The 136,515-nt window shown below is 41.5% G+C and overlaps 6 protein-coding genes across 7 annotated transcripts; 2 read left to right on the plus strand and 4 right to left on the minus strand.

Annotated features, from left to right (window-relative positions):
• Positions 1-3,448: 3,448 nt before the first annotated feature.
• Positions 3,449-13,650, minus strand: LOC112992038 (leukocyte elastase inhibitor). The gene is made up of 7 exons (XM_026114888.2): positions 13,542-13,650; positions 10,860-11,035; positions 8,660-8,797; positions 7,617-7,734; positions 6,771-6,913; positions 5,797-5,964; positions 3,449-5,065 (listed from the first exon to the last, which is right to left on the minus strand). The coding sequence occupies exons 2-7, from the start codon at positions 11,025-11,027 to the stop codon at positions 4,664-4,666; spliced, it is 1,137 nt and encodes a 378-aa protein (XP_025970673.1). The 5' UTR covers positions 11,028-11,035; positions 13,542-13,650; the 3' UTR covers positions 3,449-4,663.
• A 1,766-nt stretch (positions 13,651-15,416) lies between these two features.
• On the minus strand, positions 15,417-54,051 carry LOC112992018 (uncharacterized). Its single transcript, XM_064505498.1, has 17 exons — positions 53,979-54,051; positions 52,448-52,624; positions 51,129-51,215; positions 50,582-50,719; positions 49,940-50,057; positions 49,059-49,201; positions 47,675-47,842; positions 45,635-46,045; positions 44,979-45,083; positions 43,571-43,983; positions 42,433-42,584; positions 23,598-23,770; positions 20,424-20,561; positions 19,204-19,321; positions 18,838-18,980; positions 16,730-16,897; positions 15,417-15,821 (listed from the first exon to the last, which is right to left on the minus strand). The coding sequence occupies exons 2-17, from the start codon at positions 52,613-52,615 to the stop codon at positions 15,417-15,419; spliced, it is 3,048 nt and encodes a 1,015-aa protein (XP_064361568.1). The 5' UTR covers positions 52,616-52,624; positions 53,979-54,051.
• LOC112992009 (heterochromatin-associated protein MENT-like) lies at positions 27,115-38,830 on the minus strand. The gene is made up of 9 exons (XM_026114848.2): positions 38,759-38,830; positions 37,111-38,658; positions 36,165-36,341; positions 35,583-35,669; positions 33,548-33,685; positions 31,400-31,517; positions 30,736-30,878; positions 29,155-29,322; positions 27,115-28,294 (listed from the first exon to the last, which is right to left on the minus strand). The coding sequence occupies exons 3-9, from the start codon at positions 36,330-36,332 to the stop codon at positions 27,893-27,895; spliced, it is 1,224 nt and encodes a 407-aa protein (XP_025970633.1). The 5' UTR covers positions 36,333-36,341; positions 37,111-38,658; positions 38,759-38,830; the 3' UTR covers positions 27,115-27,892.
• Positions 54,052-56,838: 2,787 nt separating the features above from the next.
• LOC112992017 (serpin B10-like) lies at positions 56,839-65,018 on the minus strand. Its single transcript, XM_026114863.2, has 8 exons — positions 64,953-65,018; positions 63,254-63,431; positions 61,850-61,963; positions 60,058-60,192; positions 59,532-59,649; positions 59,004-59,146; positions 58,287-58,442; positions 56,839-57,409 (listed from the first exon to the last, which is right to left on the minus strand). Exons 2-8 carry the CDS (start codon positions 63,419-63,421, stop codon positions 57,005-57,007), a joined length of 1,239 nt encoding a protein of 412 aa, XP_025970648.1. The 5' UTR covers positions 63,422-63,431; positions 64,953-65,018; the 3' UTR covers positions 56,839-57,004.
• A 26,345-nt stretch (positions 65,019-91,363) lies between these two features.
• On the plus strand, positions 91,364-105,710 carry SERPINB5 (serpin family B member 5). The gene is made up of 7 exons (XM_026114919.2): positions 91,364-91,529; positions 97,371-97,545; positions 100,132-100,269; positions 101,039-101,156; positions 101,546-101,688; positions 102,675-102,842; positions 104,184-105,710. The coding sequence occupies exons 2-7, from the start codon at positions 97,372-97,374 to the stop codon at positions 104,574-104,576; spliced, it is 1,134 nt and encodes a 377-aa protein (XP_025970704.1). The 5' UTR covers positions 91,364-91,529; position 97,371; the 3' UTR covers positions 104,577-105,710.
• A 4,107-nt stretch (positions 105,711-109,817) lies between these two features.
• On the plus strand, positions 109,818-124,790 carry LOC112992057 (leukocyte elastase inhibitor-like). Of its 2 annotated transcripts, XM_026114918.2 has the most exons (9): positions 109,818-109,904; positions 115,935-116,116; positions 117,639-117,752; positions 118,086-118,217; positions 119,064-119,181; positions 120,472-120,614; positions 123,390-123,560; positions 123,695-123,982; positions 124,371-124,790. In XM_026114918.2, the coding sequence occupies exons 2-9, from the start codon at positions 115,949-115,951 to the stop codon at positions 124,461-124,463; spliced, it is 1,227 nt and encodes a 408-aa protein (XP_025970703.2). In that variant the 5' UTR covers positions 109,818-109,904; positions 115,935-115,948; the 3' UTR covers positions 124,464-124,790. The 2 variants fall into 2 exon arrangements, with proteins under 2 accessions (XP_025970703.2, XP_025970701.2); XM_026114916.2 differs by having other exon boundaries at positions 123,695-124,790.
• Positions 124,791-136,515: the final 11,725 nt, after the last annotated feature.

Consider the following 136,515-nt stretch of genomic DNA (forward strand, 5'->3'; position numbering starts at 1 on the left):
CCTGTATTGGTCAGAATTACTTTTTTCTATGTATAGAGTGGGTTTCCCATGGTGCTTTGTACTGTTTCCCTTTTTTCTCCACAAACAAAAACCAGCATCTGCTGACCAGACTATGGAGACTTCATCAATAATTTCCTAGTGGCAAAAATAGTCTGGCTGTCAGTGGAGCAGAAGTCAGGTTCATTCACTGCGCAAATGAACTCTTCAGGGGACCCTCGTCATTCTCCTTCTCACCACCAGGCCATGCAGAATGGCTGGGCTCCGTAGGTTTCCTGGCAATGCAACTGTTGTCCTGAATGTCTCTAATGGAGAGGAAGAAAACTGCAGCCTTGTTTAGAGTAGCAGTGGAAGGACCAAAGGACAGAAAGCACCTATCACAATAAGCAATTAGGAAAATATAATGGGTTGCTCTGTTTCTTCCTGTTCAGTTTTCTGTACAAAGTGCTCATACGGGGTAGCTGATGCACTGAACACACATGGTCTAGACCAGAGAATATTGCCAACAGTCAAGCCAATAGCTCATCTATTAAATGAGGTGGATGCGCACTTATTTTCAGCCTTGTGATTGAGTTTATTGTGTATGCTAGGTAGGATGCCTTATATTCAATCTCCTTCCCTTACTCCTCCTTTTCCTTGGAAATTCTTTATATCTCCTCTCATGCCTCTATTTTGGAGCAGGGTTAGTCACAGCATTTTTTCCAGAGCTGCAGTAGGTCTAAGTAGCCTGTGCTCGCCTTTAGAGGGCAGCACAGCTTTCCAAAATGTACAGTGGCACTTTTTCATTCTTTCTTCCAGCAGGCTTCTCCATCAGTCCTGCATGGAAAGAGACTATGCTCCTCAGGACCAGAAAAACAGCAGTGCAGTCTAGTGAGATACTAAAATGCTGGCAAAAGCAAGTTAATGTATCAAAGTCACTATGCCTTGTGGCATCTTTCCAAGCAAACTTATCTATTTTTTCCTTTCTTCCATATGGTAATTAGCAAGATCCTACACTGTAAACTTCTCCCAGCTCTCTCCCTCCCCCTGATGTGTACCTCTTATATTCCCTCTAAAGAGGGTCACCTGCGCAGTTTGTACAACTCTGTGCTCTATTAACAAGTTCTTCATGAGCAGATGCAATCACAAATTGTCATTTCACATTGCACCATTTCCTGTGCCTCTGTAACAGACCACAGGTAAAAACTTCCATTTCCTCTCAGGATGATGTGTAAAGTCTCTACTTCGAGTTGGTAATGCTGCTTTCAAAAAGCAGAAGCCAAGCTCCTGGTGAGATTGCTCCAAAATCACAAGATGAACAAATGAAATAAAAAAAAAAATGGCATATGTTTCTTTCCTTCCGCATTTAAGTGCCTGGGGTTTACCTTTTGAAGCTCACTTAATGCCTAGAATTTGCTATATTATTATGTATTTTGGGTCATATATAAACACATAGAAACATTTAATAGTGAAAGTATCCTAATATTAAAGGTGCTATGAGTTAACTGATCCATGTAAATTTCTCTCTAGGATGACTTAAAGTAACTGTCCTCCTTATCCAGGATGCGATGCTTACTCTGCAGGAAGGGCAATTTAAATTATGTGATTCAGACAGCACCCAAATAGCAGAGTGTTGGGTTTTTTTTTTTTAATTATATTAATGACATCAAGGGGTTATGAAGTCTGGCCTACTCGGCATTTCAAGGTGAAGATATATTGCTCTGAATTTTGTGTTGTTATAAAATAAGGTCTGCTTAAGAGAGGCCAAAACAGAGACTGAATTCCACCTTCAGTAATTGTCTCTTCCAGTGGAAGAAATTCATGTCATGCCCTTCTGATCTAGCAGCTCACTGCAGTTTGGTTTGGGATAGGGAAGTTCATTTACATGTACTTATCAGTTCCCTACTAGGAAATTGACTGCAGTTAGTCTGACTATTTTTCTCTTTAATTTTAAAATCCTCTAGATTAATATAAATAAAATATTTTATATATGGAAAGTATTTTTGTGTATTGTATATGCAGATGAATGACTGCTACTTAACTAAGAATAAAGTTAGGTTCCTGATTTTATATTCAAATTTCTGAGGTGACATCCTCTCCTCTTGCATTTTGTATCTTTAACTCATTAAAGTTGTAATTTCATCCTTGGTTCTCGACTGAAACATCTCATACTGAAAATTACCAAGCTTTGTCCTTGGTGAGACCCGCAGTCATTTAATAGTTCTGAAAATAACGTCCTTTCTAAAAGCTATTTTAAACAGTATTTTATTTTTAAAACATTACCATCAGTCTTCAACACTCATTCTGACAGAAGCACAGGAAAAAAGTATTAAGAAAAAACAATCAATACCGCATTATTGTGGGACCTGAAATATGGGACAGGATTACTCATCAATAGGTTTGTTGGCTTTTCAAAAAATGGTAGAATTTGAAGAAAATTGTATTGACTTTATGGAAGTTCTTATCTCTTATTCTGTCTGTAGAAAGCCAAATTATTCATTTCAATTTAATTTTCAATTACAAATAACTGAAACCAAAGTAATAAAGACATGAGTCCCCTCATAAAAACTTACATAGTAGTTCAAAGTTGTGGTAATTCTCAGAGTCAAATTACTTCAGTAATCTGATAGAGTTCAGTTTTGTATTTTGCATCGTAAACCTGGGAAAAATGTACTACTTCACGTATATTAGTATAGCTAAAAAAGTGCAACTCTACTTTTTGTTTGCAGTGAGGGGGGAAATTATGTACTGTAGCTTTAGATTTCTTCTGATCTCCTGGTCAAGTAGTTACACCCCTAACAAATTTCGGGCACGATACATCTTTTGAGTGTTGACCAAGTTTAAGTATATAAAGGTAAGGATGTATACCACAGAGTTCTTAATCCTTATTTAGTCAAAAAAAGTCAACGTCAACAGATGTTTTTGCCAAAAGGCTGAAGACAAAGGCTCAGAAATCTGGAACAAATAATTTCAATTTTTGACACAAGGCTGTATTGTAATCTGTTTCTCCAAAGACTTATTCACAATGTGTTGGCTTTTCAAATCATTCAGCACAGAAAAGGTTATGCTCACATATGCACCCTGCAACACACTCCTCCACAAATTGACCAGAGCCTTTGAAATTTAGGTATCAGTAACACACTGAAACACATTTACTAATGTGAGCACCAAACACTTACGTCATTTAATATAAGCTGTTATTCTCTCCCTTCCCCTTTAAGTGTTAGCAGATGGAGCTGTTACATTTACAGGGGAAGCTGATGGTTCACAGCAGAAATCTGTTCAGATCCCATTATCTGTTCCCCTACAACTAGTCTGTTTTTCTGTATTCCCACTTATTCTGAACTTCATATAGTTGATCACGCTTACTGAGCCAGTGGCTTTCTTTGGAGCTAGCCTTTAAGGTAAACAGTTATTTTTGTACTCTGAAATACTAAGTTGTGTGCAGACATTTCCTTGTTTAAAACACAGGTTTAAGAAAAAGTCTTTATTTGTAGTTTAAAGACAAAATTATTATACAGTTCACAATTAAATAAATGATTGTGCCCAACTCAGAACTGAGGTTGTACAGGTAAACATTAGGAACGAAAGCCAGGATATACATGACACAGGCAAATAATGACCAGAAATAAGCACAGAACATTAACAGTACACAGTTACAGCAGCTCCCAGGTGCAAGGCACTGTTGGAGTACACAGAGGTGGTGGAAGCCAGAGCTCAGTAAATGTGGCATACTTACGCATGCAGTGACACATCAGGTAGTTGGAGAAGATTACACACTGTTGTCTGCTGGGAAGCTGTAAAGGTTTTAGGAGGATCTCCTTGGTTCTGGCAAGGAATGCAGGCCATGTTGAAAACTTCTAAACTTGCAGAGAGGTACCCAAAGGCACCTAAAACCTCTGCCACCTTCTGAGCCTTGCCAAAGTTTTCACACGTTCTCAGCAACTAAAATAGAACCAGACTGTAAATTTTAAAACTGTTTAAAGATATCCCCTAAAGATATTATTCACATCTTATCCTCCTCCTCATTCAAAAGCAATGTTATAAGTTTTCTAGCTCATGACTGGAAGGGGTTACTTCTGTTTAAATAGCTTAATCCTTTCGCTAATAATAGACGTCTCTAAACAAATGCTATCTGACCTTCTACTCCAAGAGAGAACTAGGCAAACTCAGCTGTTCAGGAGCATGCCTTTTTGTGCCGAGAAGTATTTTATTAAAATATCTTCCAGGAGCACAGCTTTAGCAAAGGAATAGCTTTACAAGCACATCCTAGTATACCTGCACAATGACTGACTGGATCAGTCAGAGGTGACTGACAGGGGCTGTCAGCCTGAACAGTAAACACAGAGAAACACATCCAAGACGACATATGGGGCAATACTGTGTCTTAAATGTCCAAAAGTATTTCCATTTCTAGTCCAATTTCAAAAGAAGATGCTTCTGCCTACAGTTAAGATTATCCTAGTGATTAAGGATGCTCTGTAAGAACAGGGCACAGAATCACAAAAAAAAAAAAATTAATCAGCATTTTCCCTGGAATTGTTTTAATAGGAGCTGCAGAATGTCAGTGAAAGTTACTAAAAACTCAGGGACAGGAGCATTAAATTTCTACATCAAAATCCAACTTATTCAGGAGCAAAGCTTTCATTGATTGCAGCAGAAACTGGGCAGCAGATAATAGATTCTTTTATGGACAAGTATATCTGCCAAGGAAAAGTATGCTTTGTGTTGGGTTGTGGCGGATGAAGAAAATGAAAGGATGATCAGCATTGAAATCCTCTTCCATAACCATGCAGAGCATAGCAATGCCAGCAGTGGCAGCTGCAGCTTCTGTGCCTTCCTCATTCACTTCTACAAAAGCCTTGTGGACAATTTTAGACAAAAAGAGGTCACGTGCCCCTGACATTCCTGACAAGTCAGCCTTGCCACTGTCAAATACATCCAACAAGCCCATAGCAGATAAATCTGATTTAAGGTCATAGCTTTCTTCTAGGTTAAATTTCGGCAAATGCACATTAACATCAGCGGAGTACAGATGCTGTGGGTGTGTCCATTCCTGGAGCTTCTCAAAGGTGAGTTGCTTTTCCAGCTAGAATTACAAGCACAGAGATCATCAAATATCACTAGTGTAGAAATATTTCAACTCCAGTAACATTTAAAATGCTTTACAGAGCACTGTTCAAATACAAACCATCTAAACAAAAATGACCATACCCATATCATTACTACTACCATGTAGATCAAGTAAACACTACTAAAATTAGTGAAGTCAGTGCAGTGTTCACCTAACATGGATGTTTACTTCTCGCTGCAGTGTAGAGAAGGGAATAACATGTACTGATAGCAACTAAAAAGTCATTCCTACTGTTTCATCTAACTAAATGGAACTATATAATTAAAAGCCAACAACAAAGGTAGTTACCAGAGATCTCAAAGAAGCTGATGTGTTCCTGGTCATTTAATGCTAAAGAGCCTCACTACTTTAAGGCTAAGAAAGTAAGATTTTCGAAGTTCAGGAAAAGAAAAGTTCCATAATTAAAAAAGGAGGCAAGTTAAGTCTCATAGTCAACTTTCTTTTTGTTATCATCTCCCTCATGGTTCTGTTCTACAAGCCAAACACCACATGAACGCAAGCTACAAAACCAGAACACAACCTCTCTTCCTGATGCAGTGCATGCATGTATTCTTTATGGCAATGTTTGTAGAGCATTATCTAAAAATATGCTTGCTAGATATGGTGCTCTGAGAGGTTCATTAAGGCTTTAATTTTGAATGGCAGAACCCATCAATTAAATAACTGCATTAGCTTAGAAAGGTCACCTTCTGCAGCCCAGTAGAGTCATCTTCAATGTTATCAGGTAACAAGATGATCATACTAAGTTCTTGTCCATCATAGGGCAGCTCTAAAATACGGGTCTTCATTTCAGAGATATATCCAAAACTAAATTTCTCTTTCTGATACATCATTTTCACCATCTTTCTTTCATTCTGGGTGATTAAAAGGTAGAAAAAATAGCAGTTAAGAAAATAGTAATTTTGAGAAGTGATAGGAAACAGCTAAGTTAAAAATCACATCTTTATGCACGTTGCTAATAACTAAGATTAAAATGAACCCTGCAAAACCCCCTCTTCCATTACATCAGGCAATTCTAAGACCCTCTTCATCAGACTTCTGACTGCATGTTTAATAGTTTTTTTTGAAGGCAAAATGATATATAAATGCTGATTTATTATGTTTGGTTCTCCTTTGGCTTCTCTAGCAAAGTCACTGCAGAAACTGAGCCAGAACTTCTTTGACTTGCATGCCTTTATATTGCTCTACCAGCAAAAATGACCAGGGAGTATGTTAAAGTCAATGAAGATCACCTCCGTTCAGCAGAAAGCAGATGACTGTATACGGTACCTTGTAAAGCTGTTGGCATAAGTGGAATACAGAGCAAGAAAATGGGGCTCAACCAAAATGTCTAATCACTTGCTAAACTGGCATTGCAAACAGGCACAGTTTATAGAACCCCATGGATGGATACACTCTGATGTAGTCAGGTTCCTAGTCTATGTATGCAAAGTATTCCTGGTGCCATTCCAATAAACACTACGAGAATAAAGAGCTTTCTGAATACAGAAAAATACTAAAATCCATACAAAAACTCTTTCAGCTGAACTGAAAACATTCATGAAAATATTTCTATTTCTATTTGTTTTTTAAATCTTATTTGTAAATAAAGCTTCAATTTATGACCTATATTATTTGACATTTCCGTTAGATAAACACTACCAAGATGTATCCATTTTACCTTATTTAACCAAAATGGCATGTCAGCAGTATTGGCTTCTTTAAATTTCTTTGCCCAGTTCCCTTTGAAATAAATAGCATTCACCAGTACAAGCCTGGTCATGTTATTAACTGAGTCTTCAGACAGCAGATTACGGATTCTACCTTCAGAGGGAGAGGGGAAAAAAAGTCACAACAAAAGCTTATATGTTGGCTACATATAAAACATGCCTGATGTCATAGAAATACTAGAAATATAAAACTCCATCCCTCTGATATAAAATGTATATACCAGGACCAGTCTTTTTACTTCACCTCACTTTTTAATAGTACACACTACTGTAACTTTGGATGTACACTAATTTGATGAAAATGTAATGTTTTCAGCTTAAACTGTCACATGCAATTCTCAGTCTCTAGTGATTTTGTTCTCGCTATCGATCTGAAAACAACCCAGTGGGATCCAACCTGCGGGAGCACCAGCACATAACCTGACAGTCAAATTCTTTTGTGGTACTTGCAACCAACTACACAAGAACTAGAGAATACCTAAATTTAGGATCGCTGGATTTAGAAATATACATAATATTGACCAGACTATCTGAAACAAACTCCCCAACTCATGAGTATAAACCTATGTTTAGACACCTATTCTGCATTTTTTGGCCTTAATGCACAAAAATGGAAGTATCTTTGAACCTAGGTAACTCTTTAAATGTTGTGCTTAGGTACTCTCTTGTTGTGTCAGTCAAGCAATTCAATATCTCAGGGCAAAATGAAACTGCTTTAAAGGCACAGAAAATAAAACCTATTCCTACTCCCAAGCCATGAAACACTGCCACTTACTTCATTAACCGAAATAGCTTACCTTCAGTTTTCTTCTCTACCCACTGGTTAACTTCTTTTCGGGCTTCATCATAAGCCTGAAGAAAATCAACTGTAGCCAAATCAGCTCCATATAATTTCCGAGTATTAGTCAGGAAATCCTAGATTTTGGAATGATAAGGAACAGCTTTCACTGCACGTAGATAAGAAAACATCTCTTTATGATGCAGATAATGTCCAGGTCAAATGGTTTATCATCTGCCCAGAGGTGGGGCCCTACCACTGCACTGTCTGTTTTCTGTTCGTGTCAGAGCAAGCCTCCTAGAACATCTGCCACGTGTACCTGCAACGTGGTGCTTGCTACAGGCATTTCAGCCTGTCATTCTGCTGAATCAGACTGCCGCATGGCCTATACACCACAAAATTCCCAGAAGGTGCTGAAGAGGGATATAAATAGCAACCTTGCCTTGGGAGTGCTCTTCACACAAAGGTATAATTCACTCATAAAAGGGCATGCCGTGTAGACGTGTTGGGTGTTCCCTCCCAAATAAATACCATGTTTTCAAAAATATCTAAGTAATGTGGTACCCTACCAATGAAAATCATTAAAAGCTGCTGGCAACAGACATTGAATAGACATTGAGTGGGATGTTATGATAGTTATTTTCTGCTAAAAACTGAGGCCACTGCTCTTGAGCCCAAGAGCAGCTGAACTGAGTAAGTGAAGAAAAGGCATTTTGCTGAGTAAAATCCTTTGGGTGAGATGTACAGGTGCCCACAGATGTGGGCATGCGTATGCACATATGTAACACTTTTGTCAACTGCCCAGTAACATTTACAAATATGCCTAGAAATATTTTTACTTTATAAATATTCAAATGGCTGCGAATACATTTTTAATAAATCAGGAACATGTGAGTTGCACTGCTTACTAAAGGAGAGCCAGAAGTTACAATTTTTACATTTAGACCTGTTCTAGTGGTTTTTTTGCCATGGTGTGTTCTGCAGATAGGAAGGAAACTGATGACTGAGTTTCAAAACTTCCCACAGGGTTCAACCACACCATTACGTTATGCATAAACCTACCGGCAAAAAGCTGTAGGACTTCTCTCCAAAGAGCCGATTGGCAAGCCGTAAGAGATAGGGAGCATCACTGTGGTTAATATCCGCACTCAGAGCCTGAAATCCTGAATGAATATCTTTGACCTTGTCAAAATGAAGTGTCTGAAACAGAAGAAATGAACCAGCTGCTGCTAATCCAGTCTTTAAAGAATGTACAGTATATCTATAGTGTGTGTCTGAACAGTCAGGTAGCTAGGTTGAAAAAAGGAAAGACAAAAAGAGGCCGGAAGCTATTATTTGGCCCAAGAGAACTTCTGGTTTTCCTTTTAGAACATACGCTGAAGCCTAACATAGTGCTTGTGTGAGCACTCAAGGAAGACGAGCTCCGAAAATAGCTTAATACAATTATCTTTTATGATTTAAAGAAAATTTAACTGTTTTCATATACAACTGTATAATCTTAAAATCAAATGCATTACTGCAGTTTCTCTTTACTGGTATCTTCTTTCCCAGAGGCAAGCTGGCTAGCCAAGGATTATAGACATGACTGCAAAAGCTATCAGAGTTCATTAACAGAGAAGACAAAACCAAGGCAGGGACATCTACATTCAAATTTAAATCATATTTCTCAATACAGAAGACTGCTGTCAGAACATGCACTGGATACAAAGGAAAAGTCCTCATGTTATCTCAGTGAGTTTTGGGTCAGGTCTTACTGCCCATATTAACTGAGGCTGTGTACATATGCACAGCTGAGCAAGAACAACACTGAGGCACCCTGCAGTAGGATTGCAACCACGGAAACAAATTTCTATATGATTGCAAACAGCCCTTGACAGTTATCAGCCACTGCCTCAATAACTATATTTTCCTAAGCATTAATTATGGTATGAGAACATGCGTTACTGAAGATCATTGAGTTGAAATATGTATTTTTTCAAAGCTTTTTGCATTATTTCTGCTCTCAATAGGTTGATCCTGGGTGGGGCTGTCAGTTTGACTACATAGAATATATGTGCAAAGTCTGCTTGTAAAGTATTGAGAAAATAATTTTATTGTCCTATTCAGTAATCCCAGCACTGCGTAATAGTACAAAACAGTTCCTTCTAAAGTCCAAAATACAAAGATGAAATTATTCATAGATAAATACATCATGATCACTGCAACCAGAATTCTCATGTGCTCCTTCACACTGGTAGGTAGCAGCCTAACAAAACGAAAAGCAGTAGTGACTGAGCTGCTCTTGTGCAGCAGGCCTCCGGGGAAATTGGCACACTCCTTTGTACACCATTTTTGCATTTTGTAATCAGTGCTGTGAAATCCTCAACTCTTAAAAAAACTATTTAAAATACAGATGCTATTTGCTCCGGATTTCGACTAGGCTGTTGAATGTGGAAGGGCTGATGGACTGAGTTCACAGCAAAACCCAAAGTGAACATGTTAAACCATTTATTTTTTTTAAACTACGCCTGGCTAATACAAGATTATTATAAGAATAGGCTCAGCTTCTCAAAGATACCTGGGAGCCTAGCTCTTACTGCAGTCTTAGATACCCCAAGGTCTTGACAACGGCAACTGCCTCATCAAAGCAGACCCATACGACAAAGAATATAAACAGCATATTAAAGACACATATTTGAGACATATCTGATGTTATCGTTATGGCTACCTCTCCAGAACTTAAAAGCATGTTTATATGTATCGTAAATATGAATGTTTCCTATATCAAAGATGCAATCCCATCATTTACCAAAACTTGCGGCCTGGCACCAAGATAACATCATTATGTATTATCACAGTTATCATATTTTAAATATAAGATTTTATTATTGTTTTTGTATTTCTTACAAAAGACACTTTAATAAGCGTACCATTACTAAGCCTGTATTACAAAACAGTTCTTAATGGAAACGTCTCATGAAAATTAACAAAGCCTTGCTGCTAGAATCTCTGGTCAGTTTAAACTGAGACTGAATAACTAGTGAAATACTTCACCAATTAACTTAATTAGTGAAATTAAATGAGAAACAAGGGCCATGGCAAAGATGGAAAGAGGGCTTTGAAGCAGGGCGGGCAGAAGATAATGGCAGAAAACAGGCCAAGAAAGACTCAGTGAGCATGACAAAATACTATTGTATTTTGCCATTCTTTCATTTTCTCTCTTCTAAAACTTATGATTTTAATGTAATAAAATATAAAACAAAAGAGAAAACTTTTTGCTAACCTTCAGCACCTGGGCCTCTGTATTACCTTTGGTCCCTAAAAGGACCATGGCCAGAGCAGCAGAAATACTGACAGGAGAGAAGAAAACATTTCCTGTTGGGTTGGTCTCGCTAACTCTCCTAAACAGGTCGAGTGCAAATCTGGTGTTTGCATTACTCAAGTTCTCCATGGTTACAGCTGAAAAATAAAACATTCAGTCAGGACTCCAGGAAACACTCTACAAAATCCAGTGCTTTGTGAGTCACAGAGTAAAGACGGCATTAATAAAATGTGCATCTGAGTACAGGAATAGCAAGAATTTTGCTGTCAATGCATCATCTTCTTCAAAAAAAAAGCAGTGCAGTCACAGTCACACTAAAGACATTATTTCAAAAAATTCCTTGCCTTCTACTTGGAAATTGGAAGCATGTGTACGGGCAGGATTGAAAATTAATCTTTCGATTCCACAAACCCAACATACTCAAGACAGCTCAATCATGCAGCTGTCTTCCCGTTCTTCTACCTAAATCCTATATGGAGCCTACCCATTGTAACCGCTAGGTAGTAAGAGAGATTAAAACACCTTTCAGCAAGCTGCCTGCCTTCAATGAACAAACCATGCCATATTAACGTGCTGATCCTGCCAAAGGCACACACTGCAAAGTACACACTTATCTTTAGCGGTTTGTAAAGCATTACTATTTCCACTAGACCAGTCGAGAACAAACCAAGGTACCCGCACACTGGGTCAAGGTGAAAACACACATGAATCTTAACAGGACTGTGTGTAAATCCTAAACGTATGGACAGAGCCTAGGTTTCGGATTAACTGAAGGCTGTGTAACTGCTAGTGAAAGCAGAAGTGAAACGCAGACCAGGCAAAGCTTCAGGGCTCTTACGGCACAACCAGAGCACAGATTCATGTTCGTGAGAGCCTCATCACCAGGCACTTCTAAGTGGAGTGGAAGTGCGAGGGCTGGGTCTGTGCTGCAAAAATCTATGCAAAGGCTGGAGACTATCACAGAATAGTTGAGTTTGGAAGGGACCTCTGGAGATCTTCTGGTCCAACCGCCCTGCCCAAGCAGGGTGACCTGAAGCACACTGCACAGGACCCTGTTCAGGCAGCTTTTGAATATCTCCAAGGACGGAGACTCCACAACCTCTCTGGGCAACCTGTTCCAGTGCTCAGTCACCCTCACAGTAAAGAAGTTTTTCCTCATGTTCAGACAGAACTTGCTGTGTTTCAGTTTGTGCCTGCTTCCTCCTGTCCTATCTCTGGGCACCACTGAGAAGAGTCTGGTCCCATCCTCTTTACATCCTCCCTTCAGGTATTTATACACACTGATAAGATCCCCCCTCAGTCTTCTCTTCTCCAAGCTGAACAGTCCCAGCCAGCTCTCTCAGCCTTTCCTCATAGGAGAGATGCTCCAGTCCCTTCATTGTCTTGGTGGCCCTTCACTGGACTTGCTCTGGTAGCTCCATGTCTCTCTTGTATTGGGGAGCCCAGAACTGGACACAGCACTCCAGATGCAGCCTCGCTGGGGCTGAGCAGAGGGGAAGGATCATCTCCCTCAACCTGCTGGCAACACTCTTCCTAATGCAGCCCCGGATGTCACTGGCCTTCTTGGCCACAAGGGCACATTGCTGACTCATGGTCAACTTGTTGTCCGCCAGGACTCCCAGGTCCTTCTCCGCAGGGCTGCCTTCCAGCAGGTCAGCCCCCAGCCTGTCCTTGTGCGTGGGGTTATTCCTCCCAGGTGAAGGACTCCGAACTTGCCTTTGTTGAACTTCATGAGGTTCCTCTCTGCCCGTCTCTCCAGCCTGTCAAGGTCCCCCTCAAAGGCAGCACAGCCCTCTGGTGTATCAGCCACTCCTCCCAGTTTTGGATCATCATCAGCCTTGCTGAGGGTGGGTGCACTCTGTCCCTTCCTGCAGGTCACTGATGAATAAGTTGAACAATACTGTACCCAGTGTTGACCCCTGGGGGACACTGCTAGCTACAGGCCTCCAACTAGACTTTGTGCCACTGATCACAACCCTCTGAGCTCTGCCATTCAGCCAGTACTGGTCTATACTGCAAAATCTTCCTGCCTGCCCAACTAAAATGCTTGCTTCTCTCTGCTAGATTGCAGTGTGACTTTCAGATGTGGCTGTTTCTAGCTTCTTTCCTTGCAAAGTTTCATTTTAGACACTGACACCTTGTGCCTCTGCCTTCAGAAATCAGAGGGGCACCTCAGCAGCATCGTTACCGAGTGGTCTGCATCCAGCCACACAAAGGAGTTTGTACTGGAACCTCGTCATTGCCGGCACAGCTTTTCTGAAGGAAATCTAAAATACTATCTGGAGCAGCTGCCTCACAGGAAACAGGCTGCTATCTTTGCAACCAAGCTCTATCTAGCCCCCTGCTAGAAGAGACACGCTTTAAAATCAAAAGCAGTCTTTTACACTTAAACAGATACGCATGCACACACACGCAACTCTTAGGCATTTCACTGAAACCCAGCGTTTTACAACCCCCCCCCCCCCCCCATAGCTGCTCGACCAGCGACCTCGCAGACACGGCCGCGGCAGTGAGGGGGTTATGGGGGGGCGGACCCCTTTTCACCCTGTTATCGACCCATTCTTGTAGAAATCACCCCGAAGGCGCCCCCTGCGCGCTCCCCTCCCGCGCCGCGGAGCCCCAGCGCAGCCGCCTGCAGCCTACCTGCCCGGCGCGGCGCGGAAGGCCCGGCCGTGCCGCCGGGGCCGCCCCGGGGCGGGCGGAGGGGAGGGCAGCGCCGCACCGCACCGCGCAGCACCGCGCCGCCGGTGTATCGCCCGGGGCGGGCGGAGCGCGCAGAAGGGCGCGGCGGGGCGCGGTGGCTCCTCGCTGCCGCTGGCCCCAGCGCGGCGCCGCGGAAGGGGAGGCTTGGGTCCCCCCGCTTGCCGCCGCGAAGGGCAGCGTTTAAGTTGCTGTTGTTTTTACGTTCTTTTTACATAAAATGGAAACAAAGAAACAAGAGGGAGGCTTTTTTCTTTTGGTTTCACTTGATTTTTTTCTTTCACCACTGCTTGATTTGGCCAGCCAGGATATCCCACCCGTAAAGCCACTCTGTTTTAAAGGCTGCTGTTTGGTAAAAGCAATCTTGCCCATTCCGTCTTTGGGTATGCAGTACCAGCTGTTTAGCTTAAGCATGTGACATGCATCCTGCTGGCTTTTTTTTTTTTTTTTTTTATTCCTCCAGATAATGCTTCTATTTTCTTCCCCTGGGAGAGAGCTGAATTAGTGTGCACTGTCCTGAGTTAAGAGTAGGGCAGTTTAGCACTGTTTGGATCATGATCAGGGAGCCATGATTTGTTTTGGAGTTGTGCACAAAAACATACGCACCCGTAGAGCCCTGCCCAGAAACCAAGGCTTATTTTAGGAACCCCTTGCTCTACAGGCTGTTTAGGATAAGGCCAGCCCCAAACTGCATGGCAATCCAAGTATATACTTGGATTTTACAGTATTCAGCAAATCTGACATTAAACAATGTATTCATAACCAGCTACAGGGAAGCTTTGTCATCTATCCGGAATAGTTTTCTTCACACTACAGCTAAAAAAAAAATTGCACTATCTCTGGGTAGAAAAGAAATGCAAGTCCCACAGCACTCATAATTAGTTCTTTTATTATTTCAGGAACAGAAACAGCTAAAACAGATCATTGTATTTGGAAAGTCATTTTAACCATCTCTTTGGTATTATTTACTAAGTATGTTTAACAAAACACGAATTGGAAAAAAGATAAAGCTACAAAAAATAAAGGTTTAGCATTTAAACATTGCATAGGGCCCATATGCCTTTTATTAAATGACATGCTTTTTATATTATGACAGAAATAATCTCTCCTACTCCATGAGAGGACTCCGACGTACAGCAGCTAATAAACCTTGGTATCAGCTGGTGATAAAACACTGATCCTGGCCCCATGAAAATCTGTAAGAACATTTGTTACGAGGGTTATACTTTTATTCTCACTCTTGGCTAAGTGTTTGTCTGGTTATTATTCAAAAAATGTGTCTAGTTAGGATGCTTAGTAACACCTGCTACAGTCTGCCAAACCCTCTAGGGAATGTAACAAACATTAAATGGACCTGTCTGGGAAAAAAAAAAAAAAGAAAGAAAAAAAGACTGTGATTGGAAGAAAAAGGAGGTGAGGGTGGGAAATGAGCTCCAACTTAGTCAGAAATGAAATTAATTTCTTCCTTTTCTATGAAACATCACTCTCTGACTCACTGTCTGGTGGCCAGAAAAAGTGAAGTGCAGTAGCAACCACAAGCACAGATAGAAGTATTTACTGAGCAAGTGGGTTGTTATTACACCTTCAGGGAGTTAGAGAACTCTGTATTTAGGCACACGGGATAAAAAGGTTGTTTTAAATGGCAGTTGCTATGCATTTCCAAGTGGCTCTGTTATTCTATTCAAGCTTGAGATGAAGACCACAAAAGTGGATTCAGGCACTGCTGAAAAAGGCAATTAGTGCAAAAGAGCAATCCTATTGTAAAGTAACATAAACTTATTGGAGTAATAGTGGCTCTTCTGCCAAGACATCTCCTTTTTAGGGAGAGCAAAACCTGCCACAGAACAAAATGCTAGAAGTTTTGTTGTGCCGGATGAAGAAGAGGAAGGGATGATCTGCAGTAAATTCTGGAACAATCATTGCACAGCGCAGCATCATCACTCCTGCTGTGGCAGCTGCCGCTTCAGTGCCTTCTTCGTTGACTTCTACAAAGGACTTGTGAACCACTTCAGAAAGCACCAACTCGTTGCCAGATGAGATTCCTGAGAAATCTGCCTTCATCAAGTCAAATGCATCAGGCATTCCCATGCTGCTCAGAATGGGTTTCAGATCATAATTTTCTTCCAGTTTAAATCTGGGTAAAGACACCTTCACCTCTGTGTAGTCCATCATTTCAGGATTAATCCACTCCATCAGCTTCTCATATGTAAGTTCTCTTTCCAGCTAAAAAAAAAAAAAAACCCAAAGTTACATAATTCAAGTGAGAAGAGAGGCACAGATTCACAAAGCCAAAATTGGGATTACTGTATGTGTTTAAACAGTGCATGCATGTATCTCTTTTTTCCACAGTTCAGAGGCTTTCAAGACGAAACTGTAAGTTTTATCTGGTACTAGAGCTTATGTCCCCAGTTTTGGACGCCCATATACTTTTTGTGATAGATACAGAAAGGATCAGTCCCTTCTTGATAAAGTTTACTTTATAAAACACATTAGATTGTAACAACCCTATTTTACATATGGGAAACTAAGGCACAGAATAACTGATCCTTGTTTTCAAAGTCCCAGAGAAACTGAACCTAGCTCTTCTATCTCTTACACAAAAGATCCTCCTTCAGGTTGACAGGCCTGCTTACAATACCCTTTGCAGCCAATGTTGGAGAATCTGATTAACGAACTCCTTGGTTGGCCATCTCCAGAACAAAAGAGAACCCCAGAGTTTCCTGTGAGCCTGTTTCCAGGTCGTGGGCCACAGACAACCTTCCAGCTGTTCAGAAAGGAACATCAATGGGTCAAGGACTTGCTATATGGACTTCCTAAGAGCTTCCCAGAACCACCACTCCTTTGGTGGGCACCATACTATGCCTTCACCTTAACTACAGCTAACCCCTACTCCCACTGAGGGTGTGGCTTTCTTTCAGAGTCTCTCTCTGGGTAGGGGGCAGCACACAACTTGACCAGCAGTGGAACAAACTATGCCAATCACTTTGGGCATGGGACCTATGGGACATTTCAGCAGCTATTGTGCACCAGTGACACAACAGATTTGGAACTGAACTTGCAGGTCTATATGCAATATCAAACTCTTCTCTAGCATGATACAAACTGTCTTGGCATTTAGTTTAACAACTTACACTTTCTAAGCCAGTGGATCCACCCTGGATTGCATCAGGCAGCAGGATGATCATGCTGAGTTCATTATCAACATAAGGAAGCTCAAGGATTTTGGTCTGGAAGTCCCCATTATAGGTCATGTTAAATTTATCTTTCTTGAACATCATCTGCACAGGTTTGCTCTCAATCTAAAAATAAAGTGATGTCAACAATTAATACTGAGCTAGTATGCTGCTCTTAAAATAAGAGGCAGGCATCCAGCTACTCAGAGCTTTTTAAAATTTGACAGTACAGAGAAGTAGAACATGCTGTGGGATACAGCCCTGCCACTGCTTTTAGTACAGCAAGGAATAAGAACTAAGGATCCTTGGGATTTAATTTTTAATTGTTAATGTGGAAGTATGTGTGAAGTGTCTGTAAAGAGACAAGAACATGCTTTTACACGCTTCAGAATTAACATTCCTTTTAACAGAGCTGGTAGGAAGCATGGCCTGTCTTCCTTGTTTTATATGAATATGAAATAATTCCAATTTAGATATTTTCATTTTTATGTGGCTCTAGGTGCTATAGCATAAAGGAATTAAAATATTTTAACGTGCCACTAAAAATGCCAAAAAAGTGAGGGCACTATTTTGAGTCCCTAAAAATCACAGGGACATTAGGGAGAGGGGATTTTTCTTCTCAATTTCGTTCTCCACTGTCTCCTTTCTTTTTCACATGGAGCATCAGTTACTATTGTTTACTTCATTGTTTTCCTCCATTTCAGTTAAGGGTTCCATCGCTTTTTTTCCTCCATAACCTTGATGAGATTACCATGCAACAAAAAAACAAAAAAAAGAAAAAAAAGGAAAAGGAAAGTAAAGCCCACTGAAACAATGCCCACAGAGAATATCTCAGAAATGATTCTACAACTCTGATTGCTTTTTCAATGTATATCTCAATAGCGAGAGGGGAAGATGCCAGGCACCAAGTCAGTCTGCTGGTTTCTGAAGTACTGTAGTATATAGTATGGGGTGAGCTATAAAATTCCCTATTTGAAAAGTATTAGTAGCTTTAGGCATTCTTGGATGTATTTCACCACTGAGGGAGGGACGGTTTTAAACTGGGCACAACTGTTCCAATTTTGCAGAGAGTTTGCTTAAAGCAGGTGAATTCTTGAGGGAGTCACATTACTAGTTCTTGTTAATGACATCTGGCATACCCAGAGTTTGGGGCATCTCCAAGAAGCAGCCCTGGCCCACTAATCATAATGGCTGAGTTTTCTAGAATAGCATGGATGTACTTCCAAAAGAGAGAAAGTCTAGTACTGATGACTTTGAAGAAAAGTTTACTTCCCCATTTATTTTGCACCAATTCCATGGTAGAAATGCAGTGTAAAAGCATTTTCACTGAAGAAGGCTGTTACATTCAGAAGTTTCTGAACATGCACAAGTGTTCCTTTCTGCCTACAGCCTAAAGGTACAATCCTTTTCTTATGCACACCAGTTTTATGCTGAAGTAGTCAAGTTCACTTGATGATTGTTCACTAACAACTTCTGTGAAGTCATTCTTGATTTGCCACTCATGTGAGAAAAGAATTAGTAATGCCAGATTTTTGACAGGAAAGTAAGCCCTTAAAGCCTTGATGAAGTTGTGCATTGTAACTGCTGGGCCCACTTTTCAGCTGTGTAAAACAAGGAAGAGAAAAGAGCAGACTTTGTAAGTATTTTCAGGTCTGAGGGAGTTCTGTATGCAGAAGCACTGGACTATAGGCCATGGAGGCTAAATGATTCGTAATTTCTTGTGCCAGTACCTTGTGGACTCTCACAGTGTGATAGCTTCACTTAGCAATATTCTCTTCAGAAGTTGTTTTAAGTTCTAGAACTACGTATAGGACTGCCTATCTCAAACACAGAAAATAAGGGTAATAAGAAAAAAGAAGCAGAATAAAAGAAATATTTAATTTTGATATTAAAATTTTATAAAGTATGTGAAACATTTAACAGAAAATAAACAAAGAGGATGTTCATATTAAATGGATAGAGTAGAAGTAATTCCATGCAGCCTACCTATGGTAATCATGCATGAATGTATTTTTCCTTACGAGTTAAATGTAACATTGTTTTGTCAACATTTCAACATATCATACCTTGTTAATTTTAAATGGCTTTTCCACTGTCTTCTCTTTGTTGAACTGGCTCTCCCAGTTGCCTTTGAAATAGATGGCATTCACCAGCACAAGTCTGGTCATTGAATTAAGAATTCCCTCAGCCAACAGGTTCTTAATTTTACCTTTAAGATACATTTGAAGGAAAACAAATATTAACAGCTAGGCATATATCTAGTTATTAACAAATAAAGTATCTACTCTGTAACTGATATGTGATAGATAGTATCAGTCTAATAGCGAGAGCTCAGGATTTTTTAAAAATCTAAAATATTTTATCTTGAAATAGCAATTTATCCAAACCTTAACTGCCTTTAAATGCAAGATGGAGTTCTGCAAAACACTTACCTTCGGTCTTTTCTTCTACCCAACCATTTATTTGTTTTCTGGAATCCTCTGAAGAATGCACAAAGTCAGTCTGTTCTAGTCCAGCGTGATAGAATTTCTGACTTAATTCTGTAAATGACTACAATGAACATGAAGCGCAGAATTTCAGCAATGTATTCTACTCATGTTCAGTCACAGACTGAGAAAATCTACCTCCTCTCTTCCCCCAGCTTCATGTAGCACCATTAAAGTTTTGTTTGACAGCTTCCTATTACTCTTTTTTTTTTAAACCAACTAATCAAACTACAAGTTGTCTTCCATTCAATTTCACAATTCTTTTAACCTCTTTTGGGGTTCTTTTGGCTTCACTTAGAGAACATACAACGTTGTAAGCCTGTTTCTACATAAACTTAGTTGTTAGAACTCTGAGACTAACTGGAAACACTTTTAGTTCAGAGGTGAAACACTGACTTTTCATATAGAGAAAAAACATCTTCTCTCCAATTTCATATATTTAGATCTTTATTATACAAATGTAAAGTTTCAGTGTTTAATCTTGGCAATTTTAATCCAGCAGAGAAATGAAACTCTTGATTGGTGCTAATTTACAGCATTTTTTCACAAAAAAAGATTGTAAATTAGGAAGAGAACAGGATTGTTTTCACCAGAGTGAAAAAGCATTACAAGAATTCTCAGACAAACTCTTACATGGTTTCATCACTCCCCCAAAGTAAAAATTAAACCCAAAGGTGTATTTCTAGAGAAATGACTAAAGGAACATGCATGACACAGTATCTATTATTCTTATTTATACCTTCTGATAAGTGAAATATTAAAAATCATGTGCCCTTTCCAGTATATTCTCTGGATGACAGAGAAAAGACAAACTACAAAATACTGCTTATGCTGGACAGCAATAACAATTCTCTTTTTCACTATATTAACACATGATCAAGTGAAAAGAGAGGTGTCAAATATTTGGCCCATAGCCAAAAAATGTGTGGCTCGTGCAGATTTTATCTGATAGTTTTTATAGTGCTTTGCACCATCATAAGGCTATCAAACAGGAGCTTCTTGAACAAATTCAGGTACTGTCATTTTGAGCCTAGTCTTTCGAGTTGGTAGGTCTCAGTCTAGAAAGAACTAGTGAAGTAAAATACAATGCCTTTATCTGCCCTCCAAAGGGAATGGGTAGCAAGTATTTTACACTTCAAAACCCCACAAATTGAAGGTTTACTTACTGAAAGAAACTCAAATGTCTTTTCTCCGTATAACCGGTTAGCTGTTCTGAGCACGTACTTGGTATTTGGATTGTTAATTTCAGAAAGAAGTAACTGATACCCATTGTGAGCATTCTCAGCTTTGCTCAAAGAAAGCACCTGCAGAAAGACAAACATCCTCAGCAGAGTCCATGTCTTCTCTGAAACACTTGGTTGAGCACAATTCTTTTAACCAGTTTTGAGGTCAAAAACCGACTTGAACACCCAGAGCAAGCCACGGAAGACAGACTTTTCATCATACCACTTATCTGGAGCTTATCATGCAAGTTACACAACATGTGTGCACAGTCAGATGCTGTCTGAGTAGTAAGTTAGGGTGCAGAAGGGTCACTGGTATACAGCTTTCCTCACTCTGTCCAAGCGTTAAGGGATATACAATTAAAAATAAAATTTCGGAGAACCTGTAAGAAACCATCAGCACAAAAAACTACCGTATTTATAAAATAAATTTAATAATATCATTCACCATACTTGCTTTTGATAAAGTCCACTCACTTTCATAGATTTAAATGAAAACATGTTTATCCTCCTCTTTCACTTTGCAAAAAGAGATGCACATAAGAAGAAAAAGGACTGATTATGCATTTAATGCTGTCAATTGGATAAACAGAAAAGTATGCAAGTGGTATTTGCTACTTGGAAAGTTAAAAAAAATGTCAACCAATGCACAGTTATCGTTTTCTTCTGTGGTAACAATAGCCCTTTTTACAGACCATTTCTCAGAGTTGAAAGCAACATTTAATGTAATACCTTCAATTAACTATGACAATAAAGCTCTGCTGCTACTTGTGTTCCTAAATGGGGTGCATGTTCGATTCTGCCTTTCTGTCAGTGGCCCTTTTTTGTATTGTCTTCATCACTGTGCTCTCTCATCCCTATTTTATTGAACAAGCAAGTGAATCACAGTACCTAACAATGCCACACTTGGTGTAAGTTCTACGAGGAAAACGTTCACGAGTACAGGATGCCTATTGCTTGACTTGAAATCTTTACATGAAAGGGCAGTATTTTCATTACATGAAAACATTTATGGAATAAGTGAATGTTAAAACTGATACGGCCTTCTTGTCTGTTAATATTAGAAACTCCACTTGAGTTATATTAAAATTGAAGGAAAGAAAGAAATACTTCAGTGTATGACGACAACTTGAGAAGGCTTCTCTGAATGCAAATTACAAGTTAGGCAGTGTTTCATTGCTTCCATGACACTGGACTGCCTTAGTAGTCAAAGAAAACATTAGACTTATATTTTTCTAAAGATCTGGTCTACGAGAAGGGTGTGCATAGACCAGTGTTTGAAATTCTCACAGGATATATTTCACTCAGCTCAAGGATATGAAATCTGCAGCAACCAAGGTAAGTATTTGGGGTATTTGGCTTATCCCAATAAGACTCCTGCATCAACATTTTACAAGTCTAGTGCTGCTTCTTCTACACAGATTTAAATATGAAATGATTCACAGAAGTCCAAGGAGTTATTCTAGATTGACACCAAGGTAGTAGAGCACGTTTTCTTTGCTGCATATCAATCATAAATATTTGATGAGAATCCTTAAATCCATATGCAAGATTCAAATGAAGTGACATGGAAGAAGGTGACATTTTAAACCACTCAAATGGCTGGTTAAAGTAAAACAAATAATTGTTGCAAAATAATGTCATGATATGAATACCACAACATTTGAGAACTGTACAGTGCACATTTTGAACGAGACACCATCAGAAAACAAGTGAATGTTCCTGCCCAGTAATATCTATAATGCTTTAAAATCAAAATGCAGAGAACGATGCTTTGTGAACAAAAGACAAGTCAAATCTAAGCAATACCTTCCTAAGAAATCCAGCCTCTTCAGAATTCTGAGTTTAAACCCATCTAACTTTTTCCTTAATGCTGCATACAGTTATTATTGGAGAACTGGGGATTTATAATCCCCACCCTAGAAAACTTAGCAGAACTGTGTTAAAACTCAGAAACCAGAAAACCTTAATTTAAAAACAGAACAGAATTTCAGATGATTTCATATTGTTTGTAGTAGCATCAAAGGATTTTATCCAATACCTTAGATGCAAAGAAGGATGGGCGTAAACCTGATCCAGCCCTTCAAATGACAAGGGAAAAATAAGCTGCTGTAACTAGTGTTAACACAGGCCAGGAGTTAAACTGCCATTAAAACAATGTCTCAGCTCCCGTCTCATTCTTCTTGATCACTACTACCATCACTACAAATGTAAACGTAAAAATGATCTACTGCAAATTACGATCTAGGTGAAGGCTCTTCATGTTAAGAAGGAGGCGGTAGGTAGCCCCTCAGTGAACGTGGGACAAGCTGTACTGCAGTTACCGAGGGGTTTGAGAGCACGCATGGCCAGACCCTCCTGATATACCACTGGCACACTGTTCACCATACTCGCTAGCTCTACTTTTGGTAACTTGCTTACATACTAATATCATAAATTTTACTTTTCATTGGCCATCCAGCTTTTTTCCCTGTTCTGAATCTTGGCTCAGGTATCCACCAGGACTTCAGAGCTGTGCTCTGAGCCCTACACCACTTCTTTCTTTCAGATGTTCCAAGTGCTCACACATTAAAATCTGGGATTGTGAAAACAGAGGCAAATACTAAACAAGTGACTGGTGATTTTTTCTTGATTTCTTCAAATTTTGGGGTGTCTGACATAACACATTTACAGGGTGATTTTTTATTTTTTCCATTGTTCCTGGCTACATTTTCAAAATGTAGTCTGATATTACTCCCAAGGAAGAGAGTGGAAGAAAATATTTTTTGTAGCTGGAGATCTACTGCTAGCTATACAAACACAAAACTTACTTCCACCACCTCACCTCAGTATCTCTTACTAACATTCAAAAGGAACACCACTGTCCCATGAAAACAAACAAAACAAAATAAATAACCGAAGAACCTCTTAACTGCATACTGAAGGAAGGTCCACCTACACAAACATATACCAATTAAAAAATAAAAGGTATTGCTTAAGTACATACTAAAGGAAGACCTCTGTTCACTGAGGCCTAAATGACAATCACAATTTAGAATGTGACCTGCAGTTACGCTATAAGACAGATCTGTGGTTCATGTGTTCATGCTAAATTTGATGTACTTTATTTAGACATACCTTTGCTATCTGAGCTTCAGTGTTACCTTTTGAACCCAGCAAAATCATAGACAGAGCAGAAGAAATACTAAAAGGAGAAAAGAATAGGTTCTGCGTGCTGTTGTTTTCACATAGCTTTCTTAAGAGGTCGAGTGCAAAAGTGGTACTTGCTACACGGAGGCTATCCATGGTTCAGAACCTGGGATATAAAATACAAAACAACAATGCCTCAAATTTACTTCAATCCAAACTGACAAACTATTTTTGTCTTTATATTTCCCAGTGTAAACTATGCAGTCTATGTCATGACTAGGCTGGAAAATTATCACCTCACTGAAAAGCTGATTTGGTGGAACAAACATCTTGAATCCCATATTAGGCACTTGAGGGTTTTTTTTTTTTATGGATTTCTTGTTCGTTTCTGTATTACAGTACTGTACTTTTAACAGAGACAGCAGTTCCCATTGGTCTCATTAGGCTCTTCAGTAAGTAAACATATTACATCTTTTGAGGTGATCACATATAGCAGTGAGCATTTTATTCAGAATTTGTGTAAATAACAAAAGTCTCCTCTGACTTCTCTAGGAAAATTATTTGCCTTTAGAGTAAAACAGGAGCCAGAAGTTTAGCGTCAGAATGGCAGAATTATAAATTCTTACTTTCTCTAAGTCTGTTTATCTTCAGTATTATCTTCGGCTTACTTGTAAGTGTGCAGGCTGTGTTTTATACCCAGCAGTGTATCTGGCAGAAGTCAGCAGAATGAATTGACCTACTAGATTGAAAAAAAGAAAACAGTTATTTTTTAGTCATCGCAGCGATAGATTATTGTAATTTCCTGTTGTAGTAATAAGAGAAAAATCAAAGTCCATTTCAAGCTGCATTTTATTGCCTGCAACACAGAAACGCGCACCACAAAAGACAGAACTTATAGTACATGCGTGCTTCAATATGTATAACTCAAAGACTATCAGACTCTACAGACATCAGCTGGGTAGGTAGCTAACTAACCTGAGGTTACACACCACACACCTATAACCAGAGCAATAACTGTTAAAATGCTGAATTAAATGCTGATAGGTACCACCAACCACTCTAAGATATCAGCTGATAGTGAAGGTTTCTGTGTTTTTTTTTTTCCTTAAGGCAATGCCTAGTGTTGGCCTGTTGCTAGAAAATACAAACCTAATGTCTAATTTGTACTACTGACACATTATCTCAAACAAATGGGTGGAAAGAACAAGTTTTGCATGCATGATTTTCCAACTAAGAAAAACTCAGCTTACTAACAGTTTTGCTATAGACTATACAGGCAGCAACTTATGTTTCTCTTCTTTCAGAACTCCAAAAAGGAAAACTCAGATGGAAACAATCCTCCAGTTCCATCTGAAACAACACAGTAATTTAATCACACTTACTGTTCAGCATAGCCAGAGGCAGTTAGCATTTTAAGTTCACCTTAGCTATCCTGAATAGCAGAATTTTCCTACTGTGCTGATCCCTGTCAAACTGCTAGCAATAAGGTCTTTTGACCTAGAGCATAGCATTAGTGATAGCACTGAGCAGTATTATTTAGGAAGTTTTTGTACGGCTTCCATGACAAGTAAGAATTTATAGAACAAAGGACACAACTCACTTTTTGCCTGCCTGAAAATCAGTGCATTTAACCAAATTGCATGTAACATTTCAACAACTGAGACACAAGGTTAGGAGTGGGAATCCCCACTTTCTCTGCAGCTCAGTAATAACAATGTAACTATTGACACCTTTCTCCTCAAAGGGGTTACAGAGAAGATGCAGAATGACCACACTTTTATGGGACAACCACCCCCTCCCGCATAATATAAGCACATATTTGTCAGTTGATTTTGCATTTTTTGCCACAATACCATTAGAGATCAGAGGTAAAGCTGCGAGCAAGAGGCTAGATGAACTGTTCAGCCTGCAGCAGCTTGTTCCTCACTCCCATTTCTCTGTGGCCTCTGCAGGTCACTGGCAAGGCACTTGAGCAGAGGTTTCTGGATGACCTGACCCTGCATGCTCATTATCATTATGAATGTGATACATATATTCTTAACAGTGGACACTTATGCTCAGAACAGAATTTATGGAGAGGAAGGCTGTTCTGAAAAAACAGGACCTTCCAAAGGCTGTATCTAGATTAAATAGACGATATCTGTGGCACCTCTACAGTTACTGGTCTGCCATGAGGGGATCAGGCCTGAGCAATCTGCAGTTCTCCTCTGACCCGCACTCCCAGATATGTTTCTCTCAGAAACTGCGATGTGGATTAGAGGCTGGCACATGTGGAAGTCTCCCCACCAAAGCTCAGTTTCCTTGGAAGAGCTGTTTCAACACAGCCGGAGGGGAGACGCACACTTATGAACCCACGGTAGCACCAAACTCCATGGAGGAAGCAGCGTCCTAAGGGTCTGCAGCGCACACCTGCCCTGGACTGAAACCACTTGGAATTGAACAAACTTCTCTTAAGGAGAGGGGCTTCATTTAGAATTTGAAGATAAGTGCAACAGTAACAAAACATTCACAGAATTAAATCACTGATGACCACTACAGCTTCACTCATCCACCTATGCACCTACAACTCATTTCCTATGCTGAGTGGTATCAGGCTGCAGATTCGGGTGCCTCTGGCCCTTGCAGCCAGCAGCCGACAGGTAACCTGACAGCCACGGGCCTGCTGGGCGGCAGCTCCTGCAGCAGCGACCCACATTGCATCTCTCCGGGAATAGCTGGTGCGAAACTGGGGAGGCTGGAGCTCTGCCATTCCCCACCATCGCAGCCTCTTGCTCCCTGCGTTTTTCAGGGATGGGAGGAAGACGGCATGCTTGAAGCGGACATGCCTAAGGTCTGACTTCAGGCCGTCAGGACGAGGCGCCCCTCAGGGGGCAGGCTGGAGAATAAGGAAGCTGCAAAAGACTCTCCTCGGACCCCATGCTGGAATTAGATAGCGGACAGCGCAATAAACACGTAAACATTCAGATTTGTTTGTAACGCAGTGAGGAGTGACGTCGGAACCACAGAAAAGCATTCCCTACACATCAGTGCAACGCCAGCAGGAAAAAAGAAGCAACTGCAGTAAAGAAAGGGGGGCGAGGGGGAATAAGGAAAGAAACCCCGCCCTGCCTCCGCTCTCTCCAAAACAAACCCAGCTTCCCAACGGAAACGAAAACTTCAGGCCGGCGGAGCCGCTGCCGCACTCACCCTGCCGGGCGCCGCTCTCCTCAAGTCGCCGCGGCGGGGCCCTGCCTTCCCCCGGAAGCCCCTTCGCCGCGCCCGGGGCCGCCCACGGCGGCGGAGCGGGGCCGGAACAGGCCGCCTCCGGAGGAGGGCCTCCCCGCAGCCTCGCCCCGGGGCGCGGCGGGGAGCCAACGGGCAAACGGCCGCTAACGGCCGGCGGGCGCGCGCTGCAGGCGCCGCGTCATGTGTCAGCGGGCCGCGTCTCGCCGCGGGCGGCGATCAGCCGCCTCAGCCCACGCCCCCGGCAGAGCGGGCTGAAAATAGCAGCAGCGCGTGAGGGATTTGTTTGTTTGTTTATTTATTAAAAGGGGTTTTGTTGCAAACACAGGCAGGCTGTTCGCTGTCTGGAGGCCAGGGCCTGCACAGTTCTGGCGTGTCCTCGTGTGCCTGAGGCTCTCAGTGAGGTAAACAGACCTAATGGAAGTGCATATATATACATACATACATACATACATATATATGAAGGGAATCTGTAAAAATAAGCGTGAAGCTAACTGATGTGAAATTCAGAGCTGATTCAGTCTTATGCCATTGCTTTGTAAGCAAGGCATATGGTAGCTACAGGGTTGTCACCCTTCCTTAGATGGTGTGCCGGCAGGTGTAATGCAAGGAGCTAATAAAGTGTTAAACAGGAGCTTGGGCAGCGTCTCAGGTGGAGTAGTAGTAGGTGTTAAGACTCACATTCGAATCATGGGCTCCAGTCATGAGGGTGAGAACAGGGCCTATGTTAACATATTGCAGTGAAAGGAAGGGATAGAAATGCCCATAGCTAATAGTGGATAGGAGACAGAACTATCCTGGATGGCCTGACTGAAATACTGGCCAGGACTGCTCTGTCAGTGCAAGGCATTTTGCACTGCTGCAGGCGTTGCAGTGGAGGACTGTCCCCTCGAGGTAGGAGAGAAGCACAGGCGAAGCCATGCTGCCCATCCTGAGGTGTGTGGCATGATGGGGAACAGGTCTGCCTCCCTCCCAGCTACAGGGGGAGCTTCAGCTTTGGTATTCATCTCGCAGCTGGCAAGCAAGCATCTCCTGCTCTGCAGGGCAGAGTGTAACTCTGTCTAGGGTGAGCAGAGTCTGCCAAAGAAGAGGATGGTTTGGGATTTGTTGTGTCTGATGAAGAAAAGGAAAGGGTGGTCGGCTTTAAATGTGGCAGTCATTGCACTTGTTCTTGTCACCAGGACACCTGTGGCAGCTGCTGCCTCAGTACCTTCCTCACTGACCTCCACAAAAGCTTTGTGAATAACTTTTGAGATGAAAAGATCTTTCTTCACTGACATCCCTGTGAAATCAGCCTGAACTGGGTCAAAAGCATCTCGTATTCCCAAACTGCGCAAAGTGGATTTAAGGTCATAATTCTCTTCCAGCTTCAACTTGGGCAGGTACAGCTCCACTTCAGCTTTTATCATATTGTCTAGTCTGGTCCATTCAGCCAGTTTCTCATAGGTCAGCTCTCTTTCCAGCTACAATGAGAAAGAAAATAGTTGGAATGCAAAGGGCAAAGACAAGACAGGCATGCACCAGTGTCTAATGTTCATGGAGAAGATGTAAAACAAAGCCCAGCTTCCAGCCATACGGCTGGGATGTGCTCTCTATTCATAGGACATGATCCTGCAAAATTCTGAATGCCTCATCCTTAAAGGTGGTGAGGGATAGGCTGGAACCCTCAGAGCAGTTCGTTGTTTTTTCTAGTGTGAAGAGTATTGTTTTTTTAGAATGTGTGACTCAGCAATATTTGCAGGAGCCCGATATGTTTGTACATGGAAGACCTTTCTCTTACAAGTGGCAAATAAGTGGAATGCATGGGATCTCAAGTACAAATAAAAGGATATCTATCCTGATGTGTTTAGATTCTGAAACTGATCTTGGCATGGTCATGAGTGGCCTGTGACATATTCTGGATCAGGATAGTCAGAACTTAGTTTGAAAAACCTCACCTCAAAATGTCAGGTGCAAATCTAGATTACTAATGACATAGAAATGAATTAATACAGCTCTTAGAAGAAGATTAACAGTAGTGCATAGGGATTCAGATTTGGTCCTTGCTTTCCTTGCTGTACTACTCTGGCAACAGAGGACACAAATGAGGCTAAGACAGTAGTTTGGACATTTTTGGGGTGTATCCCCAAGTCAAATACTATGTTTTCATCATTATCAGATGCTCTGAATTTGAGGCTAAGAAGACATGGTATTATAGTTGACAAACAAAGTATGCACACATCAAAACTGCTTCCCCCATGATTTTGAAGCTTGTGCTTCCTCACTCTTTCTATTTTCGTTACCATCTCTTAATGTCGTACAAGATGCAACAGGTCAGTTTTACCAGCTCCAGACCAGTAGTGTTATCACTGATGTCATCTGGTAGGAGAACGAACATGCTGAGTTCATTTTTCACATATGGCAGCTCAATGATTTTGAATTTCATGGTTGTTACGTGCAGCATCAAAAATGACTCTCTCAGAAACATCATCTGTACTGGTTTAGACTTGGTCTGTGAAACAGTTCAAATATAAAAAATAAAACAAATAGCACTACTTCATTCCTTAAAAGGAATGATAAAGATTAATTTTTTGACTGAACTGAGAGCAGAAATTTGTAAACAAAAGACTGCATCATGTGAAGGCTATTACAGTACCCTTTCCTTTGGGCAGTATTGGGGGTAGACTGATTTCAACATCACTGAGATCCCTTTTACAGAAGGGCAGCATAAACACATAGGCAATAAAGTGCTAACTGAATCACATGTAATGCAATTGCCATTCTGAAAGAAAAGAATTAGCTTTGATAAGCAAGTAACTACTATGTATGTTTCATGTTTTTCTCCAAACTTTTATTTTGAGAATGAGGGCATTGGTCAGGAGAAAAATGTTGACTTTCTTCCCCTGTATGACAGGAATGCTTTTGTATGATTTATACTTCTAGGTAGTAGTGATTGTCTTGCCTTATCTCTGAACCATATTTTCTGTGACCTGTGCTGGCTTTTCCTCTCCCTCTAGGCACTGTGGGTTTTCTCATGGGCTTGGATTACCGAATAGTCTTTTAAACTCCTATGCTGCATATGTTCACAGAGCTTTTACTAATATATCCACTCTGTCCTTTTGCTCTCATGTTTGAGTGTGAAAGTTCATCCGATTACAGGGTTTGCTAACAGTCACCCTGTGAATTAAGCTCTATCTGTGCACCGTTTAACGTACAGATCCTAAAACTGCACAAGTAATGTAGTAGGTTTCAGATGCACAGTTGCAGTATCAGCACACTTGCTTCACATCACCTGACATACAGAAGGTGTTTGCACTTGTAATCTTTGTCAAACGAGATATAAGTTTCTAGTGAGAAATCATTTTACTTTCCTTTGAGACAATCTGATGCATGCAGTCAGCTACTGTATATTGTTAATGCACAACCGATTTAAATTCTGTTAGCTCAATCATGTGCCCTCAATGTATGCTGCATGCGTCACCCCCACGCACTTGTCTATAATGACAAACCGTAATGAAAATTCCATCTGAGGTTTTACACACCACCAAGACTACATTAGGAAAGAACAGTTGGTACAGTTTGCTTGAACTCAGAGTATAGACTGTATGCTTAAGCACTGCTCTCCAAAGCAACTTAAGTCACTTTTGAAAATGGGACCTTATTTTTTACAGTAATTTTGTCCTTTAGCTACTTAACCATGGTGTTTTCATGTATTTTAGTATCAAGGAGTTAATAATAAAGTTAAAATCATGTTGTCGTGTATTTGCATAGATAAGACACTGCTGTCTTATTTTCATAACTGCTGTTCTAATTGAGTTTATACTGTGTGCCTAGCTATCAGTAGTGTTGCAATGGCATATGAAATGGGGGTGAAATATTTGGAAGCTGCTTGCTCTTCCTTAATAGATATATTGAAAGAATTTACCTTGCTCATTCTGAAGGGTTGTTCAGAAGTATTTTCCTCCAAAAATTTCTTTTCCCAGTTTCCTTTGAAATAAATGGCATTTACCAAGATCAACACAGTGTGAGAATCAAGAGATCCTGTAAGCAGCAGGTCCTGGATTTTTCCTTCAAAATCAGACAAATAGGATTTTTGTGACGTGACTTTTGATTGTGCCTAGTTATCCAGCAAAAGTGTTTGCACTTGGGAGATTTGTTTTCCTGTGTGATTTTCTCAAAATGGCCTTTGAGGTATTTCTATACCTGTTTTTAAATTTTTGTATTTATTGCAACTTTGGTAGTAGAGGATGCATTGGAAAGTGGATAAATTGGGTGCACTGGAATTGCTTGCAAGTTCTGTGAAATTGATTGCAAGTAGCTGGTGAACACAGAAGTAAAACCCTCGCTAATCTGAGTGGAGCCATTCTGTGTCAGCTTCTGCCTCCATCTGAACAGAAATAATTCCGAAGAAGCCACGACAAGTTAGGTTTGGAAGGTGGCATTCTTCAAGCTATTTAACTGTATTTCCTCATTACATCCCCTGAGTTTCCCTCTTTTATGAATCCAAGGCTGCAAAAAAAATACATGTGGAAATGCAAATGATAGGGAAGTGAGAGAAGAAAAAGCCATCAGAGTGGTACTTAACTTACTCTCAGTTTCATTTTCAACCCAGGAATTGATCTGCTTTCTGGCTTGTTCTGCATCTGTCTTAAAGTTTACGACTTGTGGCTTTGCTTTATAATACCTTTTAACGAGCTGTATGAACTTCTGAAAGATAGAATTGGAAAACGTATGCTTATTTATTTAAACCTAAGTTATAAAAATGGTAGAAATAATCACTTCATCAGATTATACAATCTACTAATACACAATCGAAGAAGAAACAATTCATTTGAAATTAGATCATACTTAAGTTTGATACATTCTATGCTAAACATGAAGTAAGGACTGAACAAAACTCAAAATTTGTGCCTTATGGAGACTGATACTTAAAAGTTTTCTGTGTTTGAAATTCAAAATGGAAAACTGTAATTTTGAAATATCCCATGAAACAAACATTCTTCAAAAGTTTGTTTTGGATTTCTCAAAATGACTCTTTTGATAACATCAAAGTGCTTTTTTCTGGTTTATGAAATAGAGCCCTGTACAAGAGAAAAAAGTAGTCTAATATAAAGTTGAAACAAGGTGTTTAGATTAGATTACAGTCAAGGAACCTGCAAAGAGTTTGTGAAGACAATAGAGGGTCAGATTACAATAAAGAGAAGGTTATGTAAGATAAAGTTATAGCAGAAAAGCTGAATTAACTTTTGCATTGCTGTCTTCTGTGAAAGAGTTCATAGAGATTCTCAGTGGGAAATCCTCTAGATCAGCCTCAAAGCATACATACAAGAGATTATGGAGGAAATGAGCAATACGCATTTGCCAGGACTAATCAGTAATCTAAATGAACTCAAAGATAAAAGAATGGTAATCTCTCATTTAAAACTACCCTCCAGGAAACTGGAAGATGATTAATGTGCTGACAGTTTTTTAAAAAATTTGAAAGACACAGGGAATTAAACTCATAAATTTACTGATCAAATGAATAGAATAGGTTTAGTGGGCCTATGGATCACATGGCATATTGGAGGAGATTCAACAACACTTTTGTAATACAAAGTCCTGCATCACCAATCTGTTGGAATTTTTTTGAAGGTGTCAGGAAGCATATGGGTAAAATGGTTCAGCTTGTGCAGTCTATTTGGATTACCAAAAAGTATTTGGGTAAGACCTCTCACCAAAGGTTTTTGAAGACAAGCATCCATAGGACTACAAAGAAAGTGCTCATTTTTTTAAAAGCATTTGTTAAAATGTAAAAAAATTTGTTTGAAACCAAGGGTGGGAGGAAATAGTGTTCACAGTGAAGGCACATTATCATTGGATTTGCACAGGAATCTGGGCTGGAATCTGTGCTAAAATATTTAGAATATAAAAAATAGATATAAATATTTATAATGAAATACAAATATTACAACATTTATAAAGGATCCAATAAAAGGATGAGTGTATATAGAGTGATATTAATGTTTAGGAATGAGACCTTGACTGTAATAGACAGTTTCGTGAAAAAAAATGCCCAGTAATTGTCAAAAAAGACAAATATAGTTTTAGATGTTATAAGTAAAGGAGTAGGGAACACAAAGAGAATATCAGTATTCCACTCAGCAAAGCTCTGTGCTCCCATAGTTTGAATTCTTGTGCAGCTCTGGTCTCCCCATCTCAGAAATGATAGCGTATAAAAGATACAGAGAAGGGGGACAAGGATGACCAGAAAAATGGAGAAGCTTCCTTTAGAGGAAAAATGAACCAATAATGATGCCAGCAGGGGAAAGGTTCAAGAGAAAGAGGAGCTTCCTACAATTTACTTCAGCTCAGGAATGCTTGGGTGCTAAAGGCTGCAGTAAATTCAGAAGGCAAGCCAGCAAAATTCATGAAAGAAAAGCTCATCAAGAGCTATTAAATAAAGCAACATCCCCTCTGGCACAGGAAGTCACTGAGTTACAAATCACTTGGTGACCAAAGCGGATTCTGGAAAGATGTCACTACACAGCATGCCTTATTCCCATATGCTTTATAAACACCTGCTATTGTCTGCTCTTGGAGACAGATGGACCTTTCGTCTGTGTAAGGCTAGCCCAGGACAACTGTCCTGATGTTCTCACTAAAACCACAATGCTATCGTTTGGAAAATTTTGACCAGTTCTTTTGATAATCCCTCTTTACGTCAAACTATGCTTAAGTAAAAATGTTCAACTCACAGGCACTAATGGGTAGGTCTTTTCCTCATAGAGTCGGTTGGCACTTCTCAGCAAATAGGTGTTTCTGGGTTTGTTGATGGCAGCCAGGAGCTCTTTGAATCCGGAGTGGATGCCTTCAGCTTGTTTGTGCTCAGGATCCTTTGAAAGAGACAGCAATTAATATGAAAAAATAGTTTTTCTGTCTGAAGTATTGAACTTTTTGTAGTTATTTAAAATGCCTCAGGTTATTGTAATTAAAAAAGAGTTACAGGGATGGAGCTCTTTTTTAGTATGTTGCACATTTGCAGCACTATGTGTAACTGGACAAAATAATTTTCTCTCTGTAAGGAGATGTCTGTTTTTGCAGTGCTGCAGAGGCCTTTGGGGACATCAGCTGACGGTACACCCAGAAAGTTGGAACTTGTCATTTCATTCATGTTCAGGCATTATTTTCAGTTTCACAAGGATCCAGCGAGGCAGTCTTGCAGCTTTTGAGGAGATGCTCGTTTCTGACAAATCACTAATGTTATGGCATAGACTTTCCAACTGTTCAGATTTTTTCTATCTCACGTGAATTTTGCTGTTGCTGTTTGGATTTTGGAAGGAATTTGTCCTGGATGAAAATGCTGATGGTTTTAGGGAACTTGGCTGCTAGCCGTTACCAACTGTTGCCTCGCTGACAGAAGAATAAGCTGTCATCTGTCAGCTGTTCCCCATTAGCTATACAGGTGCAGTCTCCTGCTTCATGGTGTGTACTGTGCTGTGCATGTGAGACACTGAGAAAATGTGCTGCTGGCTTACGGTGACTTGTCCTAAGGTTGATCAGGCAGCATTCCTTGTTCCAGGCTTTTCTCATGCATGCTAAGTCATAGGCTGCTTGTAAGGCCACGTAGAAAAGAATTTGGTAGTCAGGACAGAGGACACAGGATTGCAGAGGCTGGGTTTTGCAAGGGAATGGGAGACGTCCTGATTTGAGAGAGCTGAGGCTGGGGGCACCTGCATTTAGAATAAAGTAGTTATGGTGGATGATATGCTTGATTTTGCTCATTCTACTTGTAAGTTATATTCCTCTAAGAAGAATAACCAGGTCAGATAGACCTCTTTCAAAGGAGGAAGGAATTTGTGTCTTTCCTGGGAAGCAACAGAATGTGCTCGGGAGGCGTTAAGGGTGCCAACCATGGAAGGGTAGAGCAGGAAGGAGAAGGCATGAAGCGTAGCTGGGAGCCTGTAGTTCATGTGGGGTTGGAAAGAGTGAGCTGAGAGAAACAAGGAACAGACTTAAAGAGCTAAACAGAGAGAAGTGTCTGAAGGACCTGATTAGACAGACTTTTCTGCCTAAAAGCCAGTGAATTGCTAAATTAATGTGGAAGTAATGATTCATCTTGAATCATTCATCAAGATTCATCCCCCTCCATCCAGGGAGAGAATGATATAACCCTCCTTTTTATTTCTAGTCTGTCTGATGTAGCTCCTTTGAGCTTTCTTGTAGTTTCTGTGCTAAAGAAACTTAGCTTGTTTGAGTTTACATGCCTGTGGGTGCTTAGGGAGTTCATCTGAAGAAAAAGGTCTGGGCAGTTCCTCCAGGTGGCAAGTCTTTGGGTAGTTGTTGAACAATGGTGAATCAGCATGTGTTGGCTTAAAGGGGAATTTGGCTTGCCTGGTGCGTTCATGCATGAGAAAGGTGAAAGGGAGTTTTTGGGTAGGACTGGAATCCAGTTGAGCAGGTGTGAATGCAAGGGTTGTTTTTCGCTGCAGGAAAAAAAATTAAGCTGATGGAGTTGTCTTAAGCATGTTACTTGTTCATTCTTGACATAGACCCACTAAAACCAAGTAACACAATGTTAGGATCAGTCAGTGCCTCTGTTCTGCTTTGAAAGGTCTGAGTTCATGAATTTTATAATGTATCTACTTGTTCACTCTTTCTATATATAGTTCTTACTGAAGTGAGATGCACATGTAGACTGAAAGCAAGCAAATATTATAAGCATAATGCGGTAGTTGGTGAACTTTTCTGTTCTCAGAGATTTGTTTCTCTGAGTCTTGTTGCAATAAATACCATCCTCCTTTTCTTTGGTCTCCTGCGAGAAGGCGTTGTCATCTCAGAAGAACCTTCTTCTCTTGCACTCTGGTGAAAATGAAGAACCTGTGGTGATGATAAATGTTCATAAAGACAGCTTGTTTTTTTGAACATAAATTTGCCCCACAGTGACGTAATTATGTTGGTTTCCTACTTAAAATAATTTACCAGTAATGTTACCAGTCTGTTACAGCTGTTGAAGACAAGACCTTACTCTTGATTTATATTCTGTCACTGCAGGTTATTATACAGATTTTAGTCACATTTACAGCTTAATAACAGATCAGTAACTTCCCACTAGCACTTGCTTTGCTCTGGGGATTACAAGTGTAAGCTAAATGGAGGGGTGATAGTGGAGCAGGGAGATCATTGGAAATAATGTGGAAGAACAGTGACCTGCAGGACTGTAGGCAGCATGAACAGGGTTATTTCCTGTGCCTGACAGTATGGCAGGTCACTGTTTTCCTGTGTTATTCCCTTCTGTTTCACATAGGCAGAAGGATAGTGCAATTTATGTAGGAACTAGCTGTAAGGTGATATACTGCTAATTTCAGAGCTTACCTCAGCCATCTGGGTTGCAGTGTCGCCTTTTGCACCTAGATAGACCATGGCGAGAGCAGTTGCAATACTCCAAGGGGAAAAGAAAATGTTTTTGCCCTTGGAAGTTTCATTCAGCTTTTTGTAAAGGTCCAGAGTGAAGCTGCTGATTGATGCTGAGAGGGACTCCATTCTTACAGCCTGAGAAAAATGAATGTCAGAAAGAGATGATGACTCTTTTCTTCTTCATGCCTTAAAAAAAAAAAAAAAAAAAAAAACCTCCAGCCCAGTACCCCCTCCCTCCAAGAGGGAACAGGGCTGAGCTGAATGTTTTTGTCTGAAGAATTTCAAACCACCATCTCTGTTATTCCCAAAGAGTACCTGAATCTAATCTGCATGGAAGAATGAAATGTTTTTCAGGCTTAAGAATTTGAGTGCATGTGTGTGTGTGAGGTTCTCCAGTCTACTGGCCACATCATTCATCCTGGAAAGGAAAAGTCTAGATGCCTTATCCAATAGTCATTTGATATTACTAAAGCAGAGACTTGAACCAATTTACCCCGTGCTGACTGTCCAAAACACTGCACTGTAGAGTCATGCTCTCTTGTGCATTCAGTTTCAGCATCAGTAGCAAGAGATAGAAAGTATTCTCTCCTACAGTCTTTATTCGGTCCTCTGATCTTAAGTCAATCATTAGCCTGGTGATTAAAGCACTCTTCCTACAGGTAGGAGTTGAAACTTTCAGCCCTCTCAGGCTGTTCAAGTCTCGCCTAACCTAGGCTTGCATTCTGATCACTGTGCTTTGGCACACTGTTTTCCCAAGGACTACAGTTTATACTAAATAATGAACACTTCCTTCCCCTGCATGACATTTATGCCATCATTAAACTGCTTAGTTCTAAAGGGCTTATATGAATTTTTAAAACATTCAGAATAAAGCTAGTTATTTTGATATGAGTAGTTATCCTACCTCAAATCCTGAGAGAAGGAAGAATTAAGATGTTTCCTCAGTCAGGGTCTGTGGCTCTCTGTGAGGCAATGAATACTTTTTGGAAATATAGAACTGTTTGCACCTCCCTTTTTTCTTCTACATCCTCTTCTTGTATTAATGTGCATGCTCCCTGACTTGTACCTACTTCTGCTCTCCATCATTTGTTTTCAGAACTTACACTGCAGAGCATAAGTAGGTTGCTGACCTGCTATATGGTTTTTAGGGCAGAAACTCTAGAAGATGAATACAGAGAAAGAGAGAGAGAGCGCACGCGCACGTGCGCCCCTCAGTTCAAGATCACTGTTTGTTAGCTGGTGTGTGTCCTGAAATATAAAGGGCAGTATGCCCTTCTCCACACCCTTGATGTTTGGCGTGGAAAAATGTAGAAGTTGTAGGAAAAAATTCAGCCACACTGCACTGACAAGGAACATGTTGAAGTAATTTGAAAACTTTGTTTTTTAATTTCCAAACTGGGAAATGGATAGAAATTAATCTCCAAGATATGGCTGAAAAGGAATACTGAAATAGGCTGTTACTCCTGTTCATCCTGTTGCGAGATTTCAGAGGGAAGTGTTCATGTGAATCCTTGTGATCTACAGGTCACATAAAGTCCTTATTTTGTGATATTTTACATTTGTGCTCTTTTGTTCAGAAAGCAGATCTTAGTTGAAGCTCAGAAGGTACTTATACAGTCACCTAAAAGAAATGAAGAAATGTAAATGAACACTTGACTCATTTGAATTGGTGGATGTTGTTTTAAGAAGACACCGGTCCTAGCAGAAATTCTGAAGGTCAGGGTGTTTTAGATACCTGTAGGCCCAACACTGTACCCAGTTTATTATTTCTCTGTTCTCATTTGAGGGCGTTAGGATCATCCATCAAAAGTTGCAAAACTGCTTGTAAGCTTGAAATAATTTATTCTACTGGAACTGTCTGCTGTATTAGACTAGAGACCTGTCACAGCAGAATGTGTAAAATTAGAGATCAGCAAAAGCTTAATACAGGACAGTTATGTGTACACAAATGTTTTACTTTAAGCCAGAGTAACTAGCAATTCCATTGTTTTCTTCTGTTTTTATCCTTGGAATTTAGATTAAACTGCATTGATAAATATCATTTGCAATCATTTTATATCTTCTCTCCTATACTTAACTGTTACTTCTGACTGACCACTTGACACATGCAGAGTAAACTACTTACTAGCATGCAGTCAAGATATAAGGAAAAAATATCCATGTCAAGAGTACAAGCCCATATTTTGATGTGGAATTATATTTTTGTGCATTATTCACTTTGAATCTAACTGGCATGTATGCCACACGAGGTTTCAAGAATGCTACACGTACCTCTTTTTTCACATTTTCTGTTCCTAAGTAGGTGCATTTTCTGTGCCTGGAATATCTGTCTTATTTTCTTACTTCAATATTTTATTTGACAGTGTTGCACTAAATATGTAACAGCATCAGGTAAATATGCTTAAGAAATGTTTCTGCTACTTATCTGAAGTGACTGTTATCTCTTCTTTAGCTAAATTAATAAGAGAAGAAAAAAAAGGTTAGTGATGAAAATTACTATACCACAAGCTACAAAGATTGGCCAAAAATACAGGAAAATGAAGAAAGCTTACCCAAACTGTGTAGACACTCTTTGTGGTATATTCCAGCTGCTGCAAGATCCTGTTTAGTAAGAGAGAGATGAGTTTCAAAGGAGAGCAAATCTGCCAAAGAAAAGGTGGTCTTGATTTTGCCGTGCCATATGGAGGAGAAAAATGGTGACTTGCTGTAAACAGAATGATAGAAACAAGGTTTCACAGCATCAAAACACCTGGCCTGTTGGCTCTAGGTGCATTGAGCTTTGACAGATAGTCATAAAAAGTCTTGTGCTAAATCTGTATCCTTTTATGCGGGTGTCCTGATGAAGTCATTTTGGTCTTATTTGGAGCCATCTGTCATCCCCATCCTTCTCAGCATCGATGTGAAGCTATATCTCTCTGCCTGTTTGATTCTTTTACTCCTGCGCCAGTACTCAGTTTACTCTGTACTTTGAGTGGATCGTTTGAGCATTTCTTGAAAATCAGTTCCCTTTCAGTTATGTCTGGTTAAAAAGCAGCACAGTGAAAAATCGGTTGGCTCAATGTTAGTTTAGATCAGTGCTAGACTAGGTCTCATTACATTGTTTACTCTACAAGAAATCCTGTTCAGGTTCAGGAAGAAAATGAGAGCAAATATCACATCCATTGCAATAGAGTCTGACAGGATCAGAGTATAAATAACATTTGAAAAGTCATTTTCTTGTATCTGTTACTGATGGCAAAATAAGACCTTAAAAATATTGATGGATTTTCATTTCATTTCTGAAGCAGGTTCTTTTTTCTTTCTGCATCCTTCTCTGGGATACTGACTACACAACAGCACTGTAAAGTTCCGTGTCCTCATTATTGTGTTCTGTGTCTGCCATTTCTGCTCGTCATGAAGTCGGTGTACCACAGAGATGCCAGGGACTATTTTAGGAAACTGCGATTTGCACTGGGAAAAAAGGCCTACCTTTCAATGTAGGATAAACTGAAAGCATGTTACCTACTGTGTTTTGACTGGCAGGGAATCACTGTGTAATAAGCAGTCCATGCACACAATGTGTTTCTATTGAGGCTTATCTTAGCACTTTCCTGTAGGTGCATTTTTCTTTAGTATTCTAAATCCTGGAGCCTTTTAGGAAAGGGTCTGTGCACCTGGGGGTTATAAATTTTGACTATGCAGAACAAACGCAGGGCATCTTGGAAGAAGCTATTTGGAAATGCTGTCATGTAGAACCTATCAGTTGGTTACCCTGGAATATTTTAGAAAGGTAATTAGATAGTATTATCTCCCATGTGGAAGAGCTGTCTTTCAAAAGCATCAAGGCACACTTTGTGACAGACAGCAGAGGAAGAACAGTGCTTGGGAAAGGCCTTGCTGAGAAGAGCATTGGAACACCAGGACCTGCGCTTGTTGTAGGAGCTGCCCCGCCCCAGATGTGTCTCCTCTTCCCTCTCCACATCCAAACCTGTAGCTGGCCAGCCTGTAATCTCCAGGAGCATACAGGCCTCCTGCAATAAGCACAGCAAGCATGGTGAGCATGCTGCACTGGAAATTCACATCCCCAGGACTGCCTCCCTTGCTGTATCCAGTGTGGCATCCCAAATCAGCAGGATTAAGTTGTTCTGAAATAATGGAAACTGAAAGGCTTATAACTTTTCTTATCTTCCAGCACTGGCAGATACACCTTCCAGATCTCAGATGCCATTGACAAGTGTGGGAAGTGGAGGTATGGGTTCGCCTGAGTTGAGACCCTGATGCTGGTTTCCATGAAAATAGTACAGGGAGACACAAATGAAGCAGCTTCCAGTGGTGTTCACAGTAGAGGAGCTCTAGAGAGTGTTCCCTCAGACAGGCTCTTTTCACTTCCTCCTCCTGACCCCTTTGTCCCCACATCCTTAATATGTCTTACTACTGGGAAGTGTGCTCTTTTGTGGCATCTCCCAAGCACAACTGAGACCAGAACCAGCTCAGTACCAGGGCCAGCCAGTTTGACCCCTTGCACCTCACCAACTGGCTGACACTGTCTGTAGTTCCTCAGATAGCCTGAGAGGTATTGCTTTGTAGCACGCGGTAGCATGGTATGACTGAGGGGTTGCATGAAATTAGCATAGGAAGACCTTTCATTTGTTTTTGCATGGAACTCTTTGCATTCTGTTGGGCAACTGTTGCACAAAGTGACTCTGCAAACAAGATATACACTCTTCAAGAGTTTTCTGTAGTTGTTGGCTAATGCAGCAGAGAGCTAGGACTAACATGTGACAAGGCTGAGAACTGATATGCTCACAACCCTGTTGAGTCTCTGCTGGCCAGGCAGACATCACTCAAGTGGAGAAGTCTTTGTAGTTTCCTGGAACAGGCCGAGCCTCAATGTTGCTTGTTGCTGCCTTCCAAGTCTTGATTTTTTTTTTTTAATCAAGATTTTATATCTTCTTGTGTGAGTATTTTTCCCCTTGAATCCTTCCTATTCTGGCTATTCCATCCTAACAGAAGATTCTGTTTTTGTTTTTACTTTTCTTATTTTGCATAGCCTTATCTTATGTGCCTTCCCGCACCTTAGCAACAATTTTCTTAGTAAAGCTAAGTCAATAGCACACAGCTGCAATGCACCATCTGGGTTCTGGAGGACAGACAGCTGAATCCTGGGCTGAAAATTACAGGCAAAGGAAGGCACTGATTTTAGAAGCAGCACTTTGTATAGGGAGCAAGAGGCAGGTATACTTTGTTGGGTGGAGATATATTCTGAAATGGAATACCTTTGGTTGAGGTAGATAGTGAACTATAACTTTAGATGGAATTCTGTGCAGAGTAAATGTTTTTACAGTACTTTTCTGCTGCATTCAAATCTTGTTCCCTTAGATAATCTTCTCTGATATGTGGTTGTTGAGTACCACAGTGTCAACAAAACCTTGTGCCATTCCTCATGGGCACAGGAAAGCACCACTGCTGTCCTCCCAAGTCACAGAATCACAGAGTGGCTGAGATTGGAAGGGACCTTTAGAGTTCATCTAGTCTAATCCGCCCTGCTCAAGCAGGGTCACCTAGAGCATGTTGCCCAGGACCCTGTCCAGACAGCTTTTGAATATCTCCAAGGATGGAGACTCCACAACCTCTCTGGGCAACCTGTTCCAGTGCTCAGTCACCCTCGCAGTAAAGAAGTTTTTCCTCATGTTCAAACAGAACTTGCTGTGTTTCAGTTTGTGCCTGCTGCCTCTTGTCCTATCTCTGGGCACCGCTGAGAAGAGTCTGGTCCCATCCTCTTTACATCCTCCCTTCAGGTATTTATACACACTGATAAGATCCCCCCTCAGTCTTCTCTTCTCCAAGCTGAACAGTCCCAGCCAGCTCTCTCAGCCTTTCCTCATAGGAGAGATGCTCCAGTCCCTTCATTGTCTTGGTGGCCCTTCGCTGGACTTGCTCTGGTAGCTCCATGTCTCTCTTGTATTGGGGAGCCCAGAACTGGACACAGCACTCCAGATGCAGCCTCGCTGGGGCTGAGCAGAGGGGAAGGATCATCTCCCTCAACCTGCTGGCAACACTCTTCCTAATGCAGCCCCGGATGCCACTGGCCTTCTTGGCCACAAGGGCACATTGCTGACTCATGGTCAACTTGTTGTCCGCCAGGACTCCCAGGTCCTTCTCCGCAGGGCTGCCTTCCAGCAGGTCAGCCCCCAGCCTGTCCTTGTGCGTGGGGTTATTCCTCCCAGGTGAAGGACTCCGAACTTGCCTTTGTTGAACTTCATGAGGTTCCTCTCTGCCCGTCTCTCCAGCCTGTCAAGGTCCCCCTCAAAGGCAGCACAGCCCTCTGGTGTATCAGCCACTCCTCCCAGTTTTGGATCATCATCAGCCTTGCTGAGGGTGGGTGCACTCTGTCCCTTCCTGCAGGTCACTGATGAATAAGTTGAACAATACTGTACCCAGTGTTGACCCCTGGGGACACCGCTAGCTACAGGCCTCCAACTAGACTTTGTGCCACTGGTCATAACCCTCTGAGCTCTGGCATTCAGCCAGCTTTCAATCCACCTCACCATCCATTCATCTAGCCTGCACTTCCTAAACTAGCCTATGAGGATGTTATGGGAGACAGTGTCAGAAGCCTTCCTGAAGTCAAGGTAGACAACATCCACTGCTGTCCCCTCATCTACCCAGCCAGTCATTCCATCAGACAAGGCTATGGGGTTGGTTAAGCATGATTTCCTCTTTGTGAATCCACGCTAGCTACTCTTGATCACCTTCTTATCCTTCACATGCTTGGAAATTGTGCCCAGGATGAGTTGCTCCATCACCTTTCTAGGGACTGAGGTGAGGCTGACTGGCCTGTAGTTGCCTGGGCCTTTTTGAAACCGGAGTGACATCTGCTTTCTTCCAGTCCTCAGACACCTCTCCTGACCACCATGATCTCTCAAAGATGATTGAGATTGGCCTTGAAATGACATCTGCCAGCTCCCGCAGCACTCGTGGATGCATCTCATCAGGGCCCCTGCACTTGTGTAAGTCCAGTTTGTTTAAGTGATCCCTAACCCAATCCTCCTCCTCCAAGGGAGAGTCTTTCTCCAGACTTTCTCTCTGGTCTCCAGGTCCTGGGATTCCTGAGAGCTGGCCTTAACAGTAAAGACTGAAACAAAGGTGACATTCAGTATCTCTTCCTTCTATGTATCCTTTGTCACCACGGCCCCTTCAGCAGTGGGCCCATATTTCCCCTAGTCTTCCTTTTGTTACTGATGAATTTAGAGAAACCCTTCTTGTTGTCCTTGACATCCCTCACTAGATTAAACTCCAGATAGGCATTGGCCTTCCTAGCCCTGTGTCTGCATACTCAGACAACTTCCTTATATTCCTCATAAGTGGCCTGTCCCTGCTTCCACCTTCTAAACACATCCTTCTTCTGTTTGAGTTTTGCCAGGAACTCCTTGTTCATCCATGTCAGTCTCCTGCCCCCTTTGCTTGACTTCTTGCTCATTGGGATGGATTGTTCTTGAGCTTGAAGGAAGTGATCCTTAAATATCAAGCAGCTCTCTTGGACCCCTCTTCCTTCTAGGACCCTCTCCCATTGGATCCTTCCAAGCAGGTCCTTGAAGAGGCCAAAGTCTGCTCTTCTGAAGTCCAGTGTTGTGATCCTGCTCTTTGCCCTGTTCCCTCCTCGCAGGATCCTGAACTCCACCATCTCATGGTCACTGCAGCCAAGGTTGCCCCCAACCTTCATGTCTCCAACCATCCCTTCCCTGTTTGTAAGTATGAGGTCCAGCAGAACACCTCTCCTCATTGGCTCCTCTATCACCTGTATCAAGAACTTAAGTCAGTGGAAGAGTCAAAGGACTGATGTTACCAATACAGCATTTATTGTTCATTATTGTACAGGGGGAAAAGGCTTTGTTGGAAGCCACTCTTCTGGACTGTAGGCTGTAGTCAGACTTTGTATTTCTAATGTGTTGTGACAGGAAAATACGCCTTCTCAGTAACTCCCAGGGAGGGCAGCAGCGCAGTAAGCATTGTTTCAAAATGGCATATTGAATGCTTACAGGGAAAGAAAAGTTCAAATGCCTTGATTCAGTGAGCAAAAACTTGCTCATCACAGAGTATAATTTAATTTGTATGTTTAGTAAATGTCTAAGATAGCATATGCTGTCGGGAGTCTGATGGCAACAAGACACTGGTGTGTTAGAGTGCCTTGACTCCTTGTCAATTGGTGTGATGTGGCTCTTGGTTTGGAATGGCAGGAATGGAAACCTGCATCAGCCATGCAGCTTACAGGATGCACTTAGAGAATCAGGTGTCTTGAATAGCACAAACACAACTTCAAAGTTCATTTATTGGATTGAATACAGATCATGGCAAAATTGTGAAGTAAAGCATCTGTCCAAATCCCACTGGTGTTCTTGTCAACACTGTAACCATCTTTGCTGAGATGCACTCCTAAATTACAAATCTTACATTCAACAGTGATACAGGTAGCAAGGAAAATGTGCAGATACTAGCCAGGAAATAGGTATAATTAGGTCGAATTAAAAAGAAGCAGTAGATTTGTATACTGAGATTTTACATTGAATATCTATAAGGGTTAGCAAGAAAGCATTTTGCTGGTAGATTTCCTAGCAATTCTGCTCACTGGAACTCTTAGCAATCTTAACCTATACAGATTAGGGAAATGAGGACAAAAGGGGTGTGAGGGGTCTGTACCACCTCTCAAAAAAAAAAAAAAAAGATTCTTAGGAGCTCATGATGACAAGTGGCTATGCATAAGACAGAGATGACCCATTAGTTGTGACGTCTTACCAGCATAGTGAATCTTTCAAGGTGATCAGAAGTCAGCAAGTGAGCATCATGAGCTGGATCATTTGCATGAAGCTGCAAGGGCAGCAGAGAATGAATGCCGTGTGTCTGTGTATATAGGAGAGTCAGAGGGAGATAAGTGGCATTTTGAGATGATTCTGAGTTTGTATTAAAGTTTGGTAATTTCCAAAAGACTTTAAATTTGAAAGGAACATAAAGAAACAATTGCAGTGCAAATACAGTTTTCCCATTGAGGGAAAGAGAGCATATAGATTTCTATAAGTTTTTTCCTTTCTGGAAGATTTAAGAGGATGGACTGCGCTTCCCTTAAATCAGTTGCTGCAGAGAGCCTTTATGCCTCCACGTCACTCTCAAACAACAAGCCAGAACAGCAGCTTTGATGCCGGAGAGCAAAATTCTGTACTCTGCTTCTGTGAAGGACCATCGTGTCAGAACAGTGGGAAGGGGCAGTACAGTGATGGCTTTTGAGGCATGGGGTCGTCTCTGGGTGATGCCATACATGGGGTGCAAAGACATAAGGATGTATATTTTCAGTACCTATGGCTACATGATTTAAGGCTGAACTTTTAAGGCTGCAGTTTACATTTTCACATAGAACAATGAACTTCAGGTGCTCTCTGGAAGTAAGGAATAACTCATTCTGTGGGGGAGCAGAATTTGCCGAAAAAGAGGATGGTCTTGGATTTGTTGTGTCTAATGAAGAAGTGGAAAGGGTGGTCAGCCTTAAATTTCAGAACCTCCGGGATAAATGGAGCTGCTGTTGCCGGAATTAGAGCCGTAACAGCTGCTGCCTCAGTGCCTTTCTCATCAACTGCAACAAAAGACTTGTGAATAACTTCAGAGATCGCCAAATCACTCTCCTCAGTGATTCCACTGAAATCAGCGTTACCGCTGAAGGCATTGGTCATTCCCATGCTTATCAGAGTATTTGTGAGTTCATAATTCTCCTCCACTTTGAACTTAGGCAGGTACAGATCCACGGTAGTTTCTGTGATCTCCTTGGAATCAGACCATTCAGACAGTTTCTTATACGTCAGTTCTCTTTCCAGCTACAGTTTAAGAAAGAGGAGGGATTTAATAATTACAAAGAAAAAAATTAAAAGATGAATTTAACACTTAACTGAAAGCATGAAATATAAGTTGATATTACTGATGATCAAAAGCTTGGTTTGCAACAGGCACAAGACTTACTGCTGCAAGGTTTTGAGTAGCACCTCTGCTACATTCATTGCAGAAGAAAGACAGGGCATTTAACTGCCTTTAGCTTCCAGCCTCTGAAGTAGTTCTTTCCTCTCTTTTAATTTAGTCTGGAGCAGGAATGTTTCTTTTCTCCCAGTGTGAACAAAATCGCTGGGAGATTCTCGGCTGTGTGGCAGGTGGTTTGGTCGACTTCCATAGAACCAGCTATTCCACATATTTCTTTGGAAATTTTAAAACAAACTGCTTCCAGCAAGATCTGTTACTGCAACTTTCCTTCCTGGGCACTGTGGCACCAGGGTTCAGCTCATATCAAATGGAGGAGAGCAATGAATGGTATGCTTGACATGACAGATCCAAGGATTTAGCAACCTTGCAATTTTAGTAACTATGATGGCAGATCTTACTATTGTAGCAACTGCAGCCTCACCAAATGCTAGTTTTTGAGACAGCAGATGTATGTGTTTGGAAGCAAACAGCATCAGAACGAGATGGTGAACAAAATTCCAGGCCAGAGAGAAGAGGTATCCGTTCCACACACATTATCTCAGGAAGAGGCTCTGACTACTTGTGCAGTACTGTCCCTCTTGAATGTGCAGAGAAGGGACATTTATCTCTTGCAGTTCATGTAGGGTTGGGTGACAAGCATTGGGCTGTTGCAGAGCTAAGCATCTGATTATGCACAGTGCTGAGACTGTTGCATTCTTACCAAACTAAGGGTATGCAATATGGACAAATTTTCTTGGGATGCCAGGGACAAAATGAGGTAGGCTTTAAAGGAAGTTAATTCAGCTAGTGGAGGAGATTAAAATGCACAACCAGGAGGAGGAGATATGATGTCCAGTCTCTCACTTATTTATTTATTTATTTATTTAGTGACTAGGTGGCAATACAAAATGAACAAATTTGCCTCAGACTATTCATTTGCAAGGAGATTATCTGTCCAGGGGAGCTGTCAAAAACCATCCAACTCTACAGTTCCATGTGACAGTAAATTCCTTTCTCTCAGTCTCCTCTTGATGACTCATTCTTTTAATATTGACAAAATTTCATCAAGCCAAGAGGATATATCTGTAGTCAGACCACCCATATTACTCCTGCAAGGATTTTCCTTCCTCGTCTCACCCCCCTATGTTCTGTTTCTCTGTTCTTACAACACACCTGGCACTGGATAAAAAATTTCATGAAATTTCAGACACAATTCTCCTATTGGCTGCGGAAATAACTTTCAGTTTTGGACATTGTTAATATGTGAGCAAAAGGTGATGCTGGTTCTAACCCTGTACCTTTCGTAGTTTGGCTGGAAGAACAAGTCAACTGCATTTGCTAGTCCTCATCTTACCCACCAGAAGGTATATATATGCTGAAGATGTGCCTTTCAGTTTAGGTATTTACAGTGTTGTGTGTGGAAATACATCATTTAGAGAAATATGTCATTTGTCTTGGATGTAGCAAAGAGAAAGTTATATATATATTTTTACCTGTTCGAGACCTGTAGTGCTGTCTTTGATGTCATCGGGAAGGAGGATGAACATACTGAGTTCACGTTTCACATATGGCAGCTCAATCATTTTGAAATTCATTGTTTCCATGATGAGAACTGGAAATGTATGTCTCATATACATCATCTTCACAGGCTTTGTCTTGTTCTGTGAAGTATTTATTTATTAACTTAGAAGCAGTAAGAACTTATTCCTTGAAATGAAGGATGAAGATGACTCAGGGCAGTAGAGAGAGAGGAAACTTTTGGAAGCAGCTTTTGTAATAGTGGTTTGTTATTTTTTTTCCAAAGCTTTTCTTGAGCAGACAATATTGCTTATCTTGGTGTTTGTCCCAGATCAATTTGTTATGGCCTGAGCAGCCTGATTTTCTCTTCTTCCCAGAGTGTGCATAGCAACCCTCAGAGGAGGGAAGAAGAGAGTTAGAAAAGTCTGCAAGGATTAGGTGGATGGAGTGGGTATGGGATATGACCTTTCAACGCTATGGCAGAAAACCAGCTATGGTTTAAGAAGATGAGAGCATTTTTCACAGTTTTTCTGTGGTCCTTTCTCTCTGTCAATAAAAAGTGACTGGCTGATTGCTCTGTACCTCACAATTCTTGGCAGAAGATAACACTAATGTCTGCAAAGGGACTCACGATGAGGGGAATTTCTGGTAGGTAGTCACCTTTGCAGGAGTATGTAACATCTCTTAGTATAGCCTTCCTTCCATTCAGGTAAGCAGCCAATGTATAAGCGCTATTCAGAAGGCAGAGTTTCAGTTGGTGGAAATTGTACAGAGCTCTTTTGGTGTGAATTCATTTACATCTCTTCTGGATACATGACATTAACATTTCTATTAATCTCTCCCCTTCATTCAGGGGTACCCTGTTACAGCTGTATTTGAAATAGTATGTTCCTGCTTAGCCAGGCTGGGCAGTACAGAAGCCTGAGTACCATATTCAACTATGACATGTCATGTTGTTCGTGAAGTATCTTTGATTGTCCGTGGAGCATGGACTCCCAAAATAATATTTTTACAATCTAGCCCTTCTAGCACCATTTTACAAAAAAAAAGGTCTGAAGTCAATCTAGTGCTTTTGGAAACTGTAGCTGTTATCCGGAGCTGGTTAACATTTACCTGAGCAGCATCTTAATGTATTTTCTAAAATTTATGAGCAGTGACGAGCAGTCACAAGTCATGCTTTCACATAGTTGCATAAATGTTATTGGTGAGCTGACCACTGCCACACTTTACAGTAACTAGCTTTTCACAGACAGTCTAGTTACCACAGGGATAACTAAAGTACTTATGAAACAGAAAGATTTCAGCAGTGGCTGCTGTCACCAGGCTGTTCACTGTAAGGAGGATATCAGAGGAGCTTACCTTGCTCAGTCGGAAGGGTTGCAGATGTGTGCTTTCTGCCCGAAATTTCACTTCCCAGTCTGCCTTGAGGTAAATAGCATTTATCAGGATCAGCTTGGTGGAGCTTTTCACAGTTTTTGAATTCAGGAAATCCTTGATTTTGCCTTTTGGAATCAGAAGAGTCAGGTTTTATCTTAATATATGTATATATATGTCTGTGCATGGCATGTTTCAATTGGGCTTTCCCTCAATTCAACTCCCTAGTGAAAAGATCCATGCTTCAGTATGCTACTCCCTAAATGACTTCCCTAGCATAAATGAATTGGTCTGTTTATTGTTTCTAAAGCTGTTTCCTGTCCAGTTCTTCTGGCTGGCTGACAGGAATTGACTCCTTTGTAAAAAAAAAGTCACATCTTCATGGCAACCAGTTGGAAGAAGAAAGCTACATAGTCCCCCTGCCAGCTGGTTATGCCAGGTGAAAGGAGGTTTGCACCTCTGGCCAGTGTAGGATGATACAGTTAGGTAGGCGTTCCCACCTGCCTTGGAGTATGAGCACCCAAGCTGATAGTCTGAGGTGTTTCTCCCCTCTCTCTGCTATGCCTGTAGTACGTGGGTGCAGTACCGGGGTGGAAGTCCTGTTTGAGGGGCAGCTGATGCAGAGCTCAGTAGAGTTGATGGGAATTTCCTCAGGGAACTCACTGAGTTCTGGATCAGGTATTTGAAGCTGTTCAAGTGCTGCTCTTTCTCTCTCCTCTTGCTGCCCGTCTGCCCTGTTTCCACCATCAGGTCCTTCAGGACCTGGCTGCTGCATTAGTACTTGTGGAAACAAGGCCACCTGCCCAAAAGAAACAGCAGACTGAGTTAATAAGAGAGAAACTATGTTGGGGTTGAGCTCAGCTTACCCTCAGTTTGTTTTTCAACCCAGGTGTTGATTTCCTTTCTGACTTGTTCCGGTGCTGTCTTAAAGTTAACCTTGTGTGGCTCTCCATTGTAGTAGTTCTTACTTAACTGTAAGTACGTCTGAAAAATGTCATACAAAAAAAAAGTTCTTTACTATACTGTGTTTTTCAGTCCCAAAGGGAAGTTCTTAGCTCCTGGGCCTCCCATGGCATGGAAAACTGCAGGATTTAACATTTCACTCTGCACTGAGCTGTGAGTTGACAGTTAAGAAATAACACAATAACAGAAAATTCCCTGCCCGTGTTCCAACATTTATTTGGGAAAGGGAAGAAGACTGTGCACATCCAATGGATGTGCTTATTTTCATGTCTCATCTGTGATTATGTATATTGAGGGTTCCAGTAATAAAGCTAAATTGCATTAAAAGGAATCCCAACATTGCAATTAAAGGGGAATGCATCCTTAAATACTATGGGCAGACCAACTGGTATTTTCCAATGAACTTTATCACTGGAATCCAGAGCTCTTCATTTGCAAGGGAAAGCTGTATTCAAGGAGAGCTTCTATTAATGACAAGTAATTAAAATGAGAAATATTTTTTGCAACTTTTTTGCTCCTCTCTGTGATAAAACTATTCAGCTTACAGGCAGTAATGGGTAGGTTTTTTCCACGTAGATTCGGTTGGCACTTTTCAGTGAGTAGGTATTTCTGGGTTTGTTGATGACGGCCATGAGCTCTTTGAAGCCAGAATGGATGTCTTCAGCTTGCTTGTGCTCAGGGTCCTTGGAAAGAGAAACCACACCATATATTTGACAATTGCATTTTTGCATGAAGTTTTCAAAACATGCTAAGTGATGCAGATGAGGAGGGACTTGGATTCCTCTCCCTTACTTTTCAATTTTCCAAGTCTGCCTATCTCTGCAGTTTGCAGGGCTCTGTTTATCACTGAATTAACTGATTCACCATATGGCAAACCTTCCAGACTGTCCCATTGACATGTCCTTTGGGTTTGAGTGCTTGAAGGGAACTGAACCTGAACTTGTGATTTTGGATTTTGTACTTTAAATATATAGAGTGATGCAGACAAGAAATACTGGACTCCTAAAGCTGTGTCTGGGCATTCTAATCCCAAAGATTCTTCCTCTTGGGATTTTAATAATAAAATAATAAAGATAATGATAATAAAAATACCGTTTTTCTTCTCTTTGGTCTTCCCCGAGAAGGTCTGGCCACAGAAGAAGAGCCTTCAGCTCCTGCAGCTTGAGTGAAATGAAGAACCTGCAAGCAGAGTTTCCACAGATAAGAAACAGGCATAAAAGCACTTGCGTGCTTTAAAACCAAATGGGGATCAAGTGGGCCTTTAGTGTTTTCCCTGTCTTGTTTTGCTCCTTATGATAACTCACTGTGCTAGTTGTTGCTTAAGCAGTTAATTCAATGCAGCACTCCAGTCTGCATGCTGCGAGGCTGAACTCCCTTCCATAGCTGTTGCTCTCAGTAATAGCAATGCATGTGTGCAAACCCAAATGGTTCTCCCTAAGCCAAATGTACAAAGGCTTCTGAACAGGAGTGTGGTGACCCAGAGGGGAGTGCTGAGTAGTGCTGAGCACCACAGCTACTTTTGTCTGAGTGCTTTCACCTGCTGTAGTGTGCTTTTCTTTTCAAGGCTATAGGCAGATATACTGCCTGAAGCTGTCTGGTGGGAAGGTTTGGGTTGACAAGTACTTCCTCAGCTGGTTAGGGGCCACTGGTTGATTGCTGGCAGTTGAAATGTGCCACCTCAGCTTTTTCCTGACGAGAAGAATAAGAGTCCAGTGAGCTGGGGAAAGTGCTTCTTAGTAGTTAACTGTCTGCGCGTCGGTTACGTAGTCATGTGCACTTCTAATCTTGGGATCTCCCAGCTGAAGCCTTGGTTCCTTCACTTTGCATCTTCCTGCAATGTGTCTGTGACAGTGCAACATTAGAGGAGGGACTGGGTCAAAGAATGTGGAGACACCACAGCCCTTGGGTTGTATGCCATTCTTGTTTTCCTTCTGGATTGTTAGGGAAGTGTTTAGGAAGGTGTAAATCAAGATAGAAAGATGCATTCTTGCCAGGGGAGGGAGGGAGGGTGGGTGCAGGAGATGGTGCTGGGATCTGCAAGCCTCTGGAGTCAGGAGCTGCTGACACCAGCTGTTTGCTACCTGAGTGCCCCTTTCTCAAAGGGAACTTCCCATCTGTGGCAGAATCATAGGATAAATTAGAAGACATAGAATAATTTTTAAAAAGTCAGGTTCAGAGAAGCTCAGTGAGCTCAGTGTGTGTGATACCCACAGGACACTTTCTCCTACTGAAGGGAGGTGGGACCTACTATGAAATAAATAAAATTTGCCATTGACTTGTTGCATTCTCTGGTCTGCCTTTTTCCCCTGTCACTGTGGTGGCAAGTGTTTTTCTATTTAACGCAGTAGATTTTGCAGCCAATACAGGAACCAGGTACTGTATCAGGGTACATGCTTTACGGAGCAACCTACCTCTGCCATCTCCCTTGCTGTGTTACCTTTTGCACCCAGGTACATCATGGCCATAGCAGATGAGATGGAGAAAGGAGAAAAGAAAATGTTTTTGCTTCTATTGGTCTGATTCAACTTGTTGAAAAGATCAACTGTAAAATTGCCAACTGATGCTGAGAGCAGCTCCATTGCTGTAGCCTGGAAAGAGGCAACAAAGAGAACTGTACAACTTGACTGTTTAAAATGGTGGATGCAGTGCATACCAGTGAGAAATGTTGCATATACAATATACTGCCTGGGCATCCATTAACGCTAATAGCCTATCTGTATGTTTTCTCTTCCACAGAGATAGTTTGCCACCTGTTAGGAGTTTCTTTTAGGTTTTCGTTATCTACCTAATATCTCCTTACAATTGTAGATGAGTCCTCTTGCATGCAGCTGCAGTTTTCTTTGGGTTTCTTTCTGCCTTTGGTTTTCAAAAACATGCAGATTCCTAAGCTGCATATTTTCTTCTATTTCTTCCTTAACCAATGATTTCTCAAAATAATGTTCCCAGGGGAATTTAAATATCTCTGCAATTTTAGTACATTCGTTGTACATTCTGCATTGCAGAATGTCTGAATTTCCAACTACTTCATTTTGGATCTGTATAGAATTGGGCGCTGATTCTAAAAATATAATTAGGCATATTTCTTAGGCTCTTTTGTTTTCCCTGGCCATTCCATCTAATACTGTGTACAGCAAAAATGCTATTTGCTTTTAGAGAGCTAGAGTCTTATTAGTGGTCTCTAGCTACAACCTCTTCTTTGTGTTCTGGCAATTCTGTTTTTCTCAGAGACTGGCAGATTCCTTGAAATTGTGAGTATTCCAGATATCTGCTCAGTAGGATCTGCCTGATGTTGATTCTCAGTCTTCTCTTTGCTATGGAGACCAGAAAATGTTTATATGATGATGATGATGATGATGATGATGTAAACAAAGATTGATATCTATGGAATGGAGCTGCAGAAATTGCTGGGGGATCTCTGAGAGTCTATGTGTATTTATCACATGTTTGGTTGCCAAAATCACTACAGTTTTTCTGACAGTGTGCTGTCAATGGATACCCAAATTTGTACCACATATTTGATTCCTTTCCTTGGAGAATATGACCAAAAGAGCATCAGGATGAAAATCTCTCTGTTTTCTCCCCAACGAATACCCCTCTGAGTCCCAGACCTGATAATGTGCAGTGCTGTGCCTTTGCAGAATGAAAAGGGCCGTGCTTCACCTGGAGTATAGGACTGCTTTATCAAATTAAGATTTTAATTAGTACGGCATTTACTGCCCTAAAAAAAATCTTTCTTCCTGTGATTAATTCTGCCCTGAACTAGCCGTTTTCTGTAGTCTCACAGGTTCATTTGCTGTAAGGCTTGACATCCAGAAAAACATGGGCAAGAACAGCAATTGCACTATAACACTGATATATTATAATTTACCTATGCAGTCATATAGCCACAGATCACTTCATAAAAGCATGAGAAAAGTTACTTAAATTGATTTAAATTTTTACCTCTGATCCTCTGAGAGAGAAGACTTAACTCTTGTCCTTAGTCAGGTCCTCTGTCTGTGTGTTAAGCAATGAATAAATTTAGAAATATAATACCGATTGCACCTCCCTTTCCTTTTCCGCTACATCCTGGATGTTCCCGCCTACCTAAAGCTCATCTCTACCAAATCCCCAAAAGATCTTATGCAAGTTTGCCCTCCCTGTTGACATGATCACTTTTTAGTCTTAGACATTTCAAAAGGACGATATGAATTATAATCTCAGTTCTGTTGTAACACCACAGTAGTCCACTTCTTGGGTGGTAAACGGTTCATCCATTCCAAAGGTGTTTTTGGTTGTCTCATTGTGGAGACAACTAGTCTGTTGTTTAAACTAAATGAATCTAATGAAAAAGTCACAGAACTGGAACACATGATTTGGGTTTCTAGACACAAGCAAATAATATAGGCCTGATTCTCCAGCTTTGCATGGCTGTGATTCCTTAGTTCTGAATGAGGCACATGAGTGTGAAACAGGGAGAGCCCAGTGACTGAATGAGAGTCCAGCTTAAAATTGAAGACTGCTAGAAGCATGAGTAGAAGCAAGGTCAGGAGGGAGCATTCAGGATAATGGTCGGGCACCCAATCTGCTGGTGAAGAAATCTCATTGCAACCATGGTGGGAAATACTTGGAGAAACAATGCAAAACAATGAGTTGGTGCACAGCACTTGCATGTAATGGGGGAGGGCAAGGATTAAAACAACCTCACTGGGAGGGCTCAAATGAAGATTGAGTGAAATAATACAACCAGGGGACAAACATATGTGCTTGTCATTGGTACTACCTCAGAAGAGAAGAGAGGGGGGCTGCAGTTGAGTGACAGGAGAATGAGGAGGCAGTAGCAAAAGTTGTAAGAACCTGGGGTCAGGGGAGGGGGGATGGAAGAAGGGAAGTATATGCTGTGCTGTGTGCTAAGGACCTTGCTTCAAACCTGATTACAGGAACAGAGTGGGCTAAGTATTCTGAAAAGTGGCAGAAATCAGTGTTGTGTAAGGCAATGAAGAAATGCCAGAAATTGAACAAGCAGTGGTTTTAGTAAGATGAGTGGAGTCATCAAGAAAACAGGATAGGAGAAAGGTCTGCTGAATGGTTAGGCACTGGTAAAACACAAGCCAGAGAGACCCCAAGTCCCAAAGAAGTATGTTGAGAGCAAGTGAGCTAACTATTTTCTAGTTGAGGTGCAAGGATGCTAGAGAGGATGAAAAGCGGTGGTAGAAAGGCAGAATGGGTGTTGTATTTGACAATAGAGGAACAGGAAAGAAAATCATAGACTTTTTGGTTAAAAGGGACCTCCAGAGGCCAACCTCCTGCTTGAAGCAGGACAATCAGTAAATAAGGTCAGCCGCAGCTTTGTTTAGCTGAGCTGTGAAAACTTCCAGGGATGGAGATTCCACAGTCTTTCTGGGCAACCTGTTCCAGTGCTGTGCTACCCGTCCTGGGGCAACATTGTTCCCTAATGTCCTACTGATGCTCCCAAGCTTTGTGGCCATTGCCCCTCATTACTGATCTGGCACCACCAAGAGGATGTTAACTCTGTGATTTTTTGCAACCATTCTTAAAATAGTTGAAGGAAAGAGGAAAGGTGGCTGACATTTCTATTGACTTTAAAGGCTTGTGAATGAGTTTGGATGTGTGTTATCAAGATTGTTTTCCTCCTTTGCCCTCCAGCCATGGTTTTTGTGTCTTTATATCTGAGGAACATCAGAAAGTGCTTGAGAGGCATGGAGGGACATGAGGCTATTGTGTTAGGCAAAGCAGGACATGTCAGGATTATGCCTGAATATACAGGGATCCCATGTCATGTTTCACAGCTGAGACAGAAGGGAGGAGATACTGGTGAGGTTGTCTGGGGATAGAATAAAGCTCTTGCTTCACTGCATCTCTCCTATATTCCTTTCCTTGTGGGAAGCAGATCCAGAAGGCACCCTGTATGCAGCTGGTCACATGGAAGAAAATGGAAAGGACTTACTGACAGTCAGCAGTCTCCTCTCTGACAGGGAAAGGGGGTCCTGCCTTGCCAGGAAGGGATGTTTCTAGTGAGATGCTTTTGGTAAACCTGTGCAAGTCCTATAGCAGACCTAGTTCTTTGGCCTCTGTTCCAAATTCAGAGAGCTAAGAACATCCCCTACAAAAGTTCATGACTAAGAAGCTCTCCTCCTTCGGAGGCAGAGCTGTGACAGGGCTGAATGCGTAGGGGATGACTGGCATGTCGTCTTCCAGAAGGCACTTGGGCAATTAGTGTTATAGGCCTGATTCTCCAGTTTGGTTTTTCCTCAAAGCAGTGAAATAAGAGGGGAAGCAAAATGAGGGTAAAGTGAATGAAAGGTTATTACAAAGAAGGGAGTTTCGATGCACATGTGGTTTTTTTTTTTTTTCTGTTGTTCAGTGTTTGCCCATTGCTGTGGGATGGAGAGACTAGAAAGTACGTATGTTAGCCCTTTGCATATGAGAAAGAAGCACCAGAATCAGGAACGCAGAGGAATTTACAAGTTATTTCATTACTATCTGTGCCTATCCGTGAAGTTGGTATAAACCTGACAAGAGTGTGGGTGAGGTGGCTAGATGACCAGTTTGGTGGGTTGAAACCAATGGTGATGTAGCAGTGTTCTGTAGGAAGGGATTATTCCTGTTTCTTAACTTCTTGTGGGCCAAAGCAAGTGTGTTGTTTTAAGTTTGAGAACTAAGCCTAGTCTTTCTGCATCGTGGCAGTTCTGTTTCTGAAAGTTCTGCAAAGAGGCATCAATGTCCTTCAGTGCATAGTTTGGTGCTTATAGTGTAGTACTACTATTTTCGGGTTCTTTGACCAGGCAAATGGCACAGAGACTTGAATTCTAGCTTATTTTTAATATGTGCTCTCTTCTAACATGCAGAAAGGTATCAAGGGTGCAGAAAAAAGAAGAAAAAGAGTCCAAACTATTCAGATACTCTTTGTGATGCATATTCTGTTCGTTATCGTTGTTGCGAGGGCCTGTTTAGTAACAGCTGAGTTTCTAGGGGGAGCAGAACCTTCCTAAGAAGAGGATACACTTGGTCTTGTTGTGTCTGATAAAAAAAAGGAAAGGGTGATCTGCTGCAAAAATAACAGTAGCGCCAAGACTTCGTGATGCCAGAACTCCTGAACTGGCAGCTGCTGCTTCTGTGCCTTCTTCACTGACCTCCACATAACACTTGTGAAAAACTTGTGACAAAACCAGATCACTGTTCCCTGACATCCCTGTGAAATCAGCTTGGCCATCAATGAAAGCATCTTGTATCCCCATCCTGCTCAAAGTAGATTTGAGGTCATATTTCTCTTCCAGTGTGAACCTGGGCAGATAAACCTCCATTTTTGTTTTCTCCATTAATTCTGGGCTGGTCCATCCAGACAAGTTTTCAAAAGTCAATTCTCTTTCCAGCTGCAGTTAGTTAAAAACAGGATCAGAAAATTACAGAGTATACAAAAACCTGTGCCCTAAGGGCTATTTCTTTTCTTAAATAGAGAACTTTTCAAACTGCTCTAAAAATACAAAAAAACAGCAGTGAAATTCAACTTTGGAGATCATTTCTGCCAGAAAGGAGTATATTGCTCCACAGTGGGTAAATGCAGTATTTGAACTCTTTTCAGTAATTTTCAGGGTATATAGCTGTACTTTCAGGGCTAAATATTTGTAGTACAGTTAACAGCAGTGTCATATAGCAATACTCTGGCTGATTTGCTGTTGCCACTTCTGTCTTCTCTACATATTAGAACTGAAAGAACAGAGCATTTTTCTGCAGAATACCTATTAATGTAGATGAGATCACAATTTATTAAAGTTTGTAGAATCAGCCCCACAGAAGATGGCAGAGTCTGTATACATTAGCTCTGGACATCCTGGAAAGTAATGGAGGCTGTCCAATTTGCACTTTTCTTTTAGAATGAAATGGTATGTGGGTAGATACAGTGAATCTCACCAGGGCTGGCTTTCTTTCACGCTTGCCACCACATTCTTGTTTTTGTTTGGCTGGAAGAAGAGCTGTTTTTGTGGGGCCCAGGGTACCTGTTTCCAGGACTGATCAATGTTAGGAAATGCAAAAGTGCCAGCTGCTAGAGTTAAAGTCTAGTCCAAGTTTCAAGAGGTTCAAGTTCACAAAATGTTAGACTGAGTTTGGGATTTCCTTTTCCTTGAGCTTGATCAGTACCCTCCTTCCTAGAAACAAGACTGCAGCCTGGTCTTTTACTCAAATGTGCAAAAAGTAAGTAAGTAACGACATTCTTGCTTTTCACATGATCTGAGTTTTCAGTTGTTTTACCTTTTGTAGGCCGGTGATGTCACTGGGTAGCAGGATAAACATGCTGAGATCGTTATGGACATATGGAAGTTCGAGAATGTTAGCCTGGACTGATTCAGTGTAGCACCAATTAAATTTATCACTCAGGAACATCATTGGCACTGGTTTGGTTGTATTCTGCAACAAATAAAATGAAATGCTTGCCATTTGTATGCTGACTGAACAGTAAAGGACTGGGTTAAAATAGCACAGTAGAGGTTTACTCTGTTTACTACACAAGTTGTCCAGTGCGTCTGAGACATCCTCATGGCTCAAAGAGATCAGACACAGAGGACCCCAGTTTTCTGGAAAAGCAGTTGGAGGCTAGGATATCTATGCTGTCTAAATTGATTCCTATTTATAGGAAGCTGTATTCCACTCTGATTTGTCTTGTGATTAAAAATGCGAATGTACAGAACTACTTCATACAGTTTTGTTCACATCTTTGTTTCCCTCACCTTGAGAGGAGACTGGAAGTTTGTTTGAACCAGTTTCTGACAATTTTACTTATGGCTTCAGTGCTAGTATTTGTGTGCAGTCTTTGTACGGAAGATGTGGTGAGGAAAATATACTGTATGCTTTAGAGGAAATAACTTTCATGCTGTGGAGGTCTAAGGACTGACAGGACTTTCTCTCCCTCATCTTATTCACTATTTTTGCCATCTCCAGTCTAGGATATATGGCAGTATATTCCCGTACCATGTTTACTCTGAAAGGCCTTTGCCTGGTAGCTTCAGCCTGAAACTTTGTTGCCCAACTTCCTTTGAAGTAGAGTGCGTTTATCAGGACTAGCCTGGTGAGTGAGTCAACAGATCCAGGAGGCAGCAGATTTTGGATTTTACCTATAGAAAACAGAACGACATTTACGTATTTGTGCAGCTTTATTGTTTTAAAGTAAATGTTGGTCTAGTTTCTGCGGATATAAGTCAGGGAAATTGTAAGTGTTGGTATGGCATGCTTCTAGCTTGAAATTATCCACAAATACACAGGCTGGATTCTGGGGTAACCTTGACTGATAAAGAGGAATAAGCCATATTCCTCCCATGTTCAAATGGAAGACACTAGTTTTAGAGAGGACTTGTCAGTAGATGAATACTTCAGGAAAATTGCTTTAATGTACCTTTCTGAAGTGGATTATTTGCATACCTTGGGCCCTTGTATAGAAACATTTTTTTCAATGCTGACATGGCCTCTTTTTGAATTGGAAGAGGAGAGACCTAAGCTTACCTTCAGTCTGGTGTTCAACCTTGGAGTTGATCTCTTTTCTGATTTCATTTGCTGTTCGCACAAAGTCAGCTGATTCTGGCTCTGCATTGTAGTATTTCTTAGCTAACTGTAAGTATTCCTGCAGGGTAAGAGAGACACCTGCCTTACGTTTGTTGCCAATATGAATGCCAATAAATAACTATAGCCAAGCAAAGAGAATCCATCATAAATATGATATAGACTACAAGCACAGCATTTTGTTGAAGGGACAAAGTATTTTTTCAGTGGGAAATACTTAAGTGTTTTCAGTTAACCATAACTGCAAACTTAGAAATTGCGCTGAAATTAGATACACATCCCGTAACAGTAAAATTTTAGTTTCTGAAGACTCAGGAAGAGTATCATAGAAAATATTTATGTTAAGAATAACAGCACAGTTTGCAGGTGTAATGAAAATATTTAAATGAATACCTTTTATGGCATGTTGTCATACATTGATTATAAAATTTGAATGGCATTGTGTTACCTGGGTACATGGCCTACCTACCTTACTGAAAGACAGTGTTTTTTCTCCATATAACAGGTTGACACTTCTAAGCAGGTAATTTTTAGTGGGTTGGTTGATTTCAAAGTTAAGTGCTTTAAATCCAGCATGGATATTACTTGATTTGTCAGTTTCTGTCTTGAAGAAAAGGGGAAAAAATGTTATTCATCTGCTTTATAAACTAGTTCAGAATTGCTAATTTCTTCCCTCATTCAGCTTCTTGTAAAGTATTGATATTCAGGTGATCTGTTACTTACATTGCAACACAAGAGGTATTCTAAACCTGAGAGCTATTAAAAGTATAATTTGAAAATATTAAAATTTGCAGACATAGCATAGGCTCTCTATGAGCCTCAGTACACAAGTGGTAAGAGCCTGAACTTTGTAAAACAGTTAAGGTTTTTTAAAGGGCAACTGCAAAACTAGGTATATCCAGAGAGTGAGAGAATGTAATTGTTGCACAACACAGGAAGACTGAGCTGTGTGACTCCTCTCAACTCCTCCTTTATGAAAGTTGAATATGTTGCATTGAAAGTTTGCCCCTAAACATCTAAATCTTAATTTTATTTTCTGATTTTGAAGATTCTTTATATTGCAGAGGAAGTAACAGGATTAAATGAATGTAGACTCAAACTCTCAAACCAGCTCAAGGAAAGTAAGCTGCGAATTAGTAAACTAAAAATTTAGATGTTTGCTGTATTAATCTCATTGTTACTTCAGAATCAGAGGCATGGACAGAGATTTGAAATTTCTAAACAGTTAGAATGGTCCCTTTGCTCAACTGGCAGAGCTCTGTAATTCTTAGGATTCAGACAAGCATTACTTACGGAGAACAATCCATCTCCTGTTTGTGCAGTGTAAATGGGTTGTTGACATAGCCCCCCCAAAATGAGTTTTTCCACTGGGGGATTTGGCAGTGGGATGCATAGCCAAATTCCCATTCATCAGAACTCCCTGCCACTGGGCCTCTGTGGGCAGACTGCAGGGAATGGCTTACTCCCAGTAAGAACAAGAATGGCAGTAAAGAGCAGGGAGAAGAGCTTGACACCATCTTAGTTGGACTGTCAACGAGAAAAAAATGCCTTTATTGACTCAGAGGAATGCAGTTTGCTTTTTCAGACTCTTCTGCTATGTTAATTTATATATACTTTATTAAAAGATATCTGTCAAATTCTGTTAAAGAAATATCTCAGGAATATAATAATTTTCATTTTTCTGAGTTACTGCAAGAAACTGACCTACCTCAGGAAATCCAATATGTCAGTTTATTTTGTTAACTTTTTTGCTGAAAAGGAAACTAATTTCTGAAATGTATCAAGCATAGGTAGCTTGTACAAGTTAATGTTCTTGTTTTTGTAGTCTTGATACTGCAATCAAATGTGTGGGAAGCAGCTCTTGTCTTGTGATTAGCTCTTTGAGATAGGGATGGTGACTGTTTGAAGAATATGTTGTTAAATAGCTTTTTATTGAACGGTAATAATTAAAAAAAGAGATCTCTCCTCAAAGCTAAAGGAAAAAGATTGAGAGACTCAGTGACAGAGAATGGTCACATTAAATTTTAAATTCTGCAAATCTGTGGTTAAATTTTGCAATTCTACTTAAAAAGGGGAAGCATGTCTTAAGTATTGCATTAGGTGAAGATATTACAGGAAGCCTCTCAGGATGCTGTACCAATTAACTGTGTACACTACTTTTGAGGAAGGTAAACCTAGTCAAATGCAAATGTGGAAGGAAAATGAAAGCAAGAGAAGATGTGACAGTTCCCTTAGCTTGGTCACTAGACTTGATGAGATACCTTCTGGAAACAGGCACATCGATTTGATAGATGCTCTTCTGTTCTGGAATAGACTTGCACCGTTACGGTTGTAGTCACATTCCTGGCTCCTTCAGCCGTGTTAAAGTGAAGTACCTATAGTGGAAATTGTGATAATAAATACCATGATAAAAAATGTGCTCTTTCAGCAAAATGTTGCAATGATGTCATGGGACTGGTGAAGAGGATAGTCAGGCTCAAATTTTATTCTTGTGTCCCCTCCTGATTGAACATGGGATATTAGGTTAGGCTTTTAGGCCTATGTGCACAACATGGCTTGAGCACACTAAGCTGAGGGTTGCAGGGCAAAACTGTTACATGCATGGCCTTTCTAGAGGAATTAGTGTGTTTTGAGTTAGCTCTTGGGCTGACCAGGTAAAACGTGAGAAGACCAGTTATCACCGGGTGGAGGCTGCCAAAACAGCAATCTAAATGGAAAGCTACTATACGTCAGCCAGTGGGGAAACACTGGGGACAGCTGTCTCTTGCTCTGGGCATGTGCACCTTACCCAAGCTACAAAGGGGTATAGACTCAAAACTTGGAAAATTCTTCAGAAGACCTATACCTTATTTTTCTTTGTCTTCCCTTCTTCCTAACAGAAGATCTTTCTTTCCTTTTTAACTCTGCTGACCCTCTGTAATACTATAGCTCAGTAGATAGATCACTGCCTTAGCATGTGGGAGAGCTTCTGTCATAGCAGATTCCATTCACAAGCCTCACCTCCCAGGGCAGGAGCTAGGTCATTATGCATTGGAGCTGTTCTCTCTGCCACCCATTGAAGCTATGACATTTACACAAGTAGGATTTGGTTTAGTTTAGGCATTTCAGTAGGTGATTTTTCCTGTAAAATACACACCCCAAAGAAGGAGTTGTAATTTCAGCCTGACAGCATTTCCACTTTGACCTCGTGGATGTTGATTTATGTTAGCCAAGTGCAACATCTGCAAGAGCTGCAGGGGGGAGCGTTTTTGCATGGGGTCTTCTCCAAGGAAATGAGAATTCTCTGTGCAGGGTAGGAGGAGAATCCAGGTCTCCCATTCCCTGGTGAGAGCTCTGGTATAAACATCCCTTATTTCTTCCAATGTAAGTTTTAAAAGGAGGCAAAGCCAGCAGTGCCACCTCTCCCCTTTGTTGGGAGCCTGTGCAGAAGCTATGGTAGACTATGTTTGGCTATATCTTCTGATAGGTAAGATGAATTAGTCTCTTCACTGCAGTGCACATCAGAGGTGAGATAGATACTGGCATATATGACTGTAGGTTTTGGTTAGGTTAATTTTCCTTCTTACAGTTTTTCTTTGATCCATCATAGCAAATTTATTGCATAGAGGATGTTAATCCAAGAGATTAGCCCTTTCAGAAAACCACATTTTGGAGCTCAGACTCACCTTTGCCATCTGATTTGCAGTGTTACCTTTGGCTCCCAAATACACAGTAGCCAGGGCAGATGAAATACTCAATGGGGAGAACAAAATATTCTTGTCACCATTTTCCTGACACTCATGTTTGAAAAAGTCGAGAGCAAACCTCGTGTTTGCTGTATTCACAGCTTCCATTGTTCTAAACCTGCACAGAAAGGAAGAATAGATACTGTAAGTTAACAACTAATAGTGATTGCTATGTATGTCCAAGTTTCTCTTCAGTTTCTGAAGTTTCTTTCATGATTTAGAGGCTTTATAAAAGTATTTTCAAAACTTTTGTTTTTCAGAAGGTTGACGGTGCAGCACAGTAATCCTCTGTATGACTGAGACTTGCTGGTATTGTATGCAAGGTAGTCCAAAGGCAAAATCTAGACTGTGTCACGTATTTTCTTTGGTTCTTGTCTGGTCTCAGGGAACTAGGTGAAAGTGTTCTGACTTTTCAGTGCCTGCAGACTGTTCATTTCTGCCAACTGTGTTTGTTATTCATAGTATGTGAGTGTTCCTAGGCTGAGCAGAAGTTCACCTAGGGAGACAGATACCTGGGCAAAGGACAAGCAGCAGGAATAAATGAAAATTCATTGAAACAGGATAGTGACATTGTTGTACTAAATAAAGAAAACAGGTAATTAATACTATCCAGTGAAATTCTATGTAAACAATGTAATGGAGTCAAAAAGAACTTAGGTCTGGAAAGAAGATAGCTAATCTTCCTCATTCTTCATACAAACATGTTTTATAAATTCTTCTAAAAGGTAGCTTGTCCTGGTTCACTGCTGACACTAGCTATCATTTGGGTTAGGGAAGAAGCTACCTCCAAACTTTCTTGTATTTGTTCACTAGACACCATCCTTTATAGCATCTTGGAGTGACAGTTGATAATATTAGGCACTGATGCCTGCACTAGAGGATACTCAGATACAGTCTTTTATGACAACTTTTATGCTCCAGCTTGTGCAAGAGCCTTGTAACACTCATAATTGCAGTGAGCAAATACACTGAGAACAAACACAGTCAAACTATTCTTTTAGGACAGGAGAAAACCTGCCTTCTGATGCCCTGGGTAAACATTGACCCAACTATTGTATGGTAAGTATCCTAGATTCCCTGTTTGTCTTTCAAAAACCTCCTGAAACCCTGTCCTGTGATGCTAGCCCAGATTGTAGCTTCCCAGTTTGTCTTCAGGACAGGTTTCCATTTTCAGTAAACTATAAGTGCTGCTATTTTCCTTCACATTGCTGGGGTAGCTGAGAGCCCTAGGCATGGATTAGGAGCTCTTATGGTTGGTATAGGATGGTCACAGAATAAAGAGAGTTCTTGCCCTGAGTAGCTTGCAAAGCAGGAACTGATCTGATTTACATAAGAACTGAAGAACACAGGAACAAATTACCTAACTTATGCAAACACAGTGGTTCCTACTCTGCTATGATATACATGCTGGCCAGTGAGTTCTAGAAATTATAGAACTCTGTACAGTAAATTGATTTTCCTGTATATTTTTAAGACCTCCCACTTCTAGATCATCCTGTGCTATCTTAGTAAAATACATTCCCAACCATTTGTTGTTTCCAATTCAGATCCCTGCCGCCTTTTTTTCTATCGTTTATCAACGAAGCAACATAATCCAAAAGTACATGAAATAAATATTCTCTAGAAATAGGTACAGTACCTTGTTTTGTGCAGGGAGTAACACTGCTGCTCTCTGTGTCTCCAAGGATTCTGCAGTTTACATGAAGGGTAGGCTGAATTTATAGTGTGTCTGACCAGTTCTACAGAGGTTCTTATGACTCATGACTGTGCAATTTATTTTACCCTGAAGGCCACATCTCTATGGAAGAACTGAATCATCTTGTAGGATTAGGATGTGAAGTGATGGTGAGAATGATACCATACAAGAACCTTACAAAACTGACTGCAGAAATATTTCTATAAACATTTCTGTGGCAACAGGCCAGTAACAACTTGAAACAACACTACTTGAAATAACATTCGTCTTGGTATTTTGAGGATTAAAAAAAAAATGCAGTGGTTGATCTACTTCTTTTATGATTTCTCTAATGGAAATGATTTCTGAGGACCAGACAATGAGAGAAAGGATAGTGACTTCTTATATGTGTTTTTTCTGTTGTTTGGTTTCTACTAAGAAAGCATTTCTTGCTCCTGGTGAGTTTCTGTTTCAGCAAAATGGATTTTATTAATCTTGGATGATTCTAAGAAAAGTACAACCAGGGAAATGTCACTACAAGATGATGAAAATTGAGAAACAGACATCAGACTTTTGCTTTTATCATCACTGGCAACCTCACTAGAACCTGGTATGGGTCTTAGATTAGGCTTCTTTTTTCTCTTGCCTCTCTTTTCCCTCCCTGATCTGAGAGATGCTGTTTGACCTATATAATACCTCAGAGATATATTCCTTGTTGTCCATTCCAGAAATTGATACTATCACAAATTCTCTTTTTCTTCTTGCCTTGGCTAAGGAAACATCCCCTTCCTGGATTCTCCTCACAGCCATGCTCCCCCTTCCTCTATTGTCCCTCTTCTTGCTGTCTGTCTCCCTTCACCTCTGACTACAAATCCTGTGTAATCTTATCCTTGTCCTTAATTTCATTCTTTACCTGTCTGCCGTGCTGATAATATAATCTTGAACACCTGGATAGCAGCTGCTTATTTCTCCTGTGCTGCCTCCTGGATGCTGAGCAAGACTCCTTCCAAGGTCGCTATATCCGCCATATGAACTGCCTTCTGAGACCTTTCTTCTGCCCTGCTGTCTATCAACATACCTTTAACAAGGGCTGATGTTGTAGGGCAGTGTCTGGCACGAAGGCTTTGCAGGTACAATATCAGAACTTTTCCTATGCTGAGGAAGGAACCCTGAGAGTACTCACCAAATTTGATGTAGGGCATGGTGGGGGAAGCTGCATGGGACCCCTTACCAATGGTATACCTTCTGCAGCAATATAGCTTGAGGACTGAAAGCTTTCCTGAAGTTGCTTTCCTACTTGTGAGAAACCACACAACTTTAATAGGATGGTGTTTTCCTGCCTCCCGGGTCTTTTGAAATTCTGGCTACACAAAAAAGCATGTTTCAGTGAGAGCTGTAATTGGACACATCTCTTAAGTTTTCCACAGAGCAGCATAGTGTAGGAGAGGTGTTCACTGCAGAAACTAATTGCTTCCATTGAGCCTGGGAAAGTTACAATCTCTTTATATTGGCCTGTAAATGATTTCCAAAGCCTAAATGATGATTTGAGTCATCTTGGCAAATTTAGCCCTGTTGTTGAACAACTGATAGATAGACCAGGTTGACTTCATCCCTTCAAGCAATTACTGTGGATTTGCTGGTTTTAAAGCTGGGACAAATTTAATCTGCGAACTTGTAATACTGCTTGTTGCTACATAAGAAATGGCTGGGGTATTCTATATATACAGAAGTGCTGGATTAGACTGAATGAGAGGCTTGTGCATTTGAACAAGTTTTTAAGGTCGCCTTTTTAAACTTCTCTGGCATGGCATGGTATGGAATTAGCTAGAAAAGCATACAAAGTAACTAAAATTATACTTGCCTCAAAGGACAACATACGCTAAATCAATGCAATGGAGTGATAACCTTTTTCAATATCTTGTTGGGTTATCACCCCCAGAGGGGACACAGTTCCATAGGAGGCACTACTGCTGACTCAGTAGCAGGAGTACTGTCATTCCCTCCCTATACTGAGTTAACACACCAGCACAGTAGAGAACTTGTTATTTGTATTAGTAGTATCCTTCCTGTGGGAGGTAAACTTGTGGTCTTGTTCACTGTAGTCATTCATGTTTCCATTGGGCAGGACAAATATTAAGGACGTCAGTGTCCTGGCCAAACACCAACTATATATAAAAGCATTCTGTTTCCCTCCACTTTCAGTGTAACTTAATATTCATTGTGGCTTTTGACACTGTTGATTGATCTATTTATTAGAACTGGGATTCAGGAGCAGGTGAAATGCTTGCTTTCTATACAGAACATTTATAAAGTGTTCTTCAAAGACTCTTGAGGATTCTGAGAGAAAGGTTTTCTCTCACAGAAAAAAAGCAGCTTCTGCTTTCATACAATATTTTAGCATATAACTTTCCATGACTGGTTTTCATGTTAATTGGTAACTCATTTTAGCTATCAACTCTGTATAGTTCTTGCCTTTATAAAAACAAAACACATTTATTACATCTTGGAAATCTGATTTAATTCAAAAACATTCTAGATTTCAGGTAGATCAAAAGATGTTTGAAAGAAAGAGCTGTTCAGTTTCCCTGACATCTCAAATATTTTTTTTACCAGCATAAACACTGTTTATTTACTTGGGAGAGAATGATTTCTGGTTGAGCCAGCAGAGCACTCTATTCATGTTTTTGGCTAGGTCAGAACAGGCTAGTAGATTTTAAACATGTAAGGATTTTAAATATCCTCAAACCTTCATAAAAGACTTCAGGAGGAAAAAAAAGGGATGGAGGGAAGAATTTTGAAATCTTAGCATATTGGAATCTCTTTGGAGGTCTGACATAGCTTCTTTTTTAACCTCTAAGTGATGTACAGTTAAAATTTTAAGGTTGTTTCTTAACAGTCCTGTTATTGAGAGGGACCAAAATTGAATGCAGGGCAAGGACACAGAGGGAGTAGAGAGTGCTGAGTGAGTAGTTAAAGAAAATATTCTGTGCTGTGGAGAACTCTATTCTGGGTGATGCTTCTGTCATACTGTAATTGAGAGCACCTTGTGAGCTTTTGCTAACCTTCCTTGGCAACTGACAGAAAATAGTATTTTATATGCTTCACCTAGAATGGTTATAACAGATTTTGTTTTATGTTATAACAGATTTTTATGTGGGGTAAATTTGCACTATCCTGAAATTTGCACCATGAAATAGTTTTTAAGTTCACAAGAGATTAGTCCTTTGGATTTTTTTTCTCTTTAAAGGCTTGGTTGAGAACACGTGTCTTTATTTTGAAACAGATTAGACAGCTATCTATTGTGTACATCCTACCACTGCGTTTGCAAGCGTTCACTTGCCAAGCAACTCTGGCTAACATAATCTAACAGTATTTAAAACATTTTGAGTTGCTAGAGGGTGTGGTGAGGTTCCTGTATAAATGTTACTGAGGCATATTGCTCCACACCTGCAAAAGCAAAGGTGTGGAGCACCTTCACTATCATTTCTATGTGCTTTGGTTTAGACACTCTAATTAATAAAGGTACTGTTTGTCCTGAGGAATTCAGCTTTGTAAATGAGTGCAACACTTTTGGGAAAGGGCTGGTCTCAATATCTGTAAAGAGTTAGTTTATCTGCTAATGAATATGCACACTGTTCACATATACAAGGGTGCAGTTTTCCCATGAATGAATCAGCTGGTGAGCATTTTTGAAGTATCCGGGGTAGCAGTTAATGTCAAAAAAATGAAGAGTAGCCTGAATTTCTCAAAGTACTACACTATGAGTAATGACAGGTATGCGGATTGTATAGACTTAAGCAGAAACTTGTCATTTTTCCAAATCTTTGAAAGGGCGTAGTTGTACGTCAGCTGCCCAACTGCTGAATCAGAAAGGTGATTCCTATTTTATGTTATGGGACAGTTTCCCAAGCTACAGTGCTGTAGCGCAAGATGTAATGTATTGTGGGATGAAGAATGTGCATATCAAGTCAATGCATCTTCAAAACAGTTTTCTAAACAAGGGGACATCCGAAAGAGGAGCCATGTGCTGATGTGTGCAAACAGGGTATGGAAGAAGGGCTCTTTTTAAGAAATCAATTTAAACATTTGCTATTTCTTCATACTGCTTAACAACAAATATTCTTGCCTTTTGCAATGACAAGGTTTTCATCAGACAGCTGGCATTTTCCTGCAAAAGTTTCAGAGGGAGAATTTCCCAGACATTCACCTGTGGAAGTTTATTGGAAACCTTTGCTGTTTACTGATCTACTTGGCACCTGGTGGCATTTTGTATTTTCACATTCTTTAGGCTATTTTTGGAACTGATCTGAGCTGCCTGGTTAAATGCATATACAAATGCAGTAAGGCTTTTGCTGGAATACTGTAACCCCACAAAGGGGTCTTGGAAGGCGGTTTCCACCTCAGACTGGCAAGGACCTTGGACGAACTGGAGTGTATATCATTTGTTAGCATCCTTTGAACACCTCCCAGATATGCCTTTGCCATTGCAAGATCCTTCTGTCTTTCCATCTCTCATGTTCTCTAGGCCTGTTGCACAAAGCAGCTTAGTCTCTTGAGACCTTTGGTGCTTTAATATGGCTCAAGTTAGTATGCTCTGCATAGCAGTAGCTGAGTGGAAATCAATGACATCTAATACACACCAAGCCAGACAAGATGATCTCATGTTCACTTCTGCTCTCAGGCACAATGACATGGAAAGTTCTGATTTTGTTCCTGAAAAGCCTTTATGAGTAAAAGATGCATCTCCCTGCCCTTTGTCCTGCAGCAGTGTGAACTTGCAGGGTATTGCACTAGAGACATTTTTGCATTGCAGATCTTTACCAAAGCATTTTCAACCTCTTTGAAGCTGCTCCTTCCAGTTGTGAATCATCAGCATACAAACTTTGATGGCTCCATTATCTTTTGGACTAGTATCATGTGCTTTTTTAGTTTTTTCAAAGTCAAAAGCATAACACTCTGTGTGGTTTAAAACTAGCACGATTGTCCCCTTCAGTTGCTTTTGACTCTTATTTCTTCTTGGTCTATCTCCCTTCATTTTCTAGACCTTTGGCTTTATCTTCAGAGGCTTTCTCAATATCCCTTGCCTCTGTGGCTGCTTATTCCTTGTTTGGAAACACAGACCAAGCCTGCTTAACTTGAACTCAGTGGTACAGAGGCAGCATGAGGCCTAAGGAAAGTTAGCAGACCGCATGTAAAGAAGGACAGAGCAATCACTCTCTGACTGGGGCAATGGTGTTCATCTGCCCTCACCTCTTCTCCTGATTATGCAGCTGAGGTACAGCTTGAGCTCTGTAATTGAGCAGCACACAGCCTTGTTGTGTGGTGGGTGACTCCTTTAGGCAGTAGGAGGAGCAGAAAGCTTTTCCTTCCCAGGGCTCTCCTCCTGCTTCCTTCCTTAGTCCCAAACCTTTCTCTCCCTGCCATTTCTCCTCCTTGAAGCAGGACTTGGCCCCAGCCCTGCCCTCTTTCCCCACTGTCCCAAGAAGTAGATAGAGACTGCTGGAGGGAGGGGAGGAAAGTGGAGGATATGGTGAGGGTGGAGATTGGTATCAGCTTGGGGGAAGAGTTACCAGATAGCAATGAACTGTACCCAAGAGCAATGAGGCAGAGAGAGACAGGAAGGAAGAGGATGGAAAGAAGAACTGCTGTTACACAGTCTCCTGAAGCCTGATGGTCCGTCCCCAGCCTCCCTTGTTAATCTTTAATTCCCCTATTTCCCACTTTCTTACAGAAACTCATCTGACACCTTGCTGTTCTCCCTCTCCCATTCTTTGTTCAAATGAACAAAGTTATTTACATTCTTATATATTTGAAGAATTAGGACTGGAATAAACACTAGGACCCTAGGGCCAGATTCCATCATCTCTATGCAAATTCATTACATGAATTACCTTCCTACCAGGGTAAGATTGTAGACAGTCAGACAAGTGTGTTCTTGCCTCTGTACAGCGCACTAATCCTTTGAATTAATTTTGTCTCTTTGCACATGTGAAATTACACATATATATACCGGGTGTGGCAGCAGGGCAGTAAAAGCCTCTTATTATAGGTCCTAAAGTGGTGAGTCTGAGCCTTGTTCTGTAATTGTGCAGAAAGTGATCCTGGGAGTAAAAGGGGTGGTCATCCAGCTGTACTTTGTGACACAGCTGGAGAGCCAAAAGCTCTGGGATATGGTGCTGTTTTGCTTTTTGGGGGGTGGACAGAGAAAGCTGTAGCCTCCTCCATTAGCACAAAGGAGAGGACTTGTTCCATGCTGGGTGCTGGAGCCTGATACTTGTCACGCATCTTGTTGCTACATCCAGGCCTGTGCTTTTGTGTCGTTACAGAAGCTACAGGGCCTCAAATGTGGGCAGCTGTTGAACGGTTTGACTGTTAGACAAGTATTTCTATGTTTGAGATTGGAGGGCTTCAGCATCCATTCTTCAGTAGGTGTGTGATTTGCTAAGTCTCAAAACAGTTCCAAAATTTTCAGTCTCTGAAAACATAGGACTAAGAATGCATGTTTGTACATTTTTCCTTTTGTATATTAGACATGGACACACCGCACTGCTGGTTGAGGAAGTGACTACTAAAGATAAGAACATGACTGCTCATTGCTGTGCTGGCAAGAGAAATCAGCAAAAATCAAGAGGGAGGACTGAATCTATCTGACTACGTACAGATGCATTTTTTTGCATTTTTTGCATTTTTCTGTGCTAAGAAATATATTTTAATTTTTAATAACTACAGTGGCCTAGAAATCTGCTGAAAACTAAGTGCCCCGTTCCTCTGAAGTTTTTGAGTGCCCTGTTTCCATGACCAGATAGACAGAAACTGCAGGACAGTAATAAACATGGGGATATCTCTCTTGTAATAAATTCTCCTGTTTGTTATCTCCTGACTAGCAATTGACTGAGATATGGGAAAGTGAAGGAAAATATTCAAACTATTTATACACCAGGAAAGGTGGTGTCATGATATCTTCCTTCTTTTGCAAGATCCTGTTTCCTAACAGCAAGTTGTGCCATCTGGGCATAACTGCCTAGGTGTGTTATCTTATGGGGAAAAAAGAGCTCAAATAAATATAACAAGCCAAATTCTGTGTGGTGGAACTGGACAAACACAACACCACAGACAACTCAGCATTGGTCCCATCATGTTCATCTGGGAGTCAGGAAAGAGCATAGCCTTTTTGCAGGAACTTCACCTTCCAAAGCCCTTCTCTGTCACTCCACTGGTACTTCTCCGTGACAGTTTCTCACAGGTCAGTTTCCTCTGCTTGTTTCAGTGACCGAGGAAAGAACACTTCATTTTAGAGGGAGAAACTGGAACTTGCCAAAGAAATTGTTTCTCTTGCTGTGACTATTCTCTTTAATCACAAATCAAAAGCCTATACAGCTTTATACACAAACTGCCACGAGACCTGGAAAACACCTTTCCATTTTCCATGCCCCTATATTCTCCAAAGTAGTCTTCCATCTCAGTGTGATGCAGGTTCTGCATGTATCCCAAAATGCTTGCCAACTCCTTTTTCAGGGAGATTGGATGATGTGCTGAAAGTGTTATGATCTCTGACTAGTTGGAGTTGTCTGCATCTGGGCTAAGGGATTATACTGTTCCCTTCCAGCAGAAAATTCCTCTTCATATTGCATCTCAGCCCAGAGTTAGGATAGACTCTCACTCCTCATCTCTCTCCAAGCAGTGAGCCAGCTCTGACCAAAGAATATAAGCACTGAAAAGCTGTCTAGTGAATTACCTTGCAGACAGGGTGCTAGCCTCCTTTTATTGCTAATGAAGGGAAAGAAGCTGTTCTAGTGCAAGACTTATCCAACAGGTTTTTAGGATCAGCTGACCCATGCAAAAAGTGTCTGTATCTTTCTGCTCACTACCCAGCATGACTGGTTTGCTCATAGATGCCTAAAGTTAAACAAAGCTCATTGCTCATAGTTGGAACATGGATTATGCACAGGAGAATTCAAATTTAGAAACAGGACTTCCTGCTTTTTATTGGTTCTTGTGGGCTTAAGGACAACCAGCCCTAGGGTCCGATTTGGTTTGTTACATGACACCTTTCCCCAGATCCTTCAGGCTGAGTCGAAATACCTCAAGGCACTCTCCTTTTCAAAACCATCTCTCTGTGAGCAGGACTGTGTTATTCCGTTTTGTCCTGAGCAGCATGACTGCAGAGGCTGAGAGAGCTGATTACAGGTGACAAAGTCCTGCTGCATGACAGTACGACAGTGACACCCTCTAGAGCAATGGGTGGATCACAGACAAATTTTGGCAGCAGCAGCAGCAGGAGCCAGAAGTGGCTATCTAAATGCACCGGAACAGGGAGCCCTGGTGCAGGGGACAGCCCAGGCGGAGGAGGCTCCTCCTTGGGTCAGGCTGCCTGTGTGCAGGCAGAGAAGAGACAGCCAGGCAGCAGGACAGATGCTGCAAGTGCTCTTCCCCCTCGCCTCAACCCAGGGCTGGAAAGGGTGGCTGTGTGGAAGCTGTAGCAGGACAGTGCAATGGGATTGGGCCAACTTGATGGAGACACAACAGCCCCCTTGGAGGAGGAAGGATGGCTGTCTGGGATGGAACGGAGGTGTGCTCCTGAGGGAGAGGGATGGCAGCAGAGCCACCCTGTGACAGGATGGTGCCGGCCACCTCTGTGGGCTCTGTGTGCCCATGTGTTCATGAGCCCCGGGCTCTGGGAGTCCCTCTGTCTGGAGAGGCTCTGGCACAGCTGCGGGCAACAGGACTGAGGGACCTTGCTCCAGGAGGGAGTGCAGGCCTGAAGCCCGGAGGAACTGGGAGGGCTTCCCTGCCCTGGGGAAGACCTGTCGGGGGCTGAGACCCTCTGCATCTGTGTCAGTGCGGGGCTGGATGTGCTGGGGCAGTGGGAAGGGGAGGATGAGCTGCCACGATGCCCAGCTGCTTCCCCTTCCCTGTCTCTCAGCCCTGTCGGGAGCAGTTCGGGGAGGGATGAGGGTCAGAGGGCGCGTGGGGACTCTCTGGTGGGTCCCCTCTGAGCTGACCCAGCAGGCACGACACCCCCCGTGAAGCCAGAAGAAGGAGGACGGCTGCTGCAAGGGCCTCGCAGGGCCCTGGGGGGCTGGAGGTGTGGCTGGGGCAGTGGGGGAGGAGGGCCTGGGCGTGGCTGTGGCCCCGACCCCTATTGTTGGGTGAGTCCCTGCACACAACAGGAGGGGCCGGGCGTATGCCAGGCAGTGGCAGCCGGGCTCCACTGGGCTGCGGGTCCTTGGCGAGTGCGGGCGCACGAGAGCGAGCCGGCCTTTTCGGCAGGCACGACTGGGGCTCTCACCTCCAGCCTGCACAGGAAGGGACTGCGGGCAGCACCCACCCTGGGCCCAGCCCAGAGTGCTCCGGCCCTCACGGGATATTCCCAGCGGGGCCTTTGGCACCGGGGGCCTCAGCACAGGAGTCCCTGTGTCCAGGCGTGAGGCCAAGCAGGAGCCGTGTCCTTTGGGCAAGCGTCCGGAGAGGAGCGACAGGCAGTTAGCCTGAGGGTGTAAGAGCAGCTTCATTCCTCCTCTGCCCCATGCTGACGAAGAGGGCTGCAGGGAGACAGGGTCGGGGTGGTGGGTGCTTGAATGCTCCAAAGGACATGGGATGGCCAGAGGGACTTTGGAGGAGATGAGGAGTCAGTCCTGCACTTGGGGTTTGGAAAAGGGCACAGGGAACTGCGAGTGGGTGTTTGTGAACAGGCTGCAGCCATGGGCCTGAGCTGACCTGGGAGCCTGGGCACAGCCAGGCAGGGAGAAGAGCTCCTGCAGGTGGACAGGCCTGAGGGAGGATGGGGAGAAGTCGCACTGGTCCCACAAGCTAAAAAGCAATGGGAAGAGTCTCTTTTTCCTGCAGGAGGTGGGGATGCGTGTGGGTTACTTGACATGTTCCCCTTCTTTGGTGCCTTTGGAGGGAAAAGGGAGGTGGTACTCCTGGTGTGCAAAGGGGAGAGAGGAGAGGAGCTTTTAGGGAAAGGTGGTGCTCAGCCCAGGCTCAGGGTCGCTTCCCTCTGTTGCAGGATGCAGAGGATGAGGCAGGGGAGGCAGATGACATCTGCAGAGGTGACCCCATGGCAAGGTCCAGTCGCTCTGGAGGCTGCTGGAGGGCAATGTCAGTCCCCTGCTGAGAGGCAGGAGAGAGCACCAGCCCTGGAAGAAGAGACATCTGTTGGGCCCATGACACAATGGTCCAGTTTGGAGCTGTGGGCAGAGGAAGGCTTGGAGGCCTATGGCTGGTGGCAGAAGCTCTGTGACTGCTTCCCCTGGAGAGGGAAGTGCAGGGATGTCAGCCACAGCAGCAGCTGTGTGGCCACCTTGGGCAGCAAGACACCGTCTCTGGACGGCTCTTCTCTGGAGGAGGCAGAGATCGAGGACCAGAGCTTACTCTCCATCTCTGCCGATGATCTAGTCAGCATCCCAGAGCTGAGGAACACCGAGACCACCACAGGTGAGGAGATGGCCTGAGCCGGAGGGAGGGCAATGAGGGGTTGTGACTGGGGCCAGGGCTGTCCCTGTCCTGGTGACATGCCAGGGCCAGGCCTCAAGGAGGAGAGTGTCCCAGCCCGGCTTAGCCCCAGCCTGCCAGCGTGAGACCTCAGCTCTGGGCAGAGAAGGGGGGCTGCAGTTATGGGAATCCCTGGTGTCCCCAATGGAGTACCGTGCACCAAGGCGGTGGGGCAGGGAGGGATTCCTGAGGGAGTGGGATGGAAAGATCCTGAGAATGGGGAGGTCCCTCCTCTTGGGGGCTGCTTGTGTAGCTGTGGACTGTGAAGCCTCCTGCCCCTATTCTGTCCCTTCTGTGTCCTGAGAGGCAGGAGTCACCCTGTGCCCCTCTCTTCCTGCAGCAGCCTCACCCAGGGTACCACCAAAGATAGCTTTTGCGAAGCAGGTAACAGCAAGAGCTGCTGAAGAAGATTCTGCCCCAGAGTGACACCCAAGTAGGTGCCAAGCAGTGATCAGCTATGGCCACTGCCACCTGCCTGGTGGCTGGGTCTGTCCTTTCCTCCTGTGGTGCACAGCCCCATGGGGGCTCTTCTGGCTCATTTGCCCCTTGCTTTGGGCTGAAGTGGCCAAGGAAGCGAGCAGTAGAGCCAGGACAGCTGGTTCTGCGAGGCTGGGGCTCGCATTTGGAAGTGGTGGGGTCCAGCCCCAAAGGGGTGGTTGCTGAGCCAAATGGTGCCCAAGGAAGGACAGAAGAAGGGATGAGACTGTGTGGGATTGGCCCTTGGTGTTGGCACGGTGCCTGCCTGCCTTGCTCTGTGTGTGCTGGGGAGCTCGCTCTATGGCCTGGGAGGTCTATGCTGGGCAAGGCCTTGAGGGCTGCTTATGAGGCTGCATTTCACAGGTCCTGTGCCTGGGGCAGGTGAGAGAAGAGAGAAGTGCAGCATGTGCCTTATGGCTCTCACTCACCTTGCAGAAAGTTGAAGAAAGAGATCCTGAGAGAGGAGAGGAGCTGCCTCTCAGTGGACATACTGCAGCTGAAAAAGGACCTATGTTCTCAGAGCAGGTTTTTCCTTTGAAGCTGAGGGTTTCAAAGAACTCCAGGTAAGTCTAAATCATAGTTGGATGACTGGCAGCATGTGGACTTCCACAGAAATGTGTACTGAGGTTTGGGGGTGTTTTTATCCTCAAACAAGAATTCCTGTGGCCTCTGTAGTTATTGTCTAATTTGTTCCCAAATTAACACATGCTAACCCATCAACTCATCTTGTGTAGTGAACTTTTTCTGTCTGTAGCACTGCCTGTCAGATATTTTTAAGTCACCCCATGCTCTCTGAAACAGCTTTGAAGCTCTTTGCACTTTCTGTGCCCTGCTAGATGTCCCTGTTTGTGTGGATGTTGCTTGGTGTGACATCTTTAAAACACCCAACCATGATCCTCTCCACTGTACTTGACCCGAGATCTCCTTTCTCTGTGTTTCGGAAGAATGAAGTGAGGCCTCCTTACCTGGAGCACTGTGGCAGAGCACCCTGAACCACTGCAATGCAGTTACAGCACTGCAAGCTTGCTGTCTAAGTGCAGGTGCTTGTTGTTTCAGCACACCTGTTTTGTGGTTGATGGTTCCAATATCATATGAGAAGAAGAAAAGGGAGGCTTGCAAACACTGAGACTCCTGAAGTAGTGTTATTAGGAAACATTGCAATAAAGAGAATGTCTCCAGGGGAGAGATCCTGGAAAGGAACAGTTTCTTTCTTCTCATGTCGTTTACTCTTCAAGGCAACACTTGTTTTCTGTGGAAATTGAGAGACAATTTTGGGGAAAGCTAATGATGGCGGCTTTCTAAAATCTTCAAATCTTCAAATCTCAGACCTTCTCTCTGACTGATTCCTCTCAGTATCTTTGGCAAATATTTCCAGGGCAACTCACCCTGGCAGCTCTGTCCATTTTACATTTTTTCACAGGCACCACTAGTCCACTGGCAGGGCAGAATTTGGAAGGCTAAATGAAGAGAGTATCAGTGTTTGTCAAATGCACTTTGATTTGTTGTCCTAGCGCGCTCTCAAAAAAAGCAGGAGAGTGAAGCAGGAGGCAAGATCAGGGGCAGAGCTCCCCCTAGATGGGCTTGATCGAGTTTTCTGGAATGTTGCCCTCTGAAAATGTCTCCAGCAGATTCTGGCCTTGTTGCGTAAAAGCAGTCCATGGAAACATCAAATGAAATAAGTTTCCAAACTGTTCCTCCAGGAACTTATTTGAATAGTCACATCCCTCTTCATAGTTCCCTTCTAATACTACTTTTCCCATCTTCTTCCTAGTCATCTCTTTCAGTGCTTAACACATCCTTTCCCCCCTGTCCCCCAGATAAAAACTTGTCTTGCTTAGCAGAGCATTCGGTGCTCTCCTGAAAGATTTCATGTGTAGCAGCTTCTTTATCTTGTAAGTCAATCGAAGAGAGCTGTTGGGTTTCTTTAGTACACTTTACGTTTGCTAACACTACCTTTTGTTTGGTCACATTCACCTCTGTGTCTTCAATAAGTCTTTCTTCTAAAACTGTTCTGAAGCTGGATTCTGATTCTGTAAATCATCAGAGGAATGGGGTGAGGCCCCTGGATGAGGTTTCTTTCTCTTCTGAAATATGGTATGCCACCTCTGTTCTTCAGTTCTGTGATACCATTCCTCTCTTAGCAGTGTATGTCTAACACTTACTATCACACCAAGGATTCCATTCGCTCAAGCTGTCAGAATTTCAGGAGGGAGACGATCCTGTCCCCTCATTGAAGCACGTGGGGAATGTTAACATTTTTTTTCCCCTCTCAGAAGTAGTCATTTCCGTTGCCCTTTGGGCCATTAACGCTCTCTCTTTCCATCACAGTCAGCATCTTCCTTTTTAAGGCCTGGGTCAAAGTTGGTTTTGGCACAATAGCTGTTGCAATTCTGAAAAAGCACGACCTCTTCTGGCAAAATGAATCTTCTGAGAAACAAATCCATTGATGATCATCAGACAGAAGAACCAATCCCTGTGGTTATTTATGCTCTTTGAGGGAGTCTCCCTCTATCACATCCTCACTTTCACAAGTAGTCCTAAGTCTCAACTTAACTTCTAGTTGGTAAGTGTCCACATATAGAACAATGAAAAGTAAGTCAGAGAATTTCCTGTGCAAATGCTTTAATAAAAAGGAATGGAAAAGTGTATGTTATTAGTGCATGTTCTTTTTCTCTTACTAACTTGACCTGAGCATCAGACTCTAGAGAACCTCTAGAGAGTGTGCCAAAATCCTGACGTATCCCATCCTAGGACCTGTGGTATCAGTGTCCATGTTTCCAGCACAGCTTAGGGGTCATTCTGTTCATGCTCTTGGTCTTCAAATCTCTTTCTTCAGTAGTAGCAGGAGCAGCAGCAGTGGTGGCAACCAAGAGAAAATAGGACCCTATTCTGAAAGCAAAACCCTTCCAGCTTTGACTTGCTGCCTTCCCTTCTAGCTGTGACAGTGAGAGCAGTGGATGGCAGAAGCAGAGACTTTCTAGGACACTCTCAGCACTTTAAGAAGAGCCTACAGACATAGGACACATGCTGTGGAGGGAGATGTGGCTTTTAGGCAATGATTTCGGCAGTACTTAGCATCTTTTCAAAGGCACCTAAACTTGATCAGGGCAGTCATACAGAGTGCATGCAAATGGGATTCTGTAGTTATAGGTGCCATTGCCTTTCATTTTCACATCTGTTTCCCATCTGAAGAGAAACAATACCACTGGCTCACAGCAAGGGGGCTGCATGCAAAAGTTGGGCTGTAGGGCACATTTTCTTAAAGCCAGGATGTTGCTTGCCAGTTGTTGTTGTATGATTTAGATATTCAGCTGCAGTCACTTAAAATCAGGAACAGAATCAAAATAAGAGTCTTGGAATATTTACCTACATCACACACATGAGTCTGTGTTATAGTACAGCTTCTAATGATAAAAATGCTAGTAGTTGTATACTTTATAGTATACTATAGTTAAAGGATAATATGTGTGCCTCTGGGTCATTCTTGCATGGTCTTTGAAAGTCTTGAAACGTATGCTAACACAGTGTTTTTAAAAGCTTCCTCATTACATAGATACATTCCTTTCTCCATAAAAATTAGAACCAAATAAGGATATGAGGGTTGAGCTTCTTGTTTTATTATACCTAGTGTGGCTATAACATGGTTCATCAAGTCTCCGTATTTCATGCCCTACTCTCATCTTACTTGAATGTCATTAGTGCTGCCTTGTGGTCAAATGTCATCACAGCTTGTTTAATCGCACATCAATTCAGGAAGGTTAAAGCTGGGACAACCTATTTCTGTTGCCACAAGCCATCAGTGTTGGGTTCTTTTCTGGTGGGAACCATGAGTTTATGGCTGAACCTGAAATCCCTTTTCCCCTTGATTGGCATGAAACCTGCTGAAGCCTTTTGCAAGAAGCTCCTTCTCCTGAGCACTGTAGCTGCAGCAGTTCATGCTGCACTTCAGGGAAAACCAGATGGGTTTAGCAAAGGGCCCCACAGAGCACCCTCCGGCCTTTCCCTCACCTCGGGGCAGCCCACACCCCCACTAGAGGAGCCTCTGCTGGTTCTCCTGGTTTTCCTGCAGCTTGCATTGCTCCTGCCTCCATCTCCCTGCTTCAATGTCTGTGCTCCAAACATGACCAGCAGCTGCTGCTGTTCAGGGACAGGAGAGGGTGCCTGAGATGGCACAAAAAGGTTTCTAGGGAACAGCCCATCCCCACCTTTCCCAAATTCTTTTTTTTCCATTTTCCATTTTCAAAGAAAAAAATTAGGGAAAAAAAAGAGCAGAGGGAAGTGTGTCAAGTGATGAAGTGGGAGCACAGAGCATGGAGAACAGTGCATTTTTGCTGAAGACGAGGCAGCTGATGGGGCTGACCTTCTGTTCCTCCACAGCCAGCAGAGCCTGCAGTTGTATGGGCACTGGGGCTGAGGCTAAGGAAGGAGCAGGAGCATGTAGCAGGGCAGGGCGACTCCTCTTTTGACAGAGCACCATCTTTGATTGTCATGAGCCATGCAGGAAATGGCATTCTCGGTCTTGCTCTGCCCCAGGAACAACAACCCCCTGCTGCACCTCAAAATCCTCAGGGTATCCTCATTCCTTACTACTCCACACCTTACCCAGGCATCTCCCCTGACTTCTTTGTCCCCAGCATTTTGGGTGGGATGAGGCTTAGGCCACTAACAAAGCCTTCTGCAACTTTCTGTCCTAAGCACTGTGCCAATGGTAGAAGCAAGGCATGGCAAGCTCAAATATGATGACACAAAAATGATATCAGGAAGTATTTTGCAGGAAACTGAGGTGGAGCTTCACTTCTCTTGGTTGCTCAGGAGGGAGGTAGGAGTTTGGTCATGGCCAGGGCATGGCAACTGCAGATCTGTATTTGTGTCCTTAACTCGAAGATCAGACAATGAGATTGTGGGAATTTGTAGCTGTGGGAACAATGCTCAGAAAACAGCTGTTCCTAGAAAACAGTTACAGCTACTTGGAGATACTTGTGCTTTTAGAGGTGGTAGACACAACTCCTGAATTATCTCCAGTTTAAACACTGAGGAAGAGAGGCAGAAATTTGTTTAGCATGGACAGAGGAGGTTCTGGCAGCAGGGTGTCAGGGCACCGTGTGGCCTGGTGGCTCCCTGTGGCCAGGGTCCAGAATCAGCGGGGGCTCCTCGTGGCAGCAGGGCTGGGCCTCACCACCAGGGCCCATCCCACTGCCTGAGAGGGAGCAGGGCAGCAGGGGACAGCTGGGGCAGCCCTGGGTGACAAGCACCGCCGTGGGGACAGGGATGGGCTGAAGGCAGGACAGGTAGACACCTGCTGGTTGCGGTGAGGGTTGGAGGGGCCGTGACCAGGCAGGGGCAGGGCTGTGGCGGGGCTGCAGGAATTTTGTGCTGTAGCTGGAATGCCATTTGTACCATCCTTGGCCAGGTCAGGCAGCTCAACCGAGGCTTGGAACCTTTCTGATGACCCAGGAGATGTTAAAAGGAGTGGAGACTGTTAGACAGGGCCTCTCAACACACAGCTGTGATGAGTGCTGTTGATGCTTTAATTAGGAGTAGGATAGACAGCAGCGGCCGTGGCATTCAAGAGAGGGACAGCCCTGGGAATCTAAGATAACCCTTTCAAAACTAGGCATTAAACTTATTGTATATTTCACTTATAATATATATTATTGATATTAAAACTACGTCTGCAAGATCTAGTCTAAACCCAATCCAGTCAACAAAAGTACATCTTCCTGGCTTTTTCTGAGCTTCTTCTCAATCACCCTCCAAAACCCTGGCAACATCTCCATTTCTGTTTTCTAAATTGTGGTAAAAGCTCATAGCTGTGAAAGACAGACAGGCCTAGTGCTGCGGCAGGAGTGTTGTCACATACTTGGCTCCATGCTCTGTTCTCTGGTATATCCTGACTGAAGATGTGGGAGTAAAGTGTGTGGTCAGACTTGGTCCAGCATTTCTGTTCTGAGGCTTGTCCATTTAGTATGTTCTCTCTCCCTCTCTGTGTCCTAAGAGCTGAGTTGAAATATCCCATTAAAATCAACACTTCCTACTGTGCTTCCTCCCCATGCTGTTCCTTGTTAATGGCTGGGAAGGTAGTGGAGAGTGATGAGAGCAGGAGAGTGAGTCATCTAAAGAAAACTCATTTTGTTCCAGGAATTTTTTCTCTACCTTTCCAAATAATGGAGTGGTAGAGTTTGCATTTCTAAGGAACTTCTGCCAGGAGAAAGCTCTTTTCTTTTGGTGTTGCCCTGGAAGGCAAAGTCTGGCACTTCTGGGCCAATTCAGGATGCTCCTTGACCTGCTCAAGAAGCTCAGGGGTCACCGCAACTGAGGCTGTTGTGGAGGGGCCGTGGGGAGAGATGGGGACCTCCTTTCCTGTGACAGCCCCATCCCCTGGGGGCACTGCTGGAGCACCTGAGTGGCGTCAGGGTCACAAGGGAACATCACTGCCCAAAAACCCTGGGGCTCTGGGTATCCTAGCACTGCCCTGTCTCTCGTCAGAATTCCTCTTGGTGTTGGCCTCAGTCCCGTTTTCTGTGGTTCCTTTCTGGGCAAAGCACCAGCTACCCCAAAGTCACATTTCAGCTGCAGACCACCCCAGTACAGTGGTCTGTTGTGTAATAGAGATCTTGGTAGCTGGGACAAAACTTATCCAGGCAGGGAACAAAGCAGTCAGAGGAATGCAGTTCATTCAGAAGAATTCAGTTATAAAATAAACTTCAGAGAAGAATATTTCAAATCCGTCTATAAGAGAAAATGCTGCCAAAAATTCAATCTCTGATGAAACATCTGTTTCTGCAAAACTGACATTGAAAAATTAATATTTCCTCTTACTCCTCCTACTTTTACACTTTGCTTGAGACAAGATGAAATCTGCTTAGAGACTTTATTCTTGCTAATTCATTTCACTGGGAAGGCATTCAAAGCCTATGGTGGATGGTGGCAGTATAATTTCTGGCATAGTACAGTAATGGATCTGGTTGTGCTTCTCTGGAAAGGGAAATTTAAATTTATACCTTTTGAGCTAAACTTCTTCCTTAGATTTCTTAGTTGTTATGAAAATTATCATTCTACTAATACGTGAATGGTTTTGTTTTTCACCTTGGGAAACTTAGAATATGAAGATTCTTCAAAATGCAGAAGTGATGAACTTTCAGAATTATGATTTTGATTTGGGAAATACAGATTTGGCCTTCAAGGGTGAGAATGTGTGTGTGTGTTTGTGTATGAAATGTGTTATCTTCAGGAAGTGAAGGAAGTGGACTGACTCCAGATTTATATACCTGCTGTCCATAGTGAGATTAATTCAACACATCAGGAGAACAGTCTGAAAAAAATGATAGCAGATATTAGTGAGGGGACTTTTTGAAACTTTTCATTTGATCTTTTGACAAACCACAGCAATAAAAATGTAGCTTCTGTATTCAGTCTGTGAAATACACAGTGCACTACTTCTTTGTGTTTTTGAGGAACATTTAGCACAGTGGATTTCAAGTTTTTTTTCTATTGTTATATAAGCAGAAATTGTCAGGTAGAAAAGTGAAATCTGAAGCAGTATTTTTCTTAGCTTTGCCTGTGTTTTCTTCAGGGAAAATTTTTGCCCTACACAGCATACATTTGGGGAATTCTGAGCCTTTCCTCATCATGAACTAACCAGACAGGGACACTCACGTTGGCAGTCCATTCTTTTGCCAAGGATAAAAATTTCACTTAGGTCTTCTCTGCATACTGTTTCATATATTAGATCTTACTAAAAGTTATTGACACTGAATGGAATAAAGCATCTTCAATGATGATTTCATTGTTGCATGCAAGATTGAGCAAAAGTGGCTTCAGTGCTGTATTGGTTGACTCATGTTCATTTAAGATATCCAACTTTGCCAGTCAGAACTGCCGGCTTCTCCATCCAGGTATGAGTTCGGGGGGGCATTTGTGCTATGCTTTGTTGAGTTTGGTGTAGCAGCATATTTTTTTTAAATGTCTTTACAGTCACAACATTTAACAGGCTTGCAGCCCTACTCACTTCAGAGATTTGATTATAAAGAAAAGGAAAAAAATATCACCAGTCACTTTTTCTTCAAGTTTTAAAAGATTCAGGTTTGGATGATGCACTTTGGATTGTTTCACATTGCCTTCATGTAAGATTTTGGAACAACTAGTGATATGGTAGATGCTCTCATCTCCTGAGGGTCTTCTTAACCACTGCTGGATTTTTCAAAATATATGCTGCAATGTTCTGCAAACAGAAATTAGAGAATGGTAGATCAGATTCTTCAGTCTGTCTAATGCAGGGGTTCAGACTAGCTGATTATTACGGCTTGTGCCTCATGGTCTTGAAAAGACACAAATCAGTGAGTAGACACAGATTTTCTTTCTGGGAATCTGCTCTCCTGTGCAAAGGAAAGCCTGTAGTTTTTGTTATTGTCAGACTATCAAAAATTTAAATTCTGCCGTTAGACACCAAGAAGCAAAGAAGCAAACCTGCTCAATTAGATTAAAAAAACAAAACAAAAAAGCCCAGATCTCTCTAGACAGATTACAGGGGAATGACTTGTCATTGCAATATAGAACAGAATAACTGAACTGAGCTGCTGCAAAGTGAAGTATTGCAGCATGCGGGTAAGCTCTAAAACTGACTCACTACCTCTGACATGTCTAGAAGACTTTGCTGTTCTCATGTTAAATCCAAAATGTTTTTCGCCTGTGTGATTGTAGAGAGAAGTATTCACAATATTACTAAATGACATCCAGTCTGAATGAATAAGGAGCTGAAGGGGAAGGAGAAATGATCTGGGACTAAGCCATACTGCAACTCTTTCAAACCATTTCTCTTCTGAATGGTGCTTTGTCTTGTCATTTCCTTTAAATTGATATTTTAAGCAATAGGGATCTGAACATGTCTTACACTTTGGAAGTGTAGAAGACCTTAAATACAGGAGAACTCTCACAGTTCTTCAACCTGTGGGAGAGTGGGAGGAAATGCGGCCATCCAACGTGTCCTCAAATCACTATGTTCCCTCTTTCCACAGCAGAGAAGACGTACTGGTGGTACACTGGGGGATGAGCATGTCAGTGGTAAGAAACTTGCTGTTGTATCTCTCACTTATGCAAGCTAGAGGGAATACAAGGAAATCCCACAACAACCAAAGGCCAGTGACTGTACTAGGAGTAGGAGACTGTGCAATTACTGCATCCTAGTCTGCACTAGATTTCTGGACTAGCATTTCACCCCCAGATCCTTCTTTATTAATCCCAAAGCCCTTTAATTAAGTCTTGCATGGAAAGTAGCAGAAACTGGATAGAGAAGTCATTTATCTTTCTCTTCATCCAAGCCACTCTTAGGACAACAATTTTAATCTTAAGCAGCAAGCTCTTTGAACCAGGCTATTATTTTACCATAGCTGTCTATAAGGTTACTATATGTACACCACCTTCTCCACATTATTCAATACATTTCTCACTGACAACTCTGCTGCCCTGTTTTATACAAAACCCACTGAAATCAGCAGCCACCTTCTCAGTGGGCTTTGTATCTTCACCTTAAATATGTAGATGGATAGATTATTTCAATGCCACAAGTTCCTATAGACCTAATTACAACTTTCTAGATCACCTGTTCCTGATATGGAATGTATATAATTTTATTTTCTGTCTGTTTTGTGATGCAATTCTAAATGTCCCAGGCTATTGGTGTTGTGAAATATCATGATACCAACAGCTGAGTATAAGAATAGCTCCCTTGCTTTCATGGGAGCTAATCAGTTTACACCAGCTGAGGATTTGGCCCATTATTTGTAAATTTTATGTCTGGAAGTCAAGACTGGTTCCAGATATAATGTGTACAAGCCACCGATCATACAGAGATGAATGTGCAGGGTGTGTTCCTTCAAGTAAGGTGTAAAATGCACATGGTGATTTTGTTTCCTTTAACAGATCTGCCAAATACCAACTGGAGAAGCAAGAATCAACATGTTCACAACACATCTTAGCTGTGTTCAAGGATAAACGAAGGCCTTCTCTCCATCCTCCACCAAAAATAAACAACTGAAGAAAATTCATAATGTGGAGGCAGGCCCATTTCTAATGAAATCTTCAGTGAATATTGATTCTAAGCTGTTCTTTTCTTTAAAACGCAGATGTTCTGGCTGTGAAACTGCAATAAATAATTTGGGGAAGGCGTGTACCTTTACCTACATTAATCACTCAGACGCATTATAACTACTCCAATCATGGAAGAAAATGACTCATCTGATCATGACACTGGATAAAAAAAAGAGGGAAAAAAATCTCCAATTCTTACACCTCCTCCCTCTGTACATAACAGGGAAACACTTAAGGGAATAATACAAACACAGATCTGGAAGGGAAGCTGTGTGTCAGAGTTCAAGTGGGCTATGGTGGGCAGTCATATCATGTAATCCCTTCCAGAAATTGCTCAAGCTCTGAGTTAAGTTTCCACATTGATTTCTTCACAGGTGCAATCCTTTCCTCATATAGGCTTTCTTTTACTAGGCAACAGAGTCCCTGATAATTCTAAAATATGCTCCTATGCTCAGTTCAGAACTTACTGATTGATTATTATGCTGCCAATAACTCACTAGTCAAGGTGCTCCCCAGATCATCAGAACAGTAAATTATGGATATGTGGAGAAAACATTCTCAAATAATAACCATATTCCAGTGGTAAAATGGTCTCAATAAGGTGACAGCAGTCACCTAAGCAATACTAGAGAGAGGCGTTTTGGTCCATTAAAGATACCAAAACTTCAAGATAAAGATCTGAAAGTTTACTAAATGGAAAAAAATGACTGAGGAAACATGACAAACCTGAGTTTGCTTCCATTTTTTCTAGGTCAAATGGCAGATTGTTTTGAGTTGCAGTTACCACCTGGCAAAAGGAAGTTGGTGCAGTAATTGCCAGCACCAATGACAAAGGAAAAAGAATATTACCAGTATCCCCATGAGATGGCACCCTGAACCATCTGTGTCCACAAGGGTGGATTCAAACTTTCTTCTTCCTGGCAGAAGTGGGTCACGATGCTTCAATCAGAAATAATTAATTCAAAGTATTGTCTCTCTGTTTTTGTTTCATAGAAGTTGATCTTAATCATTTGTACAGTGGAGAAAAAGATAAACTTTGAGATTAATATGTCGGAGTTGTTTGTATTTTTTACATATATGGATTTTCCTTCATATTTTGATTTCCTAGTTATATTAGGAGGCTATTTCCACAGGTTCTTCCAAATAGTCTGTCATGTCTATGTCATTTATTAAGCTGTTTTATTTGTATTTCACCAAGCATTATCCCAGGTGCTAAGTGTTGTGAATCAGTGTTTAGGGAAAACGGTCAGATGGTAAATGAGCTGATTCCAGCACATGAGAAAATTCATTTCCTGTTTGTCATGTTAAAGGCTTTCTTCTGGTTGAAAGTTGTCAGCTGTTTGGCTGTCTGTTGCAATTGTTTTCCAATGAAACATATGCCCCAATCCAAAACAGCCTTACTAGGAAAACCAAATGATGATGTTAGCACATGACAGCATGAAAAAATAATTTCCTGTCTGTTGTTAGAAGTAATTATTGGTGAGCAATACTTCTATGTCAGTAGACACGCCTGAAGAAAACTGAATTGCTACCATACATTTTGAATCAGTGTGTTGCTGTCTGACACCATCCTTTATGCATATCAATGCAAATGCTGTGGGAAGAAAGGGAAAAAAGAGAGGGCTAGCTTGTTACTGTTCAGTTTGTGTCTCTTTCAATGGAACCATAGAATAACACTTTCCTATTGTAGGTGTTATTTCAATGGCAAATTGAATTTTATGGTTTACAACTGTCAGTCTGATCTTTATTAGTGTTAATAAAATAGAAAATATTTTTGACTGTATTTATTCCTATTTCTAAATAGTAACTTAGACCCATGTTACATGAGGAATACAAGAAGTTCTGTTGTGTATACATATTTAAAAACATTGCAATTTTACTCTCTGAATTTTCTAGTTGTGTTAAAAATGAAGGTTGTTAAATCAAACTGAAGGCATAAAAATGACCTCCTATTATTGACTTCCTCGCAAGATCCAGAGCTTACTATGAAAGCTCCAACTAGATTAAAAGATGCTGTACCTTTCAGGAGTAGGTGGGTGGGTGGGTGAGATAAAAAATATGCACCAGTTTGTTCCATTCAGTCCAATTTGTAAGTGATTTCCAATGTGTTCTTCAGAGCATGATAGCATTAATTGCAATCAGACATGCCCTGAACATCAATGAATTAAAAATTAAAAAAAAGACTGCAGTAGATGCTTTGAGTCTCTGAAATAGTTCACGGCACTCTATTAAGCAGCAGTATTCCTTTTTTTTTTTTCTTTCTTTCTTTTCCAAATTGAGCTTGCTCAAAGAGTGGAGAGAAGTCTGTTTTATTTCAGGTAGCGTGTAGGAACAAAGTTCCTGGGTGGTGTTCAGAAGGAGTGGCAGGGAGAGCCAGGGGATCTAGGTCAGAAAGCTGGCTGAGTAACAGGAAAGTCATCTGGCTGGTCACATCTCTTCCTCAGTGAAGCGTGTCCAGCTTGCTGATTCATAGATGAAGACGCATATATTTTATATGTAGCTGCTGGATCCTAGTGTCCAGTAAGGCATTAGTTTGTATTTTTCATTGGGCTATTGAAGACCAGAAAATGTTTGTGACCTGGAAAAGGGGGACAAAAGCTCAGCCATTGCTTTGTCAATAGACTGTAACTTGTCGGTATTATGAGGTTTCAGTTTTTAATAACCAAACTATTCCACATCACACACCCACTGTTTCTACCTTTTTATTCTCTAACTTGTCTTTTGAGATAATGCAGAAAGGAGGTCTCCAGGTCACAGGAGAGTTAAAATGGTTTTGACTTTATGATGAGGAAAAATCCCATTATTGAAGCTATTAATATTTAACTTAGTGACAGAAATACTGGTCATAATAGGTGTGCATTGTAAAAGCTTTGAGGTTAAACTGAACAAAACTAACAATGAAAGCTAAATACAGGAGATGGGGAAGTTGATGCAGCTAAGTGTCAATCAGTCAGAGTGAGAAAGAGCATTCTAGGATGGGAAAGCAAGCTTTCCTTCTTGTCTCCTGCAAACTTCAAGTACACCAAGTTAAGCATCTTCTGCTTTTCAAGGTAAGAACTTTTGCACTTTTTTCCCGTTTGGCCCGTATATAAGACCCGGTTAGTCTGGCATTCCCGTAAATACTCATATGAAGATATGAGAAAGTTGCTTATTTTAACTCTAGCCTTCATAGCAAACTAACTCAAAAGATTAATTTTACGGGGGAGTAGAACTGCCCTTTGAGCCACTCCATTGTCAGTACCAATGTGCACCCCTTCATTTGAAGGCATCACAATTCCAGCAGTGATTATTAGTTTCATGGTACCACCACCAGAAATAATAAATTTCTCAGTAGTAACTACATCAGGCTAAAGGATTCTGTACAGCTGCACAGTGTCAGATCTTGCTTATCATGGAGAAGTATTCTAGTGGAGGGTAAATGATGTTTACATACTTTGGCAAAATAGAGTTCTTCCACTGTTTCACTGCCCAGACTGTAAACAAAACTGGTATACCTACACACCTGTATTTCCCACCTATCACTATCAGGGGAATGAACCTGGTGATTTGTGCTGTCTCTGTAAAGGGAATCTGGCAGTTGCCTACTCTACTGCTTATCTAGAAAGCTCCCAAGTCACTTCACAGTGGGCCGTATTTGATAGACCTGAGTCTGAAGGAAAGTTTGCTCCTGCAGGAACAGCAATGTTTGGCTTCAGATTACCTGCAGACAGCTGAGAAGACTCTGGTAGCTAACATAAATGTGGATTTTAATCAGAATTTCTGTTCTTGAACACACAATAAGATACATAACAATGATGGCCTTCGTGCCCAGATCACACAGCTTACCAAGCTGGCCTGTATCTTCTTATAATTGCTTAGAAATGTCCACGCCCTGTGTTTGTTATGAATTCACTTATGCCAAAGCATAAAGCTTTTAATTTCACTGTCATGTAAATGATTGAAGGGAAGCCCCATCTGTGTAACAGAAGGGAATAAAATATGATTATCTTTGGGCAATAAGTGCTTAGGAGCCTTTTGGAAGGAAACATTCATAGGATCTAACCAGGAAGTCATGTGGACTGATTTATATTCAAAACAAGAAAAGAGTGTGCTGTTGCAGAAGCAAATAACAACTCTGCAATTGCACTATCACCGAAGAGGCACTCTGTCATTGGGAAGGTACTCTGGTTTTCTAGCCCTTTCCTCTAGGTAGCTGGGCATGCCAGTGCTGCAAACCTGAAAGCAAACTCAGTTCTCTTGTATTTACCTTTTCTTGTAGTGCTCTAGTGGTCTTAAAGTACACAGGGCCATCTGGGGTTATTAAGGTGTGAACCTGAGCTGTGTCTGTGGTGTAGCACACCATTTCCTCCTATGGATTAAACACATACACTAGCTGTGGCCTCTCAGGAGATAGTTGCTGATCCCTGCTGCAGGCAGCTAGACTTGCTGACAAGAGAAATGATGTGGAGCAGAGGTAGGCCACCTTTTCCTTGACAAGAACTAAGTACATCTTTCAAATAAAAATAGGCCCAGCAGGCTGCATCTTCACATCTTCCTCTCCTTTTCTTCTTCCCTCTCCCTCTTATGTTCATCAGTAGGAATGTGGACAGTAGGACATGAAGCCATGGCTTGTCCTGGCCTGTGGGATGCCATGTTCCCCATCCTGGAGGTTAAAGAGAGAAGCCACAGTTTTTTTTGTTCCCCTCACGCTTCTGGGGGCAGCTAGCAGAAGGCCAAAAAACTGAGTGGGGAAGTCTGCTCCCATGTAGAAGAGCCTGGCTTTCTGATGGAGGAAGCTCTCTCTTTAGAGGAACAAGAAGGGCGGATACTTTTCCGTGAGCATTAGTTCTAGTCTGGCCTTGGGCTCTTAAGGCAACCAAATGCGTACATACACCCCATACAAAGACAAAGTGAGACACTGCCTTAATGCATACACACATGCAAAGTGCCCAGCCATGCACTCCTACACGTTTTGGTTTTCTTCCTGGGCATCTTTTTCACAATTACGATTTTCTATGAATAGTGTTGATTCCAATGTAACCTGGAGCACTTGTTTTGCTCAGAAGATCTTTTAATTGCTCATTCACTCCTATACCCTCTCTTTTGGAGTCTTCATTCTTTTTTGTCTGCTGCCTTTTGACGTGCACTTGCTGAAGGCAACATACAAAGGCTGCTATTTCTTGCTGGGGCATGTTGTTGGAGCATGTTGTGTTCAGCAGCTCAGCTTGCAAGGACAACTTTGGCGTGAATCATTTTGCTCCTCCGAAGTAGGAGCTGCCATGAAGAATGAGTAAGCCAAAAAAAAAAAAAAAAAAAAAAAAAAAAAAGGAAAGTGAGAGTGAGAGAGAGCATGTGTGTACAAACTGAGATTGGGAAAGTGGGAGTGGTGTCAATGAGCAAGCGAGCTAACAGATTCTTCTGCTCGGCAAAGTTTCACCACAAGTAGCTAGTTCTTCGTGCTGTGCCGATTTCATTGATTCGTTTGCCAGTCTTATAGCCTTCAAAGTAAGTACAGCTTTTTTTTTCCCCTCTGATACTTTAATTATTACCTAATGAGTAGTTAACAAATCTACATCATGAAACATAGTTGTGTAAAGGGAGTGGGATAAAGAAACTTCTACAAAAAGATACATTTTTTATGTCTATCTACATATGAGAGGGCATACCAAAGCCCTCCCAAATGGTTTTATAGAACATTTTGATTTCATCCCAGAATTGCTGCATTTATCATGCTACATGCCTTCCCCTCAAAAGATTATTCGCAAATGTTGAATAGGTTTTGGCAGTTGAGATTGCAAATACGTTAGGAATTATTAAAATCTTTTTAGTTCCTATTGTCTATTGCAAATTGCTTGGCCTGTATGACAAAAAGCAGGATGTGTATGATGTTGTGAACATGCTCCATGTGTCTAAGTAGGATTTAGGCTGTTTTAGAAGTCTTTGTTGCAGAGGAATACTCCTCTCATTTTCTGTGGGGGTATATACACTCTGCTCTGCTTGTTTTGGCTTATTAATCAAGTGACTAATCCTCACCTGCTTAAAGTGAAGGGCAGGAATTTAAGTCTACTAATTATCAATTTATTTTCCTTGTGACCATTTATTTTAAGAATTCACTGGCTATTCAGGTACAACAAAGCATATTCTGGGGGTTAGTTTCTCTCTTTTCTTTCTGGAGTGACTTTCCCTGCTAGATTGCTGACAGTGCTTTTTCCACAACCATATAAGATTCACAGAGCCCATGGAAGTAAAACATCAGTCTGGTGTTTTGTGTTTCCTAGAGAAATGTCTGTTCAGAGGGGACTGTGTCCTTGTTAGGTAACCAGATAGTCTGCCTGTTGGAGAGCTGCCATTCGTTTAGAAGTAGAAGAAAAGGCCCACAAAAATCTTCCACTTCCTTTATATTTTGGGTCTTTTATATTTTCCTTTTTTTTCTGTTTACTATTGTTATCTTTATTTATTTTATAAATTTTATTTATTTTTCCTATTCCTATTTATTTTTTCCTATTTTTCCTATATTTTCATATTTCCTTTATATGATGTACCCTTTTTATTTTCCTATATATTTCCACTAAGAGCTGAACTGGGGGCATGTTAAGTGTGCTTGAGCTAGTTTTGAACATTAATGCCTCATTTGTCAAATAGGCATGTGGGTCGTTTCATATTGTTTATCCTCTCAGAGGAAAGTTCGTTTAAACTGAAGTGACCACAGTGCTTTCACTCACAGCTCCTAAGCTGTAAAACCAATGCATCCCAGATATCAGCTAGCCAACACTTTCTACACTTTGCCTCCAACAGATGTGTTCTCCCACAAGGACTGCTTAACCTAGACAAGAATAAAACAAATATTCGTTCTGCATCATCAGATTATCCCTACCAAATAGCTAACCTGATTTGTCAGGTTTCCACACAGATGTCGCTGTTTTCCTGATTATTGTTTTAAAGGATAAGCTATATTTAGCTCTTCTCTTAGTAAACAAATACACAAACAAAGCCTTTCTGTTTTTGTTGTTGTTGTTGTTGCATTCAAGAATGACTAAGCAAAAAATGGTATCTTATACCAAAAAACATGTGTAAATCAAGTTTCCCTAAACCAGTCCTATAGCCTCTATAGTGTCTGAAGGTGTTTCTATAATGCCTTGGCCTAGTCACAGGTTTAAGCAAAGCTGGGTGGATCACAGGCTACCTGTGCTCAGAAGATGCCACAGTGCCGCAGGCCTCTGTCAAAATGCTGACATACTTCTTTCCTGGGAAAGGAGGGACTCAGCACATGCATCAGCCCTTTTTCAAATTTCTTTTTCAGCTTTCTGGCTCCTCCCTGCTTGAGAGTTCCCCGTGACTCAGGAGCCCTGTCTGGTTTCTAAGGCTGCTAATGGGCAGCTAATGGACTTTCCTCCTGATGGGAGTCTCCATCCCTCTGGGATGTTGCTTTAATGATCTCTCAAAGCTTGGGACTCTCAATGCTTTAAAGAGGTTCAAGATTTTGTAATATTTAATACAGTAAATTCTTTTCAAGAATATGAATATCATGAGCCTCTGAATATCATACATCATTAATAAATGCAGCCTGAAAACTCTGACTGACCAGGTGCAGTTCAAAAAGGTGGTGGAATAGAGATTATTCTTTGCTATCCAGCCCAGCATTCAAGAATAAGGATGAAGCTGAGCTTTTTTTCAAACAAAATGCCCTGAATCTGCATTATTTCAACTGTAGCACTAAAAGAAAGAAATCGTAAGGATGGAGAGCTTTACAACTACTAGAACCAGTTTTACCCAGCACAGAAGAAGCCACAACAATATCAGCAGTTACTGGATGAACAAACAGTAAATGAAAGGTTCATCACAAGACATCTCAGGTTTTCAGCTAAAGTAAAGGATATTCCTTTCTTAAAAAGAATATTAAAGTCTAGGAGAATATAATCCAAGATGAACAATATCAGAGTTACCAGTAAGGACAGAAGAGAAGAGTTTCTAAGGCATGTTACAGCTTTTCACTGGTGTAAGGAAGAAGAGTTTTATTTGATTTTGCAGAATCTCCTATTTGATTTCCTCACTCTCAATCTCTTGCAACCCAAGAGAACAAAACACAGTTAGCACATACACATTTTAAAATCACAGTAGATCCATTTGCCAATACAACTGAAAATATTACTGGTAAACGGGCAGCATAGTATTTGTAGTTCAAACTCAGAGTGGAACAATAATTATTTTCAAAAGATTGATTGCATATTGATTCCTAGCTGGTAAGGATAGACTAGATGGAATAATATTAGGCCAGCCAGCACTAGAATATGATATTATACTCCACTAGTAAGTTCTTCTGCCATTCTGCATTGTGAGATTCTGCATATTTCAGTCTTTGTGAAGATTATAGATGTCTAATGACAAATTCTTCTTGGTTCCTTGGTCTTTTTCCAACAACTTCTTAGTAAGAAATGCCTGGGAAGTCAGTACTTGCCCCAAATCTACACATTGTGATTTTAGCTGAAGTGAGAGGAGAGGGAGAGGGGACAGAGATAGTATGCACATGTATTGTGTGTTCATGTGTGAATGATTCTTCAGAGGATGAGTTATTGGGGAAAAATAAAATAACCCATGCAAGGTAGTTCATATACAGTATTTAACTCATGCACAGGCACAAGGGTGCATGTCTGTGATGAGCAAGCGCAGAGAGGCATTTTAAAGGAAGATTTTACATTTACCCCTTTGTCCCTGTTGTTCCAAGTTACTCCCTAAACAACACTCAGGCCTTCACATTGGTTTTAACTGTTTTTTGCCACCGTTCTACCCAAAGCTCTCCTTCTTTAAGTGCTTCGCCCAAAGTTTCTAGGAAGTTTCATTTTTCTAGCAATTAATTGCTCTTGTGTGCAAGAAAGTGTGACTGTGGGAATGAGATAGATAGTTGCAGTGCTGCGGTGGCATTTAGTTCTCTGCTTTATACTCCACAAGCTATCTGGAGTTTCCTGAATCTCAGTCTGACACCAGCTTGATGCGTACTGACACTGTAAAATGGAATCTTATGTGGATAATCTCTCTTTCCAAAGCAGCTGCTGTCAGATTACTAGAACATGGACATGTCCTGATATTCTGACTTAAAAAGAACACATACAAGGGTCAATATTTACAACCTCCAGATGTTGTAAAGCATCCTCCTTCATCCTCTTTTTAAGTGGAGATAACCTTTTTCAGCGATACATATTTTATGTTTTCCCTCCTCAAAATGAATTACTTTTTTGCAATGGGAGGTGATTTGTTAGCAAATAGTTTGTTGTCAATACCAACAAAGAGAGTGCATTGCAAGAATGCAGTGCCAGCTGGGTGTGCTTTTCAAACATGGGTCTGAAAAGCCTTGATTTTATGCCAGTACATTGTCTTTATTTAATTAAATTGTGCAGTGCATTTCAGTAACCTTTCATACAGCATCTTTTAGACCAAAATAAACCAGGTGCTTATCCAAGAATATATAGAGAGGTGAATTACAATAAAACTAAGGACATTTATTTTGTAAAAAGCCTTCTCTAATCAAACAAGCCACACCAGTAAATGAAAGAGTTCTCTTTACTGTGTTGCAGGCAAAATATGCACCCACTCTGTTACTCCCATAAAAATGTATAAATACCACAGATTATTTTGAAAGTCACTACTGTCAAGTACCACAGCTTCAAAGGGACTGCTCCACAGCTTATCTGTACATTCATATTGGATGTTCAGCTAAGCTGGGCAGTAGGGCACATGCACTCAAATGGGAGAATTTTCCCATTAAAAAATGCCTTTCTAAACAGGGTTGATAGTGAATGGTCAAGAAAGATATCCTGCTGGAGACAGTTTGCTGTCCATATATTCCTTTTTCCCTTTTCTGTCTTCTATATTTTGCTTCTCCCACCTGGAGAGATGTTTTCTGGTTGGGATGCAAATGATATGAACCAGGTAAGTAAATTTTTGCAGCTGCAGTGTTAAGTAGTCAGTTGTTTGAGAGAACTCCCTATTCTTAAGGTATATTTCAAAGGCTCAGTAAATCTCTTACCAGTGCAATGCTTTAGAGAAATAAGTGACTTTTCTTTTCGTAGTAGAAAGATAAAATAGAACCCCTAGATCTTCCGTACCAGAGCCTGAAATGTAAGTGTAAATAGGCACAAAACCACACATCTTTATATCACCCCCTCCACACTATATTTATTCCAATATATTGCCAATTTTCCTGGAGAGAGCAAATGTTGAAGACACCGGGTAAGGGTCTGTGTAAAATCTTGTCTCTTTTGAAGTTTCTCTCCATATTCATTTTTTCCATTTCATTTCTGGCTCTGTCAATACCTTTGAATAAGCTATTTAACCCAAATTTTAACGTATTTCCTTCTTGTCGGAACACATGATGACTGGGTGTTAAGTTCACTATACCAGAAGATCACCTTTTGTGTGCTTGCTGGTCTAACGTCAGACTTATGCTATTGACTTATATTCTCTTGTTCACTCATTAGCTTGAATCTACACAAATGTGCTTACACCAAAGTGCAATTTTACCCATACGAAAGTGGTATGGAAGATGAAAATATCCCCTAGCTTTCCCAGAACATGGACTGCAACAGTTGTCCCTTGAGCACCACCCTTTCCATTCCTGACTTCCTAGATCATCTAACTGCCCTGCGGCAACTGCAGTTGTTAGGAACTGCTAGGAAAATATTTGTAGTTAAAACCTTGGAAGCAATAAATGGGTACACAACAGTATTTACTTAGGAGACTTTAAGTTTCTACAACAATGTCAACCAACAGGACCAGACAGCTTTCTGCAGAGTTCTAGCAAGACAAGAGAATAGGGAATCATGCCTTAGAATCATGAAGCAAGAGACAAGTAAGCTTATGAGACTATTAAAGGGATGTCTGGGTGTCAGAGGAGCCCAGAGCATAGGCAGAGAACCTTATAGGTTTGGATGTTTTAAGAGTATCAGTTCAAAACAGATTAAATTCCAATTTGATCCAGTTTGACTCAATATGCATGGGTCACCCTGACCTGCCCAGATTTCCTCAAGTGCTTCTGGTAATACTTTCTCCATGTAACACATGGCATTGCCAGCTGTCACTGAAGATGATGAATCTTACTGAATCACTCACATTTACCTTACTGAGACAAGGCTGAAACCTTCCCTGCTTCTCAGAAGCTGCCGGTGTGCTCTGAAGCTGAGCAGGCTCAGTCAGGCTCTTGCTTTCTCTCCCTGTAGGATCAAGCTGCCCAGTTCTCATACTGGCGTCCCACCTCTTTCTTCAGTAACTAAATGAGTGCTCTGCCCAGGGACCACTGCAACAGGAGCTATAATTACGCTGTCAGTCATATCCCTCTTTCCTTTTCTGTTTCAGGATGACGATGGACGCTCTGCAACTAGCAAACACTGCCTTTGCAGTTGATATGTTCAAAAAACTCTGTGAGAAGGACAAAACAGCCAATATCATTTTTGCTCCACTGTGTACCTCAACTTCTCTGGCTCTGGCATATAAAGCAACAAAAGGCGACACTGCAAACCAGATGAAACAGGTGGGCTGTCAGCATCCTCTCTGTGTGTATAAAATTATGTGTCTGTTGCAGGTGTCTTTCCTATTTATTCTTTTTAGTACTCTACTGGCTGCAATAGCAGTATAACAGTGGTTTCCTTATATGCCAAACTGCAAAGTGTCCATCTGAAATTCGTAAGAGGCCACACTTCAGGGCCTCACATATCAAAAGAGGTTGAAAATCACTGGCATAAAGAAAAAGCTTTCTAAAACATGTATAAGGTGGTAGGGGACATGGGGTAGGCTGAGTTCTCAACAGCTGCATAAAAGCCTTGTCTCCTTTGAGCAACCAGGGTTGATTGTGGTTCCAAATCACAATCCAGATCGCTACATATGCGAGATAATGGCTTTTAACTGTTTAAGAAGGCCTAAACCTTATAGAATTGGAAATAACTTAGCCCTTATCCGTCAGCAAGTGTTCTTGGCGGCCCTATCGTTAACGTTTCCCCTTTCTCATGTGAGACAATGAAGAGAAGATGAATGCAGTAGAAGGGGTCCCAACCTGAACTACGTTCCTCCCTACAAGCAGCTCGTGGTGTTAGAGGGGTTTACAACACCAGGGTGCAGCACCACACCATCACGATGTGATCAGCGTACCAACTCTACACTGTGGGACAGAGAGGCTGCCTCACAGCCTCTTTTGCTGCCTCCATATGAACAGAGATTTACGTAGTTTTTTTTTTTTATCTCACTGAGGCTGCCTTCATTTTCTGCAGTTATCTAAAGGTGAATGAGAAGCAAATTCAGTACACATGTATATGTTAATTATCACTTCACTTTGAGGGACATTCTACATGTTCAAATTCATTTTCCCTTCTTTAGGAGTTCCTCCCTGTGCATCCTCATTCACTGAAGGTATGCCACACCCTTCGGTGCCCCCACTCGTGTCACAGATTACACTGAGTCTTGTACTATTCACAGTGCTATGTAGAAACAGATCCAAGAAGGTCTTCTAGGCATCACAGAATTTTCCAAACAAGAATGTTTTTTCAAAAAAAAATATTAAATCTAAACTTTTTCTTAATTTTAATGACACCCTTTGCATTCCTCACTCTCTGAAAATTCAAGCACTGGTCTTCTAGTGGCAGAATTCAAAATATTAATCTGTACTTCATTTCATTTTCACTTGTATCTGCAATTTGCTTTGAGCCTTCCCATAATAAGTTAGCACACATTCACAAATAGAGGTCTGTTGAATAAATGCATTTATGGTTCACATTTTTCAAATGGTGTACAAAATGTGCTGACCGCAGATACTAAGGAGGAACTTGATATGTTTTTAAATGTAGTATCTCCTATTTTCCATGTGTATTCTAGTTTCTGCCTGTCCCTGAGTTTATGCTTGGTATGGTTGAGTTTTAAATTCTAGATACAAAGGAAGTGAGACTGGCAGTCTTACTGTGGAATATCATTTAACAAAGCTGTGCTAAAAGCTCTCCCAGGTAGATGAGTAGAGGAAGTGTAGCTTTCTCCCCAGCTGTAATTTACAGACAGAAAAGCTTTCTGCCCTTAATGTAGCGAGAAATAAAAGAGTTGAAGGAGGAAATGAGTTGAGAAAGTTGTTTCTGAGGAAAAAATCATCATGGAGTTTAGCTGTGACGAATGTGCTGTTGCTATGTACTTGATAGGTTATTTCATTCTGATCCCGCTGATCAAGGTGAGGGGAGGACACTGAGGGGAACTGAGGCAGTATAGCAATTTAATGTGTCTGAAAAGGTATGAAGTGTTCAGGGAGAAAGAGCAGGACTGGGGGATGAAGGCAATGATAATGCCTGATATGCCTTGTGCAGGAATGTGAGAAAGGTGAGGAGGGTTGGGTGGGCTGCCCTTAAATAAAACAGCCACCGTCAAAAGCCTTGTAACAAGCAGGCATAGATGTTTGATTCCTAAAAAAATAACAAGGTTATTTTTGAATAAAAACAGCAGGAACCTTTCCTCTCTGACGCGTAGAAGCAGCAAGTTTTAGGTCATCCCAGAACTCCCTAGAACTGGACTTGTAATTCCCGAGAGCTGGGATGTGATGTGTGTGGGTCAGCAGCCCTACCCTCAGCTCATACTTTGACTGTCTGCACAAACATAGTTATCTGATCAATTTTTGCTAAAATTTCATGTGATATTATGTATCAATCACAGCAACCAAAAAAACCCGATCATCAGTTAAGCATTTTTAAAGCTTCAGTCCATTTATAGAGAGGGGACTAACTGGGACACTTATTTATTGGACCTAAAAACTCCATATTTTTGGTTAGGAATGTGAATTTGCTGAAAACATCATAACTCCATACTGCAGAGATTTAGTCAACTAAGTTACATTACCAGTATGAACAGCTCTATTGATTTCTGTGGATTCCTCACAGGAAAGAAATACATTTGGTTAAAGTTCTGATAGGATCTGATCTTTAGATTTATGTGAAGCTGTCAAATAAATACTTTTTGAGCAAAGAGCAAGAACTAGCTTAAATACAAGAAGGCACAGGTCTGGTCACAAACAAGCAGTATTTATTAAGTTGTTAGTGGATCTTTAAATAAAAAAAAATGATGCTAAGTATTTTACTGTGTTGCTTAACAGGTACTCCATTTACAAGATGTCAAAGATGTTTCTTTCGGGTTCCAAACAGTAACTTCAGATGTTTCCAGACTCAGCTGTTTCTTTGCACTGAAAATGGTCAAACGGCTCTTTGTAGAAAAGTCTCTTAATCCTACAACAGTAAGTACTGCAGAAAAGTCTTGTGCTATGAATTGCTTGGCTAGCATGTTGATAGGCTATGGTGTGAGACCCTCAACATTACTCTAAAATAAAGCATCTCAGTTTGTCTGTTAGCTGGCTGGACTCAGATGATGAAAAAAATAATCTTCTCTGCTGCCATAAATGTTTGTAGAAGGATCAGTGTGCTGCTAGTCCCCAGGCTGTGGAACTATTGCAACATTTTTAATTCTTTCATTAACATGCATTAGGTCAGTAGGCTTAGTACGTTTTGAATGCATTATTACTTCTATGCCACATCAAGGTCTTTGCATTGTAGGTATGAGTGAAAAGGAGTGGAAAAAAAAGAAGGTGCAAATGTATGTCCAGTTCACACACCCAAGTAATTACTGTATAAGCTGTACTTTTTTTAACATATGTAAGGAGGCACAACCTTGGCCTTATAACTTACAGACCTGGCAAATAACTGAGAAAAACTATTTGTTTTTTTTTTCAAAGGGCCCTAAGCAAGGACAATATCAGCCTAAAAAGTGATGTTTCAGAAAACTTACAGCATGCTTAAAAGCTTCTATAATCAGACTGCCTGCTGTTCAGCCTCTGTTACAGCAAATGTCAATACCCATCCACAGCAATAAAGTCCCCAACTGCACTGCTGAAAAGAACAGGTGGTGAAGACGCTCATGATGTGAACTGTCTGTTATCTCAGTCCTCAGTAACAAACTCTCTAGCTATCCCGTGATAAAGGATGACTTTGGTTGCTTGTGTCTTTCAGGACTTTGTCAACTCCACAAAGAGGCCTTTTCCATCTGAACTGGAATTAGTGGAGTTCAAAGAAAAAACTGAGGAGACCCGACAGAAGATCAACAAGTCTCTTTCAGAGCTAACTGATGGTCAGTACAGTTTAACATAGGGGATGCGATTTACTTCTTTGAAAAAAGAGATCTTTGTCCTCATCTCTTTAGTAATGCTTTCATAAATAAATACATAGTGAAAGTAATGGGACTACACATATTATTTGGATTCCATGCTGTATAAGCCAAGAAAAAAAAAAGTCATTCAGAAGATCAATCTGGATCCCAAATTCCACCTCAAATATTAAACTACAATTAGGGGATTAAGTGCTTCTTTTTGGAATTTTCCCTTGAAGTTAAAATCTTCCACCTGTGAAGTGCAGCACACAAATATTTTAGTTCAGCATAGTGGTTCCATATTCAGCTGAAGCAATTGATACATCGATAATGTCTTGTCGTACTGACAACGAGCGTAAATATCTTCACAGGTAAAATGGAGAATATTTTGAATGAGGACAGTGTAAATGAGCAGACTCAGATCCTCCTAGTTAATGCAGCTTATTTTGTCACAAACTGGATGAAGAAGTTCCCAGAGGCAGAGATCAAAGAATGTCCTTTTAAAGTTAACAAGGTAAGTTTTGAAAAAAATAGAGTACTGTTTCTACTTAAATAAATGTTTCTAACTTTGAACTAAACAAATCCCAACAAGAGAAAATGAGAAATGTTTATTATTACCTTGGCATTCTTGGACTCTATCGAAACTGTGACCAGCGATGAATATAGTGACCAGAGAATCAGCTTTAAACCAAGATATACATCTGGAAATATTTCTGAGATAAAGAGATTACACTCCAAGAATATATTTTTATATATATATACACACATGAAAAAAGTTGGAATTTCAGATTGACTGAAAAAAATAGTAAATTACGAAACCAGCAAACAACTTCAGCTAAAAAGTTTTTTTAAATGATAAAGTTAACACTATGATTTTTAAGTGAAAACATTGCAAAGTCTTTTTTCTGAAGTGATATTTTCCTACTGAATTTGAGCTTTAAAAGGAGTTTCTGGATGAACAGAGCAGTTTGTTCATCTTCCCCATCAAATAAAGAGTTTTTGTTTTGTTTTATTTCATTCATGAAAAACAAAACATCTGGCTTTGGGTAAGCCTGATTTTTTCTTCTTGTTCTGTTTCAGCTCCTGAACCAAAATGTCAGTTATTCCTATTGAACAGCTTGGCCTTCGCTGCTGAGATGTGCTCAGTCCTTGACACTTACTAACATTATGATGCCCTTTAGACAGTATAGATTGTAGCCCTCAGTGAAACAGATATGAAGGGCCACTCATACTAGGTAAATTTCTCTTCTAAGGCACAATACATTGCAACTGTATTAAGCAGAATTCTCTTCTCCTTTTCTTTGGAAGGCCAGCTCCTTCAAGGAGCCAACAGCTATCACTGTAGAAGGGTTTCTTAACACTGGTTTCAGTACATACAAAAGCCAACCAATTTCCTGATGGTAGCACGACATACCATTCCCCCCGAAGCTTACAAACTTTTCTATCTGTCTTAGCTGTGAATTAAAAGGGATACTAGATCGTTTCCTCTGTGTTTTGCAGACTGAAACTAAACCAGTGCAAATGATGAATCTTGAAGCTACTTTTTGCCTGGGCTATGTAAAAGAATTAAAAGTTGCGATCCTTGAGCTTCCATGCCTTAACAAACATATAAGCATGCTCATTCTGCTGCCCAAAGAGATTGAAGATGAGACCACTGGCTTGGAACAGGTGAGAGAAAAAAATAGAATTCATATGATATTTCCCCTGGAAACAGCCCACTTAAAATCAGCTAATCTTATGGAAGGTGTTTGTTATTTAAAAGCTATTTAGAAGGAAACAAAAAGCAATCTTCCTGTGAATTTACCTTCTCATTCTGCTTCTCTGTTCTGATGTCATATTTGTGATGTCATCGTTTCCACTGTGGTCAATTCTGAAGTCATGAACAAGACATTATTTTAGACAGAGTGTGCAGAGAGATAGTTATAAAGTGCAGAAGGTGCCCATGATGCACTTTCAGGAATCTATAAATATTTGAAAATCTCTCACAAAGATTTAATTTTCATGTTATTTTTTTTTCTTGTAAAAGCTTTTTTCTATAATAAAGTATTTAAAGTCATGTTTACTGGGTTTTCAATAGTGCAGACCTTATTTACTTAGGTGTCCTCATTTTCTTCAGTTGCTGTGTACCAGTAGTTTATTTTACTGACATCTTACACTTCTCTAACTTTTAATTTTGAGGAGAGGTGTCTAAAAAGAGCCATTTTTTTTGCAACTGCACAGAAAAAGATAATGAGCCACTACCTAAAGAACAAATATTTCTTATGTCATTTCACTATGAAAATTATAGATCACGTTTTCACCTCTACTCAAAATTTAAAGGTTTAAGAGACAGATGACCTCACTGATTCCCGTGTAACTTACTGCAACTAGGTCTAAATTTCTAAGGCATGAGGAATCTGCCCTTGCAGTTGTGAGGCACTTTTTTACGTAGGAGGAAATTACAGAACATACAGATTTTAAAATGCAGGCCAGGCCTTTCCTTCATACCAGTTTGTCATGGCCCCAAGTTCTATAGCCCCACTCTCCAGTTCTTAAAAATTGTTCAAACAGCTGCATGATTGATCAAGATCATGCTTTGGATTTGGAGTCTTCTTCTATTCCAAATACTAGTAGTTTCATTACTCAGTAGGGTCAGGAATCAACACTTTTGGATCTGCCAATCAGCTATATGTAACCTGGGTCAAGACTGTCTTTCTCTGTTTCCTTCCTGTGGTTGCTGAGGTGATTGCACAACATAAACTTGTAAGGTGCTAATAGCTGGACTATGCACATTCAATGGAGTTGCTCCAGGAGGCCATATCCTATGAATTAAATTATTCATACCTCAATGTAACTGAGAGCATAATTCAAACTTGAATGCTCCAACTGTGAATTCAAAAACTGAAGGTTGCATTTTGGACTTTATTTTTTGGGTGTTGACAGGAGTGGGAATGGCAGGAATAGTCTTTTTTTTTTCCCCCTTTTTCCTTGAGCTGACCATTAATTTTCTTCCTTATTTTATGACTTCAGCTGGAAAAAGCACTTACACCTGAGACATTGTTACAGTGGACCAATCCCAGCACGATGGCCAACACCAAAGTGAATGTGTTTCTTCCAAAGTTTAACATTGAAGGTGACTATGACCTGAAGCCACTTCTGGAAAGCCTGGGGATGACAAACGTCTTTAATGAGAGTGCATCAGATTTTTCTGAAATGTGTGAGACTAAAGGTGTAGTTTTGTCAAAGATCATCCATAAAGTCTCTGTGGCAGTAAATGAACAAGGTGGTGAGTCCCGAGAGGTACCAGGATACCGGATTCTGCAACACAAAGATGAATTTAAAGCTGACCATCCATTTATCTTCTTATTTAGGCACAACAAAACTCGCAACGTGATTCTTTCAGGCAGATTCTGTTCTCCTTAAGTGGGGCATATTAATTATGAAAAAGCACAATTACATCTATGGTGATGCACTTTCCTGTAAAGCCTGGCATCCTATCACCTTTGAAAGGAAATCTGAGATGTTCATATATCAGCCATGTAACACAATGTACTCTACATATGCAGCAGAACTAGTTTGTCTCCTTTTGTTTCACTCCCTTAAGCTGAAGGATTCCCACTATGGAGAACACATCGTATTTTACCAGGAGGTATCCCACTCCCAGCAACAAGTAAATTTTGTTCCTCTATGACTCTTCCTCTCCTCTTCCCCTAAAGCAGAGTGAACTGAGAGCCTGTTTTTGATAGACTGGGAACTTGTAAGGACTCTGGGAGGAAGAGCCGTAGGAAGAGCGACATCCCCGTTCCATAGCCAAACCACTCTACCTCGTGACCCACATTCTATGGATTCCTACTGCCTAAAGGGGAAACGTGGACATGTGGTGTTATAGCCCTCCCCTTGTGCCTGGCTACAATCTGGCAGTCCGGGGTGGTTAAAGGACCCCTGTTAATGCACAAGGAAACAGCACTCAAGTTCTGCAGTGCCGCTAAGCAGTTCAGGGTAGAATCAGAATCTAGCTATCTGTGAAACAGCAGCTGCATTGAGACCTGTGGATGCAAGAGGCAAGAGTAGCCACTGCCTTAATGTACAGCCATATCGCTCCTCTGTGTGAGCTACAACAGTTCATAGGTTGGAGGGTCTGATTCCTCTGTGGGATTTTTTCACGCATTCCTGTTCAAACGTCGAAGAGGGGACCAGTTCACTGCAGCTAAGAGGAGTCCTGTTGTATTTATCCTGCGAAAAAGAAGGTTATGCAATTCTAGGGTAGGAATCAGTTAGCATAATACTAGAAGTGCAACACTTTTCAGGCACAGGTTGTCTGTCATTTCTAATTTTGGTTTGGGCCTTAAGGAGGCTCCATACAATTACTTAATGCCTGAGGTATGAGAAAGAAATAAGGACTTCAATTTGAGTGGGATTAACGTTGTAATTACCAGTCTCCAAATTCCATATGCCATCATGGTAATTAGATTTCATTTCTATCTAAAGACTGCCTGCTGCATATGTTCAGTACTGGTTTACCTAATTACTGTCCAGAATAAAGCACTATAAAACCTGTGTCAAATGTCTGCAATATCTCCAGTGTCAGTCTGATATAATTCATTCTTGACTTCCAGTAGATGATATAGAACTGAACAGATTCACTTAGGCCACAGAGTCAGAACATATGACTAAATCAAGGTCTGGATTTTCCTTATGGATCACATGACAGTAGTTCACTGTAAGGATTACGCTACTAGCAGGTCAAAATATGCAGTGAATTCAATCAAGTATCTTCAAAAAAAAGGAGGGGATTTTATTTGAGAATTCCTCTTGGTGCTTGAGATCTAAAAAAAAACTGGGAAAAGATTTCTTAATGGGAACATGCAATTTGTAGTATGTATATCTCTCTTCTAACACCAGTATTTTTGCTGTGCTGAAGGGAGCACGGCATGGTGGCTAGTATGAATTTGGAGACAGGAGTTCTGATTTTATTCTTGGTGTTGCCAAACCATAAGTAGCCTTTAGTCACAATGATTAAGTGGTTCTACCAGTTCCTCGCCTGTGTGGGCCTTTAATGCTCTCTAACACATTTTAATATCAGAGGGTTATCTGGAGGCACTGGCCCACGTCTTTGAAGATACTGAGGGGACTAACTACCACCAAAGCCAGTGGGAGGTGGATCCCTACAGACCTCTGGGGATCTGAACTGATATACATCAGGTGTTCTGTTATGTGGCTAGAGAGCATAAGAAGAATTCAAAATAAAACAATTATTTTGCAGTCTGTCCTGTCTGACAAGGAATTGCCTGTGAAAATCTCTACCAGCTCAATAATTTCAGCGATAGCTGTATAATATCACTCGACACAGTGGGACACAGGTGACCAAATAATGCTTTAAATGTCTCTGTCTTTGATCAGTTTTGGAGGCTGGAGTCAGAGCTATCTGGAGCTGTCATCATTATGGTTTCTAGTGTGGTTCTCCTGTAGCAGGTGGGTCAGGCTATCACACAAGCAGTTGATGGCTGACTAGCAGCTGCATAGTGACTCTGCATGTAGGCAGGGTGGACTAGTTTCTTCTACTCTGTACAGTTTGTTTGTGTTTGGGCACTGACTCTTAGTCCAGTAGTTCCAGATACACAGCAGGCCATGTAAGACCTATTTCTAATATTGTGTTGGTCTGCTAAACTGCTGGAAATCTCTGACAGATGGCCCCATTCCTCTTTCTCCACCTGGATGAGACTTCCTGAAGGAGAAAAGCCCAGACATCACTCTCTCCAATTTTTTCTGAGTCTGAAAATGTCCCAATCCACAAGAGAGTCTTAACTCAATGAAGCTCATACTCTTTTTAAATTCTGAAGTTAGCACAGCCACACAACTTCATGTGAGCAAGCAGAGTTCCCTGTCAATACCTTTGCCAGGAAAGATTATTCCATGAAAGTAGAGTAACATTGCCTCAGGGTGGGGTTCTTCTTTTTCACCTCCTGACTAATGCCAAAATATCCTAGCCCATGCAAGGCAAGCAGATATTACAGATACGAAGCTGTATGAGTCTACAGAAGGCAAACAAACCTATTTATCAGTCATTTATAAACACAACAGCCTGCCCATGGAAAGTTCTGGTTCGCTTTTCACTTCTGCCTCTTCTCTCTGACAGTATACTTTGTCAATATTTCTTATTTCCTGTTAGGAAGCCCAGCCTGGCCTAGACTAACTAACATTTAACCATGCTTTGTTAAACTGCTAACTATAATGAATTAAAGATATTTCTAATGTTATCTTATACTATTTAATGCTCTAAGGTGTAGTAAATGAGTTCAGGTAAGATATTAGGCTTATGCTATAATCTGGTCTTAAGGAGAAAAGTGTGGAAGGAAACCAGATGTGCTAGGACATAAACTGGGGGCCAAATAGCCTGTGGTGGACCAGAGGGTGCAGCTGCAGGTGAAGTTGTAGTATAATCCATCTATGTGAGTCCCTGGAACCAGCTGATCACACTCCTGTGCTTTTAGTATATTCATATAGCCAAAAAGGGAGGCTATGCTGTAATCTTCATGTTGTTCAGAAACTGGTCTCAAGTGTACCAGTTCCATTGCCCTTCTGGTCCTGTGGAAATTTAGAAGTCCTAGTATGAAACCCATTAATCTTGCAGTGTGTGACAGGAAAGTATCAGTAAGGTTCCTGCTGGTATGAGAAATGCTATTATAGTCTACTGTTACAGTCCCACCCATTCTGGCCTCTGGGCCTTAAGCGGGAACTACCATGGGAGGACATGGGAAAATGTGTGTGGGAGCTTGTGTATAGGAACACTTATATGCTGAAAGATGGTGCCTACAGTGGAGAAAGTGAGCATAGCTGAGAACTTGCTGAGATTGCCAAACTGCTCCACTTCACCTTCCACCTGGCCTGATGGAAAAAAAGAAAGCCATGTCTGTTTTTTGTAGACAATTGCAAACTACAGTTTTTTGTGTCTAGTGAACTAATCACTTGCTCACTGCACAATCAGTGCCCACTTCCTGCTCCCAACATTTTGTAGAATAGATGTGATACATCTCAGTGTGTTGTGATAGCAAAAATTGTATATAGGAAAGAAGCAGGGTGGTTCTGAAACTTGCAAAATATTATGTACAGCCAGTTGCCCCACCGGAAAAGCAGTGCAGTATTGAACCCTGCACATACCATCCTAAGTGCCAAGAAAAGACAGAATTTGCACATACATGGGTATTTCCTGAAGCAAAGCATTTATAAAGATGGTAAGGGAGTTCTGAGGGAATATATTTACAGAGCAAGTAAGACAAATTAATGGAGGAACAGTGTTAACAGAAAGGGACAAAACATGGCCATTGGAAGAAGGAGGAAAGTCCTGAAAGAGCTACTCAAAAATACTTAGGCTGTTACTGAAAAAAAAGCTAGGACTCATAAAGTCAGGAGAAGAGAAGACACATGGAGGAGGGAGAGGGAAGGCAGTGTGAAGAAAGAAATACAAGTGCTAGATGAAGAATGGAAGCCAAAGAAATGGGAACATAGAAAGAAAATGCAAACCAAATTAGGAAAAATACAAGATAAAAAGAGAGAGGGAATAAGGAAGAATAAGGAATAAGGAAGAGGGAAGAAGGAATTAGACTAAGGACATAGAGTAAGTATACAGGAAGGAAAAATAGAGCCTTGGTAATTGGACTGACATGCTGGCAGAGAAACAGAGGAACAACTAAGCTGGTGAGAGCTGGACCAAAGGGACAGAGTAGGGCTGGCTTCAGCCCTGCACCTGGAAAGGAAGTGTGGGAAGGGCAAGATGATACTGGGACACCTTCTTTTTTCTTCCCTCACCATGAGCAATATCATAAACATCCCATGAACCCAAAGCCAGTTTTATGCTTAACAGGAAGAAATAAGTGTATAAGAAAAGAAAGACGGACAGTATTCAAGGCTGCAAAGCCAAATACAGGCCAAGAGGTCTCTTGACCACTGAGTTCAGCTACAATAACCCCTTGTTGCACCTGAACTCAGTAGAGCTGATCAAGGGTGTGAAATACTGTGTTGGTGCATCTTCATGCTTCCCAGCTCTTTACTTCTACCACACTGCATGTTGGGGGCATAACCTATGTGATCAGCTACTCTTGGTCTCCTTTTATTGTTAATTCCAAATGTTTAAAAGAATACCCCCTGGCTGGGTATTCCTGTTACAGTTCAAGGAAATATTTTTTCCCTCTCTAATTAAAATCCTTCCATACACATAAAGTTTATTCCTTATCCAACAGAGAGAAATGGCTGTAGGCAATATAGAAACTCACATGTTCCCATTCATTTCTTCTACCACTGCAAGCAAGCTCAGCTTTGAACAAGGCTTCTCTGAATCCTAGGATGAACCCTGCACACTCCTGTGTCCAGGCCAAACCCCACCAAGTGCAAAAGGGACTACACACAGCAGTACAGCTATGGATCTTCAGGATTAAAGCCCAGTTTTCTGGATGAGGGTAACTTGGCATTACAAGCAGGAGATGTTGCCAATAGATTTAGCCTGCCAAACTTGTTTGGCAGCTTTGAGAGAAATGCTATTAGCATATTGCTGGATACAGGTTTCCCCTATGTTCTGCAAGAAACTACATGTTGATGGCATTTGCATTAAATTATAACATAATGCTGTCATCAGCAGTTTGTTAAAGGCTGAACTTTCCCACAAAAGAGTGGGAGATTTTTATAATACGGTATTCCCGAGAACGTGCTCCGGAGCTCAGCTGTCGTGCTCTTCCTTTAACCTCTTCAGGCAAGAAGGTAAACAATTCTTTTTTCAAAAATAACTTGTGAATTTTTTTGACAGATCCAAAGGAGTCCACAGATTGTTAAAGGAAACATCATGCTTACACATGGGCAAGAGAGGGAGATTTTTTTATGGGCTGCAGGCAGCAAAAACCACTGTTAAAAATTAGATGACTTAAGAGCTAACACAAAGAGCGCTGGTCTTCAGTGGGACTTGGATGGGAATTTAGGAACACATGCCCAGAGGTACAAATCTAAAGATATCTGCCTAAATCTCACAGACTTTTGAATCTGAAATTTCTGCAGGGCCTCTCTGCCCATTCAGAAAGCTCTTTGTCACAGCACAGATCAGCTCAGTGGCTTATACCAGAAAGTCGATGCTTTTCTGCCTATGCCTCCAGAAGGGCTGAAGGACAGGCTGTTTCAGAGCATCTCTACCCACTCTGGTAGAAGTGGGCTTCACATGAAGTGATGGTGTGATGACACAGGCAAAGTCACACAAAAAGTGGGATATACAGGTTAATTTGCCTTTAACAGGTTTTCATGATGCAGGAAAAAAAACAAACAAACAAAAAAAACCCCTTGAAATGCTCACTAGACCAGAGAAAGGGCTTGCAGTTTTTTGACTGGATACTTGGTCTTTTTCCATGTATCCTGATCCCTGCAGCCAGGATTGTTTATGTTCATAAAAAATGACTTTGTGAAATAAGGAGGGTGGAGTATACTTCATAATTTGTTTTGTTAGGGGAAGCTAGTCTTCACTATAAACACGTCAGCTCTTGGATTTGGCAGCAATGTTTAAAGCTTGCTAAGAAGCCTATACAACTACACAGAGGTATAACAAATAACTTGCCAGTATATAGCCCATAACAGGACAATGAACATCCTTGGTTATTTATGCAGGAATAACTGTCCTAGAAAGTAGTAGAAAATGTCACAGAATCACAGAATCACAGAATAGTTGAGGTTGGAAGGGACCTCTGGAGATCATCTAGTCCAACCCTCCCTGCTCAAGCAGGGTCACCTAGAGCACGTCACCCAGGACCCTGTCCAGGCGAGTTTTGAATATCTCCAAGGATGGAGACTCTACAACCTCTCTGAGCAACCTGTGCCAGGGCTCAGTCACTGTCACAGTAAAGTTTTTCCTCATATTCAGATGGAACTTCCTGTGTTTCAGTTTGTGCCTGCTGCCTCTTGTCCTATCTCTGGGCACCACTGAGAAGAGTCTGACCCCATCCTCTTTACATCCTCCCTTCAGATACTTGCAGACATTGATAAGATCCCCCCTCAGTCTTCTCTTCTGCAAGCTGAACAAGACCAGCTCTCTCAGCTTTTCCTCATAGGAGAGATGCTCCAGTCCCTTCATCATCTTTGTAGCCCTACGCTGGACTCTCCAGCAGTGCCATGTCTCTCTTGTATTGGGGAGCCCGGAACTGGACACACTACTTCAGATGTGGCCTCACCAGGGCTGAGTAGAGGGGGAGGATCACCTCCCTCGACCTGCTGGCAACACTCTTCCTAATGCAGCCCAGGATACCATTGGCCTTCTTGGCCACAAGGGCACATTGCTGACTCATGGTCAACTTGTTGTCCACCAGGACTCCCAGGTCCTTCTCCGCAGGGCTGCTTTCCAGCAGGTCAGCCCCCAGTCCGTCCTGGTGCATGAGGTTATTCCTCCCAGGTGAAGGACTCCGAACTTGCCTTTGTTGAACTTCATGAGTTTCCTCTCTGCCCGTCTCTCCAGCCTGTCAAAGTCCCTCTGAATGGCAGCACAGCCCTCTGGGGTATCAGCCACTCCTCCCAGCTTTGTATCATCATCAGCCTTGCTGAGGGTGGGTGCACTCTGTCCCTTCCTCCAGGTCGCTGATGAATAAGTTGAACAATACTGGACCCAGTGTTGACCCCTGGGGACACCGCTAGCTACAGGCCTCCAACTAGACTCTGCAAGACACATCCTGAAGGTATTGATGCAAAATAGTAGAAACAGCCAGAAGAGCCCTTTCCATCATAAAAGCAGCATCCTAAGAGGCCAGATTTTTTGGAAAACAAACTTGAAAACATTTCCCTTCAAAATTATTTTGTATGAAAACGTATTGGTTTTTAATTTAAAACATGTTACTTTGGAAATGTTTTGCATCACATGGGAATTATTAGAATTTCTGTGCTGTGGGAAATTATGTTTTGCATTTGTGCTATTTTCTCTTTTCATTCTAAATCAGCACAGGCACATTGGAAAATGTCTTTTTGTATGAATAGCCATGAAAAATAAAAAGTCACTTCATCCCATCGTAGATTTTTAATGTGAAGAGACTGTATTTTCTGTCATGTGATCCTTTTCTAGGATAGGCATATGTCATTGCCAATTCCCTCTTCCTTTGTTTATGAGAAAGAAATGTGTATTAACGGGAGGCAGACTGAATAAAAAAATCTTATGCAATATGAATTATTGTGAGGCATCAGAGAAAACAGGTTCCTTCTTGTTTTACCTTTTATTAAATATGAAATTACATTCAAAAAGAAGGCTGCAGCTCTCCTAGGATCTGCGCATTATTTAATCCCTCCTCCTCTTGACTGCATAATACAATCTATTACTCCTATTGTTTATGATAGCTTTGAGGACAGCTTTCTATTCTTTGAGAGTTTTTGCCTCAATTTCATCTACCTCTAGGCTAAAACGAACTGTAAAGATACAACTGAACATGAATAGTTACAGAAGAGGAATATTCTCTGTTTCACTGAGCCATGGAATAAGTTTGTCACCTTTAAAAGGTTTCTGCTATGTGGTTTCTTCTGAAGGAAGCTCTTTTCCTGGATATCTTCTTCCTCTTCTCACATATACCAGCACCAGCAATTTCCATTCACCAGACTTTGTTAAAGCTACTGAACCATGATGAATCTCACTTCCACAGCTATAAAGCCACAGCTCTCCTTGCTATCTCAGCACTATTGCTAATGTTCTATGCAAATATTTTGGCTAGTGCAAAATGGCCCCTATGACCTTTCATAAACACTTCTTTTGATCTTATTTGCTGTTGTTTCCACTCCAGGATCTTTTAAAAGTAATATTTCAATTTGTTCTCTAGCATCTAAGTGTTCTCCAAACTCCACTGCCCTCACAATAACAGTAAAATTCTCCCTGCTGAATGCTTACACAGATTATGCACACACCTTTCTGATACACAATTATTTATAAATTTCTGGCCCCAAAGTTAGGCTAAGAAAGTTTGCTAAATCCTTTCTCTCTCCAGTAAGAAAGTTCCTCCTCCAACCCGCATGTCCCTTCCTTCCACTGTAGCTTTGGATTTCTAAGGCAGCCGTCTAACTAGTTCGAACTCACAAAGCCGCAGAGTTGGCTGCAAGGTTTGCACCTGCATGTCACTCAGAGGACAGTCTGCTTCTTTTCTAAAGGAATGGCACCTCTGTGCTCCAGACTCTCCCTTTTAAAACTTGTTTTGGGTCCTAGGCACTCCCTCAATGCTTGGCAGTCAGTTCTATCCCTGCAGGGCAAGGTGGAGATGCCTCCTTCTTGCTGAGGAAGTTTCTTAACTCTTTTTTTCTCCTTGACGTCTTTTGAGATCTAGACACACCTACAGTATGCCTCATGACCTACATTCACAGTAAATGAGCTTCACAGATCCATTTTATGCCTTTCACAGTCTGTGAAAGTGGAGCAATACAAACTTCAGCACTAAAGTGGTGCTGAGTTATGTTTTCAGAAAGTTATGGAAAGCTGTAAATCTTAATGAAGGTGGAAGCAAAGAAAAATGATTATTTAGTGCAATGTCTTATTCTTGTGGTAAGGTGATTGCCTTAATAAAAGGAAAATGAAAATAGCATTTCATACAGAGACATAAACAGAGCTATTATTCCAGAACAGCTGTTTTCAGACTTAATGAGATATAACTCATCTTTAATTTGTTTGTTTTGTTCATTTATGTTAAGTCTTCATATGAAGTATTTCTGGACTTCAGAGTAAAAGAAATGCCTCAGTACAAAACAAATATGAACTTTTGATTTCAACATCACAGGTTCTTTCCCCAGATCATCAGCTAGAAAGATGATCAAGCGGCGATTACTGCTGTGCCCTTCAAGACAGTCAAATGACAAGAAACATCTGCATTTACCACACTTGGCACTTTCATACATTCAGCAACTTGACTTTTCAGCTCTTCCAAGCCAGTGGGGTAATGCGACTTAGCCTAAGGCTATTTTCTTGTGTGCCGAGTTCATTTCCATTAATTATCAGGCACTTGCTGCAGGCTAAGATTGTTCACACAGGTAATTGCTGTATCTCAGCTAAGCCACAGTAACTGGTTATGCCATGGTAACTTCTTCTGGTGCCTGTGCCCCAGTTGCAAATGCACAGTTCATGTCTGGCTCATGGCTGAGTGAGAGGCAGCATGTGCTCTGCATCTTTGAGGAAAACATGTGCCATTTTGAGTAGATCGTGGAGTAAAGAAAAATCTGTGAAGGGCAGGCTCACTGTGAGGGGAGAGCTCCATGACTGTGGTCGAAGATCCAGGACCTCAGCGGGAGAGTGGGGGCATCAGGAAAAATTGGCTGGGAGGGGATGGGAGTCCCCGAAGCCAGGCAGCCTCCTTCCCAGGAAAGCCTCCAGCTCCTCAGTGGCTCTAGACCCCTTTCAAAAGGGCTGCTGGACACCAGCTAGCCATAAAAGGGCTCTGCTGATGTAAAGTCCTAGAGTTCAGCTTTGATTTACTGGATCCCACCAGCCTCTCCCCACCCATAGCCTTCTGGTGACACAGACTCCTCACATAATGCTGCCTTGTGGGCTGTAGCTACAGGGCTGCATGGGGCTGAGAAAGGGTGCCTTTTGTGCCACTGCTTTCTGCGGGCAGTGTGAATGAACCTGGCCATGCACTCACTCATCTTTTCAGTTGAGAGGAGCTCTGGGAGTCTGCTATGAAACTGGCTGAAGTGTGTCCTCATGTGGGCTGAAAGCTAGAGCTAGCCAGATCTGTGCTGCGGGAGACACATGGGCCTTCTCTACCGTGGCTGTGTATTTACTCCTAAATAAATGATCATTGCAACACACAGGCCAGAGCTATTTGTCTCGATGTCTGCAAGCAGGCAAAACTCTGTGCTTTGTTTTTTTGGCGTTTTTCTGGTGTGCTGTCCAAGACACCATTTATCTGACACAGAAAGTGATTTGTTTTTTGCTTTTTGGTTTTTTTTTTTCTGGTATAACATTTCCAAAAAGCTCATGTGTTCCCAGTGGTATCCATATAACAGCTTTGTGATCCCTCTCCTAAGGGACAGGTAAGGACTTTCTAAAAACTTTTCTTCACATGGCTTCCTACTTGCAAGGACTGAACTAGAACTTGGTCTCGAACTGGTCTTTAACAGAGTGGATTTAACATAAACAACCCATGGAAAAGGTATCAGACTGTGATATGTCTAGCATAGGAAAAAAACAGTCACACAGATCTTGTTATCATATCACCAAACAGGAACCTACAGCCTTCTTTTCAGGGCTGTTGAGGTACTACTTCGCTTGGAAACACAGTTGTTTATCCTCCCTGAATCTGTGGCTCCTGGAAGACACAAGAGGAGAGAAAAAGAATATTGCAAACTGTTCATGTCTCCATTTGTAGCACAGTCTCTACACCTGTTAATGAACCTTTTTTTCATATACAAAAACATTTAATTGGTAGTGATTTTATTTCTTATAGGTCTATCATTTGAATCCCTCAGACCAGAGCTCTGGTTACCAGACATGGTTATATGCCTGTGTAATTTGTTACCCTGTGACTAATCATACATTGTTATAAGAGGAGAGACTTGGTGTAACCGTAAATGTCAAACCACTATGTCCTAATACAGTCTGGAGAAGAAAAATGTTAATCCACAGTTTTCTGATTTCAATACCATGACCTCTCTCATACAGAAGAATTAAGATACACTACGGGGTAAGACAGAAAAATAGTCCTTTCTGAGGAATTCAACATACAAGTTCTCAGTGTGACCTCAGTAGGCAATGAGCTGTATTACATCTCTTGTTTTTTCTTTTTTGTTCCCATTTAGCTGCTGTCTTCACCATGGCCTCCATTTCTAGACCGATTAATGAGTTCTGCCTTGACCTTTATAAAGAGTACAACAAAAATGCAGAGGGCATGAATATCATCTTCTCTCCGATGAGCATCTCTATTGCCCTGGCCCTGGTCGAGTTGGGTGCAAAGCACAACAGTGCTGCTCAGATAGAAAAAGTAAGTATTAATGAAATGTGGAGATGCCTCCACATAGCTTGCTGTTCCCTTAAAGCAAGTGTTGAGCATCATAGCACAACATGTGTGCAACATGTGTAGGAAATAGGCCTGAATACAAAAACAAGTGCTGCCTTTAAAGCTTGTCTTGCTGTGTTATCATCCTTGTCATCTGCTTGCATTAGTTGCCTCATGCCCCCATTCAGACTCAAGAATGTGGAGCAAGAGCTGAGTGATGGTAGGTGATACACAGGGCACTCTGGCATTCCCCCAGCCTGCTGCCAGAATATCAGACTTTGTTTCAAAACAGAAGTCAGGTTTTTCTCTTATGGTTGCAATGGGAATCCTGAAAATGTGGGTAGGTAGTGGGGAGAGATGCAGAAACCTGAAATGTTTGCATCTGAATGGCAGGGAGTGTTAGCTCATTTATCATCTTATGACATTCAAGTGTCAAAATGTCTCACAAGCAGAGCTCCTGGAGAGCCAGGGGGCAGAGTGGGGTGCAAAAAGCCACCCCTCTGAGCACCAGGCCTGTGTTGCACACTAGTGAAAATTTTTCTTTCTATGATCTTATTTTATATTCCCATGAACAGTGAAAGAGCAACGATCTTATGGTATAGGTTCTTGTCAGTAGCTGGGAAACCTTCACTGTCATTGCAGATCAAGAGTGTTCACACACGAAATGGTCATTGCAGTCTCACACTCAGTCCTCTCAGCTTTATCCTTCCTGTCCTTAATCTTTTCAAATTTCTGCTCTATATACTGTCCTAGAGCTCTCCAGAAAAAGATAAGGAGCAATTTTTCTACTAGGGAAATAAAAAATGTAAGATTCACTCACAGTGGCTCTGGCTAAGTGCTGGTAGCTCTTCATTCATGATATCCTATCTGCATACACAGTCTGACTCCTGGGTTACCCTCAGTTGTGTCTTCCTTATGAGATTCCCAGGGACTCTTGCGTAGTTTAGGAAAGTGGTGGGAATCCAGTCTTGCCAACAGAAAGATTAACAGTTTGTATTCTTCAAAATTATTGTTACAGAGAAGCTGGTGGAAATTATTCAGCACAGTGTTTGCACATTAGAAACAAGCACTGATTTCTATTAAAAGCACTGTGGTTTTGATCCATTTCCTGAGCTGAAACAAAGATTAAGAATTATCGCCAAAGGCCAATTCTCATGTTTTCAAAGCAAAACATTTATTTCTCTTTGCCTGAGGCAACATTTCATTTTGGAATTTAAGTTAACTGTACCAATAAAAATGCAAATCAAATGTAAGCATTTTGAGTTAGTGCAGACTAGTGTTTGGGGGGATTAAATCTAAGTTCTCCTTGCTTCCCTAATGTATAAATGAAAATTTGAACATGAGTATATGAATATTTTCAAGTTTGACTTTTCAGCCTGACTGAAGTTAAAAAAAAGTCTTTTAAAGATCTTGGCCATTTTTCCAGGACAGTATATCAAATCTTTTAAATAAGGAAAAGTCTTTCATCCCATTTACAATTGCCATAATCTGACATCTTCAACTGCAGGTGCTTCATTTGAGGAAAGCTACAGGAAGAATGAGCCTTGGATCCACTCCTGAGACCACAGCTCCAGAAATCGAGCTGGATCAAAGCCAGGAAAGACAGCCTTACTTCTCACTGGTATGTGCTTGTATTAGGTAGTACAGGAGCCTTTTCTCCCCTGCAGGGTAGGTAACCAGGGTTATACAGCACTGGAGACATGGAGCCACTGGAGGGAGTCATGCTCACACACACAGACTCCATCTATGATCCATGGGGAAATGCTTGGTATAAGGCATGAGAAGCTTTGGTATTAACTTTGGGGAAGACTTGGCCCTTGTCTGAAGGAAGATCAGGCTACAAAGCCTAGACTAGCTGGATTTAAAAATTAGTAAATGTAATTTAACTAGGATACAAAGTAACAACCAAAGGATTGAAGGCTCTTTATAATTTTTCTGCTTGTAATATTCATAGGGTAGCACGGATGGGGGAACTCACCATGAAGAGTTCCATGCACTGCTTCTACAACTACAAAACCTTGACAAAAGATATATTTTGAGCCTGGCCAACAATCTGTTTGTGCAACAGGAATTTGAATTCCGGCAGGTAAGTTAGTCTTACCTGGTAACTGCTGCGGCTGTGACCTCAAGCTCTCCTGTGACTGCAAGCCTCACTGTTATCCCCTCATGCATGTTTTGGAGCACTTGCTATCCTTCTTGTAGGCCTATCTCCTTGGGCTGGTGGGAACAAGACAAGGTATCAGCTTTCAATTCATTAGTTTAAAAATAAACCATTGGGGAGAGCAATGGTTATAGGGCAAAGACAGTGCAGGAGACTTTTCCCTTTTGGTATATGCCTACACTAAGCAAGAGGTGTGACTGCAAGCAAAACTGGCCTACTCAAGCTGCCTATGAGCTACTTATGGGCTTGCAAGTGGTATGGCTGGGGCAGCGGGAAACTTAGAGGGGGTTTATCATGTGAGTTATTACATAGCTTCCTGTGTAGGACTTCTGGGCTGAACTTCTTATTCTGGTTTTACTGAATGCAAGAGCTGTCTCTAGACTCTAATAGCATGGATATCTTGCCAGTTACACCTTCACTTCGCTATCAGTTATTTTTGTGTTGAATGATTTGGATACTTAAAAACGCTTGCATCTTATCTGTTTTTTCATTCTTATCTGGACCTCAGCTATGCAGTTCTCCATGGAAAGACTATTTCTTGTAGCTTTCTTTTTATTTACTTCTTTTGGCTTATGCAATACAGTAATTAGCTCTTCTTCAAAGACTCTGAATAAACTTCTGATAGTTGATGTTTCCAATGCCACATTCTACCTTAAGCAGCCAATAAGACCCTCATCATTTCCAAAATAGTTCTGAATGACTGATTTATTTGAAAGGGAATAACTGTTTTGCAGAATACACTAAATTCATAATCTTTATTTTACTTTACAGCAATATTTAATGTGTGCTAAGGAACTATATGGAGCAATACTGCAAACAGTTGATTTTCAAAATGCTCTTGAAGCAGCCAGAGAAAAAATTAACTCTTGGGTTGAAAGTGAGACACAAGGTAATACAAAACAAAAGAAAACCATAGCCAGATTATCATTGCCTTCTCCCACTGCTTCAACAAAACAAATTCCAGAGTATTAAAGCAAAGATTTGTTCCCTTTTCTGAGCATTCAATCTTGTATCCTTTAAAGACTTTATTTTCCCGTTCATAATTGAAATATTAGAGTAAGTTATCACCTAAACTATTTCTATATTTGTTGTCAAGTACTTTGATATTCCTATCTTTATGTCTGGCATGATACCCACAATAAAACCTGTAAGGCCTGAACAGAGTCTCACATGCCTTCATTTGCTTCTGCAAATAGCCACTGCTTCCACAAATACCTGGTACAGAACACCAGAGGATGGAAGCTGTGAGCATCACTGTGAGACTGGGAAAAGCCTGTGATGGAGGGAAGATGACCAAGAACCTGGTTACATATAGAGCAATACCCACAAAGATGAAGGATGTGGCAGCTAGCAAGATGCACTATCACAAGTAAGAGACAACCAGCTCCTCCCCTTAACAAGCTGGTAGAGGCCATAGGCTCTTGCTGATTAGGGTAAACATTATCGTGTTTGCTCTATCATGTTATCATGCCACTTTCCTCTAGTTTTGCCAAAGCTGAAGAATCATTTGGATGATAATTTTCTACATCTTCTGTCTGAACATAAAATGGAACTTATTGGGGGACAGGTAAAGAGATTTTCAGCCTTCTGTAATTTCTAAGTTGCCCATTGCCTGACCAGATCCATGCTTGTACTGACAGAGCAGCCTGTGAGTGGTGTGGGAAAGAGCTGCTAAACTCAGCTGGCTCCCGGGAAGAGGGCCCAGAATTCAGGAGCCATCTTGCACAGTGCTAGGAGCAATTGTTGCTCTGGGTACCTGCACAAGGTCTGTGGACCTGTTAACTCCTGTTTCAGTCTCCATGATGAAAGTCAGAACCTCCACGGCCTATTAACCGCTGCATTCAGTGTAAGCTGAAAGATGCCCTCATGTAAACAGAAGGATGTGGTTAACGGTGCTGGCTCCTTCCCCAGTGGTGAATGTCACCCAGCACATATGTATCATCACTGACGGCCAGTTCAGCAACACCATCTTCCCCTCTAAAACAGGCTGTTGCCAGGCTGGTAGCGGCATAGAAGAATTTACCATTTAGTTGCCTATACTGTCCCTGTTCTTTGAATAAAAAAAGAATTGGATTTTTAAGTTTTCCCCAAACTAGGTTCAAAGACAGGTAATTGAGATTCAGTCCTGAATCTTAAGAACAGCTTGCATATACTTGTCCTTTCTGAAATTTTCCTTTAGGTAAAATCACGGAACTCTTTGCTCCTGGTGTGCTCGACTCACATGCAGTGCTGGTGCTGGTGAATGTAATCTACTTCAAAGCATCTTGGGAACACAAGTTTGAGGAAAAAAATACAGTACAGAGAGATTTTAGACTGAATCAGGTACATCTGCATTCTATAAATCTTAACATTATTTATTCTACATACTGTGAAAATTGCAGCAAGCGTAACACAGAGGCACAATGTCCAGGGATTTCACGTGCCCTGTGAACAAGGTGTGGTTGCATTGGGAAGTTAACCTTTCTCTCCTACTGGATAAAGATAGAAGGTTTTCACAGAAAAGCATAATCTATACTGAAAAAATGCACAAGACTTCTAAGTTGCAATAACTCAGAATTTTGCTTTGATGACTGAAAGCACATTGGTATTGGAGTACAGGGTATTTTGGTTTATTTATAGCATTTGAAAGATTGAAAGTTTGCTTTAAATATATTTATTTTTTAGCCCTTTTTTGTGCCATAGGGATATCACCTTCATTATTTCACTAAGGTGTTGTCAATGGGGTTGCAAAGTTAAATCTTTAACAAGCACATTCCTCCAAGTATTCTGTGTGTCATTTAAGTCTAACAGATGTTATCAAAAAAGACAGTCAAGAACATTTGGTTTCATTTAATTCAGTTTTGTCTTCTTTCTATATGTTGTGCCAATATGCTATTAGTTCTCATCCACAGCAAAAGAAGAAACAATACAAATTTAGATCTGATCTTAAGTTTCAGAGCTTTGTATGGGAAAAAGTTTCTTTTAAGTGTTCTTCATTTATCAAAGGAAGAAAAAGGCCACAAAATATATATTTCTAGCTATTATGTTGCATTGCATTGTTAAGAGACTGGTAAGAAACAGACACATTTGTTAATTATATTTGTGACTTTGAATACATTTTTGTCATAATAAGGAAATTGAAAATGATCTATAGTTGAGAACATTCAAGGCACTGCTGCAGTAGGAGAAACTACGAGATAAAGAGGAGTTGCATATATTTTTCTTCAGGTGCTAATCAGTACTAGGAGGAATTTCTCTGAAAATATGTCATCTACGAAAATTCTTCTTTCACTGCTTTAGGAGTTAGTTAACTTTAAATTGAAACTAGAGCCTTTAAACAGCTTTAAACAACCTAATCACAAAAAACACAAGATAACAAGATCAAGAAGAGCATGTCTAAAAAAACCTGACTATGATTACGCTCTTTACCTGTATTGCTTCCTGTCATAACAGTCTGTTTGGTAAATGATAGCAAGAAGAAAAACTGAAATGGAATTCTTCACACACTTTCCTGAAGCTACAGTAAGATGGTGTGTTGAAATACCATCTACTGAGTAACTATTGTTATAGGCTGGGATCTTGTAAGAAGGGGCACTCACCAATGGCAACAATACTTTATCCTCTGTGAAGAAAGAGGAAGATTAAAGAGAAACATGTAACAGCTGACTTCTGAAACATGCTGAAGTACTACCAAACATGGGAGGCTGAGGAGCTCATGACCTAATCTGAAGATAGGCCATGGACTCAGTAAAGGGTATGAGAAAACAGGAAAGAAGCATTTGAATATTTTTTTCAGAAGTTGGTAGTTCTGTTTTCAAATGAGCTGTTGCCGAACATCTGTGACAGCTCTCCATGAAACTGATGGAACTGAAAAAGAAATAGCCCTGCTTCTCCTTTTATGGAAAGTTTGCATTCTTCTGAATAGCATGAACATTTTGCTTCATCCTTAATATAGGCTGGTCTGTGGAACATCCCAGCATCATCTCCTTTTCAGTGGTAGTGTTCACATCGAGTAGCTTCAGTTATGGACATCACTTGAAAATGAAAGGCAGCATGAGCTAGACCAAATGGCTTGTTTAATTTTCTTGTTATTACATTTAGTTTGAACACTTCATGCTGGTTTTGTATTACAGTAAATCCTGGTGATCCCTTACACCATTTAAAACTGGTTTTCTGGTTATTACTGTTTATACTTTGAAAGTCAATGGTGAATTTTTTGGCTAGAGTAGAGGAGGGGGAGAGGAGAGGCTAAGGGGCCATGATCTTCATCCATTGCTTGATTTGGGGTGTTGCATACTGCAGCTTGTGTGCCTGGGGGAACAGCTGTGTGGCTGCACAGCAGCTCTAGCATTTATACTGCCATTCCCTTCAAATGAGAAAAGAATCAAGTTTCTTCGATTTCAGGAGTCTCCCCTTGCATAGTGTTAGAACTGGCTCACACCTGTAATCCCTTGTTCAGATGTTAGAAAACACTGTAGTCTCACTGAAAGCAAAGGACATTTTCAAGTCTGAACACCTATATTATTACTGAAAAGTATGACTTAATGTTCTTTAAGTAGCTATATGCTTTTCAACACTTTTGTAGGCTGCCGCTGCCAAATGGCCAGTCTGACTTTGGTGAAATCCAAATCCTCTTCTTCAATACAGCACTATAAAAATGGAGTCCTAGCCTAGAAAGCCATAGAGTTATATGGGGTTCTGTAAGAGGGAAGAAGTACAGAGTCTGGCCCTACACTCAGACTCAGCAGCTTGATTCTTGCAGTGCCATTTCTTCTTTATACCAGTCCAAACTAGCCTGCTGGCACCTGCACAGGGGCTTTCAAATCTAGCAAGTAACAGCCTGTTTGGAAGTGCAACACTATTAAGCCACTTCACCAGATATTTAGTTACAGGGAAATTGGGTTTTATCAGAATATTGTCCTCTTCATTTATGCATGGCAAAGCTGATGCTTTGTGTGTTGCTGTAGATAACAAAATAAACAAAAAACAACAAAATTAAAAAAAAGTTTAGCCTAACAATAATTACTACTGCAAACCCTGACCACTGATATTATATCTGAAGCTTAAATATATAAAAGCTGTATTGCTTAGCTGAATATATCATTTTCTTTTAAATAGAATGAGAGCAAACCTGTACAGATGATGTATCAGAAAGGCAAGTTTAAATTAAGCTACATTGAGGAGATTGGTGCTCAGATCCTTGAACTCCCTTATGTTCAGAAGTCACTGAGTATGATTATCCTGCTGCCAGATGACATGGCTGATGGATCTACCAATGGGCTGGAACAGGTAAGGCAGTATATCATGGACTGTGGTTGAACCGGCATGGAAGTTGATTAGACAACCAATCAATTAAAGCTGGATAAAGACTGTAACTTTTCAAAGCCTTCCACTTAATTTAAGCTCTTTTTTTCATCTTCTAGATTGAAAAGGCAATGACCTATGAAAAGTTAGTGCTGTGGACCTCTTCCGAACACATGTCTGGGGGAACAGTGGAGGTGTATCTCCCACGATTTAAGCTTGAAGGCAGCTTTGACCTCAACTTGTTCTTACAAGCAATGGGGATGACTGATGTCTTCCTTGAATCAAAAGCTGATCTCTCTGCAATGTCATTTTCAAAAACTCTGTTTCTGTCAAAGGTTGTCCACAAGACCTATGTGGAAGTCAATGAGGAAGGCACCATAGCAGCAGGCGCTACAGGAGCTGAAATTGTAAGGAGATCTCTTCCTTTCACTGAGGTGTTTATGGCTGACCACCCTTTCTTATTCTTTATTAGGCATAATCCCACCGATAGTATTCTTTTCCTTGGCAAGCTCTGCTCACCTTAAAATCAAGGCTGTTTTCTAGAATTGTAAGAAACACTGAAAAATGATGAAAATCAGCAATAGTCCCCAATGCATTCTTAATCCTTTGACAGCCACCTTGTATTTCAAAGGAATTCACTGCAGACATTTTAGCTTAGAACCATGAGTTGGACACTCCTTGAATGGCAGGTTTTGATCTGGCTTGACACCATGAGTAAATTTTGCCTGAATCTCACTGGATTTGAAGAACATTCTGTTTCCTCAAGTCCCATATATGCTTCTATATCTCTTACAGTTCTCCAGCCCAACCATGAAGCATAGAACAGCACCTGCCTGGTCCTGCAAAGATGGAGCTGGTACTCTGATGTCTGGGGAGAACTGTCTGTAACAGTTTTCAGTAACTGCCAGTAAAAACAGAGTAACCCTGCCCTGTATTTCATGATTCCTAGCCATCTGGGTCCTGATCAACAGAAAGATGCTTTAAAAACTCTTTTTGCTTATCCACATTCTGTAGCTGTAGCAAATCCTTTGCACAGTGGAGATCTGCCTTTGATAATTCCCTTTTCTACAGCAACAGTTGCAGCCAAGCAGGAGATACTTATTTACAGCAAATATACATATGAACTGAAAACTGTACCACTTTCTTTCCAGTGATGTGTACTGGATCTGCCTTTGTGTTATTCTGTGCTACATAAAAGCTTTATGCTAGAAGCAGCTTTGGCTCTATTTATTTATTTAGATGTAAACCTAGGTAAGTGTCATCTTACAAACTGGAAGTATGATGGAATGTGACTTGCACTCCTTTTGAGAGTCCTGTTTTTTTTTAGGTGAGTCTTCATTAGTAGCATTGTTTTGTATGATAATAAAATAGAAGTAGGAATATTCTTTAAGGGAAAGGCCATATTTTACCAGATGCCTTAGATACACGATATGATAACTGCTGCAGAGATTTGAAGGCAAACAAGATGGAAGAAAGAATTGTCATTACTTTTATCTCTTGGAGGGCCGAAGAAGAGAGAGAGTAATATGCAGGAAGACATGTAGGAAGCTTACGGTAATGCAGAAGATTAATCTGAATTCTAATCTCACAGGTTAGAAGTTGATCCTGGGATCTAAGTTCATGCATCAGAAACAGGAGATCAAAAGTCTAGAAAGGAGGCTGCAGGAAGAGAGGAAAATCAGTGAACATGAACAGATTTTTTTATTCAAACACTCAGGGTCCTAGCAGCACCACATTCTTCTACTCTGCAATAAGATTTCTCCCTGTGCTCCTAAGTGTCTCCAAATTCACCACCATTAGTATAATGCTTGAGGGGAAGAGGATATTCTTCTTTCAGTGATGATGTCACCAGAGACAGTGATTCTTATGAGAGAATATTTCCTCAGGGCAATATTTCTAAATTGTTCACTGAAATGGTCATGTTGAGAATCTGCTTTTACTTAGAATTTTCCCTGAAACAAACTGGTAGCAAGATTTTGAAAAGATGACTACTACTGGTGATTGTGGAAGACTCACTCTTCTGTAGCTCAGGACGATAATCGGTGTTGCAGATCTTGGATCATTGATCACTTCACCTACAGGACGGGATTCTGCTCTCTCAGACACCTCTATAAAAGGGAGTTGATTACAACACTAATTCCATATGTAGGAGGGCAGGATTTGGGCCCTCTTTTTACAGGAGTTTTTCTGCATTTTTTTTTTAAACCCAACCTCTGCCAACCTCCCCACATTCTCAAATGCTTCCAAAGAGAAGTAGTAACCTGATTACTGATGTGGAAAACTGAACCCTGAATATGCAACTGTTTGGGAGAATTTTAATGAGCTGAGATGCACTGATAAAGACAGGCCTTTCTACTGGCTCTGGAGAATGAAGAGCGGTTTTATAAAGGGCAGTGTAGATCATGGTTATCACAGTTACATGTAACCTGGGAAGACTTCTAGTTTGTGGAACAGCTAGATAAACATAAAACTTGCTGCTGACTGACAAGGAAACGTGACTGTTGATTTGCTGGTTTAACATAAGTAACATCTTCCTCAATGGGATTCTGTGTGAGGTTTAACTAATTAACATTTGCAAAGTGCTTTATGACCCATAAAAGGGAAAGTAATTATTAGCTATTAATCATATAATTGAGTGTAATGCCTCTGACATTCTAAGGTCCTGCATTCATGATTACCATAGTTTGTGCTCATAAAGCACCTGGAAGTCTTCGTGAAAGAAAGCGTAGAAAATTGGGGCAAATGAAGACTGTGCAAGAACAGATAGGAGTAGGACAAATAAAGGAGTCAGATAAACAGACTAATGGTGCAGTAAGACTTAGGCAGTCTGTGTCCATGTTTCCATTCTGGAGGCTGACAGCACAGATTCTCTATTAAACTATGCTTTTATCACTTAAAGCTCCAGTCATGCAGTATTTACATTCCTTGGTGAAGTTCTTAGCACTGCCGCCTCAAATATCAACAATGTTTCTGAAAAGGCAGTGGAAGGGATTTCTGTGATGAAGTGGCAAATACTGCAGGGAGAAAAATTTCCCTTCATATCAGTCATTTTTCAGAAATAAGCGCAGTTCCAATCCCCAGCATACTGTTTTTCAGCACTTTTGATTTTCAAGGGTTAAAAGTTTCTGCAGACTTCATAAGTTAGGAAAGGGAATGGATCTGCATTTACTGTGCAGCAAACTAGTTCTAAAAGTGAAAGAGATGAGGAACTTTTGTCACAAAAGGCTGGGTCTAGCATGGACTAGGCTGGGCCATTTCTGTGCCATCAGAGCACGGGGGCCTTAAAGCTGTGTGGTGAGCCCTGCGCAGCGCAAGGGCCATAGCTGGGCCATAGCTGGTATATGCAATAGCAGTGGTTTTACTTCAGACACCATCTCCTGAAATATGAAAAGACGACTAATTCTGTGAAGGGGGAAAAAAAAGTCAATAGAACATAGATTTTTGACATTATAAAAACATTTGTTTGGGATGAGAAAGTCCCCCTGAAACATCTGCAGCAGAATCTAACCCTCCTGCTTGCTTGGCCTGGCCACCACAAGGAAATCACAGCAGACAAGACTGTGTCTCCGACTGTAGAAATGGGCTCAGGCCTGGATGGATAACAGCTGAAAACTGCATCAGAGCTGTATTTCAGCCGTGACTTTGGCTTTAGCTGGACAAATTCAAAATCAGATCTCATTTTTTTATTCTCAGCACAGACTACAGAAGGGAGCCACTCTCTTTGCCAACCCCCATCTGCACAAACAAGGTCCCATACCTTCGCAAGCCATAGCAAGGCACTAACCAGTGGAATGGGTGTCCTATTTGTGAACAGCAAAGCTCAGATACATGCGTAGACCTGCCCAAACAACATCAACCCCCACACAGTGGTCCTGCCTTTCACCCTCACAGGCTTAAGCCTCGCACCTGAAGTCAAAATACGCATTCACATATGTATACATTCATTTATATATTAATTTAAAACCACAACTGAGCAAATCACATGGGAGAGGCCGAGGTGGCCAAAACCAGCAGTTCCATTAAAAGGGTGTTACCAGACAGTGAGACCCTCTGTTACTTGTTTTTGCTGCTTGGCCAAACCAGCACCGCCAAAGCAAGGCCTCACTGGTCAAATAACAGTTGAGAAAGGCTTAATGACAATCACAGCTGTGCCTCCTCCTCCAGCTAGTTTCTTCTGAGAAAAGGAGTAAACTCATACACATGCACCCTGCTGCTGCCCGGCCATGTACCCTCCCAACTCCCACCCTGACCCTGATCCGTGGGCGACTGTCCAGCCTGGCCTTGGCCCATCCCTGTGGTGGTGCCCGATGCCCGGCTGTCCTGTTCCCTCACAGGGACATGGGGTGGGCCCTGGCAGTGAAGACCTGTCCTGCTGCTACCAGGAGCCCCCACTTACCAGCCCTGGGGAGCCCCCAGCCTGCATGGTGCCTGACAGGGAGAATTCAGCTGCTTCCTGCTCAGGGCCCCCTCTCTGCCCCAGTCAGGACCACACTCATGATGCAGAGTTGTTTTGTTCCCCAAACAGATGGCCTCCACATGGGCCTATGCAACCAGCCACCCAGCTAGTTCAGAGACGTTGATGGTGGTATGATGAGGAAGGTCAGAGGGACTGCGAGAGCAGAGGCTGCAAGAATAAGAGGAGAATTCAACTACTGTGGACTGGGCAATGTCACAGAAGGATGTGATGTGAAGACTGGAGTGCTTAGAAATGAAGAGTGACTATTTCAAGGTTAAGGAGCCCATGGGAAGAGGTGCAGTTCCAGATTTGGTCCTGAGTAGCATAGGAGATGCTTTAAAACCTTATTGATAAAAAGTTCTTTGTGATTCTGGCTGTCACGTGCTCAGATCTGACATCCTGGTCAGAGAAACAGAAGCTAAAACACCCCACATACCTGTGCTTGTTTCTAACAAGACAAATCACAAAAGCAGGGAGTCAGTGAAAAGGTGCTAAAGAAATTAAACAAAGAGATTAATGAGGCTTCAAGGACAGAGAACACCACAGTAGTGAGTGGGTTAAATTAGTCCTGTATAGCCTGTGTAAATGTCATACTAGAAGAGTGATGCCAAAGCTAAATTTTAAGACTCTGTTCACATGTGCTTGCAGAAGCGGTAGTTGGATGTGAAGATTATGAGATTTTAAAAGCTGGACACTGCTGGCTGGGCCCTTTGCAGCTTTCTGAGCCCTGAGAATAAACCTTCCTTAGTCAAACGCCCCATGCTGCACCATGGAGCAGCTAGTCAGGACACCTGTGAGAGGAGATGTGCATTCATAATGTTATTGTTGAAGAGTCACCCCATAACTGTGACCATAGATTTAGATTCCACAGGAGTTCAACAGTTTATGGGAACAAAAGATATCCTACAGTTGTATCTTCCTATTTCGAAATTAGGCCTGTAACAATGATGGAGCTTGGTAAGAAGTGTATAAAAGAGGCTGCAAAGTATTTACAGTTGCTGTGGAGTTTCTTTAAAGAGACTATATTAAACATTATAAGCAAATGTACACTAGCTTGCAGAAAAGACTTGAGAAAGTCTAAGAGGAAGTCTGCATGACTGAATAAAGAGATAAGGAATATTATTGGAAATAAAGAGACATCCTTCAGAAAACACTTAAGCATACGGCCCAATTAGGAAAACAGGATGAATTTGAATATCAGGCAAAGTATAAAATGCAGTATGGCAGGTCAGAAATACGTAGACAATAATTAAAAAAATATCCTTTTTTTTCAATCACAAAAGGAACAGGAAGCCCCCAAAACATCAATAGGTCAAGGTAGAAGGAGCATTTAAAAGCAGAAAATGAGCTTTATTGTATTTTGCATCTATTTTTTGTGGAAGAGCTGAGGGAAGTTTTCGCTTGTGGGGCAGTCAACAGAGGATCTGAGTTATTAAACTGAGTTATCATGAAAAGAGTTCATGGAACAAATAGACAAATCAAAAGTATAAAGGCTCTAGGAAGAAACTGTATTTGTCCAAGGGTTGCAAAAGAACTGAAAGGCAAAGTGCCTGAACCATCACCTGTCTTCAAACTGCCTCAGCACCAGAGAACTGACAGGTGAAGCCTAATTTAGGAGATACATAAGGTATAACTCTGAGGAAGCAGAGATAAGTAAGCCCAACAGCTGTACCAGGAATATTACTAGAAACTTTTCTAGACTAAAGAATTAATGGATAAATGGATGAAATATTATAGAAAAATCAAGGTGGCTTTTGTAAAGAGATGTCCTGCCTCACAAAAACTGCTGGCTAGAAGTGATCCAATTATCATATGCCCAGAACAACAGTGTCACATTGCCTCTGCTACAGATTTAAATCTGGCCCAAAGCCACTTATAGAGCTTTATCAATGTGCCAGAGACAAGGAGATAGGACTGGCAAATCAAAATTCCCAGAAATTTATATCTTTGTTCTGGACTACAGATAGTTGAGATCATTCTACTTGCCTTCAGCAACCTAGAAAAATATGCATACACATTTTTAGATGGTTGGCACACTCAGAAAACTAAAAATGAATGCAGCCTTCTGAACCATTAGACATCAGAAAGCACAGGCAGCATCTCTTAGCTCTAGCAATCGTAAAACTGGTGGTAGCTATAGGAAATTTCTGTAGCACTCTACTTGCTCAGCAGTTTTTCAAAGGCATCTCCACTAACTTGATCAAAAATATATAATGTGCAATCATACTTTGAACAAGACGTTGGACTAGATGACCTTCAGGTGTCCCTACCACCCTGAATTATGTTCATAATTGGAGACATGCTAAAAATCTAGATGTAACCCTATCAATAACATGATTTTCAATGCTCTCCCTTCTCTACAAATGAACTAATTTAAATGCTTTTCTGACCAAAGAGAAGAAAATTCTATATGTGTCTTCAGGAAATTCCTGAGCTTTATTAGCAAAAAGCTGCTCTCCAGAAAAAGCCAGCTTTCCACAAGGTAGTTGCTTACTCCCAAACCAGCACAAGTTTTTCCTTTATCTCTGGTTGGGGAGGTGAGGGGGAGGAAGAAGAAAAGGAAGAGGACAATCCGTGAAGAGCTAACAAGGAGCAGCTCCCACTGAGTTTAACCTTGATGATAATGACCTTACGTACAGCTTCCCAAGCTAGACTGATTTTCCTAAACTTCAGAGGTCAAGCGCTTGTGTAAAGAATATTTGCCCATACAGCAGAAGGAAAAAAATTGATTGGAAAGAACAGGAAAATATCCCATTAAAAAATGATTATATGAATGATTATGTTCATCCAAGGGACTCGTTTAGCAAAATAATACAGAATAATAGAGCAAAGAAAAGGCTCTAGGTTCTCTTAGGGCAGAGGGAGAAAAAGTAAGAAAAGAGACTGTGTCCCTTCAGAGTGTAGGCAGCACAGGGTCTAAAATAGGCTCAAAGAAAGGCATGTGTAATTCCTGACAAGCATTCAAACCTATGACACACATGTAGCATATTGTTAAAATGCAATTGTGACAGTTACAATCTGATTGTCTGTGTGGTTGTTTTCCAGTCACTGTGAGAATATTCTGATCAGTAAAAATGCGACTTTTTACATTCCATGTAGTGTTTTTCTATCATTCATTTGGGTTTTCAGAAATTTTTAAAACAGTCATTTTAAAAGTTGAATTACAATTAGACATTCATCTTCAAAAGGCAACCAGGAAAAAAAAATGGCTTCTATGAACTATGAGCGGTCATAATCCTGTCTTTGCTGAAGAGCAGAAGTACTTTTCTTCTAAAAATGTAAGGAGGAAAACTGTAATGCCTATGGGCAGCTCTCAGCAGAACTGGAGAATCCCATCAAATCATGCACATTTTGCTCTTAGTAATACACAGGAAGTGACAGAAAAATGACAAACCCAACATCTATACTTGCCTAGAAGAGGTAACACTCCTTCCTCTGCCCCTCCTCATCACCATTCCATTCATGCAAGCAGCAGTGCCAGCCATATTGAGCTCTTCTAAGAACAGCTGGTGATACCCTTCACTTCACCTCCTATTCCCCTTCTCCCCCACAATGTCAATAGAAAAAGCACATTTCCTAAAATTATCATCATCTTGGAGCATCCTGTTGCTTGGTTCTGTTCCTAAAGCTGCAACTCAGACTGATTTTTCCCTCTGGATCTGGTCCTGTAACCACCTAGTTAGGCCCGAAAGCTCCTGACTCAGGGTGCAGAGGGATTCTCAAAACCCTGGGAGGGGGGATGTGCTGCTCGAGGCAGCCTAGGGTTGCCTGCAGTCTCGGGCTTTTGCTGACACAGAAAGAAAAACATGCTGAGAGTAACTGAGGCAGATAAACTGCCTGTGCTGAGGTAATCCCAGCTAAAGAGAGCCATCAGGTAGAAAATATGGTGGGGCAGACTGGATTATTGCAGTTCTCCAAGATGAGCTGGGTTAAAGAAGCAAAAATATGTTGTGTTTATGGGCCCAGCTCTATAAACTGCAGCAGGAATATCAGGACTTCTCATGAAAAAGAATTTTCCCAGAAATTTCTCAGGTAGCACTTCTTCTTCAGAAAAAACTGACATCCTGTGAAGCGATCACCCTATATTTAAGTGCAGGCTGACACCCTTTGTTTGGTGACAGCGAAGAAACTGTCAGAGTCAACTCTACAGAGGAGAAGGTAACTATTCAGAGCTTTAATTTTTCTCATTGTAGCGTAAAAGGACTGGAAACAGATCTTTTGTGAGAGTAAAGCTTGTATTAACTATGTACACACTAGATGAGATTGAGTGGGAAAAGATGCTGTAATATTTTGGGGTAAGATGTTCATGTGCTCTTAGAGAATTGAAAGGTTCGTGATCAGAGGTCTGCTTAAAATAGATGTGTAGCATATTTTGAAGAATTAATGTGAAAGATCAGTGGAAACTCAAGGATTATGGGGAAAATCGCAAGATGTGCATTTCGTACTGAGGAGATGCATATTTCATGTCATGCTGAAATCAAAGTTCCACTGATTTCAGAAGGGTCATAAAGAGTCCATTAAAAAAAAAAATAACAGTGAGAAATTTAATCAGAGGAATGCCACTGGAAGTTTGCTCAAGGGACATCATTATTCTGTGTAGGAACAAACATGGAACTCCAGCCGACTGTAATGTATACACAAAGGTAGGCTGTGGTGTTTATTTTTAACAGGCTAACTTCCACATTCCTTGAATGTGAAAATCCCCAGATGTAGGAATCATTTAGCCAAAGTCTCTGCTTGACTTAACCAGCTACTTCAGTACTAGTAGAGAATCTGATAAATCCTTTACCTTAGAAAGCAAGCATAGGTAAACGGCAAGATGGCTATCTTAGAACTGCTGGCAACTGTATGAAATTGCAGTCTCTAATTCAGGACATATAGGAAGACCTTTTTACTTCATTATTTGGCTACGGCTTTAAAATCTAATTCTCTGGTCTCTCTGTGTCAGCATTAATTAGCCCAGGCACTTTTCAGAAGTCCAGGCTTTGACTAGAAGTCTGGGAAATGGATGTGTGTGTATAAAAACCAGGGAGAAGGTCTGCCAAATGATAATAGCAGTGATCAGAAATAAAATATACCTCTGGCATTTTTTATGGCTTAAGGAAAGAAAAAGTCACTGGCACTTGCTGTTTATTGACAATCTGATTGTGCCCTGAATCTGACTGGTTATACTTCTTTTTTATTTATGAAATGCTAATTTTTATACAGTGCATTCTTCAGAGGAGTAGTGTCAGAAGGCTTACTAATGTTTGTAAACCATGTATGAAAAATACAATGTTGACTGCATAATCATATTTACATAGTATGCAGCCATTAGAAAAGAAATTGAGGATAAGAAAGTGAGTGTGGAGCTATCTACAAACAGGAGGAATTAGAAGTCTGTGTGCAGTTACAGGCTATGATCTCACTGAGATGATGGAAATGTGGTGGAATAGCTCACACAACTGGAATGCTATAATGGATGGATACAGGCTCTTTAGGAAGGATAGGAGGGGAAGATGAGAAAGGCGAGTTGCCCAGTACGTGAGAGAGCAGCTGAAATGCCTGGAGCTCTGTCTGGGGCAATATGAGGGGCCAGCTGAGAGTTTATGGGTCAGGATTAGTGGGAAGCTCAACGTGGGAAATGTGGTGGTGGGTGTCTGCTATATACTATCTGATCAGGAAGAACAAATAGAAGAGATCTTCCTCAGACAATTGGAGGAATCTGCACGTTCACAGTCCCTGGTCCTCATGGGGGAATGTAACCACCCTGATATCTGCTGAAGGGACAGCACAGCCAGGCACAAGCAATCCGGAAAGTTTATGGAATGTACTGATGACAACTTCCTAACACAGGTGATTGAAGAGCTGACAAGGAGAGGTGATCTGCTGGACCTTATCCTTACAAACAAGGAAAGAACTGGTTGGAGATGTGAAAGTTGGGGCAGCATTGGCTGCAGCGACCAGGACCAGAATCCTGAGAGGAGGGAGCAAGGCAAAGAGTAGGATCACTACCCTTGACCTCAGGAGAGCAGATTTCAGCCTCTTCTGACCTACTTGAAAGAAACCCATAGGACTGAGGCCCTGGAGAGAAGAGGGGTCCAAGAGAGCTTGTTGATATTCAAGGATCACCTCCTCCAGTCTCAAGAATGTTCTGTCCCGACAAAAAAGAAATCGAGCAAAGGTAGCAGGAAGCCCACATGGATCAACAAGGAGCTCCTGACTAAACTCAAACATACAAAGGTACTATACAAGAGGTGGAAGCAGGGACAGACTACACAGGAGAAATCCAGAAACACTGTCTGAGAAGGCAGGATGGGGTTATAAAAGCCAACATCCATCTGGAGTTGAATCTGGCAAGGGATATGAAGGGTAACAGGAAAGGCTTCTACAACTACATAAGCAGTAAAAAGAAAGTCTAGGGAAAATGTGGGTCTGCTGCTAAGTGGGGCAGGGGCCTTGGTGACAAAGGACACAGAAGAGGCTGAGGTACTTCACTTCAGTCTTTCCTGGTAAAAGTTGCCCTCAGAAATGCCATGCCCTTGAGGCCAGAGGGGAAATCTGGAACTATGGAGACTTACCCTTGATGGAGGAAGATCAGGTTAGGGAACATTTTAATGAACAGGACATACACAGGTCCATGAGTCTTGGTGGAATGCCACCACAACTGCTGAGGGAGCTGGCTGATGTCATTGCAAAGCTACTCTTGATTATCTTTGAAAAGTCATGGTGACTGGGAGAGGTTCCACACAACTGGAAGGAAGCAAGTGTCTCCCCTACCTTTAAGAAGGGCAAGAAGCAGGATTCTGGAAACTGCAGGCCAGTCAGCCTCACCTTGATCCCCAGAGGTGATGGAACAAATAATCCTAGAAAGCATTTCCAAGCATAGGAAAGACAAGAAGGTGATTAGGAGTAGTCAGCATGGATTTATGAAGGGGAAATCATGTCTGACCACCCTGATATACTTCTATGATGAGATAACTGGCTGGGCGGATGCAGGGAGAGCAGTGGATGTTGTTAGTCTTGACTTTAGTAAGGCTTTTGACACTGTCTCTCATAACATCCTCATTTACAAACTGGTGAAGTGCGGGCTAGATAAGTGGTCAGTGAGGTGGATTGAAACCTGGCCAAAATGCCGGGCTCAAAGTGTTGTGATCAGCTGCATGCAGTCCAGGTGGAGGCTAGTCACCAGTGGCATGCCCCAGGGTTGATACTGGGGTCCGTAATGTTTAACATCTTCCTTCATGACCTGAAGGATGAGGCAGAGTGCACTCTCAGCAAGTTTGCAGGTGAAATAGAACTGGGAGGATTGGTTGATTGGCCAGATGGGTGCCCTGCCATTCAGAGGGCTTTCGACAGGCTGGGAAAAGGGGCAGAGAGGAAAATCACAAAATTCAACAAAGGGAAGGGCAGCATCCTGTCCCTGGGGAGGAATAGCCCCATACACCACTACAGGCTGGGGGATGACTGGCTAGAAGGCAGTTTTGCAGAAAAGAATGCAAGGATCCTGGCTGACAACAAACTGAACACTAGCCAGTGATGTGTGCTGGTGGCAGAGAAGGTCAAAAGCATCCTGGGCTGCCTTAGGCAGAGGGGAACCTCATGAAGTTCAACAAAAGGAAGTGCAGAGGCCAGCACCTAGGCAGGAATAACCCTATGCACCAGTATGGGCTGGGAGCAGACCTGCTGGAAAGCAGCTCTGCAGAGAAGGACCTGGGAGTCCTGGAGGACAACAAGTTGACCATGAGCCAGCAATGTGCCCTTGTGGCCGAGAAGGCCAATGGTGTCCCGGGCTGCCAGGAAGAGTGGTATCCTGGGAATTAGGAAGAGTGTTGCCAGCAGGTTGAGGGAGGGCTCTTCCCCTCTGCTCAGCCCTGGGGAGAACACCTCTGGAGTGCTGGGTCCTGTTCTGGGCTCCCCAATACGAGAGAGACATACACCTACTGGAGTGAGTCCAGCAAAGGACCACCAAGATGATTAAGAGGTTGCAGTATCTGTCATACAATGAGAGGCAATTGCAAGTGTTTAGCTGGAGAAGAGAAGGCTCAGGAGAGATCTTATCCATGTGTAAAAATACCTGATGGGAGGATGTAAAGACTATGGAGCCACACTCTTCTCAATGGTGCCCACTGACAGGACAAGAAGCAATGGGTGCAAACTGAAACACAGGAAATTCCATCTGAACATAGGAAAACACCTCTTCACTGTAAGGATCATCGAACCCTGGAGCAGGTTTCCCAGAAATGTTGTGGAGTTTCCATCCTTGGCGATATCTAAAACCCAACTGGACGTGGTCCTGAGCAAGCTGCTCTAGCTTGACCCTGCCGCAGCAGGGGGTTGGATCAGATGATCTCCAGAGGTCCCTTCCAACCTCGAGCATTCTGTAATTCTTTGAATTGTATCTTGGTGATGTCCAGTTCTAACAACGGAGCTTGTGGAGCAGAGAGAAACTAGAGTATGAACAGTGACTGGAGCAGATACATCCCAAAGTGTGGTATGACTGCA

This window comes from Dromaius novaehollandiae, chromosome 2, assembly GCF_036370855.1.
Source record: "Dromaius novaehollandiae isolate bDroNov1 chromosome 2, bDroNov1.hap1, whole genome shotgun sequence".
NCBI classification, from domain to species: domain Eukaryota; kingdom Metazoa; phylum Chordata; class Aves; order Casuariiformes; family Dromaiidae; genus Dromaius; species Dromaius novaehollandiae.

Excerpts from the sequence above, each read along its gene's own strand:
- LOC112992038 (XM_026114888.2), bottom strand. The coding sequence starts at position 11,027 with ATGGAGAACTTGAGTAATGCAAACACCAGATTTGCACTCGACCTGTTT. Across the intron at positions 8,798-10,859 it reads CAGAGGCCCAGGTGCTGAAG|ACACTTCATTTTGACAAGGT; the intron begins GTTAGCAAAAAG and ends CTTCTGTTTCAG. Across the intron at positions 5,965-6,770 it reads TGCCATTTTGGTTAAATAAG|AATGAAAGAAAGATGGTGAA; the intron begins GTAAAATGGATA and ends TTAATCACCCAG.
- LOC112992009 (XM_026114848.2), bottom strand. The coding sequence starts at position 36,332 with ATGGAGTCCCTCTCAGCATCAATCAGCAGCTTCACTCTGGACCTTTAC. Across the intron at positions 35,670-36,164 it reads CTGCAACCCAGATGGCTGAG|GTTCTTCATTTTCACCAGAG; the intron begins GTAAGCTCTGAA and ends TCATCACCACAG. Across the intron at positions 29,323-30,735 it reads AACCCTTCAGAATGAGCAAG|ACCAAGTCTAAACCAGTACA; the intron begins GTAAATTCTTTC and ends ACTGTTTCACAG.
- LOC112992018 (XM_064505498.1), bottom strand. The coding sequence starts at position 52,615 with ATGGAGCTGCTCTCAGCATCAGTTGGCAATTTTACAGTTGATCTTTTC. Across the intron at positions 50,058-50,581 it reads AAACCTACCCATTACTGCCT|ACGTACTTACAGTTAAGTAA; the intron begins GTAAGCTGAATA and ends GACATTTTTCAG. Across the intron at positions 16,898-18,837 it reads AGCCATTTAAAATTAACAAG|ATTGAGAGCAAACCTGTGCA; the intron begins GTATGATATGTT and ends CTTTATTTTTAG.
- LOC112992017 (XM_026114863.2), bottom strand. The coding sequence starts at position 63,421 with ATGGAAGCTGTGAATACAGCAAACACGAGGTTTGCTCTCGACTTTTTC. Across the intron at positions 60,193-61,849 it reads GATGTGCCTGTTTCCAGAAG|ACAGAAACTGACAAATCAAG; the intron begins GTATCTCATCAA and ends CTTTTCTTCAAG. Across the intron at positions 58,443-59,003 it reads GGCCTTTCAGAGTAAACATG|AATACAACCAAACCAGTGCC; the intron begins GTACGGGAATAT and ends TATTTGTTGCAG.
- SERPINB5 (XM_026114919.2), top strand. The coding sequence starts at position 97,372 with ATGACGATGGACGCTCTGCAACTAGCAAACACTGCCTTTGCAGTTGAT. Across the intron at positions 97,546-100,131 it reads CTGCAAACCAGATGAAACAG|GTACTCCATTTACAAGATGT; the intron begins GTGGGCTGTCAG and ends GTTGCTTAACAG. Across the intron at positions 101,689-102,674 it reads GTCCTTTTAAAGTTAACAAG|ACTGAAACTAAACCAGTGCA; the intron begins GTAAGTTTTGAA and ends TGTGTTTTGCAG.
- LOC112992057 (XM_026114916.2), top strand. The coding sequence starts at position 115,949 with ATGGCCTCCATTTCTAGACCGATTAATGAGTTCTGCCTTGACCTTTAT. Across the intron at positions 118,218-119,063 it reads AGGAATTTGAATTCCGGCAG|CAATATTTAATGTGTGCTAA; the intron begins GTAAGTTAGTCT and ends TTTACTTTACAG. Across the intron at positions 119,182-120,471 it reads GGTTGAAAGTGAGACACAAG|GTAAAATCACGGAACTCTTT; the intron begins GTAATACAAAAC and ends ATTTTCCTTTAG.